Source organism: Melanotaenia boesemani, chromosome 15, assembly GCF_017639745.1.
Source record: "Melanotaenia boesemani isolate fMelBoe1 chromosome 15, fMelBoe1.pri, whole genome shotgun sequence".
Taxonomy (NCBI): domain Eukaryota; kingdom Metazoa; phylum Chordata; class Actinopteri; order Atheriniformes; family Melanotaeniidae; genus Melanotaenia; species Melanotaenia boesemani.
Window position 1 is genome coordinate 992,457 of NC_055696.1, and position 136,985 is coordinate 1,129,441.

The following is a 136,985-nucleotide window of genomic DNA, read 5'->3' on the forward strand; positions in this document are numbered from 1 at the left end:
GGTCACACACATTGCAACTGAGCTGAAGTACATGAGACAGGGAGGAGATGTTATCAGTCATGACTTCTGCTCTCACTCCAGCTTTGTTTACTTCATTTCAGTAACTCACCCCCAACAGTTTGGAGCTAAATTGGGTTCTTCAGTCATTTTCAGGTCTAACTCAGGTGTATTACAGGTTTAGAGTGTGGGTGTACGTCATGAAGGAGCTAAGCAGTGTAAAAGAAAAACATTAATTAAACTTCACAGTGGGCGTGTGTATATGTGTGTGAGTGTGTGTGTGTGTCGGGTGAATACAGGGGCCCACATCTAGTGTTTCCTGGAATTTGCTAACAGTAAGGGCGGCGGTGACGGGGTGAGGGAGGGTGCACTATAAGAGAGTTTCCACAGAGGAGGGATGACTCAGGAAAAAACAGATGACATGTGCAGCCATGTGACAGGGAAAATAAATACTTCTAATTTTTAGGAGTTATGTATTACAAGATGAGTTTAAAAGAAATAATCAAACTCTAATCAGAATTAGGTATATAAAACTTCAGATTAATAATTACACACAGCATAGTATGCCATCATTCTAGATCTCTTAGAAACTAAGCCAACATGCATTAGTTGTGCATATAAATCTGAGTAGGGAGACCAGGGTAACAACTGTGACATTTCTGTCTCTAACTTCTAGCTCTTTTAACCCTGTGTGTTCAAAGGAAAGTGCCTGTGCAGCACAAACAGAAAATGTACGACTTGATCTCAAACGTAAAGAATGAAATGTTCCAACTGACCTCAGGGTCAGCTGGAACATGTCTCAGGTTGAAAGGTAACGTTATGAAACGAGGCTCAAACTTTTTAACAAAAAGGCTGTGGTCCCACAGCATAGCGGTTAAAGACGCTCTACGTAAATTTCCAACTAATTTCTGGAGCCGTCGTTGCCCAGCAGCATCAACTTTTTCATCCGGGACGTTGCATGTTTCGTTTCGCTCACTAGCAAGCGGATATCAACACACCGGCCATTTTGAATGTGTGCCGTGGCTGATTCAGCAAAGAAACGCAAGAAGACATTATCAGAGGAAGAGAGGAAAAGAAAGAGAGAAAGAGACGGAACAGGCAGAACATATGGCTGTTTTCTGTTTCCATGTCTTAATACAGAAACAACAAGTGTAGAAAACAATATGCAGCAGGCTTCTGCTGCTGAAGAGAGCTCACAGTGCAGACAGGACATAAGATGGATTAGCCGTTGATGGGGAGGCGCTTCACTAGGAACATTGCAAAAGTTCTGTTGTGAATCTTTAAACTGCACTAACATCTTAATCGCTAACATGGGTTTGGTCCGCTTGAGTAAAATGCAGTGTGAAAGCAAACTGAACCAAAGGTGTGGAGATTTTCTGATTTCCCCTTCACGAACAAAGTCCCCCTCACTATCCCGGTGCAAATACGCCCTAAAACAAAATGTTGTCATTTAAATCACATCTTCTAAACAGTTACAACCTTCCCCATGAAAGCATGTTACAGCTGTCCCCAAGTGCATTATCCATGAGCTAGCTAGCCATACAGCTAACAGCTAAAACATTACCACAAACAACCTGCTTGAAACACAGCTAAACAGACATGTGATCAGCATGATGTATGTTTGACGAGTTCAACTTCAAAGCAAGCTATGTAGTCACAAAAATAATTTGGGGGAAAAACAACAACAAAAAAAAAACTTTTTTACCTCCAAATGATATTTTACCTCAAAAATTTTGCTGTGTTTGCCTCAAGGCAATACATTTTCACATGCAGACTAAGGACCAAACTGAACATGTGCAGAGTGAATTAGACGATTCCTAACTTCTCCCTGATTGGAGCAGTTACAACTGACCAGTGTTACAGCTGTCCCTGGTCTCCCCTACATTCTTATTACTTCTGTGGGAATTAACAGGGTAAGTAGCAGGCAGGTGCTTCTGATCCAACGGAGCAAGTTCACCTCAAGGTCAGACCATGTAACATTCAGAAAACATGCAAAAAACCCTATGAGCTACATCTCAGACTCTACAGGCCTCAGTTTGCATGTTAAATGTAAATATCAGTACAATTAGAAAGAGAGATTTACAATTCTGGTGTGATAATGAGACATTGTCATCTCTAAATAGCACCTGCTACATCAGTGAGATGATCCAGTCCTACTGAAAGGCTTTCGTAGGCATCTTAAAATGCTTTCAGCATGCCATCAAACCTTTTGTCTGTTTAATCAGGAACATGCCAGGGCTCTGCTTCTGTCCTCACTTTTCTGCCACTGTATTAATCAGGTAACCTATCTGATAGTTGTTATGATTATAAGCATCACTGTGCAGAACCATGGCGTTTGTGTATTGCACTAACAAAACCGAGGGAAAGAGGTAGAACAGGCGAGTAGCTTCTTGTAAGAGATCTATTCCAGGGCCAGCAGTCACAGATTAACTGCTGGCTTGGGATAATTACGTCAGCTCCTTTAATCCTAAACAATTTAGCTGTGACACTGAAGGTCCATCAACTCCAGGTTCTTCAACAGGTGACATGCATGTGCTCGCCTGCTGTCATTAAGAACACAGGCTTGAATGAAATTTAGACGCAATCAAGGAGATAAGTTTTAGATAAAGGGTATTTTTACTAAGTTGCTTCACATATTTTAATTTGTTCATATAAGTCAGTTTGTAGTGGTAATAGTAATTGTACTGGTGGTATAAAAAGAACAGAATATTTACTCCTCTTTCAGTCATAGACAGTTCTTTGTCGACCTCTTGTGGCCATAAGCAGTAACACAACCTTTAAATTTATGTTAGAATAAATATTTCTGCCACTAGATGAAGCAAAAGCCCCTTTCTGTAGGAACAATAAAAAACAAATATCATTGGCAAAAAGCTGATACTGAAGAAGTACACTAAAGATGTACCAACATGAGGAAATCAGTTAATGAAATGCAAATCCATTGCACTAAAGTAAAATCAATGTAAATATGTCAGGTTAAAACAAAACAGTGACTGTGGTGGTACTGGGTATCAGTGTCCTTTGCAAACTCATTTACCCTTCTGTGATGGCAGCATTCATGCAGGAGAGCTTATTGAGATTTTACAGCAGCATATGGCTTCTTCAAAACCACATTGTTCAGAAAAACAATGCATAACCACACTCTGCACGCATCTGTAACGCAGAGGAAGGTGAGGACATGGGTACTGGAGTTTGCTGCCTGCAGTCCTGACCTGTCCCCAAAAGAGAATGTAATAACAACAGCGATGACGCCGCTCTTCAATATTCGGTATCTACAAGGCCAGTTTGTCTTTTAAGTGGTGTAAGAAGAACTAGCAAAGCCAAAAAGCTGCAAAAGTTTAACTGCCCCAACTTTATTTATTTATTTATTTATTTTTTGGAAATGATGCAGGGCTAAAATAAAAAATAAATGTTAATGAAAAAATAAAATTAATTTGACATGAAAATAAATATTGCGTGTTTATAATGTCTGCAATAACATAAATGTCAAAGTAAATGCCAAACTCATAGAAATTTACATGCTGGCATACTGATACAGAGTTGTAAATCTGTCTGTCAACAATTCTTTAACGAGAGAGAAATTAAACCTGAAAGCATACTCGAGGTTCAGGTGTATTCAGAGCAGAAAATCAAAGAAAAAACTAGAAGGGTAAATCTAAGTTTCACTGAACTTTAATGTGCCTGCGAAACAGGAGTGGACTGTTCATTAGGCTTCAGTAAAATGGAACGTTGTACTGGTTTCATCACAGTGAGGTGTTTTGGGTTTAGCTAATGTTAGCCAGATCTGGACAGTTCAAACACATCTCCTAAAAACTGCTTTACTAAACCCCTGAGGTACAACTTTATCAGTACGACACAGATAAAGCATCGAGCTGGGACTGATATTGTTCCTGTGGGAGAGGAAAACGTAAAGGTTTTTAGAGTATAATAAGTAGATGAAAACAAATGAATGAATAAAGTGTGTGTCCCATTGATGCCGTGCAAAACACATAACAAACTGCTGCATTGCATTATAATAGAAGGAGTTTCACACATCTCTGTATATTTTCACTTTAATCACTGATAAATTGTCACTTTGACCCAGAAAATGTTCTTTCCTGAACTTGAAGCACATCGTATCATCATGGTTTTCCTACCAGGCTTAAAGTAAATGAAGAAATAACAAGCTGCAAAGAACAGCAGCAGCGTTGCACCGGACACACATCCGCTGCTTCTGCAGCTTCCTGCTGCCTGATCCCTCCAAACAATGAACAGTTCTCAAGCAGGAGGGCAGGAGTGGGGGGAGGACACACATGGCATCAGTAAGATGAGAAGGATGGAAGGATTTGTACAGGGAAGAAAAATCCAGAGCACTGAGCTCAAGTTACATTTTCACACAGTGAAGACTCTGGTACAGTTATAAGAATCAGACAGAAATTAATTGTTTTTCATTTTATTTCTTCATGTTGATTTTAAAGAAACTATGAAGTTTCAGAGAACATCCTGTGGTGCTGTGATCTTCCATAGGGAATGTAATCTTCTACAGGGAATGTAATCTTCCATAGGGAATGTAATCTTCTACAGGGAATGTAATCTTCCATAGGGAATGTAATCTTCTACAGGGAATGTAATCTTCTACAGGGAATGTAATCTTCCATAGGGAATGTAATCTTCTACAGGGAATGTAATCTCCTACAGGGAATGTGATCTTCCATAGGGAATGTAATCTTCTACAGGGAATGTGATCTTCCATAGGGAATGTAATCTTCTACAGGGAATGTAATCTTCCATAGGGAATGTAATCTTCTACAGGGAATGTAATCTTCTACAGGGAATGTAATCTTCCATAGGGAATGTAATCTTCTACAGGGAATGTAATCTTCTACAGGGAATATAATCTTCCATAGGGAATGTAATCTTCTACAGGGAATGTAATCCTCTACAGGGAATGTAATCTTCCATAGGGAATGTAATCTTCTACAGGGAATGTAATCTTCCATAGGGAATGTAATCTTCCATAGGGAATGTAAACTTCTACAGGGAATGTAATCTTCTACAGGGAATGTAATCTTCCATAGGGAATGTAATCTTCTACAGGGAATGTAATCTTCCATAGGGAATGTAATCTTCCATTGGGAATGTAATCTTCTACAGGGAATGTAATCTTCCATAGGGAATGTAATCTTCTACAGGGAATGTAAACTTCTACAGGGAATGTAATCTTCTACAGGGAATGTAATCTTCCATAGGGAATGTAATCTTCTACAGGGAATGTAATCTTCCATAGGGAATGTAATCTTCCATAGGGAATGTGATCTTCTACAGGGAATGTAATCTTCCATAGGGAATGTAATCTTCCATAGGGAATGTGATCTTCTACAGGGAATGTAATCTTCTACAGGGAATGTAATCTTCCATAGGGAATGTAATCTTCCATAGGGAATGTAATCTTCTACAGGGAATGTAATCTTCCATAGGGAATGTAATCTTCTACAGGGAATGTAATCTTCCATAGGGAATGTAATCTTCTACAGGGAATGTAATCTTCCATAGGGATTGTAATCTTATACAGGGAATGTAATCTTCCATAGGGAATGTAATCTTCTACAGGGAATGTAATCTTCTACAGGGAATGTAATCTTCCATAGGGAATGTAATCTTCTACAGGGAATGTAATCTTCCATAGGGAATGTAATCTTCTACAGGGAATGTAATCTTCTACAGGGAATGTAATCTTCCATAGGGAATGTAATCTTCTACAGGGAATGTAATCTTCCATAGGGAATGTAATCTTCTACAGGGAATGTAATCTTCTACAGGGAATGTAATCTTCCATAGGGAATGTAATCTTCTACAGGGAATGTAATCTTCTACAAGGAATGTAGTCTTCCATAGGGAATGTAATCTTTTACAGGGAATGTAATCTTCTACAGGGAATGTAATCTTCCATAGGGAATGTAATCTTCTACAGGGAATGTAATCTTCCATAGGGAATGTAATCTTCCATAGGGAATGTAAACTTCTACAGGGAATGTAATCTTCTACAGGGAATGTAATCTTCCATAGGGAATGTAAACTTCTACAGGGAATGTAATCTTCTACAGGGAATGTAATCTTCCATAGGGAATGTAATCTTCTACAGGGAATGTAATCTTCCATAGGGAATGTAATCTTCCATAGGGAATGTAATCTTCTACAGGGAATGTAATCTTCCATAGGGAATGTAATCTTCTACAGGGAATGTAATCTTCCATAGGGAATGTAATCTTCCATAGGGAATGTAATCTTATACAGGGAATGTAATCTTCCATAGGGAATGTAATCTTCTACAGGGAATGTAATCTTCTACAGGGAATGTAATCCTCCATAGGGAATGTAATCTTCCATAGGGAATGTAATCTTATACAGGGAATGTAATCTTCCATAGGGAATGTAATCTTCTACAGGGAATGTAATCTTCTACAGGGAATGTAATCCTCCATAGGGAATGTAATCTTCTACAGGGAATGTAATCTTCTACAGGGAATGTAATCTTCCATAGGGAATGTAATCTTCTACAGGGAATGTAATCTTCCATAGGGAATGTAATCTTCTACAGGGAATGTAATCTTCTACAGGGAATGTAATCTTCCATAGGGAATGTAATCTTCTACAGGGAATGTAATCTCCTACAGGGAATGTAATCTTCTACAGGGAATGTAATCTTCTACAGGGAATGTAATCTTCCATAGGGAATGTAATCTTCTACAGGGAATGTAATCTTCTACAGGGAATATAATCTTCCATAGGGAATGTAATCTTCTACAGGGAATGTAATCCTCTACAGGGAATGTAATCTTCCATAGGGAATGTAATCTTCTACAGGGAATGTAATCTTCCATAGGGAATGTAATCTTCCATAGGGAATGTAAACTTCTACAGGGAATGTAATCTTCTACAGGGAATGTAATCTTCCATAGGGAATGTAAACTTCTACAGGGAATGTAATCTTCTACAGGGAATGTAATCTTCCATAGGGAATGTAATCTTCTACAGGGAATGTAATCTTCCATAGGGAATGTAATCTTCCATAGGGAATGTAATCTTCTACAGGGAATGTAATCTTCCATAGGGAATGTAATCTTCTACAGGGAATGTAAACTTCTACAGGGAATGTAATCTTCTACAGGGAATGTAATCTTCCATAGGGAATGTAATCTTCTACAGGGAATGTAATCTTCCATAGGGAATGTAATCTTCTACAGGGAATGTAATCTTCCATAGGGAATGTAATCTTCCATAGGGAATGTGATCTTCTACAGGGAATGTAATCTTCCATAGGGAATGTAATCTTCCATAGGGAATGTGATCTTCTACAGGGAATGTAATCTTCTACAGGGAATGTAATCTTCCATAGGGAATGTAATCTTCTACATGGAATGTAATCTTCTACAGGGAATGTAATCTTCCATAGGGAATGTAATCTTCTACAGGGAATGTAATCTTCCATAGGGAATGTAATCTTCTACAGGGAATGTAATCTTCTACAGGGAATGTAATCTTCCATAGGGAATGTAATCTTCTACAGGGAATGTAATCTTCCATAGGGAATGTAATCTTCTACAGGGAATGTAATCTTCTACAAGGAATGTAATCTTCCATAGGGAATGTAATCTTCTACAGGGAATGTAATCTTCCATAGGGAATGTAATCTTATACAGGGAATGTAATCTTCCATAGGGAATGTAATCTTCTACAGGGAATGTAATCTTCTACAGGGAATGTAATCTTCCATAGGGAATGTAATCTTCTACAGGGAATGTAATCTTCCATAGGGAATGTAATCTTCCATAGGGAATGTAATCTTCTACAGGGAATGTAATCTTCCATAGGGAATGTAATCTTCTACAGGGGATGTAATCTTCTACAGGGAATGTAATCTTCCATAGGGAATGTAATCTTCTACAGGGAATGTAATCTTCCATAGGGAATGTAATCTTCTACAGGGAATGTAATCTTCTACAAGGAATGTAATCTTCCATAGGGAATGTAATCTTATACAGGGAATGTAATCTTCTACAGGGAATGTAATCTTCCATAGGGAATGTAATCTTCTACAGGGAATGTAATCTTCCATAGGGAATGTAATCTTCCATAGGGAATGTAAACTTCTACAGGGAATGTAATCTTCTACAGGGAATGTAATCTTCCATAGGGAATGTAAACTTCTACAGGGAATGTAATCTTCTACAGGGAATGTAATCTTCCATAGGGAATGTAATCTTCTACAGGGAATGTAATCTTCCATAGGGAATGTAATCTTCTACAGGGAATGTAATCTTCCATAGGGAATGTAATCTTCCATAGGGAATGTAATCTTCTACAGGGAATGTAATCTTCCATAGGGAATGTAATCTTCTACAGGGAATGTAATCTTCCATAGGGAATGTAATCTTCCATAGGGAATGTAATCTTCTACAGGGAATGTAATCTTCCATAGGGAATGTAATCTTATACAGGGAATGTAATCTTCCATAGGGAATGTAATCTTCTACAGGGAATGTAATCTTCTACAGGGAATGTAATCCTCCATAGGGAATGTAATCTTCCATAGGGAATGTAATCTTATACAGGGAATGTAATCTTCCATAGGGAATGTAATCTTCTACAGGGAATGTAATCTTCCATAGGGAATGTAATCTTCTACAGGGAATGTAATCTTCTACAGGGAATGTAATCTTCCATAGGGAATGTAATCTTCTACAGGGAATGTAATCTTCCATAGGGAATGTAATCTTCTACAGGGAATGTAATCTTCTACAGGGAATGTAATCTTCCATAGGGAATGTAATCTTCTACAGGGAATGTAATCTCCTACAGGGAATGTAATCTTCCATAGGGAATGTAATCTTCTACAGGGAATGTAATCTTCTACAGGGAATGTAATCTTCCATAGGGAATGTAATCTTCTACAGGGAATGTAATCTTCTACAGGGAATGTAATCTTCTACAGGGAATGTAATCCTCCATAGGGAATGTAATCTTCTACAGGGAATGTAATCTTCTACAGGGAATGTAATCTTCCATAGGGAATGTAATCTTCTACAGGGAATGTAATCTTCCATAGGGAATGTAATCTTCTACAGGGAATGTAATCTTCTACAGGGAATGTAATCTTCCATAGGGAATGTAATCTTCTACAGGGAATGTAATCTCCTACAGGGAATGTAATCTTCCATAGGGAATGTAATCTTCTACAGGGAATGTAATCTTCTACAGGGAATGTAATCTTCCATAGGGAATGTAATCTTCTACAGGGAATGTAATCTTCTACAGGGAATGTAATCTTCCATAGCGAATGTAATCTTCTACAGGGAATGTAATCTTCCATAGCGAATGTAATCTTCTACAGGGAATGTAATCTTCTACAGGGAATGTAATCTTCTACAGGGAATGTAATCTTCCATAGCGAATGTAATCTTCTACAGGGAATGTAATCTTCCATAGCGAATGTAATCTTCTACAGGGAATGTAATCTTCTACAGGGAATGTAATCTTCTACAGGGAATGTAATCTTCCATAGGGAATGTAAATGGATAGTGCTGTGTAAACTTGTTTAAAGAGGTAGCCTACTCATTTATCACATATACTATGTTCTCGGGCTTCTTTTAGGTTATTCATTTAAGCTAGCTCTTCACTACTTTGAGAAAATCTTGATGATGAATTATGACTATTAACCACTGTGGGCCTTTGACCCCCCACAACTGTTCCCTGGGTGCTCAAACATGGCAGCCCACTGCTTTCTATTACATCTAGAGATGAGTCATATGCAGAGGTGAATGTCCTAAACTGGATTTAAACAGTAAAATTATATAAGGTTGCAAGATAAATTTACACAGGCAAGGATGCATGGCAAGCTATGCTGAGAAGTATATATTTTACCTCCTGCCTCAGCTTTATCTCCAACCAGAGCTTTGCCTCCTTACAGAGCCTTAGATCAGAAAACAGAGATGCTTTCCAAGCAAGCAAGAGTTTACACATCCATGGCCACTTTATTAGGTACATTTGTTTAATTGTAGTGATGTATCTTGATAAGGAGATGTGGAAAAGTTGAACCTCAGGCAAAAATGTCTCTGGACGCTGACTTGAATAATAAAAAGAAGTTTATTACAAAAGTTCAGACATCAAAACAGATTTCTGCAGAAAAATCTGGAGGTCCCAAAACCAGAACGAAGACCCAAAGACCTGATGTAAAGTTCTGTCTTATATATGGTTTAAACAAAGAAAATTCCTCAGTCCTGTATCCTCCAATCATAGAATTTGCATATAGGATGTTCGTGTGCGTAGAAGACATGTTCGTGTGTGAATCCAGTCTGTAGGACAGAGAACCTTATATGGTAAATCTTGAGTGTGTATCATAAAAATGCTATGCTTGGATACCTCAGTAGCTAATCAGGTAAACATGGCAGCAACATGAATGAAGAAGAAAGGATTTAAGTGACTTTGAACATTGCATGGTTGTTTGTCTGAGTGTTTCAGAAGCTACTGATGTACTGGGAATTTCACACACAAAACAACTGCTACGATGTCTTCCAGTCAGGTTTTAGGCAGCACCACAGCTCTGAGATGCTCTCACCAAAGTCATTAATGACATATGTTTGAACACAGACGATAGAAAAATGTCAGTCTTAGTCTTACTGGACCTCAGTGCTGCTTTTGATACAGTCGACCACAATATATTACTTAAACGACTGGAGAACTGGGTGGGCCTCTCTGGCACTGCACTGGTTTAAATCTTATTTAGAGAATAGAAAATACTTTGTCTCAGTAGGTAACTTTACATCTGAGCAGACAAGAATTACATGTGGAGTTCCCCAAGGTTCCATTGAGGAGATTAATGACTGGATGTGTCTAAACTTTCTCCAGTTGAAAAAAATAAATAAATAAACTGAGGTGATTGTATTTGGAGCCAAAGAGAAACGATTAAAGGTCACCACAGCTCTGAGGTCTTTACACTGGCTGCCAGTCCATCAGAGGATAGACTTTAAAGTTCTGCTGCTGGTCTAGAAAGATCTGAATGGTTTAGGACCAAAATACATCATAGACCTCTTGACCCAGTATGAACCTACCAGAACCCTCAGGTCATCTGGATCCAGTTTCTTATCAGTTCCCAGAGTCAGAACGGAGAAGCTGCATTCAGCTTCTATGCTCCACATGTCTGGAACAAACTCCCAGAAAGCCTCAGATCAGCTGAAACACTCAGTTTATTTAGATCCAGGTTAAAGACCCACCTGTTCTCTGCTGCATGGAACTAGTCTGGATCTGGTTCTTTTACGCTAAAATCTTAACTTTATTTCTTTATCTGAGCTTTTTTCTTTCTGTTTTTATGTAATCAATTTAATCTTTTTTAATTTTTGTTTTTCTACTACACTTGTATAATTTTTGGCACCTTGCTGTAATGTTTTTATGTTTTGTGTAAAGCACTTTGAATTGTCTTGTACATGAAATGTGCTGTACATGTGCTGTGGCTGTACAAATAAATTTGCCTTGCCACAACCATCTCTAGGTTTACAGAGAATGGTCTGAATAAGGGAAAATATCCTGCAAGTGCTTGTTGGCTGGACCAAAATGCTTCGTTTATGTCGGAGGGCTGATGACAATGGTCAGACTGGTTAGAGGTGATAATTAGGAAACAGTAACTCAATTAACCACTGGTTCCAACCCATGTATGCAGACTAGCATCTCAGAACACACAACACGTCCAAGCTCACCAGGTGTCACTCCTGTTAGCTGAGAACAGGAAACTGAGGCTACAATTTACACAGGATCATAAAAATTAGACAATAGAAGACGAGGGCAGCATTGGCTGACCTGATAGGTCGACATTCCAGCTGCTACATTCAAATGGTAAAAACATGAAATCATGGATCCATCCTGCCTTGTATCAACAGTTCCAGCTGCTGGTGTAACGGTGGGGGGAGATCTTCTTGGTCCACTTTGGGCCCCTTAGTACCAACGTGTCCTGGTTTAACCAGCACAGCCTACCTGAGTATTGTTGCTGACCATGTCCATCCCTTTATGACCACAGTGGAGCATCTTCTGATGCTACTTCCAGCAGGATAATGCACCATGTCACAAAGCTCAGATCATCTCCACCTGCTTTCTAGAACATGACGATGAGTTCACTGGACTCCAACGACCTCCACAGCCACCAGATCTCAGTCCAGTAGAGCAGCTTTGGGATGTGGTGGAACGGGAGATTCTCATCATGGATGCAGCCGACAAACCTGCAGCAACTGTGTGATGCTGTCATGTTAATATGGAGAAAACCTCTGAGGAAGGTTTCCAACACATGGTTGAATCTATGCCATCAAGAGTTTTGGTCGTTCTGAAGGAAAAAAGGGTGTCCAAGCTGGTACTAGCAAGGTGGACCTAATAAAGTGGCCAGTGAGTGTATGAAGAAAGGCCTTGAGGGCACATATCAGTAAATAATAAGAAGTAAATGTCATGGGATTCTCAATGAGTTAAAGAGATTAGGATTGATTATCTAAATGCTACTTGTGAACCACGGTATCAGGCTTTAGGACCTGGGAGCTCCGTTTGGGCGGGACAGGCCTGAAATAGATTCCATAGCAGAGATTTTCATGGCCTGAGAGCAGGACAAGTCTTTCTCAAACTTCCGTTCTTTGCCATCAGACAGAAAAACTTCATGCACAGTAGATTGGTGCTGGGGGATCTGTTTCTGAAAAACTAGAAGAAAAACTTGCTGAATTATTCAAAGGACCTAATAAGGTAAGATAAAAGTTTTGGAGGTATGGGGGAGGGAGAAAATCCTGGGTTGCATTCAACTGTTGACAAATGTCCAGGCATGTGAAAAGAGACTAGATGTCTGTGTAATATGTGCTTGTGTTAGATTCTGTTTAAGTGGTACAGCTCAAACACAACTTGATCAAAGGGATGTTAAAGTCTGTAATAGAATGAATGAGAATGAAAGGGAGGTCATGTGAGTTAGCTGCAGCTTTTGACTTTATTTAATGAATAAAGGGCCGTCAGTCCTTCCTTTGCTTTTTGCATTTCACTGCCAGTTATGTTGTTGTTTCCATGAGACACGGCAGCATGCAACATATTTATATTATTCCTTATCTGGACATGAACATGCTCTAAGAGCTCACAGAAGAGTTCCTTGCAAGTCTTAAGTCCAGTGAGATGAACTGTTTTCAGGTTTACAGAGAAAGATCGACTCCTACTGTAATGCCGCTGGCAGTGAAGTCACACACCAACATGGGAAGACCACTGGGTCGTGCAGAGTATACTTTTAAAGTGTCAGATACAGTCTTGTAATTCAGAAACCATCAATAGCGTCAGCATTTATTCAAGCATTCATCTCTATTTGTTTTATTTACTTTTCTTTTTTACTTTTACTTTTTGTTACATTTACTTTATTTACATTTCTGATTGCAACACAGAGTTTGAGTTGTTGGGAAGCTGCTAAGTTGCAGCCAAAACAATTCAAGTCAAATCACATATCTCTTCATCTTTCTGTCAGTGGCTTAAAGGAGCTGTTGAAAACATGTATGGAAGGCTGCAGGACACAAAGAGCTTGTTTACAATATAAATATGCTTCATCTGTAAGAGTTCATATTACTGAAAGCAAGGGTTTTTCTCCCTGAACACACGCCCAGTCTTTCTACGTAGACTAGAATAAAATCCTGACATTGGCTGCACTCACGTCAGCATGTGGCCTCTTTTCCCACACAACAGGGCACCAATCAGAATCAACCACAGTCATTTTGACTGTGAGGGCCTTTTTGAAACCAGAAATCTTTTTGCATTGCCAAGTCATGAACAACTCAGATCAGGCTGACTAGCGTTCTGGTTCAGATCCATCCAGCAGCTGTCTACGTGGCTGTTATGTAAGTCTTGCCTTGAGGTGTTCTTGAAGAGATCTGCAGCACATGGCACGAGTTAACCACACCTCATGCTTTAACTCTTTGAGTAAAAACAGCACATATGCCACATCATGGGCTTCATGTGCTTTGATATTTCAGTAAATAACAAATAACATTACACTGATGTCTATTTTTACATATTTATAGTGTTTTTCCAGATCAACATCGCACCATGTGGGTAACAAACTTGGTATCACTTGTTTTTCTGGCCACGGCGACCTCGGCTGCCACCTCTGCGTCAGCAGACAAAGTGTTGAGCAATCACGCCTCCATCCTGGCTGAGAACAGTGCCAACCTGGCCTTCAGCCTCTATCAAAACATGGCAAAGGAGAAAAACATGGAGAACATCCTCATTTCCCCCGTGGTAGTAGCTTCCTCTCTGGGTCTGGTGGCTCTTGGGGGAAAGGCCTCCACTGCCTCCCAGGTAAAAACCCTTCTGAACGCAGCTAAAGTTAAAGACGATCAGCTGCACTCCGGTCTGACTGAGCTCCTGACGGAGGTGAGTGACCCTAAGACCCGCAACGTCACCTGGAAGATTAGCAACTGCCTGTATGGACCCAGCTCTGTCACCTTTGTGGATGGTTTTGTGAAAAGCAGCAAAAAGCATTACAACTACGACCACGCAAAGATCAACTTCAGAGATAAAAAGACTGCCGTTAAATCCATCAACGAGTGGGCGGCCAAGTCCACCGACGGCAAACTACCGGAGGTCACAAAGGATGTGGAAAACACTGATGGGGCCATGATCGTCAATGCTATGTTTTTCAAGCGTGAGTCTATACATCTTTGTATTTACAGTGTTCATTTATATTGTCTTAAACACATCCAAATTTAAATGAGTCTTTTCTCACAGCTCACTGGGATGAGCAATTTCATCATAAGATGGTGGACGACCGTGGGTTCCTGGTGTCCCCTAGCTACACTGTTTCACTGCAGATGATGCACCGCACAGGTAGGCGCCGGTTAATGTGAAACAGAAAGCTATAAAAATCAACATTTTAAGGAGAAATGGCTGATATTTGTAGTTTGTTCATGTATTCCTTTAGGTATCTATGGCTTCTATGATGATTCACCCAATAAACTATCCATTCTGAGCATGCCCCTGGCTCATAAGAAGTCCACTGTGGTGTTCATCATGCCCTACCATGTGGAGCCTTTGGAGAGACTGGAGAAGCTCCTGACCAAAAAGCAGCTGGATATGTGGCTGGGGAAGCTGCAGCAGAAGGCTGTAGCTGTTTCTCTGCCAAAAATCAGCATGGAAGTCAGTCACAACCTGCAGGTAAAAGATGCGACAGCCTCCAAGGTTTTTCGTGATGAATCTTTTGCATCAGCAAAGTTAAACCTTATCTTTCTGCTCCGTTTCAGAAACACCTCCAGGAGCTGGGTCTGACCGAGGCTGTGGACAAATCCAAGGCCGACTTTTCCAACATCTCTGGGAAGAAGGACCTTTACCTGTCCAGCATGTTCCATGCCTCTGCCATTGAATGGGACACTGATGGGAATGAAATGGATACCAGTGTTTATGGCTCAGACAAACTCAAAAACCCCAAACTATTCTACGTCGACCACCCTTTCATTTTCCTCGTGAAGGACCAGAAGACGAGCTCCATCCTGTTCATCGGCAGGATGGTCAAACCGAAGGGTGAAAAAATGAGAGATGAACTGTAACCATGGGCTGACCTGGATGTTTGAGATAAATGTCTGACTGCATGAGTGTAGATTTTTTAAACTGCAGAATGCTGAGAGATACAGAGAATGAAATGGATGTTTGATGCTGCATGAGTGCACTCCTTTATGTCACATGCTGACAGCATTCCATAGCACACAGACAGGATGTGTTCAACATTTTCCTGTGTTTCAGGAAACAAAGCAATATGCGCACTGAAGATTTTTAAATAACATGTAATATTAGTAGTTTTTAAAACCAGCAGATTAAAGTATAAACTAATGACTTACATTAAAAACTTTCCCGTTGAGGCATATTTAAGTTTTTTTTATTCGCATTTTCTGCCCAAAATGTTAAAGGCAGTTTTTTTCTGTTTGTGAGTCATGAATTTGTGCACATAAAATTGTGTCTGTAATTATCAAATCTTAAAATAATTCATCTTCGTATCATTGCATTCACACAGTAACAGGTCCCACTGTTTTTGGGTCTTAGTAATGATATACCTGGTGCACACCCACCAAAAAACATATTTATGGCTGATTTAATAAGTTTGATCTGTTCTTCATACGTGTGCTTGTGGTTTGATGATACAAAAGATGAATGGTCTGTGTTTTGTTTTTATTAAAAGTGTGGAAAAGAGAGTTACTTTAAAACTAGACCCTTTCTCTTGCGCATACTATGTGACTCATGTTCTGTCTGCTTGCAGTCCAGTGGCTTTTGTGTCTGAAATATTTAATATTTAATGTCCACCCTGCTCTGCGTCAACAAAGGGTGCAATTGGCTTTACATTTCATACATTATTTGGTGAATCCCAATTCATAAAATTAAAATATTTTCACACCAGCCAAATATTTGTGTACATCCTGTTGGATGGTGCAACTGCTGAAGTGAGTAAAACATTTGCTAAAAGCTGCATTAACAACCTCCCACATGAGTGTTTTCCCTGGTTTATTGTTGACAACAGCTCCATAAACAGGTAAGAATGAATAAGTTCATTATCTAACGGGGAAAAGCTATGATGGGATTTAAATGGTTTAGGACTAGGCTTGAGGTCATAGTACCTGCCATTGTTATAGTGCATTCTTGCACATTTTTAAATTGATAACACCACCTAGAGGACATCTGGATTTATTACATAGCAATGACTATCCCGAAATAAAATAACTGCATAATTTATGCAAAAAATTTTGCTTCTCACCTTCTACTTTTGTTGTAATAATACATACAATGACATTTGTGCGTATGTATATAAACATGGAATTAAGTCTGTTGTAAATATATTGTAGTTACAGTTAAAAACAAAGTTTTAACTTTGGAAATGTTACACATGTCAAGTCTGAATTTGTTGGGTTTATCTGGCACTGATCAGTCATGGATGAGCTTTTCACGTTACAGCTATGCAAATTAAAGCTGCTGGAAAAACTTTACAACGCGGAAAAAATTATTTAAGTGTGTGCTTCAAATTCATACCGATGGAACAAATGTTTGACTCATCATGCTGTAAACTGAAGTGGGTGTTTCTGAAAAAACGTAACGTTTCAGCTCTGACCTTTAACCAGGCTGGTCAGTGTGCTGACATGCAGCTTCCACAACAAAGAAACTAAGTGGCTGTGTGATGAGGCGCATTCACACCTTAACATGCATTTAACCATTTAATCATTTAACCATTTAATCGTTTAATCATTTAATCATTTAATCATGTCCCTCTTCAAGATGCTGGACCACGAAATAAGAGTGTTTTTTGTTTTGCGTTTTTTAATCTTTTGCATAATACTGTTGTTATATATATGTATATATATATATATATATATATATATATATATAGAGAGAGAGAGAGAGAGAGAGAGAGAGAGAGAGAGAGAGAGCAGCCCAGCTGATTGTTCCTATTTGCCACTATATCGCGCGTGAGGAGGAGGGCTCGCGGAGGCTCGTGCTGCTGTGATGGGACTACAAATCCGTTAGTACCCACTGCTTCCTTCTCTTCCATCATGGCTCCCTCGATAGACAGGCAAGGATACTGGGGGCGGCCGACCTCAACGCTGGACTGGTGCGAGGAGAATTACGTTGTCTCTTTTTACATCGCGGAATTTTGTGAGTAAAACGGTTCTGCATCATTTCCCCTAAAACCGTGAAGCTCGGGTTCGTTAACGGGAGGCTTTGGGTCAGAAAGTGGACGTACAGTCGACCTTAATAACGTAAACATTGGGCAGGGGCACGCGGCAGCGGCTGGAAGCCTGTTGTCTTGGTGCTAGCTCGGTGAGCTGGCTAAACGTTAGCCTGGCCCGGCACCGGACCGGCACTGGACCGGCACCGGACCGGCTGGGACCGGGTCAGAGAAGGAAAAGGAGCCAACCTGCTCCATGTCGAGCTCCTGCTACAGGAGGTCCGTGCAGTTAAGTGTAATATTATCATGGGCAGACAACTACATTTCACTTTAATTCCGCTTATTATTCTTATCACAGTCAGTTTTTTCTTCCTTTTAACAAAGTGTTTCCCTAACACACGCACGTACACACACACACACAGCGCACCTGAAACTTAATCAGACATTTCTTCATGCTGTCAGGGCGCCTCCAGCTTTGTCTTCTGATAAAAAACTGGTTCCTCGGGAACCATTGTCTTATTTGTGCAGACAGCTGCAGCCTGCAGGACGATGCTCTGATAGGACGCAGGCTCGTGCTGCTACTAACCTTCTCCGACACACTTCAGAAGTATTTAGTAAACGACACTGAACAAATATTTACTCATTATGCTGCTGGACTTTTGTTCAGATACATGAACGCCCAACCTACTGAAAACATGTAATAACTGATAATAAAATAACCAATTTTCAGTATTCGGATCAGCCATTAGCTCTAATTCTTACAATCCTTACAAGGTAAATGAAGATTACAGGACAGCTGTACAACAGTTAGTCCTCTCTGGTGCAAAAGGTAATCCAAAGAAAAGTGTAGCCAGATGGATCAAGTTTAGAATATTGGTTTTATGCCTTTTTACTTATATAAACTTAGTTTTGTTCTTTAATCGCAGCGCTTTATTTGATTTCACAGAAGGGTTTCTAAACTTGTCTGAGCACTCTGAGTGCTGCATCCTGACAGTTGAATGTTTGTTTGCACAGATGACAGCTGGTAGCTGTTTGCAGCTGCAGGTTAAACTCATGTTACAGTGGCTGGAATGTGGCATTGTTCTTTTAGTGAAGCAATACCAACACAACTCATCCTCATTTGATGTGTGTGTTTGTGGATTATCTCTTTTTTCTTTTTTTTTTTATCACATCAGGACATGGTGAAAGTAGAATAGAATAGAATAGAATAGAATAGACACTGTAGACACAAAGAGGTCATCAGCTGGTTCATCACAGTGACATTTTTGCAGATGTCATTGAATTGTCAAACTACATTAATCTGCTGTAGTTTTCTTGGCGTCTGCTTCTGTTATCAGCGACCAAAGTCCACATATTTTAGCATGTCAGTTTCAAGGACCAACATAAATGTCTTGCCTTTTATCAGATAGTAGACGGTGCATGCTAGCTCTGTGGATGCTAGTCAGCAGTATTAAGTTTGAAATAATTTATGCTGGTAAGCCCAGTTGTTAAAGTTAAATGTTTCTGTTTAGACAAGCTGAAAGATAGAAATCAGTTTAATCAATTTCACAACTGACCACGTCCGGTCCACCACCCACATGTGCTGCACTGGATTCAAACACACCCTTTGTCCTACTTATGCCTGCACTACAAAGCAGGTTCAGTATGCTAGGATATCATTTTCTTATCTGACTGCTGGAAGCCTGATAAATGCAGGCAGACTTACCAGAGAGATTCTTTTACGGTTGTTCCAGCACCAGATAACTGGTTGCAAATGTTAATCGTTTTACGTGCAAGAAGAATAAATTAAAACAAATATGAGGATTTTAGAAACAACACAGTTGCTGTTACCAAACCAGAAAATAAAAAGTGGGAAAGCCAGAAAGAAAGCGATACGGATGCGTTATTTACCAGGATTATGAACATCCTGGCCCCATAATGAAGGCGTTGCTCTGTTTGCTACGTTAAACCAATATTGATTACATGTATTCTAATGGGGTCCAAGACACCTTTGGCTTTCTTCTTTCTGGTGCAACCTGACTGGTTTTAAACAGAACAAACAATAAACACATAATTCAAGCCTGCTTAGTCCAACTCAAGAAGGGGCATCAAGAACAAGGCTGTAGTGCTTCAGTTCGTTTCCTCTTCACATTACGCAGCTTCATGTGCTGAGAATCTTTATCTGTTGTAGACATATTCATCTGAAAACCTTTTAAAAGACTTCCTAACGCTATCTGCTCTCCACTTAGAACAGAACTGATGATTATGTCATGTAACCTGCTCCCGAGCAGATTCCAAACCTTGGCTTTTATCCAAAACACGTTTCAAAAGGGCAAATACTAATAATCTAAAACACGGTAACCGACGTATCGCATCTTAAACGCCCTTTAACTGAATAAAAACAAAAAAAGAATATAAAATTACAGGATGAGAATGAACGGAGTGTGGGGATTTCTGGGCAGGGCAATACCCCCAGTTTCTAAAATATTCTTACAAAGGCTTTTAATTGAGCACCAAAAGACAGTAAAATCAGTCGAAACTGTTTGTATCATACTTCATTACCAGCAGAAATATCCCAGTCAAACCCGGTTAAACCCTTGAAAACCCTCCAGGATCAAACCTGAAGTTACCACACTGACATAAAATGTCACCTACAGGTAGGGCAGGGAGGTGTGTGGGCTTTTTATGTACACCAGTGTTTCCATGGAAATTTAACATGAAAATACACGAGAATATTAAAAAGCATAGTTAAACTATTTCCATGTAAAAACTCTGAGGGACTGATTGTGAATCTTCATCATTTCCAAACTGTGTAACTAAACTGAAAACAAGGGACTTCGTGGTGTGTTTAATGTACACTTCCAAAACTTCTATAGTTGAATTTTTATCTTATTTAATCTTCATTAAAACCACAGGGGGATTCTCTGACCGACCTTCTCAGTTGTTTGTATGATCTAAAAGCCTGGATGGATTTAAATTTCCTCCTCTTAAATAAGGAAAAAACTGAAATGGTGGTTTTTGGAAATCCGGAGCTTCTGAATGGTACAGTTAGTGTTCTCGGTCCGCTGACTTCGTTTTGTCGAACCCAAGCCAAAAATCTGGGTGTGATCATAGACAATTCCTTTAACTTCCACCAGCAAAACGCTGCTGCTCGGTTCCTTCCAGGGACAAGGCGGCGTGATCACATCACCCCCGTGCTCGCCTCCTTGCATTGGCTTCCTGTTAGTTTTAGGACCCAGTACAAGATTTTATTGATTGTTTTTAAAGCCTTAAATGGTTTGGCTCCCTCATACTTGTCAGAGTTGCTACACCAGCAGGCTCCAGCCAGGACTCTGAGGTCCTCTTCACAGCTCCTACTGAAGGTCCCGTCTGCTGGACTTAATCCAGGGTGACAGACTTTCTCTGCTGCTGCTCCGAAGCTGTGGAGCAGCTTCACATCAGAGCTGCTCGTCTGTCGTTGGTTTTACGTCTTTACTCAAAATCTACTTCTTTGCACTGACGTTTGAACAAAACTGAGCTTGACATTCGCGTGTTTTATTTAATTTTAGTTTTATTCTAGTTTTTAATTCTAGTTTTGTTGTTTTTATTATTTTGCTGATTTAATCATTTTTATCAATTTCATTTCTGTTTTTATTTTCATTGGCTTTTATTGTTTTATTGTGTAGTGTTTTATTTTCAACTGTGGAGGGTTTGTTGTTCTGTTGTTCAGCACTTTGGGCAGCTGCTGTTGCAGAAAATGTGCTATATAAATAAACTTGAACTTGAACTTTATTTAACCGTGAAGTCTCTTGAGACTACGGTTTCTTCTTTGACTGGCTAAGAAGGCACACTATGCATATCCACAATGATTTAAAACAGTTTTTTATTCTTATTTTTCTTCCTGGAAATATACATGTGTGTGGTGGAGAGAAGCATGAACGCCACAACCAGGTAATGGTGTACAGCACATATGTCAAACTGGTCCAGCAAAGGGCCGTGTGGCTGCAGGTTTTTGTTCCAACCAAGCAGCAGCACACCAGATTTGACTGATTCAATCAACTGATCTCAGTCTTCAGACAGCTGATTGGTCAAACTGTGTGCTCTTGGCTGGCTAGAACAAAAACCTGCAGCCACACGGCCCTTTGCTGGACCAGTTTGACATGCCTGGTGTACAGGATCATCTGCTCCGAGTTTGGCCTGGAAGTGTCAGGATCAAGGGGAGATGGTAGAAGGCTGTAGAGCTAAGATCCTGCAGGACACCCAGGCTAACCGACTGGACACGGTGGTCTAAGCTACCGAACAACGCAGTACTGATAGATGTAGCAATCCCAAATGACAGTCAACTTTAGGAGGAAAAGAATCGACAAATACTAAGGGCTGAAGGGGGAGTTGAAAAGTTGTGAGAAATGATGGCATCAGTGGTAATCAGAGCACTCGGGGCCGTGACCTCCAAACAGGTAGAGTGGCTCGCCAGATCCTGGGAACACCAGCAGAGACTTCTGTCTAGAACAGGGATGGGAAACTCTCCAGGTCCACTGTCCTGCAGTTTTTAGATGCTTCCCTGCTCCAGCACACATAATTAAAATGGATTCAACAGCTTGATGTCAGGTTCTGCCCATTAATTGAATCAGGTGTTTTGAAAAAGGGAGACATTTAAAACCTGCAGTACTGCAGCCCTCAAGGACTCTTTCCTGGTCTGGAAAAATTCAGTCCTGGAAATGAGCTAATATATTGCACAGAAACTTTAAGCTTTCAGGCTTCTGGTTGGGACCTCAAAAGAAGAAGAGGAACTGCACACATGTAGGTTAAGTGTTAAGTTTTTTGATTACCTTTAAGTTTAGGTAAAGAAAATAAGTCTGCCATATATTGCATTATCCTAACTATTTTTTCAAGCAGCTGGTAGACTGTAAACAATGCAGAAACCTCCTGAGTGGAAAAACTATAAATAAAAAAAAAAGAAATACTAATGGATGAGTGCGTTATAAAGCTTAAGTTCTTCTAAATGTTGCATCCTTCAGCCAACAGCAGACATTAATTTAGCCAGAAGTGTTGGCTCAGAGAGAATAACTGAACATCAGAGACATCAAAGCAGGCGTCTGACTGTGCTGCAAAGTTGTCATCATCACAAAAGGGAGAAAAAGCTCTGAAAATGTCTTCCAACGTGGCAGATTATTTTTAACAAAGCAGTCAACCATCCTCGAATCAGCAGAAATAATGAGCCAAACGCTGTCGGAGCAAGCAGACTAGACAATGCAGTGTTTCCCCTACAAAAGTCTGAAGCCGTGGAGGTACCGATGCTCGAACTGTAACATCTGTAACATCAGGATAACAAATACCACTGGAACTGATGTTGTATTAATAACACAGATAAGTCATACCATATACCACATACAGTTCTGAATATCACTTTCACCTGTGTTTTATTTTTATTAACACAGACCTATGAAACAGCAGGCACCACAAACAATAAATTAAGATTCACCAGTATGCACATCTATGAAGTCAAAGGGCCCATATGATGCAAAACTCACTTTCTAAAGGTTTTCTAACAGTCATGTGTCCTCAGCCTGTGTATGAGGCCCAAAAATGAGGAAATTCTGTCTCCTCTCTCACCTGCTTGCTCCACTTTTTAGCGAATGTGTGTTCAAACAGGTGAGTCTGAGATCTTTCCCTTCGTGACCTCACTAGAGCCACATCTGGAACGGCTGAGATGAAGGACCAAGGCTGAATTTGGGGTGATACACTTTGAAAACAGCGTTGCTGGACCTCTGACTCGCGTATGAAGTTGTTGACAATATGTATATATGAGACCTTTAAATGGCTCAGTGACAGTTTGCATTCTGGCTGTTGGGATTTTATTTATTATGCCACTCGCCTCCCCTGCTCCTCCACTTGACTCTCCCGCTTCCTCCACCTCACTGATGGAGTTACCTGACCAGAGCAGAGGTTAAAACAGTGTGCAGATGATAAGCTACACTGTTAAGCTAACCCGTGTCAACTTCATTAGCCTACAGCAGAGTTAGGACCAATTAAAGTTGCATAGCATCACGTTTGCTCTTCATCAAAATCTTTATTGGAATGTCTATTCAACTTTAAAGCAACGTATCAGCAGCTGCCTTTCCTCTCTCCACACTCGTAACAAGCTCGTCTGATGCTCTCGAAGTTTACCTTGCCTGTGAGCTTAACTGATAAAGTTAAATTCCCGTAGGCCCTGGCATGCTGCGTTCACGTGCCGAGCAGATGTCTGACAGCAGAGTAGCCTACCGCTGCTGCGATGCTGTAGGCAGCAATGCAGGTTCGATTAAGAAAGTTCGACATCGTCCTTGTGAAGCGATTTAATTCTGGCGGCCTGCGATGGCTGACTCGATGTGGGGGAAACGCTGCAATATGCAGAAGGCATAATATGGTTATGTTGTGATGTAAATCAATGTGTGGCTCTACAGTTAACTCAGCAAATGAAGCATGGTCCTGTGGAAAAACAAACTGAGTTTTTTTTTTATTTTCTTTAAAACAGTAAAATGGTCAGACAGATGTAGCTCTGAACAGGTATGAAGCACAGAAGGCCGATTTTTGGTCTAAACGTCACCGTTTGCCCATCTGTGACGGTCCCGTTACCAACAATAATCCTCAGTGAAGATCAAGTTTTCTGATCAAAGCAATAACAAGATAGTAAGCTATTAATCAAGTTACTGATCATTTTGAGAGTTGTCATAAATTCATGCTGTCTGTTTGTATATATTTTGGAACAGGGAATACCGTCAGCAACCTGATCATGATTGTTCCTCCGATCTATGGGGCCTTCCAGACGTTTCGCGATGGCCTAGAGTTTCGCCACATTTGCTCATTCCTTGGACTAGCAGGTCAGTTTGTGTGCTCTATGATCATAACAGCCCTCAGTCAGTTGTTCCTAAGTTACACAGCAACATTTCTTCTGTTTTCTGTCACCCAGCTGTAGGGGTTGGTTCCTGGTGCTTTCACATGACGCTGCTGTATGAGATGCAGGTGGGCTACATCGCTGCAATAAAATATGAATTTGCTCGAGTGCTAAACCATGCTAAAAGCTGCAATCCTTCCACGATGAATTAATGTGGGTTTCCTCTCTGCTGTCGTTTACAGTTACTGGACGAGCTGCCGATGATTTACAGCACATGCGTCTTTGTCTACTGTCTGTAAGTGGTTGGTCTTTGAGATGTTGATGTTGGTGTTGAAGGGTTGATAAGAATAAATTTAGTCTGACTGAGACTGTAAAATGAATCAGCTGATAACTTGATTCCCTCCAGGTCATTGCATTCATGGTGCCACCTTTTTGTTATGTATAGAAACTGAACTTGACTCATGCACCTCTTTCATTTCTGCTCAGCTTCTTGTTTGCCGTCAGCCTTCATTGCTCTTCAAACTGAATGTAAAAGATGTTTTTCAGATATGAGTGCTTCAAGCAAGAGAAGAGCATCAGTTTATTTCCAATTGCATTATTATTAATCTTCAGTGTCTCTGTTACGTTGGTAAGTGCTCACATCTACTGTAAAAGCATTAATTGATTTTAAACCACTTTATAAATGAGACTGAAAAACTGCTCTTGAAAGGTTTTTCTGTATGTGTTTTGCAGGTATACTTACAGTGGAAGGAGCCAGTATTTCACCAGGTAAGGGAGTGCTTTGCATCGTGTTGACATGGTTCATATTGCTCATTGTTTGCTATTAGGGCTCAGTGTGCTGTAGGTCATCGTCTAACTTGTATAAACATGGGACTTGCCAATGCAGCTTGCGGCTTTAGTGTGGTGCATTCTGGTGTTCAACATAAGCCCTGCTCAGAAGTACCTTAGATTAATAGCCTCACCTGCCTGGTAAATCATAAACATCAGACACGGATATCTTTTATGCAAATGTAATTTAAATTCTTGGGTTCTGTCACAAGCTAGTTTAATCTTTAGATTTTTTCTAACTCTTTCAGCAATAGCCCTTGTTCTTAATAACCACTGAACTGTAGCAAACTTTTAAACAAACCTGAATTAATTTCAGCCCCTTTTTGTGTCGGAAGCAAAAATCAGCCCAGTACACACATGTTGAGAGAACTGTGCAAAATACACCAAATGAAAGTTCCTTTTTTGGGTCAGTCCATCTGCAGAGCCATGTGCAATTTCCAGAAGTTCTTTGGCAGAGCATTTAAACACACAGATAAGGAGAGTCATGCAATTTGACCCAATCTGGAAGACAGGATGAGAACAACTTATCTTCCATCGTCACAACACAGATACACCCAGTGACAGGGCAAAGAAAAATAACCCTTCTCATTAAAGTTCTAAATTAGTGATAGCAAATGAAAGTAGTAGTGGCGGCTGACATACTGCAGAACGGACCAGGAGCAACACAGCAGCAGACGGGAAGATGAGTGAAAGCATTCTGCTGCTTCTGTATAACACAAGTAACAATAAGCTTTTAAAATAAGCTTAAAGTATGTGGCAAAGTACCACATCCTTCCGTCCACCTGACCCTTGGGCTGCCACAAGTACATACAGGCAAACAGTGACACAAAGCCAAGGAATGCATGTGAGATTTTTGTCTTTTTACATGTGATTGGACAATACATCAAATGAGTTATCATGCAGAGTCTTTGAAGAAACAAACTTTTTTTTTTACAACATATTAGAAGAATGAATAAGTAGGATTGTAATGGACTATTAATGGCCTCTTACAGTCCACTATGAGGGTGTGTCAGACTGAGAAATGAGGTGAGAGGCTGCTGCTGCAACTCAATCCAAAACACTGGAGATTCAGCATAGTTTCTACCCATTTGTTTGGTACAAACTGTGTGAAAAAACACAAAGGTGCTGCACCTTATTATAACAGAGACCGCCCCGGGGGTAGGAAAATTTGGACAGCCATGCAATTTATTTTTTTCCAGTGACATGATCTATTGGAATCCTGTAAAAAATTTAGAACCACTTTTTATCAGTTAATTCATGTGAAAACATGACGTTGATAAAGTTTCAGCATAACGCAGTCATGAACGTGTGTCATGTTGAAAGTGTTTTGTAACTAATATAAACTCTATCAGGCCCCCAGCTTGCTAGTTCTGGTAGAGAAATGGAAAGCGGTGTGGGTCTTAAAGGGCATATCTTATATCAAAGGAAATGGCTAAATCATTTGTTGGCATGCTGAAGCCCAAAAACCCACAGCTGATTTCTTAAGTATGGGCTCAAACATCTGTTACTAGGAAGAAGGATAATCTCATACTTATCGCCATAGAAACCTTTAAATGTTAGCCCAGCCACTTGTTTGAACACGTCTTTGTGTGTACATGTTAGGGTGTCACATTTGGTTTACGTCCCATTACAACTGTTGGGGCAGTTGGACAAATCGGCCTGTTTAGTCTTTGGAGCTGGATTTGTTTGCTGTCCCACTTGTCACACAGTGGTTGTGGTAACATTACTAACATTACCAAACCCTATACAAGGGCGTCTGGGTTGGAGGTGTCAGGCAGAAAGGGATAAATAGAGTAAATTTTCCTAACCTACTATTTTTTTCCATGACTAAGTAGTTGAAACAAGTGGCTGTAACGACCCCAGAAAAACTTGTCTCTGGATCACTGCCATCGTCTCAAATTTCTCCTGTATACATTAACAATGAATGAAAATTAAAGGGAACTTCTGTCTGATTGTTGACATTGAGAAACCGTGACATGAAAAAAACTCCTCTTTTTAATTTTAATCTTTTGATCAGACTGTTAGCAGAAATGAACATTTTACCAAAAATCGTTTACGTTATAAAAAAATAACTCAACGGGTTAAGCAGCCTCCTCATAAACAGAGGTTCCGCTCCTTGATGCACTTTTAAATCTTCGCTGCATATCGTTCTTCTCTTTTCCTGTCAACATATTGTACAATAAAGGCAAAGGCAAATTTATTTGTATATCACATTTCATGTACAAGACAATTCAAAGTGCTTTACACAAAACATAAAAACATTACAGCAAGGTGCCAAAATTATACAAGTGTAGTAGAAAAACAAAAATTAAAAAAGATTAAATTGATTACATAAAAACAGAAAGAAAAAAGCTCAGATAAAGAAATAAAGTTAAGATTTTAGCGTAAAAGAACCAGATCCAGACTAGTTCCATGCAGCAGAGACCAGGTGGGTCTTTAACCTGGATCTAAATAAACTGAGTGTTTCAGCTGATCTGAGGCTATGAGGCTATGAGGCCAGATCAGTCTCAATAGGAATGAACTCACGCCAGGTTTTTCACAAATGCACATGCTCTGGTTTGCATTTGTATTTCAGAATCGGAAATGCACACTTGCTGTTTCACAAATGCACATGCTCTGATTCACAAATATAATTTTGAGGCACACTTGTAAGATTATACGAATTGCTGAATGTGCATTTACGAACTGCTTCTCATTTGTGAACATCTCTGCATTCGTGAGAGAATTCTCTGCGGTGGATTTTGAGACTCCCCTGACGTCGCAGGGTAACGAATGTCACCATTGGTTGACTAATCTGTCAATCAAATTTCCGAGTGTGATTGACAGATTCATCAGTCAATCAGGTGTGTTTGCATTCAGCCAATCATACTGCTCCTTACATTTTCTCTATACTTTTAAACCTGTCGCAGAGCTATTTGAGCATGGTAGTTCAAGTCCAACTAGCGGGCAGACATGGAGGAGACGCAACAATCACAACCTGTAAGTAACACATTTATCTTACATTCCCTCGTTGTAAATCATGTAATGTTAACAATTGAAACGTTCTGCTCAGCCCAGTTACATGTTACATAAAGCATGCAAACATGTAACTGGGCTGAGCAGAACGTTTCAATTGTTAATTCGATAACATTACATGATTTACAACGAGGGAATGTAAGATAAATGTGTTACTTACAGGTTGTGATTGTTGCGTCTCCTCCATGTCTGCCCGCTAGTTGGACTTGAACTACCATGCTCAAATAGCTCTGCGACAGGTTTAAAAGTATAGAGAAAATGTAAGGAGCAGTATGATTGGCTGAATGCAAACACACCTGATTGACTGATGAATCTGTCAATCACACTCGGAAATTTGATTGACAGATTAGTCAACCAATGGTGACATTAGTTACCCTGCGACGTCAGGGGAGTCTCAAAATCCACCGCAGAGAATTCTCTCACGAATGCAGAGATGTTCACAAATGAGAAGCAGTTCGTAAATGCACGTTCAGCAATTCGTATAATCTTACAAGTGTGCCTCAAAATTATATTTGTGAATCAGAGCATGTGCATTTGTGAAACAGCAAGTGTGCATTTCCGATTCTGAAATACAAATGCAAACCAGAGCATGTGCATTTGTGAAAAACCTGGCGTGAGTTCATTCCTATTGAGACTGATCTGGCCTCATATGAGGCTTTCTGGGAGTTTGTTCCAGACATGTGGAGCATAGAAGCTGAATGCAGCTTCTCCATGTCTGGTTCTGACTCTGGGAACTGATAAGAAACTGGATCCAGATGACCTGAGGGTTCTGGTAGGTTCATACTGGGTCAAGAGGTCTATGATGTATTTTGGTCCTAAACCATTCAGAGCTTTCTAGACCAGCAGCAGAACTTTAAAGTCTATTCTCTGATGGACTGGCAGCCAGTGTAAAGACCTCAGAGCTGTGGTGACCTTTAATCGTTTCTCTTTGGCTCCAAATACAATCACCTCAGTTTATTTTTTTTTTAACTAAAGAAAGTTCAGACACATCCAGTCATTAATCTCCTCAATGCATTTACCAAGAGCCTGTACGGGGCCTCGGTCTCCTGGTGACATTGTAATATATATCTGTGTGTCATCTGCGTAGCTATGGTAACTAATTTTGTTTGTCTTTATAACCTGTGCCAGTGGGAGCATGTAGATGTTTAAACAGAAGAGGCCCCAGAATGGAACCTTGGGGAACTCCACATGTAATTCTTGTATGCTCAGATGTAAAGTTACCTATTGACACAAAGTATTTTCTATTCTCTAAATAAGATTTAAACCAGTGCAGTGCCAGAGAGGCCCACCCAGTTCGCCAGTCGTTTAAGTAATATATTCTGGTCAACTGTATCAAATGCAGCACTGAGGTCCAGTAAGACTAAGACTGACATTTTTCCATCGTTTGTGTTCAAACATATGTCATTAATGACTTTGGTGAGAGCATGCGGTTAGATGCTCACCCTCATTGTCCTCACCGGATCCTGCTGTACTGACTGTGTCTTCTGCTGTGCTTGAACATTTTGAACCTGTGACTATCTGTCAGATCTGAAATAGTGCAACATCTGAGGCCTTCATACTGTCCTGGTGATTCTATTCCACCTCGACTCCTGAAGGAGGTATTGTGTGCTGTAGGTCCCTGGATTGTTAACTTTGTTAATTCTTCGCTTACTTTGGGTTGTGTTCCATCTGCTCTGAAACATGCTGCTGTGCAACTTCTTCTTAAAAAGAATAACCTGGATCCTACCATTCTTTCAAATTTTAGGCCAATTTCCAAGCTTCCTTTTCTCTCCAAAATTTTAGAGAAAGTTGTTTACAATCAGTTGCAGGATCATCTAAAACTTTATGATCTTTATGAAAAATTCCAGTCTGGTTTTAGGCCGTGTCATAGCACTGAAACAGCCCTTCTTAGGGTGTGCAATGATTTATTTTTAGCTGCTGATACTGGAGCCTCTGCTGTTTTAATCCTTCTTGACCTTACTGCGGCCTTTGATACGGTGGATCATGACATTCTTTTAATGCTCCTCAAACAGTCTGTAGGAATTAATGGTGTTGTACTCAAATGGTTTGAGTCATATTTAAAAAAGAGAAGCTTTTCAGTCCATCTTGGGCATTGCTCTTCTTCTGAGGCCCAACTTAGTTATGGGGTTCCTCAAGGCTCCATCCTAGGCCCTATTTTGTTTTCGTTATACTTGCTTCCCCTGGGATCTATTTTCAAAAAATATAGAGTCTCTTTTCACTGTTATGCCGATGACATTCAGATCTATTTATCTTTTAAATCTGCAGAAGATCATTGTGTTAAAAATCTTCAACGGTGTTTGCAGGATGTTAAAATTTGGATGGAGAGAAATTTCCTGTGTATAAACAGCAAAAAAACAGAGGTCATTATTTTTGGTAAATCTGACCTGCTGGCAAGATGCAGCAGCGTTATTGGTACCCTGGACTTATTTATTCATTCTTTTATTAAAAACCTTGGTGTTTTATTTGATCTTAACCTCAAATTTGACAGGCAGGTTTGTGCAGTAGTCCAGTCTAGCTTTTATCAGCTGAGGCTTATCAGCAGAATTAAACCTTACCTTCCCCGTGATGCCCTAGAAAGGGTTATTCACGCTTTCATTTTCTCTAGACTGGACTACTGCAACTCCCTTTATTCTGGGATTGATCAATCTCTTCTGCACCGTCTCCAGCTGATTCAGAACTCAGCTGCCCGCTTACTAACGGGTACCAGACGGCGGGAGCACATTACGCCAGTGCTGCGATCCCTTCACTGGCTGCCTGTTGCTTTTAGAATTTCTTTTAAACTCTTACTCTTGACTTTTAAATGTTTACATGGTCTAGCACCTCCTTATCTGTCCGAGTTGCTTCACCACCACCGCCCTGGTAGGGCACTGAGGTCGGAAAATCAATTCAGGTTAGTAGTCCCGAGGACTCGGTTAGTCACTCGGGGAGACAGAGTTTTCTCCGTGGTGGCTCCAAAACTTTGGAATGGACTTCCTCTCTCTGTGAGGTCTGCCAAAGATTTGAATAATTTTAAATGTCTTTTGAAAACTTATCTCTTTACTTTAGCTTTTAACCCCGGAGAGCAGGATCATTAGGCTAGGTCTTTTAATTTAATTATATTTTTATCTGTCTGTTTTAATGTTTTAAACTGCTTGTTTTATTGTGATTTGATGTTTTATTTGTTGTCATTTTATCTGTACAGCACTTTGGGTACCCTGGGGTATGAGAAGGTGCTATAGAAATAAAGGTTGATTGATTGATTGACTGATCTCAGTGCTGTGGTGCTGCCTAAAACCTGACTGGAAGACACTGTAACAGTTGTTTTGTGTTAAAAAGTCGTTTAGCTGATGAAAAACGGCTTTTTCAATTATCTTACTTAGAAAAGGAAGATTTGAGATCGGCCTGTAGTTTCTCATTTGTGTCTAGGTTGTCCCTTTTCAGCAGGGGTTTGATTACAGCTGTTTGTAAAAGTTCTGGGAAGACGCCAGAAATTAAGGACAAGTTTACAATCTATAGCAGATCTGGCTCCAGAGTCTTTGAGACCTCTTTGAAGAAACCTGTGGGCAGGATGTCCAAGCAGCAAGAGGAGTTCAGCTGACATAAGATGTCGCCCAGATCTTTGCTGTTAATGGGATTAAACTGTGTCATGGTGCTTAAACTGGTTTTCAATGGACACAGTATGTCTGTTGAACCTGCTGTTGATAAACCAACTACTTGTCTGATATTTTGGATTTTTTCCATGAAAAATTTGGCAAACTCATTGCAGCCTTGGTGGAATAAAGATCAGGTGCTATTGACACAGAAGGGTTTGTTAAGCTGTCAACAATAGCGAATAAGACCCGAGCATTATGATAGTTTTTGCTAATAATGTCAGAGAAATAGGACTTTCTTGCATTCTTCAGTTATAGATTATAAGAGTGAAGTTTCTCTTTATACATGTCATAATGAACCTGTAGATTTGTTTTTCTCCACCTGCGCTCGGCTTTCCAACACTCTCTTTTTCCATGTTTCACCAGTGTGGAATTTCTCCATGGAGACTTTTTCTTTTCAGAGACAACTTTCACCTTAATGGGAGCAATGACATCCATAATACTTAACATTTTAGCATTAAAACTAGCGACAAGCTCATTGGCTGAACCGCCTGACAGGGCAGGTGTTGAAGAGAAGACCTGGTTAAACATCCCAGTCGTGTTTTTAGTTATACAGCGGTTTGTGATCATCTCTGTTGAGAGATTAGTGTGAACAGAAACTGTACACTCAAAGAAAACACAATAATGATCAGACAGGCCCACATCACACACAGTAACCGTGGAAACATCCAAACCCTTCGAAATCACCAAGTCTAGAGTGTGTCCTTTAATGTGTGTGGGCTCTGTTATATGCTGAGTCAGCCCAAAGTTCTCCAGACTGTTACCCAGATCTTTAGTCGCTTTGTCCTAAGGGTTGTCTACATGGATGTTAAAATCACCAACAATAATTACACAGTCAAAATACAAACAGATTGTAGCAGCAGTTCACTAAACTCTTTATAAAATTCTGCGCAGTGCCCTGGTGGTCTATAGAAATTTAGATATATTATTTTATAATAAGCTTTCAACTGAAGAGCCACATATTTAAAAGAAGTAAAACTTCCAAGAGATAACTGCTTACACTGAAATGATTCATTAAATAAAACTGCTCCTCCTCTCCTGTTCAGTCTGACCTCACTGATAAAACTAAAGTTGGGAGGGCTTGACTCTATCAGAGCGGCTGCGTTGTTATCTTTGTTTAACCAGGTTTCTGTTAGAAACATAAAATCAAGGTTGTGCTCAGTTATAAAATCATTAATTAAAAATGTTTTCCCTGCTAATGACCTAACATTTAATAAAGCTAACTTAATGGGTTTGGAATTGTTTATCCTATGTTTGGGGGCACGCTGTGGCTCACAGGGTATGTTAACACTACTTAGAAACCTTTTAGAAAGCAGCCCTCTGTGTTCTGACCGAGCTGCTTTTATCCTTCTGTTTCCAAACAGTCCAGATAGTTTTGAACCTTCTAGTAAACAGGGGTCCAGCTGGACCTGGGAAAAATCACAACTGCCGTTATCTACACAGCCTGGACCCTCCACACATCATACATCCGAAACATGAAGCTGGCATAGTGGTACAGGAGGGGCTGGGTGCCCCCCTTTAGCCGCCCCGGTGGGGGGTTTATGGGAGACTGGGGCATGGGGTTAGTTTGGTCGCAATAGTGACCAGCTCTTTCATCTGGGAGGTGAAGTCCAGGAGGGGTGGGGAGGATGGGGAGAGGGAGGGTGACTTGGATGGAGTATGATGAGATGAAGGGGGTGGGTCCTCATTGAGAGCTTTGGGGCTTTCTTCGGGAGGGGGCTGAGGTGGTTTTTTCTTAAGGTTTCCTCTAGGCTCTGTCTCATCACGTTGTTTTGGTCTCTCTTGTCTGTTGTCCTTGTCCGAGGGAACAGAGTCTGTTCAGAAAATAAAACAGGTTGGAGGCGAACAGCTTCACTCCTGACCTGTTCAGGCAGAATCCATCCATCTTAAAAAAGTGCCTACGGTCCCAGAAGAAGCTGAAGTTGTCTATGAAATGAACTGGATGTGTGGTACATACAGCCGACAGCCATGTATTCAGACTAAACAACCTACTGAATCTCTCCACTCCTCCTCTGATGGGAGGAAGAGGGCCACTGATGAATATCCAAGCATCCAGACAGCTGATCGTATCCAGCAGTTCAGTAAAATCCTGTTTCAGCACCTCAGATTGTTGTTTCACAACATCATTCGACCCCACATGCAGGATGAGGTTTTCCACAGTTGGGTGCGCCAACACAATTTGCGTAATTTTGCCTCTCACATCTGATACCATATCCTTGGGAAAGCACAGTACTTTTGTACGTTTTCCACACACATTTCTCACGTCTTTCACACCGAAGTCACCAACAATCAGAGTCTGAGACCCAGCCGTTTGCTTTTCTTGTCGCCTTTTACTTTCTGACTTGTTCTTTGGTCTTACCCTGGTGTGTAGGGAGATTTCATTTTGTTCATCGGATGTAGATCCAGAATCCTGCAGCAGTGGAGCAAACCTGTTCTGTAGCTGCATGTCCGGTTGTTGTGGAGAGGATTTATTAGTTTTCCTTCTGATAACTGGCCACGACTGTGTCTAATGAGAGGGGTTGAGGATGTGCTTGGTCTGGATGGCAGAGCAGGCCAGCCGGTCGCATCACTAATCTCAGCAAACTGGGCTGTGTCTGTTACTCGTCCTCCCATTTCCCTGTGAGATGATTTACTCTTTGGCTTTGCACCAAGAGCATTCCAGGGAGGACTATCAGTGAAAGAGTTATTACATTATCCTCCTTTTTCTTGCCAGCTAAGTTTGTGCTAATTAGCTGTGTGTTAGCACAATCTTGTCCGCTGTTCTTTATTAAAGGCACGGTTGTTTCATTTCCACACAATCCATTCACTTCCACATTCACCTCGAGCTGTTGAATCTTTGTTTCCAGCATGTTGATCCTCTGTAGAAGTGTGTGATAGTCATCTGTAGAGAAGGGCGGCATCTTGCAGCTAATTAGCTTTAGCTCCTGAGTAACTGTAGATAAGGCTTCTGCTATTTGTAGGCCACACTGACGTGACACTGACAAGATTGTAAGTCTTAAAAAAAATAGCAGTATCCAACCAAATCTACCACAAAATACAGTCCCAGTGATTAATGAGTATCCAGGAGCCGTTGCTCATGAGTTGCTTGAGTAGAAAAATAAGAATATTGGCAGAAAACTGCAGGCAGAGGGGAGAGCGAAGCAGCAAGCGTCAGTAGGGGACAGAAGCAGGAAGCAGGTAAAAGAATAAAAGAAAAAATAACATTACAATGCTGTAATACTCATTAGTTCCAAAGAAAAGAACATTTACCAACTAATGCTACAGGCTTTCGGAGCTTTCTAGTAGAAGATCCTTTCAAAGATGATTGGAGAGCTCAGCTGCAGTAGATGAAAGGATCCAGGAGGCTCGGTTGCACACGCCTTCTGGAACTATTTCATTTTTTATATGGATTAATTTCCTGTTATTTTGGTCAGGTTTAGGCAACATGCTCCTTTGTTAGGCTCAGGGTATTAATGCTGATTTAAACCTTTTTCTCAGCTGTTACTGTATGTCATAAAAATGTCTCCCAGGCCTGTCTGCTGAAATATTAAAACTGTAGGTTATTTTATCTGTTCTCGCCATGTGTAAGGCCTACACTGTTTCTCTTTTCAGGTCATGTATGGTGCTCTGGTAGCTTGCCTAGTGATGCGCTCCATCTTCATTGTCACATGGTAAGTTTGCATATCAACATTAAAGTAATTAGCATATCAAAGTAGAATTAATCAAGAACACTCATCAAAGTCGCACTATGCTGAAGTTTTCTTTTGGTGTTTTTGTTTCATTTTCAGGGTGTACCCATGGCTCAGGCCACTGTGTTACACCTCCTTAGGCATCTTTATGTTAGGGTTCCTGCTGTGGAACATTGACAATATCTTCTGTGACTCATTAAGGTAAGGAGATGTAAAACTGGAAAATAAAGAGGAGTTTCTGCATTCATTCATTTTCTCAGCATTCATTAAATTGTGAAGCAAGGTCTGCAAAGCTGCTTTCTTTATCCCTTTTTTTTCGCTCTCAGAGCTAGTAGAAAAATGCTGCCTGCTGGAGTTGGAGTAGTGACACAGTTTCATGCCTGGTGGCACATCTTCACAGGACTGGGATCCTACCTGCACATACTTCTCAGGTAAGCGCCTATAACCCAAGAAATAACTGTGTGTTTAATTCTGATGTCTATTACTGAGCATTTACATCAGTTGTCCCTATTTTCATAGCCTTCAGATTAGATCAACCTACCTCAAGTACAGACCAAAAGTTAAGGTATGTGGGTCTGACAGTTTTCTAACTTTTATAGAATATTAGAATTGATAAATGTGGACATCTAGCTGATTAATTCTTGCTTCTTTTGTTTAGTTTCTCTGTGGAGTCTGGCCCACATTGCACATTGAGCCACAAAGGATGAGTTGAACTAACGTTGTGGGGACCAGCCGAAGGAAGGTGACTGCCAAATCCAAACACCAGTGGCACAGGGACCTGCCAGCATCACCCTGCCACTGCTGGGAAACCAGACTACAGTCAGGGGGGCAGGTGAAACCCAGGGCACCACCTTAGGGACCCTCTGGTTCTGCTTTGTGGAGATTTTCTCAGTACAGTATAGCACTGAGTCAAGCTGTAAGAAATGGAAGATTTTTTCTTTTTTTAATCAATCATAATTTATTAGACTAGTTTTTTTTAAATTTTATTGAAGTGAAGTTTATTATGTGCTCATCTAATTTTGATGCAAACACGAAATTATGTAGTCAACAGCAGTGACAAATGTTAAAGGCGTTATTGGGGTTTGAGAAAGGGAAAACGTGTCATTAATTATAAAGAATTCACATCCTTATATGTACAATCCTGTGAATAATTCATTACATACAGATACTGAAATATGTCTCAGTTATAACTAAGAATAAATAATACTTTTTCTTTTTGGGTGTATTCACAGGAAACTAAGAATTCTACCTAAAACACACTACTGTGCAAGCCCATTTTTATGAAGATTTGACTTCCAAAACAAAAGATTCATTTTTATTTGGTTTTCATATAATAGTGTGAAATTATTTTATATTTTGTTGTTGTTGCCAAAGTTGCACAGGGATTTAAAGCTGTCATGTAATGTGTAAGATGTGTTCTTACTGTATAGCGGCAGCAACTGCAGCTGTTTTAAAACTCGTTTTAAAAAGGTATTTTTTTTCTTGGTATGACTGGCATTACACAGTCCTTTAAAGATTTAGTTTTTTTTATTTTTGAAGTCAGGATGGATAATTTATAATAATTGCCAGAGTCATGTCTGCGGCATGGTGCATCCCTAGTTATAATGTGATCAATAGACTTTTGTGAATGACTGTAAAATTTACGACTGATTCTTGGGAACAACAGGAAGTAGAAAACATGATATTGTCAATTCTGAGTATTTTTTTTTTTTTGTCATCTGCTTCTTTAAACAAAACCTCCCAGTATGGATGTGGGTGAGTTCTCTTCTAAAAAACTATTTGAAATCCCTTGTTGCCTACTCGAACACGACTATAGTGTCGCCAGTTCTGCTACAGAACATTTTATTTGATAGCTTTATTCATTGCTCCTTTTTTCTGTTGTCCTTGATCAATGTTAAGAGACTGATACAATACACGCCTGGTAGAGGCGCACCTCTGTGAATCTACCACTGGGTGGGATAAATTCCCAGCTTATTGCAGACATTGCCAGTCATGTGGGTTGAAGAACTACAAACTACCTACTGTAGAACTTTCAGGCTCTTTGCCTGGATTTCATGTCCTGGATTTGTGTTTTTAAATGAAGGGCTTTTATTTACAATATTTGTTTAGCTACTGTGAACTAGTGGATATGTACTAGCAAGACTAGATTCATGAGCTTGAAGTAACTGGAAAACTGGAAGATGCACAACATTTTGGTTGTATGGAAATATTTGTATTTGTGAGGCTTCTGTGTGCTGGATCATCTCCTGAGACAACATAATACATACATAAATTTTTAATGATGCATAAATATGCTCGGGTGTCATGAGTGTATAAACCCAGTGTTACACATATTCACAAGCACAATTTATGAAGGAGAAGTATTAGCAATGTCCAAATGTCTGTGTGGAATCTTTATATTATGCTCTTGAAATCACTGCAGTAATCAGAGGGTGCCTTATAGCTTTCCTTGCAGTGTAATACAAGTTGCCTTGATGTTTGTGATAAACCTGTAAATTTGTTATTTGTGTTTGCTGTGTCTCTTTCCCTGATATTAGCAGCTGATGCGTCAAGAGGACAAACAACAGTTTCTAATGTCTAAAAGTCTGTGCCTGACTCTTTGGCCTTTTGTTCATTTCACATGTATGACAACCTGCACATCCTTCGTATGATGTTAACAGTCGATATAAAACCTAATAGTTGAGGCCAGAAGAGCAAATTCTGCCACTGTTTTGTCGAATTATGATTATGTGCCAGTCTCTAAAGTCTGTGTTGTCCAATAAAAAAAATGTGTCAGACTTTAAAGCTATTAAATGACTCGTGATTATGGTGCTGTTTACATGAGAAACATTAGGCTGCTAGTTCCTTGAGCTGAAGCATGCAGCTCCAGAGAGCTGGTTTCAAATTTCTGGTAAATATACTTGACACAAAAGAAATAAACTTTAAGTTAACAGGTGCAAAAAAGTGTCTGGAAATATGTGATAGAGGGAAATTGTTCTTAATAACTCATCAATAATGCAGATGGAATATTCCAAAAGGAAGAAGTTTCAGTTGTGGGAATTTTCTTACCAATGATGTCACTAAATATATTACTACACAGCCCACTCTGCATAAATTGAGGAAACCATGCGCTACTTGAACTGGCCCTGTTGTAATCTCACATCTGTGGGTGGGCCACAGAAACTTCACCACGCAGACGGCTTGTTCCTGAATCCAACAACTTGTTTGTTTTGGACACAGCTGAAAATATGTCACTACCTTCTATGTTATCCGAAGTCCGATAACCTGCTTCTTTAGTAAATGATTTCTTAAGAAACTGGCACAATGACCTTCAGGCAGGCTTCAGGAAATAAAGGTGTGTGTGGTGTGTTAGACTTGCCTAAAAAACAGTAAAATAATCTCAAAATGTATTCTGACACTGACAGGAAGCCAATGCACAAAGACCTGGCCCTGCAATGACTTTTTATACATAAACTCAGTCTTATACATAGATGTCTGTTTTACACTAAATTAAAACTAAAAATATGTGTATTCATGGTACAGTGTGGCCTACTTCTGTCTTCAAAACTGAGAAAACATCACTAGTAGCAGAAAGACATTTCCCATAAAAAAGGTGCTATGAAGGCAGAGTTTAGGCTACTGTATAATTTTGTTGGCTATTTGACTGACATGCTCTCTTGGCACTTTTCCATACTCCATAAGAAGTGCAAGTTTAGACAAAGGATAATAACAACAGCCTTAGACTACAGCACATTCCTCCATAGATTTTATACTGTACATAAACACTGTTGGGAAAAGGCTGTCAGTGTAACTATGTTCTTTACCATTTATGAAAACAAACATCCTGGCACTGTCAAGACGGTTTCACCAGGAATCTGTGATGGGGGTTGCTGTAGAAACAGCTCAGTCACTGATCCAGATGGTGTCTTTTTACTGTAGTTTCATCCTGGACTTAACACAGATCCCAAACTTAAAAAGAACGTATAGAAGTATTTAACATGTCTTCATTGGTGTGTTCAGAAAATAAATCTGTGCATCCTTCTGAATAAACACACAACTTCAATAAGAGAGACTTGGTTTTAAATCATCATCCAGATATTGCAAAATAACAACATGCCATTCCCCCAAGTGTTGTGACGGAAGCACAAACTCCAGTTTTGGCCCGCAGGGAGAACAGGAAGATTTTATGAGTCAGCGTCAACATATGCACAAATGAGCGTCATTTGAGGGTTTTTTCCCCAGAATGTCAATTTCCTTTTGACTTCGGACTGGTTGCACCTACTAAAACGGCTGGCACTTTATATTTGAATGTCCTGTATACAGGAAAATTATTAGTAAAGGTGCCTTGTCAGTGGAGGGATGAGTCATGTTGGGAATGCCCAAGTTGCCGAGGTGGAAAACAAGCTGCATTAAAGCACTTAAAATACAAATGTAATGTCATTGCTGCACTTAGCATACTTCTTATTAGCTGACACTTGTCTGCATGAATAATTCTTAAAGTTAGAAGTTAAAAACTACAGTGTACACGTCAACTTTGTTTTGTTCTTTTTAATGGTTTCAGTGCACAAAATCTACAGAGTGATGATTAACCACATCTGATGTGCAGGGTAAAGTGGTGTTAAGACAAACTGTAAAAGCACTTGTATGCCCACAGTTACAGCAGCACAATATTGCTTTCAGCTAAATAACATGAACATGACAACATTTAGAACCTGCAGTACTTAGCAAATTTACTGTTTTTGTTTAGCATGTTAGCATAGCATTTTGTACACGCGGCTACAAAGAAAAAAAGAAGTCAGCTATTTCTGATGTTAAGGTAGTGTTAGGAAACCTGTGTTAACGATTGTTGGCAGTTTCATTAATGGAAAATATGCTAATATGTACGGAAGCGTATTGCATTCACTTGAAAAAAAAAGCTTTGTTTTTCTGAATTAACGAGATAAAAAAAAAAAAAAAAAAAAACTTATTTCAACTAGATGTTATGTGTCCGTTGGCATTATTAACAGGCTTAATCTGGTTTTGTTTCTTACAACGAGGAGCCAACATGTCCCGTTTGTTGAGTTTAATTCACTTTTACTTTGTTTTGGGATTGAGACATTGGGAAATACTTTTGTCTCTTAGTTATGTAGATGGGATCATTATTAGTTTGTCTACTTTGCGAAGATACTTGAGGACTTTGCGCTTATTCAGACGTAAAGCCCCATCGGATATTCTGGACGTGGCCACGTTTCTTCAAGATCAGTTGGTTAGATGTGGTATGCTCCACGGATATAAACTGATGCATATGAAATGCATTCAGGCAGGCTACGTGGTGACACAGGAGAAATTCAGGAGATTGCTAAAAATATTGGATCCCTGTGGAGTGCAGCTGAGACACCGGAACCGTCTTCGGCGACGTATGTATCAGAACCCAGGCCCGAACTTTTTTGGCATGTGGATTCTTACGACAAACTCAAACCATATGGAATCTGCATCAATGGTGCAATAGACGGATTTTCACGAATGGTGATTTGGCTACATGCATATAGCACCAACAGCTATCCCAGGGTAATTCCTGGTTACTTTACTGATGAGGTGCTGTCAAAGAATGGGACTGCCACCCGGATACGGTCCGACCTGGGGACAGAGAACTGTTATGTGGAGCAGATGCAGAAGTTCATGAGACATGATCATTTGGATGAATTTTCAAAAAGATGCTACCTGTATGGTTCAAGCAATCACAACCAACGGATCGAGAACTGGTGGGGCTTTTTAAGGAAGCAACATGCACAGTTTTGGATGAATACGTTTCAAGATCTAAAAGACTCTGACTACTACTCATACAGTTTACATGTCTTGAAATGATAGAGGTAAGAAAGAAATGTGTTTTTATAATGTGTAACTAAATTATAATTATTTTCAAGTTTTCCCACCCTGTCCTACAGGAATGCACTTAAGCTTGTGGAGTAGAAAGTAGAAAGAAAATGTTGGAATTCTTAAGTGCCCTGTAGCAAATGATCATGAAGGTACACAAAAGTAGTAGTTACTGGTCAGGTACTGATTAGTTAATGATGCGTTCCTCAGTAAGTACTTGGTATGATGCTTGATTTTTTTAGGAAGTAAACAATATAACAGATAATGACCAGTCAATGATTAAGTAATGACTTATTACTTAGTAAGTGATGAACAAGTAAAGGTAAGATGACACAGCAGTACAAGAATATATAAATGGTACTGCTTTTCATCCTTACAAAGGCTTCTAAAACCACCAGGAAACAGGTTTTTGACTAAATGAGCTGTTCACTCAACTAGTCAGAGTAATCCAGTACTCACATGAAGAATTTCTCTTTTGTTCCTTAATAAGCCTGGTTTTTGTGGTCACCAGTAAGTACTGGTTAACTACCCATTACTTACTGATTCGCCCCCAAGGTGTTCCCTAGTAACGAAGCAAATTTTGCGTCCAGTATTGTAAAGTGTTACCAAAAAAGCTAAATTAAAGTATGATGAAACGCAAGAAATGAAAGTTACAAACTGAGAAGCTAACAGTTGTTTAAAAAAAATGAAATAAAAAAACAAATAGAAAATTGTTAACATTGATTTCAAACAGCCGAGAGTTTCAGCAGACCTGCAGGTTTCTGGGAGTTTGTTCCACATGTGAGGAGCATAAAAGCTGAATGCTGCCTCTCCACATTTAGTTCTGACTGGGAACGGAAAGTAGACCTGACCCTGATGACCTGAGGGGTCTGCTTGGTTCATAACCAACCAGAAGATCCTGAATGGATTTTGGTCCTAAACCACTCAGGTCTTTGTAAACTAACAGCAGGATTTTGAAGTCAGTTGACAGACAGGAAGCCAGTGTAAAGATCTGAGGACTGGAGTTTTAGGATCTACTTTCCTGGTCTTAGAGAGGACTGGAGTTCTAGGATCTACTTTCCTGGTTTCAGTGAGGACTGGAGTTCTAGGATCTACTTTCCTGGTTTCAGTGAGGACTGGAGTTCTAGGATCTACTTTCCTGGTTTCAGTGAGGACTGGAGTTCTAGGATCTACTTTCCTGGTTTCAGTGAGGACTGGAGTTCTAGGATCTACTTTCCTGGTTTCAGTGAGGACTGGAGTTCTAGGATCTACTTTCCTGGTTTCAGTGAGGACTGGAGTTCTAGGATCTACTTTCCTGGTTTCAGTGAGGACTGGAGTTCTAGGATCTACTTTCCTGGTTTCAGTGAGGACTGGAGTTCTAGGATCTACTTTCTTGGTTTCAGTGAGGACTGGAGTTCTAGGATCTACTTTCCTGGTCTTAGTGGGGACTGGAGTTCTAGGATCTACTTTCCTGGTTTCAGTGAGGACTGGAGTTCTAGGATCTACTTTCCTGGTCTTAGTGGGGACTGGAGTTCTAGGATCTACTTTCCTGGTTTCAGTGAGGACTGGAGTTCTAGGATCTACTTTCCTGGTCTTAGTGGGGACTGGAGTTCTAGGATCTACTTTCCTGGTTTCAGTGAGGACTGGAGTTCTAGGATCTACTTTCCTGGTCTCAGTGAGGACTGGAGTTCTAGGATCTACTTTCCTGTCTTTGCAGCGTTCTGGTTCTTGGGTTCGTGCTATGGGACTGCTGCTGATGGCCTGGGTCTCTGAGCCGCCCAAGTCTGCCTCTAGCCTCTGTAGAGGCGTGGTCGCATTTGCACGATCTCACTTATCTCTGCTCAGTCCTGACTCTTCATACTCTGCATGCTGACACAGTGACTGAGTTGTCCAGTGGGTTTATACACAAGCTATTTTTGTTTAGAGGTTTTTATTTTATTATTATTTTTTTATGGGTGTGTCTTAGGTACTTTGGTTGTTGTTGTGATACATCTTGCTGTTGTTGTTTTGGTCATTTTTTTAGGAACTCTTGATGATTGTCAGCTTAGTTTACCTGTAAAAGCTGTAGGAAATTCCCTGCTGTGTTTCTGTACAGGTGTAGCAGCTGCTTGTCTGCTGTTAGGTTGGATTGAACCTATCTATCCATCTGCTCTATTGTAGTCTCTACTTCCTTTTTTCCACTTTCCTTTTTTACTTCTCTCCATTACTGTCCCTTTTTTTCTCTCTTCTTTCCCCTTTGGTCAGGTCCAGCAAGATTACATAAATTCCATAGTACCAAATATATATGATAAAACAATTTATTTAAACAAATAAATAAATAAAAATTTAATTATCAAGAGGAGCCTGATACCCATAAAGCTCCTCTTAGCAGAGCATAACACAGCAGCCAGACCATCATTCGGCTGCTACAATACTGGACAGGACAAGTTAAAAAACATAAAATAAAATAAACAGAATTCTGGATTTCAACTTGGGAAGAGATAATCTGGCAGAGAGGGGGAGACTGGAAAGTGTTGAAGTAGTGCAGTGAGCAATGAAAAACAAAGACGCAATTGGGAAAACCAGGTGGACTGAATCAGACTGATGAGCACTGGCAAGGCAGAGCAAGGAACATGACAAATATGTGTGTTTTTGGCCTCTATGAGAAGGATGGAGTATCCAGAGAGAACCCCTACATGCACAGGGAGAACATGCAAATTTCACACAGAAAGACTCCAGTCAAGATTGAAATCAGGGATCTTCATGCAGGAAGGTGACAGTCGTAATCACCACTCCACCAAGCAGCCCATTATCACAGATCCTTTAAAAATGCAACAAATGTGTTAAATGAAGCAGATGTCAAGGGTCTGAGAGGCCTAACACTGAGTTTAATCTCTATAATTTTAATGAAGAGGAAAATTGCTAAGTGTGCAAAAATTGAACAAAAAAAAGGACTAGTTCCCTCAGATGTCACTAAGTCCTTTTTTTTTGTTATTTCTGAGGATTCTTTTTGCTGATTACACATTCACATTGTCCCCGAAAGACTCATTCAAAGGAATCTGAATTTTATCTTTGTAGCACTTCCTGAAAGTCATCTTCATCATAATGGATACTGTCAATCTCATCACCGTCCAACTGCAGGTTAAAACAGCATTCCAGTTCCCATGAAGCTTCAAACAGATAAGGCCAATAAGTTGTGCAGGAATGTTGATAAAATATCTACATGTAACTCAGAATTTTGAGCCAGTTAGAACTGATTTCCTGCAGTGACTGAAATAAATAAGGGGTCTCACATTTCTTTGAAGAGACATAAAAGAAAACTCTGCTGTGCGTGGAGCCACCTTGCAGGTCTTGTTGGGACATGAGCTTTCACATATGCGATAATTAACAGGTGGCCCCAGCCACTGCTTTGCATACAGCACGGTGTACCTACAGCTGCACAGGCAGATCAAGTCACTGGGAGAGCTGCCTGCTGAACATGAAGATGCTCTGGATGAGTCTTCTGACTCTAGTGATGCCCAGCCAGATTTATGTGGTGGCTTTTCCTCTTCGCACCCCCAAACTGCCAACAAATCCTCCTGCTGGACTATCTGAAGCTGACAAGGAGTTTGCAAAGGTAATTATCACTTTATCTGCAGAATATAAGCATGCAATAATGGCTCATTTACCTTTCATCATTCAAGGGCTGAATTTCCTTCAAAAACATCTCTAATGCCCTGACTTTAGACTTTTAATACACTAAAAATGGTAAAATTATAAATAGCAGAAATATCTAGTTGGAATTGTTTCATCTCTTTAAACATACCATGTTGTGTATTATCCACATTTATGTTCTTTTCACTCATTTGTAAGTTTTGTTTAGCCTCGTAAAGAGTAGATAAAATGTGTATGAAAATGAAAGCTAAACTCAAATTATGAGCACGTGACAATAAAGTTTCTTCAAGATAAGACTGCAGGCTGTGTCTGACCTTAAAGAACTGGCAAAGCTGCTTTGGGTTTTCCACTTAAAATAACTTTCCTGTCATTGAATACATAATTATTTGAATTATTTGAATAAGAATGGTGCAGTTAGACACTTCACTTATATTTGCACAGTCTTCACCTGAAGCAAAATGTGGTGCACTGATAATGACTGAGGGAGATGCGATCGATTGCCAGTTGGCTCCACATTCAGTTTGACTCGCTTCTCACAACAGCAGCAACATGACAGATGTGATGTCTGTCTACAAAGCCTCATCTCGTGGTTACAGAATGAAATCAGATGGGAGCAGCAGTCAAAATTAAAAAAAGCCCCACATGCTTTGTTTCTTCTGCACGCAATTAGCCTTGAAAGACATTAAAGACTGTAAGTTCCATCATTAAATGTGGTCTAGATGTTGGAACAACCTTAAAAAGATTACAATCTCAGCACCCATGGATTTTGAATATTATGTTTAAAAAATAATTTTTTTCAGTTATATTTTTGTCCTGAATAATAATAATAACAACAACAACAACAACAACACATTTAATTAATTTTCTTTATATGAATTATGAATTGGAATAATGAGGGTTAAATAATAAATTTGATTGAATTACTTTATAATAGGATTATAATCTGTAAGCACCTTCAGATGACATAATTGTGCTATAAAATTAAAGCTCAACTGAATATCTGTTAACGGTAAGGGTGGATGGCAGAAACCTCACAGAAATAGAGATGATGGAAGTAAAGAGAGGTTCAGTAACAACAAAAATCTGGGAATTGTTCAAGTCCTGAAAAAACTGTGGCGATGCAGAGTAGCCGGAGTTTTCCCAAATGCAGACAATCTAGTGGCTGAATCCAGGAAACGAAAACCAAAAGGTCATGCAGTCAGTCCTCAGCTGAACAGAGAGGGACAAGAAGATAGGGTGACTTTCAAGTCAAGACAGGGAATAAAACTCAACTGTTAGATGGCCGTACAACACCGCTGGGAAGCAGACGAGCTGGCGCTGAATGAAGCGCAATCCCAGGCTTTTATGGTGGAGCCAAATCAGGAAGAGCTGTGTCCATTAATCAGCCACACAGTAGAGCTAGGAGGAGGGAGGAGGAAAAAACACAAAACCTGACAATATCCCTTGTTGTTTTAATGCTTTAGGAACTTATTGTACAATTTCAATTCCCAAGAAGTTGTAAAAATCTAAATTAAAAAAGAATTCCATGATTTAAAGATCTCATAAAGCCATATTTTAGAACATAAACAATAAATCAGATGTTGAGACTGAGATATTTAAACTTTTCACAGAAAACTTGAGCTCATTTTGAATCTAGTGGCAGCAGCACTGACTCTCTGCATGGGCTCAGGAAGACGTCCAGAAATCAGTGTCTGTGAACAGAACTCACCAAAACATCATGAAACCAGAAATCTGACAATGACGGTCCAGAAATGGTGAGCAGCTGGAATCCTGCATCAGACCAGAATGGGACAGCATTCTTCTCCCGAAACTCCAGCAACTGGTCTCCTCACTTCCCAGATGTTGCTAACAGACGAGGGGATGCTGCACAACTTCTTACAGACACCTTGCTGCTATCATATTCAAAATGAGCTATTACTTTCCATGAAAAGGTAAAATAACTCGGTTTCAACATATGATATGCTGCTTATGTTCTATTGGAAATAAAATATAATGTTATTGTCATGATTATGGGATATGTGTGGGTCCTGGCATGATCCTGGATCTTATGTTGAAATTAGTTAAGACCTTGTTTTGGGATCGTGTCATGTTGGAGTTCTTGTGTTATAGTCAGGTTTTGTTATGTTATTGTTAGGATCATGTTTTAGCTTCTGGTTCTAGGCTGAAGTAAAGTTAAGAATTTGTGTTACTCAGGTTATGTTTTCAATTAGTATGTAGGTCATGGGTTTTTGTTCAGGCTCCAGGTTCGTTAGGCTGATTCCTTTCACCTGTTTGTGTTTGTATTCATACTCCTGGGTTTGTGTTATTCATTGTCGGGTCCTCGTGGTTTCTACATGGTTTCACCGGGTTTCCCTGTTACAGTTTGTCTGAGTTTTTCATATTTCTTATTAGTCTTAGTTTGAACTTTTGTTATGTCAAGTCTTGTTTTGGGCTGGAATAAAATCACTCTTCATCTGCACAATTCTGCCTCCTGTCCTCGACTGCCTGCGAGTGGGTCCACACTCTTCCTTCCCCTGGAAATCATTACAGTTATGAGATTTGCAAATCATTGCATTCTGTTTTTATCCCAACTTTCTTTCGGACTGGGGTTGTGTTAGTTCAGATATGTATGGTATATTTAGTGGAGACATCGTGACTGAAATGTTTAACATGAATGTTTCCTCACAGCTGTTGGTGTTCATAAATGAATAAAATACATTTTGCTCATGGAGCTGCAGATATCCAGTAAGTCAAAGAATGAAGAACCTTCTGCCTTTGTGCTGTTGATGTTGACACCTGCAATTACACACGTGCAGCAATGTTTCTGTACTGTCATTAAAGCTTAGAAAAACTGCTTGGAATGTGCACTTTAACGTTATTTCATCAGTATGTTTGAGAGTTTGTGTCTCAGTTGGAGCATGATAGTGAGTAAAAAAGATAATATCAATAAGTTGATCCTCTGGAAAAGTCATACCGAATTGTTAAAATACTGAGGCAGGAAACTTTTTCTCTGCTTGAGTGATACGAAATATGTTTTACAGGAGTATCTGCTGCACTTCTACGGCTACCAGCCCAAATCAGAAAGACAGAGGAGGGCTGCAGGCAGCAGTGACGATGTCAACAAGAAGTCAGATAAGTTGAAGGAGATGCAGCAATTCCTCGGATTGCCTCCGAGCGGAAAGCTTGATAAAGAGACTCTTGCTGTTATGAAGAAGCCGCGCTGTGGTCTTTCAGATGTGGAGCCATTTGAACACACATTTCGCTGGAAAAACAGAACACTCAGTTACAGGTTAGAAAATACCAGAAAGATGGATTAATGACATAGAGATGCTTTGAGCTCAGTGCTGATGCAAGCAAAGCAATAAAACACAATGCCAACATGCTAACATGTAAGACGTTTATCATGTTCACCATAATAGTTATAGCTATTGCAACTGAAGTAGAGATATTCCAGCCAAATGACTAAACTTATTTTCTTGCTAGAAGAATCAAAAGGACTCCCCAAAACTTTTTCCACAATCTGTTTATGTTTGGATCATTTACTACAATGGCTGATGCATCAGGGCATCAATGCCACAAGACAGAGAAACTAGGTACTTTGAGAAAGCAGCCCTCCATTCATCGTCTGGGTACCATGAATGTTTGCCAACAGCATAACTGCAGTTTATCTATGTGATCTAAGTTTCAGCCAAAGTGGTGAACAGACACACTACTGTCCACAGATCCCCAACTGCTCCCCAGTGTAACTATGATGAGATGAACATGTCACACCAGCCATAATGAATTAATCTAAGCAAAAAAATTCTACTATCAGGATCACTGAAGACAAACTCCCAGGACCAGCCTCGGAAGTTCACAAAGTCTTCAAGGCAGCATGGAAGCTCTGGTCCCGCGTTGCACAGCTGAAGTTTCACAAGCACAGGAACAAGGCGGATATAGTTATATCCTTCAACAGTCACGGTGAGTTGAAATGTCTGACATCCCACTGCTCCAGACACTGACACACAGGTTAATGGATTACCTCAGTGTTTAGTATTTGATGTAATGCAGCACTGTTTGTTGCAGATCATCAGGATGGCACTCCGTTTGATGGCAAAGGAGGAATCCTGGCTCATGCTTTCCCACCAGCATCTGACACTGGAGGGGATGTGCACTTCGATGCCGATGAAGACTGGAGTTTGAATTCTACTGGTACCGTACTGAAAATCTGTTATCAAGATAGATAGAAGCCAAGTAAAATCATAAAAAAGAGAACCACTATTAATAAAACTGCATAATATTCGTAAATAAAAATAAAATGACTATAACCAGGTGTTACTGGAGGTTGTTAAAAAGCCTGATGGTTGTGGGGATGAAAGGCCTTTCTAAACCGTTCTGCCGGCAACGCAGCGAGATGAGCCTCCTGCTTCTGTTGCTGCTTTGTGCAGGAAAAGGGCTGTACAGAGGATGTTGTTGTCCAGAGTGGCCTGAACTTAGCCCCTGTGCGCCTCTCCCCCACCGTCTCCATGTCAAGGTGTTGTTCTCAGAACGGAGCCAGGCTTTTTGAGCTTATCCAGTCTCTCTCTGTCCTTATCTTTAAAGCTGCCTCCTCAGTATACAGCAGAAAAAACGCCACTCGTGATCTTTTTTTGACTTGTAGGAATACGGGCCATTTCAAAAGTGCTAATCTCTTTTATTACAACAGAAAGTCATCAGAATAACAACTAATAAGCCTCATCGTGAAACAATTATTCCATTATTTCTTTAATTACGCATACTGACATTTAATAAATAGATTATAAATTAATCCAAATTTCTTATGAAGCTAAGAACAATTACCTCCTAATATCCAGTAGATGTTTAAAATGAGAGAAAAAAATATTTTGTAGAACCCAGGAAGCAACATTAAATGTCACTGTTTCTGTTACGGGTGTCAAATGTTATAATAATTGCCCTGAAAATATAAAAAATTGTCATTCTTTGAAAGTTATAGTATAATATAGTGCAGTATGTTATACTGTAGTAGTACTGTAGTAGTACCGATGTATGAGACACCTCGAGAGGTCATATAACGGACTTTGGTGTAAATGATTTACTTATTTTCCTTGTAAAATATACTAAAATTTAAATGAGTACTTGTGTGTTCATGTCCTTCTGTTGGTGTTAATAGAAGCTTTTGCTTCTGCCTTGTTGGTTTCTTGATTTTTCATTTCATATATATATATATATATATATATATATATATATTGTATGTGCCTCCATTGGAGGAATCAATTAACTAACCAATAAATTCCTGGAAAACAGGAAAATATTATAAACTTTTGATAATAATGACATGTAAAAGTGTGGCTTATACCAGTGTGTGTGTAGTGTGTAAGATATATTACATTTTGTTTGAGAACCTTAATTAGAGCTTGAAAGTACTTGCATCTGGAGTATTACACAACAACAACACTGTCAATTTTAAAGTTAAATGATGATCTTCTGTAACTTGTGCTGGATTGCATCAGCACAAATCTGACCAAGTAGTTGTCCTTACACAGCTTGTCTTTCTGCCTCAGGTTTAAGCCTGTTTGCCGTTGCAGTGCATGAATTTGGTCATGCACTTGGTCTTTATCACTCTCCAGACCCTGGAGCCATCATGTACCCAGTATACAACTCTCCCCCCAAAAATAAGCTGCAGCTCTCTTATCGTGATGTCAAAGACATCCAACGTCTTTATGGTGAGTGCAGACCCAAATGTTTATTTTCACCATCTAGCTTTTTAATACTGCACAGCATCTCGGACGTTTTGGGAGCGCTGATACACATGTGCATGTGTGACGTGCACGTCTGTTTAGCCACCATTAACGGTAAACATACACAATATTTGGACCAACATGCTGCCATCCAGTGTTACTTATTTCAGAAACACAATGTGAAACCACACAAAGCACATCTCATGCATAGCTGTCATCCACTAAAACATTCACTGTAATAAACATTTTATAAGGAGGCCCTGACTCCTGAATTCTCTTCCAGTATTCAGTTTTTTGTAACATACTTTGTGAAAAATATTAGTCTGAATTTTGTTAAATTTTGTTGTGCAAATTAATACTAAACCATTACTGGTTTACTACCTCATGAGGGTTCAAAACCGTAGCTAAAATGACACCAGTATGCTGTAAGCCAACTATAAATAATGCACTTGAATGGGTCTGTTATATTAACAGTGTATGAAATGATCAAGCACCAGTAAAAGTTAAGCACCAGTGTTGCTGAGGAGGATGCTAAATCAAATTCTGCTTGGTGCTCCAGAAAGGCTTGGACCAGCCCTGATATTATTTACTATACATGAGTTTTTAATAATAGCTTGTCATATTAAAAATCAAACCATGAAGGTACTGACTGATGTATACTAATGGAATGTCTGCTTAAACAACCGAGAGAGAAATATGATGGGAGACAACATCAAAACATGGCTCTTCAAAGCAAATCACAAACACAGATTTTGAAATGTCATGTTTAGTATACGTCGAAACTCTTGCAGAGATGTGACTTTGGTTTAGAGCTGCTTTGTTTTCTTGTAGATTACAATGTGTGCTTGGAGCTGTTGACTGCATGTGAAAGCAAAATTTTCAGTAAAGTTTGTTTTAAAATGGCACATTTTATTTTATTTTATTTTTTTTTTACCATTTAAGGTGCTAGTCCCAAATATGCTTTGCTGAAAAAGCTTCCTCCAAGAACACCTCACAAGTGTGATCAAGATCTGTCGTTCGACGCTGTAACTGAATTACAACAAGAGATCGTGTTTTTCAAAGGCAGGTGTGTAAAACTATAAACTATGACTACATTAGACCTTAATTCCTGATTGCTTGATCAGTGAAGATGGGTTTACCGCAGGGTTTCTCAATGCTTTCTTAACTCTCAGGTTTATGTGGCGCAAGCATCCTCAGTTTACTGAAACAAGGATCACCCTGATCAACAGCCTGTGGCCAGATGCTGTTCCCTCCAACTTGGATGCTGTCTATGAGAATGTGGAGGGGAATTTTCTGGTGTTTTTCAAAGGTTATTTAACTTAGTACTCTAACAGAAAGGAGCACACATTGTGCTCCTAATTAACTTAAAAATAGGAGATATATCTGTCAAATGTGTGTGTATAGGTCTATAAATTTGTAAAAGAAGTCATTTCCTTGCAGGTCATCAGTACTGGAAGATGGTGCAGTCAAAAGTCAAGGAAGGATTTCCCAGAAAAATTTCAGACTTTGGCTTCCCCTCCAGAATAAAATCTGTGGATGCGGCTCTCCACTTCAGAAATGAACGATACACTGTGTTCTTCACTGGCCAAGAGTGTTGGAGGTATTTAATTTCCTGATTGTGTCTCACAGCATGCTCCTCATGCTAAGCTAACTTTGTGCTAGCTCTCGCTCTCAGCTGTAGACTGTTTCAGCTTACATGTAGTGCTTATCTAAGACACAAACCCTGTATGTAGAGATTGTCTTGGGGGAAAAAAACAAAGAAAACCAGACGGGATGTTTATCTGCAGGGCCTCTCAAGCTAGGCCTTTCTGTGCGTTTGCATGTTCTCCCTGAGGATGCATGGGTTCTCCCTGTGATTCTGAATCGGAAAGAGCGGTATAGAAAATGGAGGGTTGGCAGAAAGATATGACTGATGATAATAGGTGCTTAAGAACAACACTTTTTGACATATAAATCTGGTACAATCAGGGTTAGAATTACAGGGGAGTTAAGGGGAGCTCCTGTGCCTTTCAGGGGAGCTGAGCCCTAAAAATAGTTCACTTTCAGGTTACATTAAATTTTTTATGTAAAGCACTTTGAATTGTCCTGTACATGAAATGTGCTATACAAATAAACTGCCTTGCCTTTTAGAAAGGTTCCTGGTGTGTTTTGAAAAGAAAATCATTTATTTGTAGTTTATTTATTTAAATTAATTAAATCCTCCAAATGTGATCCGTTCTGTTTTCTTCAGCACCGTGGACAGTTGTTTGTAGCGTGCAGTGAGCGTCCCTCCCTGTTTCTGATTAAACAAGCTGCATACAGTAGCAGCAGATATATATATATATATATATATATATATATATAATGTGAATGTACATTTTTTTTTTTGTAGTAACCATATTAAAGACTACTTTTACTACTCCTGGTTAAATACACTGATCAGCTGTAACATTTTGGCGGCCTGCCTAATAAGTAGGTTTTCATAATGCTTCTACCTGTTCTGACAAGTCAGGACATAAACAAAGAACATCTAAGCACGTTGTGCTGTGTCTAGTAAAGGGATGTTAGCCATACCACTGGGATGTGCTAATTATGTGGTAGGATCTTTGTGAGTCATTCATATGTCACCAGACCCCATCAGACTGGCTTCTTAAAAACTGGGGTGCAGGAAAAATCTCATAATTTTTATTTTTTCTTCCGAATCCTGTCCAGGTGTTAGGGTAGTGTTGGAATGGAGTGCTGCTGCCATATGAAAGAGGATGTGACCAAACCAACTGGTGTTACTGTATATACCTACAATTAGTTTGACTCATATGAGTATTTCCACATAAAAGCTGATGACGGCGTCAAGTGTTTTGTTTGACAAACCACTGAGTCGTCATGAAGAGGAAGGAGGTAAAAGGTCTGCATGCTGCGCCTTCAGCCATGGGATTTAATGTATTATGTGATTAAGACCAACAATTCATCTGTCAGCTACCTGACAATTTTTTCTAAAACACTTTTCTCCCTTTGGGGTTGAATTTAATTGAAAACGTGAAATGTTTGAGCTCAAATTTTTTTTATTTTTATTTTTTTTACAGTGCAAGCTTTCCATTCATAGAGGACATAACTTATGTACACGTGAACATAACACAAGACAATAACATTTTAGCCTTTATTGCTGGATTTAGGCTGGAACATCAGTAGGCTAGGGTTGGAAATAAAAACTACATTCCTGTTGCAGGTTACCGCCTCTGTCGTATGGTGCATGTGCCACGTAGCACTTTAGAATTTCTGAGGTTCACTAAAGTCAAGGACAAATCAGCTGTGGTTTCTAGTTAGTGGAAGATTGTTTGTTTTGCACTAAGGTGGTTGTCTTGTTTATTTTCCAAATGTATATTTTCTGCTGATGTTTTCTTTTATGTTCAAATACCACACTCATATATCACTCTTAATATTAAAAGGTGCAAATTAACATTGGTTAATTTTTCTGAATTTACTGCCTCAGTAAGGTTAAAATCCATACTGGTATGATGCAATCCCGCCACTAATAATGAATTTGAGTGTGTTACATTTGCAGTAAATGATCAAGCACCAGTAGCTCAGTACCAGTGGTGGTTGTGGTTATTAGGGGTCCTCTAAATTTAATTCTGCTGAAGGCTCCATGATCAAGATGAAAACTTTTTCTCTTGAAAATGCTCTTGATATTACAGATACAGGTGACCACGAACAGAACCTTGTGGTATCCCTGGTAGTTTCTAGTAATTCAAGACCTTAATAACAGATTGCTTTTGTTCTGTCAGAGAAATAAGATATCAACATAATTTATTTGGTAAGTAAGAATCACTGGTAAAAGTATCAAAAGCTGAAGACCACTGGTCTCGTTTTTTTATTTTCTTTGAGAACAGGACAGATTTTCCTTCCAAGATAGACTTCTGTGGAAGTCCAGATGGCAGGTTTGTCATTTAGGTTTAGTCTTAGAAACAGATCCGACATACAAGATGGAAAAAAAAAAATAACCCAGCTGATGAAAATAGTGGACCAGTTTGGCACAGTAAATGCTCAGAGAAGGTCAAATATAATTTAGAACAAATTTAGTGGTTCTGCCATGATATGATTCAAACTTTAACTCAGATTCATGATGCTCATCAGTAAGATGTCCACAGCTGATTTTCATGCTTTGGATATCACCAGTAATGTGTAATTGAGACTGAAGAACTTCTGAGGATGCAGACATAGATACAGACTGTCTGCTCCAGTTGAAACCAGTGCTGGCTGACACACACACACACACACAGAACATGTAGCAACAGATACCGCAGGAAAGACGCAATCTGCTTTCACAGGTGTGCAACATTAAGTAACCTGTAACAAAATTTCCTTTTTCGCCGTGACAGCAATGGATGAAACTTTGCGGAAGTTTTATTAGAAAAATTAAAGATTTTTTATTATGATCCACATGTTGTAAAGTGGAAATATTCCTTTTAAGAGTTTAAAATTTCTTTGACCATATTGTTAACATATGATGAAGTAAAGAAATCTGCCTGTTCAGTGACGCAATAATTAAAACTTCAACTCCAGTTTGTGTGAAAATCTTTTGTTTATGATCAGGAATATGACAAATTAAGTACACGTGTAGAGAGTAAACCACACTAGACAGACCACTTCCTTTTACGTGTTGATGTCATACAGAATTTTCCCATGTGAAGCAGCAGGATGGATGGCTGTGATCATCACATCTGTTTTTAATCTAAAATGTGTTTTAAGCTAATTAAACATGACATCAACCAAAGATTCTTTGGGAGAAATTGCAGGTTCATATAAGCAGGAAATCAAAGACCAAGCTGTTATATTATGTACTTTGTATGATTTAATGTGCAGGTATAATGAGCAGCAGAGCAGGATGGAGGGATCACCGGTGCCCATCGAACAGGAGTGGCCGGGGATTCCAACTCCGATTGATGCAGCTGTCTTCCATGAGGGTAGTTACATTACCTTTCTTATCCCTTTAAGAGGAGATGGCACATAACCACAAGCTGTCTCTCTATGTAATGAGAACGTGTTAATAAATGTTAATCACAGCGGAAATCCTATTTTTACGGTGGGACACTCCGTTTAAATGTGTGTTACCAATGTCAACCCTCCGATACCAAAACCCGTCCTGAAAAGCAAAAAGCATCGTTTGCAGCAAATTCCACAAAAAGCATTTTCATCTTTACAAAAGTCAGAAGGCCACATGCCTTATATTATCAATAAAGAATCTTTATTTTCCACAGGATTTGTGCACTTCTTCAAGAGAAATCTTCATTTCCAATACGACTTTGTCTGGAAGCGGATCATATCAACCAGCTCAACTAGTGACCTTCTGGAGTGCCATTTGGAGACAAATAAGGAATCATATGCAGAGAAGCGAAAGCTACAAGACGGCCCTAAGTGGAGCTTCATGATGAAGAGGTTGTGTGTGAATAAACACAGTTACAGAATAACCACAACGTGTGAAATACAAAACAGGGAACTGATGAATAAACTAAGGAAGTGGTGAAAAGTCTTACCTCAGCTTGTCAGAATAATGTGAGAATGAGGTTTGCATCTATTATCAAAGCTCATTTTATAAATCAAATTTATTTTTTGTTCTAATATATTTTCTATTCTTTTTGTAAATATGGAAAAACTGTTGCAGATATATGGAACACATGACATCTACTTGATCAAGAGATATTAAAGCAAATAAAAATTATTTTCATGATTCTGTATTTCCTTCAGTTTTGTGATTTCTTGTTCAACTTTAATCAGAACAACGTTGTTATTACAACACAGTCGTTGCTGCTCCCGTCTGTCCAGGTCTTCCCATTAACAAAGATGAAGTGGAAATGGGTCGGTGCAGGTCTGAACAGACTGCAGGTTTTTTCCAACATTAAGGTTTCAGAAGAGATGATGATGATGATGAAGACTTCATTAATGAATGATTTCCTGTATGTAAGAACTGTAAACCTATGACACCTTCGATGACGGATCCCTGCTCCAGGGTCCAGATCTTTTGTGTTGTCGTCCAGCTGGAGGCCTGCCACTCAATCAATCAATCAATCAGTCAATCAATCAATCAATCAATCAATCAATCAATCAATCAATCAATCAATCAGTCAATCAGTCAGTCAGGTTTTATGTGTGTGCCACTTTTTATACAAAACTGAATGCAGAAGATTTTATATATTTTACAAAAATAAAAATACAATAAAATAAAACAAATATCACAAACAGCAAATCCCACCAGACTCACCTTAACTCTAAAATCACACACATGCAATATTTAGAAGGTCATGAGGATTATAGAGGAGAAAAACTGAAAACTTCACTGCATTTTGGGGAGAAAAAAAGGAGAAAAATCAGGAATTTGTATGTGCAAAAACCAGTCAGTGAGAATTATTAAGTTATATAAGAGCATTAAATTAAATTAAATTAAATAACAGTAAACTAAATGAAGGATTGAAAAAATGAACTAAATTTTGATTTGAACTGAAATGGGTAAAATGTCATTTTTAGGTCCATTTAGTAGCAGCTCTGGGTCATTTCTTGCAGACGTTATCAGTTCAAAGTCTTTATTATTCATTTTTACAATAAAACCTACAGAAATGAAAGATTTTTCACTTGATTTAAATTTTGTTTTCCATGATGTTGAATCTTTTGTGCTTCATCAATGATAATACAGTAGAGCTGATTTTATTCCACATGCAGGGTGAATTCTTCATGTAGAAATTTTTATTTTAAATAATCACTTAAGATGGTTTAAATGAGGGATTATTGAAACTCTTTTCATGTGACATGAAGCAGACCTAGAGGTGTCTTCATAGTCATGGTGTGTTATTTGGGAAACTTTTGTGCCAGATGAGCAATCGATGCCGGACTTCCTCTCTTATCCAGTGACTCAAGCAGGTAATTACTCAACACACCCCGTCTTCAGCCTATATAATCGCTGCCTCCAGCACTGAGAGACAAGTTGAATTCAGCAAGGAAACATGAAGACATTCACTGGAAGCGTTCTGCTGAGCCTGGTGGCTGCAGTTTACTGCCTGCCATTATCACACGATCTTGCGCAAGATGAGAGCTTTGCAGAGGTTTGTGTGCTTCATTTGTTTTCTCATGCATGTCTTCACACTGTCGTGTCCTGAATATTAGTTGGAAACTTAAACTTTCTTAAAATTTTCCATGTTTGTTGCTACTGACAGAAATGCACGAGACAGAAGAGGGAAGGCAGTCTTTCCAGTTCATGAACTAATTTCCTGATTTTCTCTCCACCAGAACTACCTGAAGAAGTTTTTCAACCTGAAAGAGGAACATGGTCCAGTCTTCAGCAGAGGGGGACTCAGCCCCATGACCAAGAAGCTAATGGAGATGCAGAAATTCTTTGGTCTCCAGATCACAGGGAATCTGGATACAGAAACTCTGGCCACTATGAAGAAGCCCCGATGTGGGGTTCCAGATGAAAACGTTGCTAGTTTCTCTACTTTTGGAAACAACCTTAAGTGGCAGAAAAACGATCTGACGTACAGGTGAGTGCTCCAGAATGAGAACTGGTCAGCTAAATGAATTAGTCCAGGCATTAGCTAGCTACATCTTAAATCTTTCTGCCCAGCAGAATAGAGAACTACACACCTGACATGTCTGAGGCGGAGGTGGACGACTCCATAGAGAAAGCTTTGCAGGTCTGGGCCAAAGTCACTCCTCTGACATTCACTAGAATCTACAGCGGCACAGCTGACATCATGATCTCCTTTGGTCGCCTGCGTGAGTATAAAACTTCTTTAACATATATTCTTTCTGAATTCTTCAGCTGTGGTCATGACACTTTGTAGGTAATGTGATTTATTACTCATGGAATGCTGCTACTGAAGGTCTTCACAATGATTTGTTAAAGGCTTGCCTCTCTTTGGCTTATGAAATGTAAAGAAGTGTTCTTGTTAACAGAACATGGGGACTTTTACCCCTTTGATGGCCCTGATGGCACTCTTGCCCATGCCTTCGCACCGGCCCCTGGCATTGGGGGAGATGCTCATTTTGATGACGATGAGTACTTCACTTTCCGCTCAAACAGAGGTAAATTTGTTGTTTTCTCTTTCAGCAACCAACTTGTTAACGCTTGCTTTACACCAGATGGGCTGTAAGTGACCCTTCATTCTGTCTTTTCTGCTTTAGGCTACGTCCTCTTCATGGTTGCTGCTCACGAGTTCGGCCACTCCCTGGGCTTGTCCCACTCTAATGACCCTGGTGCTCTTATGTACCCCCTGTACTCATTCAATAACCCTGACACTTTTGTTCTGCCCCGAGATGATGTCCAAGGCATCCAGTCCCTCTACGGTTAGTACTCAGTGTGGATCTTTACTCTGATTTTACACAACTTAACCGCAGTGTAACATTCATTTATCTCATCTTGCAGGTCCAAATAAGGACCCTGTTAAGCCTGGACCTACTGCCCCCCCAACTCCTGATGCTTGTGACTCAACCATGGTCTTAGATGCTGTCACCACCTTGCGTGGCGAGACATTCTTCTTCAAGGACAGGTATTTGAAACTTCATCCAAATGCTGAAGTCTATAAATAACGTTTTAGCTTCACACTGATCTAACGTCTGCCTTTTTGTGTCCATGTTTGCAGCTTCTTCTGGCGCACCTACTCTCAGAATTCTGCACCTCAGCAAACTCTCATCAGAAACTTCTGGCCCGATGCTCCTGTCAACATTGATGCTGCCTATGAAAGCCAACAATTAGACAGAGTCTTCCTCTTTAAAGGTAAAGGTTTATTGCATCTGTGATGCTATTTTCACGTCTTGCCCCAACAGTCCCACTAAGAAGTCTGCTTCCCTTTCTTTGCAGGTAGTAAAGTGTGGGCTTTCAGCGCCTATGATCTTGTACAAGGCTACCCTCAATCGATTTCCAGTTTTGGTCTGCCAGTAACTGTCAAGAAAATAGATGCAGCCCTCTATGACCCAGAATCTAGAAAGACACTCTTCTTTGTTGACAGCATTTACTACAGGTGTGTTCCAAAGCGACCAAACTTGGTTGTTGTGTAATCAACGTACAGCCTGACACGTATTTAAAATGGTCAGCTGGTCTAATTACGCTCTCTTTCTTCAGGTATGATGAGACTACTAAGACCATGGATAAGGGATTCCCCAAACGAGTGGATGAAACCTTCTCTGGCATGGCTGGCAAAGTGACCGCAGCTATCTACAATCGTGAGTAGTCTTCCAGACAGCAAAGCTGGGAAAGTGATTGCAGTTATTCTGAATAAGTCAAACTTTTCTGCAGCACTAACATGTAGCATCTCTGTTGTGCAGGTTTCGCGTACCTCTACAGCGGACCCGTGATGTACGAGTACAGCATGAGGAATGGTCGGCTGCTCCGTGTGCTGGACAACAGCTACTTCCTGCCCTGCAGCAACTAGCTGACCTGCAAACTTATACTCAGGATGACAATGAAGGCCCAGTTGAAGTGTCCATAATTTTTAATGATGTATTTTTATTAACATCTAATTTTATTTTTAAAAAGTTATAGGTGTATATTGGACATTTACCCAGTTCTCCTTTTAGATCTTAGATATTTGTGGCATCAGCTGCTGTTTAAATTATTTTTATCAACATATTTACCTTTAACTTATTTTTTACTTTTAAGTCACAAAAACATAAACAAATTATTTATGTCTTATTTGCTTAGTTATTTGCCATGTTTGTATTTGCTACTGTTAAGTTAAATATTGACCACCAATTATCATTTTTGCTTTACAACTATTGTGCAGTTTTGCAAAAAACTCTGAAAATGTGGCAGTATTTTGTAAAATTTGAAGTGAAATAAACTGGTTATGTGAAAAAATTATATTTTGATCATGTTTTTTGTTGTACAAACATCTAATGCGCCTGATTCTGTGGATTAATATGCAGTTTGTTGACTTGCTTCCATCTGTCCAGCTGATTTGAATCAGTGTTGGCAGCTACTGTAAACTGCAGGATCGGGTTGTTCAAGCCCGGCTCTCGAGGGTGATGGTCAAATCAAATCAAATCAGATTTTATTTATAAAGTTCTTTTCATACAAAAACATGATAATAGAATTTCTGCATATTTTAACCCGCCCACCACCACCCACCCACAAGCATAAAGTCATCTTTAGCTTCTGTCTCTTTAACTGTATATTAATAAGGAAATTAAAATCCTGCTTAACGCTGCTGTCCTGCAGGTTTGAAATGTTTCTCTGCCCCAACACACCTGACTCATTTTAAATGGATACAACAGTTCTACACAATGAACCTTACTTTGAGTCAGGTGTGTTGGAGCAAAGAAACAGCTAAAACCTGCAGGACCGTCTCCCTGGACGGCTGGAGTTGATTAGCCCTGCTGAAGATGCAGTAAAGAGCATGATATTCTATGACAGGCTCTTGAGGACTCAGTCCTGGCACATGTGTGTGGTCATCATGAGTGTCTCAGTTTGTGGGTTTTTGTTCAGTTCTTGTGTTTTCTATTGATGTTCTTCTGCTCTTTAATTCCTTGTTTAATGTTGTAAAGTTGATCCTCTTGTGTATTCTGTTCAGTTTGCTTCCCGCTCCCTGGTTCTGGTTTTTCATGGTCACACCTGCTTCTCATTTTTGCTTCCCTCTGTATAAATGCTCCAGGTTTTCCTTTGTTCATTGCCAGTTCAGCTTGTTAGCTGTGATGTTTGTAGTCTTACTTGTGTCTTGCTTTTGCAGCATATTGGTTTTATTGAATCATCTCTATTCAAACATCCACTTGTGTTTCCACAAGAGCAACAAAAACCGCCATGAGTCATGTGACCTGCGGTTAATTATGAAAATGAATTATCTTGCAGTTTATGTATTTTTTTTTCTTTTATCTTTTTTCTTAGAAACAAAACGTTGGCATTTTACAGAGTGTTTATTCTGTCATTTAGACACAGATTAACTATGTTACAGAAATGTAACTGCTTTAAAAGTCAGATCCAGGCGGTTTAAGTCTATAAAATGTAAATTAATAACATCTGATTGTAAGTATTAAAACATTTCATTTCTTTTTTCCTTTTATTATTATTATTATTATTATTATTATTTTTACTTTTATTATTATTATTATTATTTTTTTATTATTATTATTATTATTATTATTATTATTATTATTATTATTTTTATTATTATTATTATTATTTTTTTATTATTATTATTATTTTTTTTTTTTTATTATTATTATTATTATTATTTTTTTTTTTTATTATTATTATTATTATTATTATTTTTTTTTTTTTTTTTTTTTTATATTATTATTATTATTATTTATAAATCTTCTTTCAGTAGCAACATCACCTTATTCACCAAAGAGGCAGAAATACACTAAAAGAGTGTTCAGACAGAAAGATTTGGCGGCTTTGCACTCTTGATGATCGGATTTAGAATTACTCTGATTTGTGTGTGGACCTGAGGAATGTGTAACTTTTTCTAAACTTAGCACAAATGTAAGAATTTGTGTTTGTTGGATCATTCATAACAATGCTTCTTGGTAATTGGAAAGCCTGATTATTTCCCCCTTAAATTGTACCACATTGTAAGGAAAATGCATTTGTGGAATGAGCAGCACATCATCTCTGCCAAAGCCAGACAGCTTATTCTGCAGTTGACTTTTATTTAGAGCTTCGGGTACCCGTTGTGCCCACAATCAGCTTTTGGTGGAGGTGGCATGATGTTGTTGGGCGGCGTCTCACTCACTGGAAAAACAAGGCTTGTCATCAATGGAGGCAATCTCAGTTTAGAGTGGAATCTAGATGAGATTCTGCATGCAGTGGCCATTCCATATCGCCACAGTCTGGGATCGAACTCTATCCTTCAAGGTGACAACGCTGAACCCCACAGAGCAGGGTTTTATCAGAGGCTACCTCCAGAATGGATGGAGAGGATGGAATAAATCTCAAAAACCACTGAACACTTGTGGTAGCTTGGGAAAACTGTTTGACATTGGCAGATACGTTGTTCATGGGTGCAGTCCACATACTCAACTCTGCTGCTCATCCCACGAATGCATTTTCCTTATAAATGTGGCACCATTTAAAAGCGAAATAAACAGGCTTCCCAGCAGTATTAAGTTTATGGACAAGAAGCAACTAATAAATAATCCATCAAACACAAATTTCCTTACTTTCTTTCAGAGTTTATAGAAACATATAATGGTAATATGTGTGTCTTGTGACCAAACAGATGTCCACGTTTTTGTAAGTCAGTAACAGGATTGCTATAGTTTCACTAAGTGCAGTGAGAGCATGAAAACAAGTCTGAAATCCAACGGTCTGTCAAGCAGTCATGGCAGCCACAAGTGTAGACAGAACACGCAATTGTTTAGAAAAGAGGGTTGATGAACACACTGGAAAGTTTGCCAGGAGACCCAATGAACAAACGTTTTCAAATGATAACAAAGCTTGAGGAAGAGTGAAGATAATCTGATAACTGGTGTATAAAAATAAAGCTCATGCACAGCTCATAACATGGTGGTGGTGAGGGAAGACACAACCAGAAGAAAGAGCTATTCTTATGCGTCATATCTCACCGAAGGCCTTCGTGTTTTCCACAGTGAACGAGGTTGGTGGTCCACCCCCGATGTCTGTGAGTCAAAAGTTGTCAGTGCCACTTTTAAAGGTTAACGTCAGGACAAGGAAGTTTTACGTATCTGTGAATGTAAGTCTACAGTGCTTGACAAAGGCTTACCACAGAAACCCCCATCCATCCCTTACAGATGTGCTGGGCTTCATATGTCACCCTACACGTGAGACATGGGGAGCACATGTGAAACATTTATTTTGCATAAAACATGGTTTTGGAATATTTTAATGGTAACATGTAAAACCCATGTACTTTCCAATATGAAATCAACATCGACAGCACACAAGCGGACGCAACAAGTTCACGGCACGAGACCGGGCGAGCACGGGGAACGAGCTGGAAGCCGGAAAGGACTTGGCTCAAAGCTAAGTAAAGGAAAGTGAACCAAGCATCAGCCAGCTGTGGAGTGTGTGTGTGTCCTGCCGTTCACTGTTACCCGCCATTGAGCGCATGCTCTCTGGCTCCCACAGAAGCTGTTCAAGGGGGGACCACTGCGGAGATGCAGGGCCGGAACAAGAGACCGGGCGGACTGGGGACCCTGCCCGTGGAACTGGTTCTATTCCACTGACTGCTAAGATTTTGGACTTTTGTTTATTTTTTTCGTAGACTGTTTTTAGTTATTTTACTGTTTATTTTTTAATAAATTGTTTCATCATCTACAGCAAGTATGTTGTTAACAGTGGAAGCAATAGGACTGATCACGAATGACGTCAAAATGCTATTTTTAGAACAGCGTACTGCGCAGGCGCCGCCGCCATATTGGATTCGGACAAACAACCTGTAGAGCGTGTATACTGTGTTTGTACGAGCAAAGTTGCATTCCGAATAGCCGAATATTTCTTTAACAAAACCATTATGGTAACAACTAAACACTGCTGCTTCGGTGTCTGCCGAAGTGACTCGCAATATAGTGACCGTGAACATATGAAGGGAGTGTTTTTCATTCCATTTCCAAAGCCCGGAAGAGAACCAGAGAAATGCCAACGTTGGGTACGAGCTTGTAAACGGGAGGGATTCACAGAGAAAAATGTGACAAAGGATACATACATTTGCTCTCTGCATTTCCTCGGTGGAAAAGGGCCAACAATTGATGATCCAGACCCAATACCAGCAACAACATCTGGACAGGTAGGTTCTTTGCCTTTTCCGCGGCAGAATGGTCATTCATACAGTTCATGATATCCTTTTTCCGTAGCTGGTTGTCCAGACAATTGCCTCTACGCACAGCTCCACTCTTTACTGAACTTAAGGCAACTTCTTGTCTTTCATTACTGGACGAACTATTATAACTATTATTAATTATAATGTCTCGGATTCAGATGAATTTGAGACATTAGTGAGATCCCACCTGTTAATCCCACTTCTCAAGTATTGCTCAAGTAGTTATCTCAACTCAACCTCCTTTGTCTCAATGATGTCTTTTCCCCTTTTTTGCTTACCTCTTGCTTCTATGGTAACCTTAGGAGAAGTAATTCAGCAACAAATGATCACAGAATGATACGAGTATGAGAAGCTCAAACTAGTCTCATGAGACAAGAATGAACAACAGATGATAAACTCTGCTTTACTGTGGGCAGTTGTCATGGAATCCAGTAGCTGAACACTCCACATTTTGTAACACAGGCTTTTTAGACCTTACCTCTCAAAGCCACCAAAGTATTAAGACTAATGGGCCACTATTTATTTTTCTTTGACCTGCCTGTCAGCTGGGTGTCAATAAAACAGGCCAAGCTTGCTCAGCCAATGTTCTATTGTCATGTTTTGTTTTGTGATTGTGTTTATAAACCAAATGAGGTATTATCTTATAAAACTCATTTTCTGTTTCTAGGTGGAGAAAATAGCCCGCAAAAGGAAAGCTCCTACCCAAAGAAATGAGGCTGTTTCTGAAGCAAAGAGAAAGAGGAAAAGATTGACCCACAACAACACTCCATCGTCCATTAATTGTAATAGAAATGAAGTTCAAATAAAAACATTTCAGATGCATTTGTTTTTTTTATTGTGACTGATAATGTTCACTGTGATCTTGGTTGAAGATCCTCATTTGCTGGACTTGACCCTCGCTGTAATGCAGCTTTGATGTTATACCATGCACCACCGTCTACAGCTGGATCAATTGGTAATTTTTGATCCACAGCATGCTGGCATCTGTACAAACACAATGCATGGAGTAATGTATTTATCTAATAATCAAACAGAACAATGTCTCTGAAAATAAATATATCTTGCCTTTGTATTTATAATTCATAAAGGAGCTATACCTGATATTATTTTAATATGTCTAAGAAGAATGGTTTTTACATAGTATATTATGTGGTATAAGGGGTAAGTCCATAAAACCGAATGACTCATTGATTGCTAGGGATGTAAGGAAACAATCGAAAATTGATTTAAAATCAATTCAAACTGGTTTAAATGGAAATCGATGTAGAAAAAAGGAAAATTGATTTGCATGTAATGCATCAATGAAGATGACGTTCAAAACAAATCATCTTTTGTTCACAAAAAGATTTGTTTTCCATTCCTATCCATTTCCATAATAATTATATCACGTTTAGCTCCTTAACAAGTTAGGGTTGCACTGTCAGAGTTATGATGGGTAATAGGCTAGATTTAAAATAAATTCCTACTATAACATTCTTACTACATTTTGATGGCTAAAGTGTGTTTAGGTCTGCTGAAATGTGAAACACACTAGTTACACCGCATACAACACTAATAACTGAGCGAGAGCTAGCTTAAAAACAGCTTACCTTTCAACTAATAAAGCTTTCTTTCCGCTCACTTTGAGGCCTCTACATGTCAACCAACGTTTAAGTTCAACAACACTGTGTTTATTGATTGAACTGTACTGAAATGAAGCTCCCGGGACGTCTTTTTCTTCCAAAACTACACGTACACTCGGTGTCGCCATTGTAAGCTAACTCTTTGTTTGTCCGAACTCGCGCTGTTGCCGGAACTCATGAATATTGATGAGTAAATGTGACGTCATTCGAGATCAGTGCTATTATTGTTCTGGTAGCCGGTATCCAACGAACTTCACTCCGTGGTGTGACAGTTACATGTGTAACCCATGTGATTTTGTATGGTCACATTTTACATGTTAAAATAACATGAAATGTGATCCCATAGGTTTTACATTATCTCTTTCACATGGATTTTACTTTGAATAGTATGAAAATGTTCCAAAATCAAAAGGGCCTAATGAGGTTTTGCAGTGAGATAGATGTGAAACACTTACTGTATTTTGCACATGGAAATGAGGCTTTCACATGTTAATGACACTAATACATGAAACCCTTGAGAAACTCATATAATCACTTGTGAAACCTATGGGATCACATCTGGAACCAACATGGTTTTCAAGCTAACAAGGAAATTGTAACCATACAAAGTCATGGCTTCCACGTGTATTTCCAAAGATTTCACATGTAATCATATAAGTTTTGTATGTAATTATATGTTGTTCACATGAATGAAAATGTTCCAAAACCACGAGGGGCCCTATGTGGTTCTGTACATGTGAAACGCTTGCGAGACATGTTGAACATGTGAAATGTTTACTGTATTTTGCACATGGAAATCTAGCTTTGGGAACATTTTCACAACAATAACACGTGAAACTCTATACATGTAAAACTCACTTGATATGCGAAACCCATGTAATCACACATGAAACCTGTGGGATCACATGTGGAACCCATGTGTTTTTTACGTTATTTAATATGTAAATTGTGACCGTATAATGCAGCTATTTGGCTTCCACATGTTAAATAATCCCATAGGTTTCGCATGTGACTATCTGGGTTTCATATGGGTCTCACACGTGATTATATGGGTTTTGCACTGGAGTGTCACAGGGCTATTTCTTTTTTTAGCTGTGCTGTCCAGCACGCCTGTCTAGCTTCACTCTACCCAGGCCAGGTCACAGGAAATCATGCCTGGTTGTGCATCTGCTCCACTGCATTCTGCACATCTTAAATCTAGTCTGTATGCTAGTACTAAATCTGGTGGCTGAAAGACATTAAAATAAGTAAAATTTATTTATATAGCACCTGTCACGAATAGAAATCCCCAAATTCTCTTATTTAGTCTTACGGACACATTTAAGCTTGTATTAGTTTATTTGTAAAGTCACTAAAGCACACCAAAACCTTTTCATGGATGTATTTTTAACAATGTATGTTCTTAAAAATCTCACTGAAACTTTTCATTTCAGAGTTTTGTTTTCCAGACTGAAAAATGATTGTTGATTTTGTGGCTTCAAAATAGGGAAAAGAACCCAGGAAAATGGTTTCTGATGCTAATTTACTCATTCACACACACACACACACACACACACACACACACACACACACACACACACACACACACACACACACACACACACACACACAAAGATAAATTTGGAAACAAATTAAGAGTTCATTGCATGTCTGCAGTTTCTTTATATACACATGAAGCTATTTTAGGGAAGTCGTTTAGGTCATTGCCTCAACGCTGGATTACAAAATATATTAGATGCTGATGTTAAAAAAAAAAAAAAAAACCTGCATTATTCATCCATGACGAGTTTGTTACTGAACATATTGTGGTTAAATTACCAGAAAATAGATCACAAACACAGAAATTCTGATCACATGGCTTCATTGGATGCTTGTATTGCACAAATTAACAACATTAATCTCTTAAAGTGAGATAGAGCTTGATAAAGTGTAATGATCAGCACTGCTGGATGCTGGATGTTGTGCAAACAAACGTTCATGTTTTTGGGTTAGTGCTGCTCAAGTTTTCTTGAGTAAGAAATTAAACCACGTTATCCCAGATATGAGCGTCATTCGTAATGATTGTAGATAAAATGTGATGCACATATTAAAAGCAAACATACAGAATTACTGAATATGCATTAAATAAATATCTATTTTAAATTAAATCAGTTATATAAATGTATATGTTATAATTAAACATTTCTAATTAAATCATTCCAGTGACTGATACTTATGTTATAAATTATTAATCACTTTAACTTCCTTTAAATATAAATCATAAAATCAACTTCATGAGAAGCAGTTTTAGAACTATCATTGTATTATTACACAATTTCATCATTAATTAATAATGAATTACTTAATTAATTTATAGATGAAGATTTCTGTTAATCTTACTGAAATATGAATTTTATGGTGGACTTTATGAAAGTTACTATGACACGCAGTAACTTGTCAGATTTAAGTAAAAATTTATACGTTTTACAGTTGAAGTAAAATCAATCTATTGAACTGATGGATTCTATTTATTTATTAAATATTTGTACTTGTGTTGGTGAATTTACTTGATACAAACTGTACGTTGATGACACTGCCCTGCCTGGTGTCCAGCGTTGTGAAACAGGGACCACAGTGTAGCAAACATGGACACATGTTATGGTTTAACATACTTTATTAAAGGATTATTATAGATCAGGATGAGAAGTGACTGTCTAATGACAGTAATCCGACTGTTCCAGGTTTCAGTTAGATTTGATGAGTAAAGCATCATCATGGAAATAAAGGTTGAACCACAGTTCAAGCTGAAACCTAACAGGACTGAGGTGCAGCACATGACCCAACTTGTCTGAATGAGCATACAGGCCAAATTAGTGTTTTATCAGCAGAGTCAGGAGCCTCCGGGCCGTGGAGTGGAGCCGAGAAACGTCAGCAAAGATGTTTGGAATCCCCACCTTGACTTATATAACCTCAAGCAAAAAGAATAATAATAATAATAATAATAATAATATTAATATAGGGCTGCACGGTGGTGTGGTGGTTGACACCGCAGCCTCACAGCAAGAAGGTCGCTGGTTTGAGCCCTGCATTGGACTGGTGGCCAGTCCAGGCTGTACCCTGCCTCTCACCTGTTAAAATGCTGGCATAGCTCTACCTGCAAACCATAATGGATAAAGCAGTACAGATAATGAATGAATGGAATTAATATATTCCATTGCAGTGGCAAACATTCAGAAGACTTGCTCTTCAGCTTAAGGTCCTCTTGTTGAACTGGTAGAACAATTCTGTTCCAAATGGAAAGGTCATGTTGTAGTTACAGACTTATTTTGGGATTTTTTGACATGAATGTCATCGTCCTTGAGTCATCTGCCCAAGACAGTAGTTGCTCAACACGCCCACTCCATAAGCCCTTCCACTCCACAGCCTATATAAGACGTGACTCCAGAGCAGACCCACTGGTCAAATATCAGCCAGGAAGGATGAGGTCCTTCAGCGTCTGCATTCTTCTGAGTCTGGCGGCTGCAGTTTGTTGCGTGCCTGTATCAGAAGTTACCATGCAAGACGAAGGTTTTGCAGAGGTGCAGTTTGTGTTGGTTTTACCTTGTTCTGACGCTAACTCACAAATTTAAAAACACTCATTCTTTACCATTTGTTGTCTTCTTTTGCAGAAGTACCTGAAGAATTTTTTCAATCTAACAGAGCAGACAGGTCCACTTTCCAGGGGAGGATTCAGCCCCATGATGAAGAAGCTGGGTGAAATGCAACGGTTCTACGGTCTCCAGATTACTGGAAATCTTGATGCTGATACCCTGGAGATGATGAAGAAGCCCCGGTGTGGTGTTCCAGACAACCAGATGGCTCGTTTCTCTACTTTTGGAAACAACCTCAAGTGGCAGAAAAACAGCCTCACGTACAGGTGAATGGTCTAAAAAGGAATTTCTGGGAAAAATTCATTATAAATCCACTGAGCAATATATCTGACTAATTTTCTGTCATGCAGGATAGAGAACTACACTCCTGACATGTCTGTGGCAGACGTAGACGAATCCATAAACAAAGCTTTGCAGGTTTGGGCCAAAGTCACTCCTCTGATGTTCACGAGAATCTACAGCGGCACAGCTGATATCATGATTTCTTTTGGTCGCCAGGGTGAGTAAAAAGTCATCATCAGGAATAGAAAAAGAAATAAATTGAAGTTTCCCATGCAAATAAAAATAAAAACACCCAAACTGTAGAATTATATCAGAAGAATGTTCTTTAAAAGAATGAAAAGGATGTTAAATGTGTTACAGGATGATTTTCACTCAGGTGTTTATTTAAAAAATTACCCTGACATTTATTTTCTGAGCTTGACTGTGCTGAAATGTTCCTTAACAGCTTGTTTACATCCCTGCTTTACGTACTGTGGTGCATATTTGAGTGTCGTTCATCTCTTAATAACTGGCATGTGTACAAGAACAGCACAGTTACATAATATATACCACTCCACACAACACAGAGCCTGATGACAGGTCAGTGCTTGCAGCTTTGCAGAGAGTGTTTACCTTGGTGGAAGCTTTCAAAAACAGATCGTATTTCTGTGTTTGTGCTGTGAAAGAGAAAAAGTCACATGATGCACCCTGAATATCTGATTTATGGGTAGAGATGCTCGGGCTTATTCTGGTTCTGGAGTTTTTTTTTTCTTTTAAAGGACTCACTGATTGTCATTTTCTGAGATATTATCTTCTGATGAGAAAGGAATGGCAATTCGGGTTTTAATTAAACAAAAAATTGTGAGAAGAAAAACAAAGAAACAGAAAAAAACAGTGGCCATAAATTTCTTTTACAAATCCTCCAAACCTACTGGAAGTATTTATTAAAAACCTAAAAGGTGAGTTCTTACAGTTGTTCCCTTTTCATGCACCAAATTACAGACCCTGAACATTTTTTAATGGAGTTCAACCTATTAGTTGATAAATTATTGCATCCCTATTTTAAGTTAAGCAAAGGTTGTTCTTTTAAAATCCGGTTGCTAAATCTCACATGAAGTTGTTCCTGCCAACAGCTCATGGTGATTACTACCCCTTTGATGGTCCTGACGGCACTCTCGCCCATGCCTTCGCTCCGTCCTCAGGCATTGGAGGAGATGCTCATTTCGATGATGATGAATTCTTCACCTTCCGTTCAAACAGAGGTGAATTTATCCTTCAAACTGTCCATAAGCTGTGTGATTGTACAGCATGCTGAGCTGTTGGTCTGTGTTTTCTCCTTCAGGCTACGTCCTCTTCATGGTTGCTGCCCATGAGTTCGGCCACTCTCTGGGCCTGTCTCACTCTGATGATCCAGGAGCTCTCATGTACCCTTTGTACTCGTACAGAAACCCTGATACTTTCGTTCTTCCCCAAGATGACGTCAAAGGCATCCAATCCCTCTATGGTCAGTACCAAGCACTTAAATCATTTCAGAGTGTTGAAACAAACAACAGTTGACAAACTGTCTTGCACAATCACAGGCGTTGCTATTCAGCTGCTTTACTCCACATAAACCAAGGCTTTCTTAATATTTATCTTGTATACTTCCAGGCTCCAACACAAATGTAGATGATCCCCAGCCACCCACCACTCCTGATACTTGTGATTCCACTATGGTATTGGATGCTGTCACCACCTTGCGAGGAGAGGTGCTCTTCTTCAAGGACAGGTATCAGAGATGCTGTACAGCCAAGTACTAAATTCTGAAACTAAAATCTAAAGTGGACTGTTTCCTCGCTCGTGTACCAAACAGTTGTGTTTCTTTCTGTTCTCAGCTTCCTTTGGCGTAGCAACCCTCAGAGCGCGGCACCTCAGCAAAGTCGCATCACAAGTTTCTGGCCAAGTGCTCCTGTGGACGTGGATGCTGCCTATGAGAGCCGGCAGTCAGACAGAGTCTTTTTATTTAAAGGTAAATAGTCTCCCTTTGTGTCTTGATCCTGATGAATTGCATAGTAAACTAAAGTATTTATTTATTTTTCGTATCTCAATCTCGTCTCCAGGTCGTAAAGTGTGGGCCTTCACCGGCTACGAGCCTGTGCGGGGCTATCCAAAACAGCTTTCCTCTTTTGGTCTGCCAAGAGTTGTGAAGAAAGTCGATGCTGCCCTGCATGATGTGGAATCGGGAAAAACTCTCTTCTTTGTTGGCAACTATTACTTCAGGTATGTTGAAAATATATTAGTTCACATTTTCAGTATATTCTTTATTCTTTCCCATAACTGAGTGTATCTAATGTTTGTGTTCCTCAGTTATGATGAAGCCAGAAAGACTGTGGACCGTGGTTTCCCCAAAAGGGTGGATCAGACCTTTCCAGACCTGACCAGCAGGGTGACAGCAGCCTTCCAGTATCGAGGTGAGGAGCATTGACTGCTTGAGTGAAGGCAATGGATGTTTTTATTCAAGTAGATGAAACCCTGGTTACACTTAACAGAAAGTTTTTCATTTTGAGGCTTCGTTACAGTCAAATAACTTCCTGTCATGTTTGTTCTTGAAGCATCAAACATGAAGCTACAGCCAGTTAGCTTAATTAGCACAACAATGACAAATGGAAGGAACTGTTAGCCCAACACAGCAGCAATGAGACAATAATTCACCAACTGGCTTCTTCGAAGTGTAAAAAGTGTAAAAGTTCAAAACATTTGAATGAGTGAACATATGAATTCCCCGTCCAGAAGCCATGACGTCCCAAAGTCTCGTGTAGCTTCTATTAATAACATGGAAACGTCTCTGGGAAATCACTGCAACTGGACAAAAACTAGCAAAAAATATAAAGATAAACAATTTAACATATAAAGTGGCCGACTTTTAGATGAGAGTCAGTGTTTTTTGTTGGACAGAGCCAAGCCTGTCTTTGTGCTAAGCTATGTTAATGCTCTTCTTTTGGTGGAGGTGTGTACACAGTTAGCAAGAAATTCTTCTTATATTATCCCACTTTGTTTGGCAGAGCTGAGCTCCTAAACAGATATAACTAAGAGGTTTTGTCTACAAATCTGAAACAAAGGGGGATGGATATTGTTCCATGCAGTGAGGAGACCTCAGTACTTTGCCAAGAGCAAATAAATATTGTGGATCCAAGCCAGTCAGAGGCCTGGATCCACAATCCAGGAGCACTGAAAGGAACTGAAGTCTTATTAGTTCCAGTTACCCTCCCAGGACAAGGTGGCTGTAGATTAGTGCAGTTATTCTGATGAACTCAAACCTTTCTGCAGTTCTAACCTGTAACATCTCTATTCTGCAGGTTTCACTTACATCTACAGTGGACCCTACATGTTTGAGTACGACTTGAGGACCAGAAGGTTGTACCGAGTGCTGAGGAACAGCTTCTTCCTGCGCTGCACCAACTTCTAGGCCAGTTAATTTTAACGTTTGTCAGCCACTTGTCAAGAATAAGCATGAATGTACCAGCCACAATATTAACTTTGAATACTTTTAAATATATCTATTCTGCATCATTTTAATCATGTAGTTTGGTTTTTATTTTTCAGTGAGTTGCTTTTTTGTAAATGGACTGAAAACTGTAATTAAAATCTGAAAATTTCATTCTTGTCTACATTTTAGTTCATTTAGACAGTATAAACAGGGAAATGAACATCAAGTTACACATTTACCAAAGTCCACATAGTCCACAATAATCTGCAATTATGCAAATAATCTACATCAGTTCCATGTTTTTTTCCAACATAAAAAAGCTGCTTTAGTTGATTCCATACTAATTTAAATTTGATGATTTTTTTATTGCAAGTCATCAGATTTTTATTTGTATTAATGAATAAAAAGTTTTAGAACCTTGTAATACACTGTAGGCTCCACTTATGTCAGAGAAAACTGTAATGGATGTCAGAGGATAATTATTTGGTACTCTCTGTTAAATAATTAGTTGGTGTGATTTTTCCAACAAGTTCAGAATTAAACTTTCGCTGCTGGATTTTAAAATACAGAAGAATTAAGTTGAAGAGACTTTGGTAAAGAAGCGAATCTGTCTCACAGAAGAAACTTTATTCTCACAATGCCCTCTAGTGTCCTTTTTATCGCATATTTCACAGTGGAGGAAACATCTTAACCCACAAAGTTAAATATAATGCCATATTTTATCTATTCTTTATGATAGTTGTATTAAATTTAACAGCTTCCAAGAAAACAAATGTCAAAATATTCAGTTAAAAATATGAATTAATTACATAAAAATGAGAGTGCCCTTTGCACTGTAAATTATTCAAACTTGTGCGATAAAGAAAAATGGCAAGATTAAGAGTCACGTAACACAGAGAAACACCGGGGTGGCATTAAAAAGGAATAGATTTACTGAATAAACAAGAGTGAAAAAGAGTGATTAAAGAACAATGGACATCCACTGGTACACGGCTGTCAGTAATCTGGCAAAGAGGCAGAAACTGGAGAGAGCAGTGCTGCGCACAGGTGGGTCAGGGAAACAGGTAAAGCTCAGGTGAACAGTCTGCATGGATAACATGAGAGATAAAACACACATTAAACACAGACATGGCAAGGTGAAGATGGGAACCATGACAGAAATTGTTCTGGTGTACTACATTCACTTTCAGGATGTTTGCTTCTGTTTTCTTTTGTGCAAATTAGCCAAATCTTTATATGTTAGGTAGCTGAAGAACAGTCAACAAGCAGCACCTACTGATGGTGCATATGGGACTGTTCGGATCCACGTCATGTCCCTGCAGGTCCCTGCTGCCCTCAGTCGACCTCTTCTCCCCCAACCCAACTCCCTCACCCCCTCCCCACTCTGCAGTTTTCTCTCCCTCCTGTTGCTCTAATGGGCCTGTTCAAACACTTGCAGGAATGTTTTATTGCCCAGTCATGCATCTTTATGCTCCTCCATCTTCAAACAGTGACATTAAATGTTTCATGGAATGTCTGTTTATTTTAACTCCACAGCTGAGAAGCAGCAGGAGGAAAAAGACTAAACAAAAACACTCCTCCAGATAGCAGAGCTCATTTAGAGGAAAAATGTAGTTACTTGTTATTAATTTAACATTAAAACATTTTTATTATTTGCTTCTGATTTTGGATTCTCACCATTCAGAGAAGGAAATCTACATTGTTTTCGTTATATAATGAATTCAGCCCGATGTTTCATGGTTGGAATTTCTGGTGTTTCCTTCAGGTTTCCAGTGCATGTTTTAAACTTCTGATAAACTGCTGACAACAACAGCTGAGCTACTTTTGATAAGCAGCACACTGATCCCCTTCTGATCTGCCCTTTACAAGAATGTAGACAGATAGTGCATTCATTCAGTTTTCATTCCAGAGAATTTCAGATTTTCTTCAAAATGAAGTATTTTCTTGCACATTACTGTCAGTGATTTTAAAGATTATTTTAAAATAAAAATCTAGATAAACTGTGTGTCACGCTATACATACATTAAGATGGTGATGTTTTATTACTAATCCCAACAACAAGCTAGTCTTAGTGTGATCTCTGTATTCCAGGGTTTCATTACTCTTTATTTTTGCATGCCTGCATCCAAGGCGCCATCCCCAATGTCCTGCAGTGATCTCCCTCCTGTTTTTCCAAATGGGCCTGTTCAAACATTTGCAGGAATGTTTTATTGCTCAATCATGCAACTTTCCCTTTGTACCAGCTCAGGAGCAGCTGATACACAAAGCACACCAAGTTATTTCTCCTTGTCTGATAGAAAGACAAAAGAGGAAAAATGGGATCTGCACTGGCTGCTAAAACTGTAATGATGGGGGTGATTCTAACTTTCTGTGGAGCTGTGCCCACCACTGCACCCAGCCAAGAGGAGCTTTCAAAAGCGCAGGTAAACACAATGGCCAACATTTTGAACTCATTTTATTTGGTTGTTTCTAGTAATACAAATATGACAATTAATCCTCTTTTCAAAACTTGTAACATAAAGAGAATTTAATACTTTCAGTCATACTGAGCCCTCGACAGCATTTTGCAAAGAAAAACATTTGATTGAACATCTAACTTCATGCCAGCTGTGTCCTTTAGGGAAACAACATTTTATTGTATACCATAAGATTGCCATATTAGAATATTTATAACATAAGAAACAAGTGTGTGGGTTTACCTGCCTTTGATAAACATTACAGCAGAGGTTCTGTGATGCAGGAACTTCTTAGTGATTACAGTGGATTTGCAGGTAGATCATTAACAGAAACGTTTCCCAGGAACGAGTGATGTGGAACACAGATTTGCAACGCATTAATACTAAAGAGCCATTTACAGTAAATGTTTTCTTTTTTCTAAATGCTCAGTGTGTTCTCCCATTAGCTGGCTGGCTGTTAAACTGACTGAATGTGTTTTCTCTGCTGGACTACAAGAGTCAATAAAAGCAGGTCAAGGCTTCATGATTATATTATTGTTGAAAAATTGAATTTAATTAAACCTGATTCAGATCAGCAAGGTAAGATTTTAATGTTGATTTGCTGCCACCTGTGGTCAGACTAGACAAATCTAAATAAGTTTTAATGAGGTGACCAGACAGGGACACAAACTGGGTAAAGGTTCACACATGAAAATGTGCTTGATTTTGGGAAATACTAAACAGAATTTCTATTATCAGCAGTTGTTTGATTAGGATGTATGGCTTTACTCAGTCCTGCACACACACTTACACGTTATTGAAAATGAGAAAAACCTGCTTTGAACCAAATCACAAGTTTAATTAGTGTTTTTATTTCATTTTATTTTTTTATTTGTTTATTTTTTAGTATTATCGTCTGTTTAGCTTTGTCCAGCTGTCACGTCTAGTGATTGGATGAATTTTACATCATAAAATATAAGCATCTGGACAGACAAATATTATCACCTACATAGGCAGTTGGTGAGATGATGCGGTCTGAATGCTGCAGTATGATCAAGAACATGGTAGTGAGGGTGTAAAACATCGTAGAAGTACGTCACACTTGGGCATTTGTGGTTTATCAGGTAAAGGTCAGTTAATGCTAAACATTTGCTAGAATTTGAGGCAATGGCGATGGCTAACAGTATGCAGGGAATACAGTATAGTTTGACAGGAATACCAATGAGGGACAGATAATATTTACTTTATACTGTATAACTTCCACTGGGAAATTACTGAAGGTAAATCGTCAGTTTTATCACTGTACAATATCATATAGGTTCAATGGATGTGGCGTTAGCAATAATATAAAGTATAAAACGGGGCTGATATATTAAGAATGAAAACTTCCAGTAGACCAAAAAAAAAGCACTCTCACTGCGATCCAGCGTGGAAAACAGACATTTGAAATAGAAATAGCATGTTGACATATGATTTAAAATCACTTTTTCTATGTTTTTTTCTTTGTCCAGAACTACTTGTCTCAGTTTTTCTCTGAGGTGGGCGTCAGTGCTCCAAACGCTGTCTGGCGCAACTCGCTGGACTCTTTTGAAGACACCCTCAAAAAAATGCAAGAGTTTTTTGGGCTTGAGGTGACAGGCAAATTGGACTCTAACACACTTGATGTCATGAATCAGCCCCGCTGTGGTTTCACAGATATCGCCAGATATGGCTACTTTGATGGCCGACCTAAGTGGGACAAGACTGTAGTCACATACAGGTACCTCACAGAGAATCTTTCAATACATTTCTTTCATAGAAAACCTCTTTGCATGCAGCAAATTTATATATGAAACACAGTAATATTTATGAGCTGTTTTACTCTCGCTCTGCTGCAGGATAACAGACTACACACAAGATTTGAGTCAAAGTGTTGTAGATGAAACCATTGCCAAAGCTTTCAAACTCTACAATGATGTCATCCCTTTGGATTTCAAAAAGACTGACAGCGACACAGCTGACATCAAAATTATGTTCAAAGCTGGAGGTGATGCTGTTCTGTAAATACTCTTCTGAGAACATGTTTGATTTAGTGATAACCTAACTTCTCTTTTCAAAAACAGACCATGGGGATTTTGCTCCATTCGATGGGAAGGATGGGGTCTTGGCACATGCATTTTCCCCTGGGGAAGGCCATGGAGGTGACACCCACTTTGATGAAGATGAAAACTGGACTCTTACCTCAGCAGGTGTGAACTGAAAAACCTCTGAATGGAGAGCAAGTTTTAACCATGTGATCATGAAATCTTTTGAATAATTTATATGATGGGAAACTTATAGTGAAAACCAGCAGTCGTCATTCCAAACTCACTGTGAAACATTGACAGCCAGGGTGTCATATTTAACAAAGTTAAATAACAAAGATCATCAGCTTACTGGATGGGATGATATTATGTCTATAAAATATAGACATAGCCAGTGAACCTGAAAAATGAAGCCGGGAAGGTTTTGTGCAATACCACTAATGACCACCAGGGTCTGGCTCCAAATGATCTTTAATTCCAGCAGACGTCTACTGAAAATCATTGAGTCTCCCCATATATGTATAAGTCCTCCAACTGAAACATCCATGTACAATAGATCATTTATCTATACCCTTGAACTACCTATCATGGTGTCCTATGAAGTACCGCCCCTACAAGCAGGGTGTGGGAAATACTAAAATTAGCATATTTATGTCTTTCTCCAGTTCCTCCTTTAATAAGCCACAAAATCCTCATTATTAGATAGGCGAGGAGTTGGATGGTGGGGGTATATGCAGTGCTTTTAGACATTCCCATTTTCAAGACCAGTGTATGACTACTGTGATCCTTTCACTGAGTTAGTTAAACAGCCGAACAACACTTTACTAAAACATCTTGTTACTTCCTGGTTGAGATTTGGACATTACTTCTGACTTAAGAATAAAAATATATATATTTAGGGTTAGAAAACAAATAACTAAAATACATTCTTATTACAAGGCAACTTTCACCCTCATGGATGCTATATTGCTGGTTGCCTTGGCTATGTGTAAACACATTATGTCAGATATGTTACTTTCCTGGTTGGGTTTGAGCAAGATCATGTGGTTAAGGTTTGAAACCAAAACAGCCAGAAGTGTGTATGTGGACATAAGAGACTCTGGTGCATGATGGTGTCATCAGCTAAATTCACTCATGGTAATCAAAGTACTGCTGGTAATTTGGGAAATATTTTACATAATGAAAAGGTGGATAAAAGACTTATTTTTGTCCTATTAGTTTCAAAGTATCACTTAACTGCTTCAACCTTGTCTCTGGTTGTGATCATTTCTGACTCAAAGCAAACAGGAAATTAAACAGAGAGGGAAATGTCTAAATGCTAATCTCAAGGCATCAAAGCAGCAGTTAAAGCCATTCATGATTTCATGCTTGCAACGGCAACATCTTGTACTTTGTTGCTGTTACTTATGCATTCACAGTAACTTTATTTGTATGTGTTTGCAGGAGCCAACCTGTTCCTAGTAGCAGCCCACGAGCTTGGCCACGCACTGGGATTAGCTCACTCCCAGGTCCAGACAGCCCTAATGCATCCCACTTACACGTATGTGAACACAGAAGGGTATAAGCTACCAGACGATGACAGAGAGGGAATCCAAGCCCTGTATGGTGAGAACCCTAATGACCAGCTCATAAGTGCACCATTACATTCCAGAAAAAGAACACATTGTCAGTGGTGACAAAACTCCCACCTGAACTCTTTTTTTTTTTACCTGTCTCTCAAAGGAGTCAGAGCAACATCAGACCAACCTAACCCAAATCCAGAGCCTACTAAAAACCCTCAACCAAAACCTGAACCCACATCAGAACCTGCTCCAGAGAGGTGCAACAGAAACTTGGTATTTGATGCCGTGACCTCAATAAGAAGAAGACTTTACTTCTTCAAAGATGGGTAAAACTTATTTATTCAGTTCCATTTAGCAAAAAAAAATCTATTATTTCACATGATGGAGTGGTGACAATCAAGTTTGAATAATTTTCATTTTTTGCTGTATATGACAACTAATCATGGTTCTTTATTCTGGCATTATCAGATACTTCTGGAGGAGGAGCAGCTCCTGGGATGGCATCAGTATGCAGAAAATTCAGTCTGTCTGGCCTGGAATCAGAAAAGTTGATGCAGCTTATGAGTACAAGAAACATAATACTGTCATTTTCTTTGAAGGTACAAACTTAGCAATTGTCCTGGGGGAAAATAGTGACTCAAACTAACAATAAATAAATAAATTAATAAAAAAAAAAAAAAAGGAAAATACCTGCAGGAAACATAACTCTGCATTTTTAATGTGACAGGGAATCATTACTGGAAGCTCAGAGGTAACACTATCCTGTCTGGTTACCCCAAACCTCTCAGTGACTTCGGCTTCCCTGCATCAGTCACCAAGGTAGACGCTGCCGTTCATGAGTCGTTCACAGGCAGAACTCTCCTCTTTGTGAACAACAAGTACTGGAGGTGCGTATTACTGGCAAACTAAATAAGTGTGCTGACATGAACAGACATTTTGTATTGAACATTTCTCCTCATGCCATCTACAGCTACAATGAAAGGAGGGGCAGAATGGATGTTGGATATCCAAAATTCATTTACGGAAGGTTCCATGGGATTGGTAATAAAGTGGATGCTGTTTTTGAGAACAGAGGTAAGCTCTCAGTTAAAGGTTAGTCCCTCTGCAATGTGCTGACATTTGGCATGATATCAATACAATTTATGTCCATTTTAGGTTATCTGTACTTTTCATCCGGATCCATGCAGACAGAATATGACTACCACAGAAGAAGAGCGTTTCGCACTCTGTTCAACTACGCATGGATGGATTGTTAAAGAGGCATAGATGCAATTGTGTGCACAGACATAGACACCACAATGTGCATGCCAACAAACTAATGTATCACACTCTCTCAGTTTTGTCTAACTTGTATACAAAAACAAATCTATAACTAGAGAAGTGCATTAAAACAATCAACAATTGCTTGTTAAAGAACGGTTTCTCCTTGTGGACATGAAGCAAGTCAAGATGATTAAATAAACCTCTTCTTTTATATTTTGACACAGTTTCATGATGTTTTATTGGACTATCTATGACATACTAAAAATAGCACACACTGAATAACACAATAGTTCAGGCTATTCGTTGAGTGCTCACAGAAACTGACTGAAAATTTATTTATTTTATTCTTAAATACACACTTACAAGGATAGGTCCTTCCTTACTGTCAGTGTTACAACCTTGTCACAAGTCAATTATACATCATTCTTGGTAACTCAGACTAGAAAGAGCGATTACAAAAGGAGAAATAAAAGCTAATCTTTTTCTAAAACCACATGTCAAAAAAGCCACAGCTTCACATTTGACTTCACCAGAGGGCACTGTGTAAACACACGCAGTGAATTATATGCAGACCTTGCATCATTGTAATGTAATTACAATGTTTTGTATATGAAATAAAAGTCCTTTTGGTTTTTGCCTTTTGAATAAAAAAGAAGAAAAAACTGGGAAAAAAGCCTCAGCGGACACACCCAATGGCTCAAATGATGTGAAACTACAAAACCCATGATGCACCGCCAATGATGACGTCTGCCAGACACACCTCTCATTGTGATTGGCTGGTGTATTTATCCCTCCTTTGCATGACTGAAGGTGAAGCTAGCCTTCTGTTACAGTCCTGTCTCCCAGTCCAAAATGTCATCCAGTGGACTTTTAAACACGCAGGCTCAAATCTGTAAACGCCTGGTAAGTTAAAGTGTAGGAACTACGTTCTTTTGGGTTCGTTTATATTTATCTTTTAATTGCAAATGAATGTTAGTTTTAGCAGCAGTCTGTCAACACAAGGCCGTAGTTAGTTTGAGCAGCTCTGCTAGCTATTTATTGTTTTCGAAGCGTCCTTGGCCAAAGAAACATAACAGTCTGAAAACAGCCAGTAACCGCAGCAGGTGGTTTAGTGGGCTTTAGTTTTTCCTGATCGTGTTGCGTAATTTTCCGTGAATAAAACACGAAACTAGCCAACAACATGAAAAGAAGTTACTCGCTATGACACAACATTTAAAACTCAAAGGGTGCGTTTACAACTTGCTAAAACTTTAGCCTCTTCCACGACATTAAGTTGCTATCATTACTGTGTCGTGTCCTTGCACAGTCAGCATTTGATTTATGTTTCAGCTTGATATAAAATAACATATATTCTGCCACTGTAGGCTCACAAGTACCTTTCAAGAACCTACACATCTCGTCCTTCTCTTAATGTAAGTCCACAGACTGGAATAATCACAGCTGCAATGAAAAGGCCAAACTGTTGATGTGCAGACTGTTTACGTGTTTGCAGGAAGTCGTCATAGTAAGTGCGGTCCGGACTCCAATGGGCTCCTTCAAAGGCACCCTGGCAGCAGTTCCAGCCACCAAACTGGGCTCTGTTGCCATCAAAGGAGCCATAGACCAAGCAGGTGTGTACACACCATTAATTCTCATTCTCAAAACTTTATTTAATATCTGCAGTTCATCTCCTGCAAACAGATAAGCTTATGTCAGATTACTGTGTGGATCAGTGCATTAAAGAGAAAATAGCTGTGCATGTTTTGAGAGTTGACTTTACATTTTTTGACTTCAGGAGTTGCTCCTGAGGAGGTGAAAGAAGTGTATATGGGCAACGTGCTTCAGGCAGGAGAAGGACAGGCTCCCACAAGACAAGCCCTGCTTGGTGCAGGTATGTTTGACCACTTGATGTCTACATTTCCCACTTTTCAAAGAGGAATACTATTCTGTCATATTTTTCATTTAAAGGGGCAATAAGCGGAAATTCAACATTTCTAGTTTGGAGGAATTAAAAAATGGCTATGTGAAGAGCTAGAGGTGTCATTTCATCTGCACTACAGCATGATGTGTCACACACCGTCGCTCTGTGTTGATCTCCAGCCCCGTGTTTACCAGCCGGTCCCGCTGCGCTTATTTCGCTTATTGCCCCTTTTAAGTAATAGTTACAGGAAGGTTAAGAATAATCACAAAACTATGCAGAATTACCACTGCACAACATTTCCAGTCTTTTATTTTAGGCAGGCAAATTTATTTGTATAGCACATTTCATGTACAAGACAGTTCAAAGTGCTTTACATAAAACATTACAGCAGGGTTCAGAAAGCAACACAAGTGCATTAAAAAAAAACAAAGATTAAAAGAAATGCAATTTAATGAAATAAAAACAGAAGGAATAAGCTAAATAAAATAGATAAAATGCAAGAAATAAAGTTCCAGTGTGGGGAAAGACCATATTAAAACATGACTCCAGCTTAAAAGAACCAGATGTAGATTTTGACTTCTAAATAAAAACTAGTCCATGCAGCAGAGAACAGGTGGGTCTTTAACCTGGATCTAAATAAACTGAGTGTTTCAGCTGATCTGAGGCTTTCTGGGAGTTTGTTCCAGACATGTGGAGCATAGAAGCTGAATGCAGCTTCTCCATGTCTGGTTCTGACTCTGGGACTGATAAGAACCTGGATCCAGATGACCTGAGTGTTCTGGTAGATTCATACTGGGTCAAGAGGTCTCTGATGTATGTTGGTCCTAAACCATTCAGATCTTTCTAGACCAGCAGCAGAACTTTAAAGTCTATCCTCTGATGAACCGGCAGCCAGTGTAAAGACCTCAGAGCTGGACTGATGTGGTCCACTTTCTTGGTCTTAGTGAGGACTGGAGCAGCAGAGTTCTGGATCAGCTGCAGGTGTCTGACTGATGTTTTAGGTAGAACCTGTAAAAGTACTGTTACAATAATCAAGCCGACTAAAGATGGAAGCTGGACTAGTTTTTCCAGGTCCTGCTGTTTCATATCTTTTACCCTTGAATGTTTTTTTAGTGCAGTAATAAAATCTGTATCACCAGGTTTGAGTCTAAGAACTCCAGCAACAACCATCAACAAAGTCTGTGCGTCTGGCATGAAGTCCATCATGATGGCAGCCCAAAGTCTAATGTGTGGACACCAGGTAACGTCAGCTTCACATCTTAATCTTTCTAGTCTGCAGCTGACGCAGATACGGGTGATGAGGAAATACAGAATGTAATGTGAGCAAATATAAGCTTTAATGGTGACTTTGGCTTTCAGGGGTACACAGATTACAGTTCATATCGGATTCATGCTTAAGCTGTAGCTCCATGTCATCACATCAGGGCGTTGAACATTATCTCATTCCACGCTTTGCCCCAACAGTTTGCCCCGTCTCCTGCATGTATGCCAAGGGTCAGGGTATCCTAGTTTACTATTTTCTGGGAGAGATTGGGCTACCTGGCTTTTCAAGTTTGTTTGCACTCTTATCATAAACTGATTCAGGAATCATGTTTTATTTTCTTATAATTTTCAAATGAACTACAGCCAATTTTAAAAGGATGCTTTAATCCACATAACCTGCAGGATACACTTTCCATTCCTTCCTATTGTAGAAGTTTATAGTTTTGTTCCCTGGAAGGAAGGAAATAACTGGCTGTAACTGTAGATGCAGTGAGAAGCAAAGTGGCACAACCAGTCCTAGGATGGGCAACCATCTGCTTTGACTACTTGAAGTGAGATAAGAGTAAAAAGGCAAAATACATAAATAAAAGCAGCAAGTCAGAAATATGAAGCTTTAGAGGCAGAGGAACAGAAAGAAACATGAAGACAGTGTAGATAGATGATTTGGGTGCATCATTGGAGGTTCCCCAATGGTGTGGACCAACAGCGAGATAACTAAGGGATGGTTTGTAGTCATGTGTGTGTTTCTTTAGGATGTGATGGTGGCAGGAGGCATGGAGAGCATGTCCAATGTACCTTATGTGATGGCCAGAGAGACTCCATCGTATGGAGGAGTGAGGATGGAGGACCTGATTGTCAAGGACGGACTTACTGACGTCTACAACAAATTCCACATGGTAACCGTCAACTTCATTTGTAGGAAAATTGAAAGCTTTCCTTCTACTACAGCATTGTGACAGTTTCTTTTACATTTCAAAGGGCAACTGCGCAGAGAACACTGCAAAGACCTGCAGCATCACCAGAGAGGAGCAGGACGCCTACGCCATCAGCTCCTACACTCGCAGCAAAGCAGCATACGAGTCTGGCGTGCTGGCCAAGGAGATCGTACCCGTCAGCATTCCTCAGAGAGGTACGGGAACATGGAGATGTCATGTTGGTCTTTTGGGAAGTGAAACATTCCCAAAGCACAGCTCACGTTATGGTTTTTTAGGCAAACCTGATGTGGTGGTGTCTGAGGATGAGGAGTGGAGGCGGGTCGACTTCAGCAAAGTTCCTAAACTGAAGGCTGTGTTCCAGAAGGAAAACGGTAACCAAGAGTTCAAGAGCGAAAACGGGCACCTTTATTTCTGTCCTTCTCCAAACTGCTGCATTTACTCAGATAGAAAAAAGTGCTATTAAATGAATTTTCAGTCATTTTTATTTCGTATTTCAAGGTGAACTCATTACTTTATGAACATTCATGTGTTAGATGAACTTGACAGTTTCAGATTAGATGGTTGGGTACTTGTAAAATCTTCCTCAGTGAATCGTTTTTTTTTTAGTCTTCTTTGGTCTTTATTGGGTTTGTAGGCACGGTGACGGCAGCCAACGCCAGCACGCTGAACGACGGAGCTGCTGCTCTGGTTTTAATGACGGCAGAGGCAGCAACGAGACTCAACGTCAATCCTCTGGCCAGGATTATTTGTAAGCATTACACAGGCATATATTTTACTTTGTTCCCTGAAACATAACATTTGTTTTGATTTGGTTATTTTTCTTCTTCCATTTAGCTTTTGCTGATGCTGCTGTTGCACCCATTGACTTCCCCATTGCCCCTGCATATGCTGCACCAAAAGTGAGTATGATGATGGCATTTGCTTTTACTATGTTTAATTCTTTTTAGTAATCCAACATCTCAACACTCCTTCATCTTTGTGTGTCAGGTCCTAAATGCAGCTGGGCTGAAGCAGGAAGATATCGCCATGTGGGAGATCAACGAAGCTTTCAGCGTGGTCGTGCTGGCCAACATCAAGATGCTGGATATCGACCCTGCAAAAGTGAATGTCAACGGGGGTGCCGTGTCTTTAGGACACCCAATTGGGTAAGCAGCTGAGAGGGACTCACACAGGTTGGCTGGACTGAAAAAGAAACCAAAATGTTCTGAATCCTTTAGATATACAATTTTATTCAGTCCAAAAGAATATTAATTAAAGGCTCTATTCAAGTAGACCATGTGGAGGGGAAAAAAGCAGATGTAAACTTTAAAAGAAAGTAAAGTTGTACCAAAGTATAAGTAGTATTGATATTTTAGGTTTATGTCAACTGATTACGATGCAGGAACACTTAGAAGTACAATGTGAAATATTACTGACATCTAGTGGTAAAGATGGGTACAGCAATTACTTAACAACAATAACAGGCACGGTGGTGATTGAACGTTGGCCGTCAGAGGCCAAAATTCTTCCAGACATGAAGATGCTTTCATCTATGAGAGGATCCAGGTACCTCAGGTGCAGCGACGACTGCACTACAGGTGACTGTTTAAACATTGTGTACATGTGTACCGCCGTCTTCTAGGAGCCTTTTAGAATGATTGTTCTTTTGAAGCGGTGGCACCGAGGTTGTGGAGCACTCTTCCTCCTTCCCTTTGATGCCCAGACACTGTCAATATATTTTTTCAAAAAGCAGTTAAAGGCTTTTGAACAGACAATGAGTTTTATTTCTATTTTTATTTTCTGTTTATAACTTAGGTTTTCAAAACTGTTTTTATTTGTATTGTTAACTATATTTTATTTGTACTGTTCTGCAAAGTTCTTTCATACTATTTCTGTGAAAGGTGATATAAATCAGTTTTATTATGATTATTCTTCACAGGAAATTTCTAGAATCTTTTTCTAGAATCTGGAACAGCCTGCTGTGATCTGTTTTCTGGTTTTATATAATGGGAACAAGCACCTGCTGCTGCTGCTGCACACGGTTGCTTTTGATTCATCAAACATCAGTTTGTCTTGTTCTCATGAACATGGAATTTCTTAATATTTTGCATAAATACTCACTATATCAAATATAGTAAAATTTTTTCAATGACCAACATTTTTACATGAAATCACTTCCAGTGGTCTTGACAAGGTTGGCAGATACCAAACCGCCATCGCTGCTACTTGTTTTAGCGTTCCAACAAAGATTCTTATGGTTTTTTTTCCCCCACATATTCCCACTTTCTATGCATTTACTGGTTTTTGTTCTTGCAAAAGGTCATTAAACCACTCTGTCCTGTGTCACAGGCTCAGGATACTGAGCAGGAATCTTTTCGTTTAGATGAATCATAAATCAAATAGATTGGAGCAAAAGTTTTAAGACTCATTCAGTCTGTAAACTGGAGGTCTTATTATACCATTAGATAATTTGCACGTCAGTAAATCTGATATTCTTTCTTTTGTCAGGATGTCTGGGGCCAGAATTGTGGGCCACATGGTTCACAACCTGAAGTCGGGTCAGTACGGACTGGCAGGCATCTGCAACGGAGGTGGCGGAGCGTCTTCTATTCTCATCCAGAAGTTGTAGGAGACCCCGAGAGGAGGCGTCTCTATCGCTCAGAACACTCATTGTTACATTGTGTGGTGACTGGCTGTTTTTAAAAAAATGGTTAAGGCATCTGTGAACTCCAGATTACTGTATAGAATGTGTACGTTACAACTTTAAATCCAGGGGCCTTGACTGAATGAAGTAGGACTCGACACATGATTTTATGACTCCAGTGTTCCATGCACTCCTCCGTTCTGTAAAAGAATAAATTAATGATATTTAACTTTGGGCTGAATAAATAGTTTTTATGAAAGTGGTTATTTGGTTCTTGATCCTCTGTGATTGTAGAATAATGGTTACAGGTTTGACCTTCAAGGAGATTTCTGTTTTAGGGTGTAATTCATACATTGGCCACTAGATGTCGCAATGATCTTATTTGTCTGCAGCACCACAGGGTGAACTTCAGGTTAGCCCGTTTTACAGTAGATAAAAACTCATGGTGTACATCAGTTTTTATCTACTGTAAAACGGGCTGCTCAGTTCGGCCCTACGAGGGCTACAGTCCTGCATGTTCTCAATGTTTCCCTGCTCCAACAGCCTTGACTAAGATTACATGAATCCAACACCCTATGAAATTCTGCACAATGAGTTGTTAATTTCAGTCTGGTGTGTTGGAACAGGGAAGCAGTGAAAACCTGCAGGACTGCAGCCCCGTAGTACTGAATTGAGTAGGCCTGGTGTATGTATTGATCTGCAGGAGAATATGTTGTTGCAGCTGTTCTAACCGGACTTATTGGTAATTAAAAAAAGTGGTATTCATAAAACCACCACATGCCTCCTGGTCTGCAGCTTATGGTGATTAAACCTGCTGAGAGTTTTATATGATCTAAACTCAGTATGTTAAGTGGTACTGAGATCTGCATGGATCAATCCCTCTCAGTCACTTCTACGCTACCTCAAGTTCTCTATTATGATTCCAAAAAAGTCCACTGTTAGTGGTCTGAGCAAGTACTGCCCATCGGTTGTGATGAAATGCTTCAGTTTTCTAGAAGTACACCTCTACACACTGTTCTCTGTGGACTTAAGCTTAGGTTTTACCACCATTTAACAGATTAGATCTGGGACTTCTTGTTTAAGGTGCCACCCTTAATGTAAAAGTTCAGGATGTTCAGCTCTCATTTGCAGAAGATGTAAAAAGCTGATACTACATGGATGCAATGGTAATTTCTTCATTTCAAATATTTTAATGAAACAGAAGCTAACAACATTGGTGGGTATACCTCAACATAAAAATGCCAACGTCCGTGGTTGATCACCTTGTTAGAAAACAGCATGTCCAGCTCGCCTAAACGAACTGTTTAAGAAGTTATTGCATTCAGAAGTTTAAAGCAGGTCAAATTGGGTTCACTTGTAGAGATTATAGAGCTGTTTAGAGACATTCAAACATAATACAAAAAGCCAAATATCCCTAAAATTTTTGTTTGTGTATTTGTAGCAGCACAACGTGATACTTAGCATTTTGTAAATCAATACCATGTTTTTATCAATAGAAATTAGACCATTTCTAATTATCACTTTAAACTTATTTAACATGTGCAAAGGTGCTAAACTAAGTTGTACATTGTGTACAAACCATAATCATCCTTCCAGCCACATACCCCCCAACCCCTCCATGCAAATGAAGTTCAGCTGTAGTTCTCTTTCAGTACAAAGGCGAACCTGATGGTGGGACACTGGGCACTTTATTCTCTTAGACTGCTGCTTTTCATTACTTCCTTTTCCTGTTTGTTGCTCTTTCAAAAACCCGAGTTGCATTTGAACAAAGTCTGAAAGTCCTTTAGTCCAACAGTTTTCTAGCCTCTCATTTGGTTACTGATTAAACACTGGAATGGTCAGTAATGCCTGATATAAACAAAATATCCATCATCCTTTTTCCCATGCATTCATTTTTAAGTGGTTTTGTCTTACAGTTCATATACTGGGGATTTACCTAATCTTTGGTTATATGGAAAACAACAGAGAAATGTGAGAGGTCACAGGCACACACCTTCATGCAGTTCCTGTAAAAAGTTTGGACACATCCATTCATTTTGAATAAGTCCATGTGTTTGACTGATACTAGAAAATACAGAGAGGGGGATGAAAGTGTCAGTATAGAAAGCTGCTGCATTTCATTTCTTAAATATATTTTCTGTTCATAAATCATGGTCCAGTTCTAATTATTTTCTCCTTCTACACCACATACGGAAACCTGTTAATAAATAGAATAAATGGTGTTAATGTTTTTCATCATAAATCCCTTCCTGTGTTTGCTCATTCCACTTTTTTTCCAGTCCTTCAACTCCAGGGCTGCACATTGGGTCACTCTGTGTACACAGGAAAAAAAGGTGTGGTCTTAGCTGTTGAAATGTGACAGAGAGTGAACAAAGAAGTGGACACTTAGATGGAACTCTAAAGGAATTTTTAGGATTTTTTGATTAGGAAGAATATAGTGACAAACTTAAGTCAGCCAGCCTACACTCAGGTGAGTATAAACAGGTTTGAACAGGTGCTACACTCATGGAGTACTTCTGATTTTATGCTATGCGTCAGACATACAACTTCTCACAGTTACAGTTTTGTTGTTGACAATACGATGCAAAATCTTCCAGGTTTAATAAAGTCACTCTAAAAAACTAAGATCAGTTTCAACATGAATAATAATAATCAGGTAAGTTCATATATTTAAGTATAACTATTTTTTAGTTTTACTATTTTTGTTCAAAGCATCTAAAGTGTCATTTTTTGTCTGACTCTCTCCCTTTGCCTCTTTTCTTTAGACAATCCACCCTGTCTATGACAACAGAGGGTTTCAGCATGAGGAGGAAAGACCTCCTCCACACAACCCTCAGCATCTATACCCTGTCATCCCACAGATGACCCCCAACCACATTGTTGGCGCTTCCCAAGTTATCAGCACCCACTACACACAAACACCTGGATCCCCACATTTTCCACAACAAAAGAAAGGTAAGGCAGTATTTCATTCAGCATGCATCTTTATCAAGATGGTTTTGTTTAAGCAGGAAACGGCGAATTTCAGTTGAATCAGAAAAAACTATTGTTTAATAAAATCATTAACTTTTGTACTTTGACTTTCAAAAAGCAGTTTTACTTAACCCTTTAGAGGGTTTACGAACAAGAAGACACACCCAAGTCTCGGTGAGCTTGATTTAGGTTCACCTGATCCAGGATGTAAATGTTTCATTTTGAAAATGACTAATGTTAAAAACACCGTAAAGATAATACTGTCTGCCAAGTTTATGACTCTTCTCTTACTCAGTCTAGTCCAATCCAACTTTACTTATAAAGAATTTTAAAAACAACCACAATGAACTAAAAGTGTTGTGCAGAAGAATAAATGGATACTGAATAAAAGTGATGAAAGTATCAAAGGCCAAAGAGAACTAATGGGTTGTAAGAAGAGATTTAAATGAGGAGGCCTGTCTGATTTTAGAGGCAATTCAGGAGCAACAACAGAGAGAGAAGGATCCTCTGAGCTTCTTCTTTATTTTTGCCACACTCAAGAGCATCAACTCATCCTACACAACGGCCAGGTTTATATGGGTGAAGCAGCTCAGGGAGGAAGGGGGCACAACACCATGTAGAGATTTAAGAACAAATAAAATTATTTTAAATGGATTCTAAAATTCTAAAAAAAAAAGAGACTAATGAAACAATTGTCCTCATGTGTATGTGTGCTAGTTAAAAGACACACAGCAGCAGCTGCTACCATATGGAGATGACTGATGGAGGACCCACTAACTCCACAAATACAATGCATTACAGTGTTCCAGCTGGACTAATGTCTCTAAATGCTGGCTTGGAATGATTGACTGTACTTTAGATAGCTGCCTTTAATAATAAAAACCATGATTTTTAACCTGACATGACTGCCAAGCTTAAAATCGAGGTCTCTTTTTTTAACATTGAAGTTTTAAATGACTGGATTATTGTACTGAGCCAAGGAACCCGGATCTACAAGTGTCTTTTCTTCACATTAAGAGCTTTCCAGGCCTTAATAGCACAGAGAAACTCAAGCAGTGGTCATTCTTTTTAAGAGGCATATAAATTTGACTATCATCTGCATAACAGTGTAATAAAATACCCTGTTTCCTTAGTATGAAACCAAGCAGTTGTATATTGAGGGAAAAAAGGAAGAGGGCCTAGTATTGAACCATATAAGACAGGGACAGAGGATCACACAACATCACCAAGACTTAAGTAGAAGGTTCGATCAACCCGGTAAGACATGAACTGTTGTAGAGCTATCCCTCTGATGCCCACCCAGTGCTCCATATGATTGATCATTTTATGGTCCACAGAATCAAAAGCAGTCAGAAAAAAAGCTCACCAATTTATTTATATGCCAGCACAAACAAAGAAACCCCCCATTTTTTTCAATGTTTTCCAGGGAGTGGTGACCTAACATATTTCTTTGGGCTGGATAAAAATATGGTAGAGGGGGCAGCTACACCTATTGGTTCATTTTTGAAAAAAGATAGGGCCTCTTCATCCTCAGAATGGCCTCTGTTTAACAAAAGGAAACTGTTCTGCACATAGTTCTCCTTTATCTTATTTGTTATGTGGCTGCTCTTATCGAACCCTCATTCTCACCTCCTTTATGAGCTTAACTGTGTTAAGATGATAAACTGTGCTCAAACCTCCGTCAGGTGTAGTCATGTGATAAGAATTTGGAAGCAGCAGCTAGTTGTTGTTTCATCTGATGATGTGAAGGTTTTGGTCAAAACTGCCGTTACGTTGCTGTCATTTACATTTCATTTAACTTGGCTTATTTTTCTGGTCCATCAGGAACAAGGAAATGTCATTGGAAATACATCCTCAGTGCATGTTTGTGTGTGGCTGTCGTCCTGGCAGTGGGTGCGCTCTTACTCTGGTACTTCTGTAAGTTTTAGTTGAAGACCTTTGAAACTGGTAGAATCGTGAGAAGAAAGCATTCTCAGGGTTTGTGTATCAGAATGAAAAAGAACGTTGTCCATTGCAGGTTTTTAAGTAAATTAAACTTTAGAAAGACAACACAACATATTACATTTCATTATTTATTTAACAAAAAATGAAGCTAAAATGCAGAAGCAGTGTGTGACAAGCTAAATACACCATGGCTTTGTAGCTGTAGAGCCACCATCAGTAGAAATAACTTTGAATGTTCTTTTCTGTATGATTTCATCAGCCACTATAATCATTGTGGAGAAATTCTGGTCCACTCCTCTTCTCAGTGTTTCTTCAGTTCATTGAGGTTTACAGCATTCGTTCATGTACAGCTCTGTTAAAGCTCCGCCACGGCAGTTCAGTCAGGTTGAGGTCTGAACCCGGGATCACTGCAGCACCTTAATTCTTTTCTTTTCAGCCATCCTGTAGATTTGGATTCAGCTGTCACACAGATGGTCCCCTCAGTAACTGGAAGGTGTCCACACCCTTTGGCTGCAAAGCAAGCCCAAATCATCAGCCCTCCACCACTGTGCCTGCCAGTTGGTGTGAGGTGTTTGTGCTGCTGATACACTGGGTTTGGTTTTCTACAAACATGCTGCTGAGCATTGTGGCCAAACAGACTACTTTGCAAACCAAAGCTGTTCTTTTGCGTCATGCTGTTGGGACGGCAAACCCAAACATGAGTGTACAGATAAGAGCGAAGGACACAGCAGAGAAGCGATCAACTGCCAGCTCTCCCCCCTCACCAGACCCTCTTCTCCACATCACCCAAGGTCTTAAAAGGATGTCTCTATCCAGGTCTGAACCCCAGCGACCACCATCTACCAAGAAATACAGGGCTCCCCCCCCTCCCCCTCCTATTAGATCATCTGTCCTGACCGAGCAGGGCATGGGAGGAGGTTCCCAGAGCAGCAGAATTCACAACAAAGATAACATGCCATGATGCATTCAGGGTCCTTGCTGTAGTTTTGCTACTACTGACAGCTGTTCTGAGATCAAGCCTGGACCCAGTAGGATTCCTGTGTTAGTTAGTAAAATAAGGAATCGAACACGGTCAGCTTGTGGGGTGAATCGATCTAATCTGTTAACTGTACCTTGTATAACTCAGAATACAACAGAGACCAGTGTAAACTTCATAAAGCTAGCTGTACTAAATGTTAGATCTCTGTCCAACAAGTCACTGTTAGTTAATGACTTCATCATTTCTCACAGTTTAGATTTTCTTTTTCTGACAGAAACATGGTTAACAGAAGACACAAGTGCTACAGTTCTTAATGAAACAGCACCCCCTCATTTTAGTTTCATGAATAAATGTCGAAACGGGAGGAAAGGGGGAGGAGAAGCTGCCTTATTTAAAGATTCATTCCAGTGTAAAGAAATGTCATTTGGTGATTTTACTTCTTTTGAATATCTTAGTTTTATTTTAAGGGGCATTCCTAAAATCCTATTTCTAATCATCTACAGACGTCCAGGACACTGTGTAAATTTTATTGATGAATTTTCTGAATTATTGTCGGTTATCTCTACTGATTGTAACCATTTCATCTTAACTGGGGATTTTAACATTCACATAGATAACATGACGGATGGTAATGTCAAGGAATTTTGTTCCATATTGGACATGTTTGGTTTGTGGCAACATATAAAACAACCGACCCACATTCGAGGTCACATTCTGGACCTGGTTATTTCAAAGGGTGTTGATATTTCTTCTGTTGCGGTCACTGACTTGGCCTTGTCTGACCATTTTTGTATTTTGTTTGATTTACTGATCACTCAGAATGTTCAACCAACCTGCTCCTCGGTTAGGAAGAGGAACATTAATGAAAGAACAAGTGCTAAGTTTGTGGAGGCCATAGCTATGTTACCAACAACCAGTGCAGAGTCAGTTGATAGACTCCTGGATAATTTCAATCTGAAAATCTTGAATGTAATGGATGCTGTTGCACCGATAAGAATCAAGAGCAACTTGAGCAAACAGAAAACACCATGGAGAAACACCACTGTGGTTACCAGCCTAAAAAGAGAATGCAGAAAAACTGAGCGGAAATGGCGGAAAAATAAACTTCAAATTTACTATGAGCTGTACAAACAAAGCCTGCGTAACTATAACAATGAGTTGTGCAAGGCCAGAGAGCTGCATTTATCTGAAATGATTAACAGGAATGTCAACAATTCTCGCACTCTGTTTGCTATGATTGAAAAACTCACAAATCCTCCTAAACAGATAAGCCCAGAGCTCCTTTCCACTGAGAAATGCAACCAATTTGCAAACTTTTTTAGCCAAAAAATTAAAACAATTAGGCAAAATATTAATTCCACACAGTCAAACAAGAAAATTAGTCTGTGTCTAAAACCCGGAAATAATTCTGATGTCATGTCACAATTTAAAATGGTGAATTTAAAAGTCCTACAAGAAACAGTTTGGCATTTGAAATCAACAACATGCACTCTGGACATGATACCATCCGACTTTTTAAAAACAGTTTTTACCTCAGTAGAAAGTGATCTCCTACTGATAGTTAACAGCTCGCTGGCATCAGGCATTTTTCCCAAGTCACTAAAGATAGCTGCTATTAAGCCACTCCTAAAGAAAAGGACTCTAGACGCCTCTGTAATGAACAACTATAGACCTGTCTCTAACCTCTCTTTTATTTCCAAGATTATTGAAAAAGTTGTATTTCACCAGCTTCATGACTTTTTAAATGAAAGTGGAAATCTTGATAAATTTCAGTCCGGCTTCCGACCTCATCACAGCACTGAAACAGCTCTGGTCAAAGTGTTAAATGACATTAGGTTGAATACCGATTCTGGTCAAGTATCAGTCCTGGTTCTGTTGGATCTCAGTGCTGCGTTTGATACTGTAGATCACAGAATCCTGTTGCACAGGCTGGAAAACTGGGTTGGACTTTCTGGAGCGGTTCTTAACTGGTTCAGGTCCTATTTAGAAGGCCGGAGTTATTTTGTTACGATCGGCAGCTATGAATCCGAGCGAGTGGCCATGACTTGTGGAGTCCCCCAGGGGTCAGTCCTTGGACCTCTTCTGTTCAACTTGTATATGCTCCCTTTGGGTAAAATATTACAAAACTATAGCATTAGTTATCAAAGTTATGCAGATGATACACAACTTTATGTGTCTCTGTCACCAGACGACTGCAGTCCAATAGACTTATTGTGTCAGTGTCTGGAGCAAATAAACACCTGGATGAGGGAGAATTTCCTACAATTAAATGAAGACAAAACTGAGATTATTCTGTTTGGTAGCAAAGAGAAGAGAGTCAGCATTGGTAAACACCTGGAGACTCGGGCTCTTAAAATTACCAACCAAGTTCGTAACCTGGGAGTGTTGATAGACTCAGATCTGACTTTCAGCAGCCATATCAAAGCTGTCACTAAGACAGCTTTTTACCAGCTCAGAAACATCAACAGAATTAAAAGTTTAGTCTCCCAGAAAGACCAAGAGAAACTCATCCATGCGTTCATCTCCAGTAGACTGGATTACTGTAATGGTCTTTTAACAGGACTTCCTAAAAAGAGCATTAAACATCTGCAGCTCATCCAGAACGCTGCTGCTAGAGTTTTAACCAGGACTAAGAGATCTGAACACATTACACCAGTTTTGAAATCTTTACACTGGCTTCCAGTCAGTCACAGAATAGATTTTAAAACCCTTCTGATCATTTACAAATCCCAGAATGGTTTAGGCCCAGAATACATCTGTGATATGTTCAGAGAATATAAACCTAGCAGAGCTCTTAGATCCAAAGACTCTGGTCAACTAGTCCAGGCCAGAGTCCAGACTAAACATGGAGAAGCAGCATTTAGCTGTTATGCTGCAAACAAATGGAACAAACTGCCAGTGGAGATTAAACTTTCCCCAAATGTAGACATTTTTAAATCCAGGTTAAAAACTTTTCTTTTCTCATGCGCCTATGCATGAAATCTGCACGGTAACTTTTTTTTTTTTTTTTTTTTTTTTTTTTTAACTTATCTTGCTTTTAATCATTTTAATGTAATTTATTATTTTATTGTGATTATGTGTTGATGCCTTTTACTATTCTAAATATCTGTAATGTCTTTGTTTTATGTAAAGCACTTTGAATTGTCCTGTACATGAAATGTGCTATACAAATAAACTGCCTTGCCTTGCCTTGCCTTCTTTTGAGAAAGAAAACACTTTCTTTCAACCATTCCAAAGAAAGGCCGTTCTTGTTCACCCTTTTTCTGACAGAACAACATGCTAACTGGGGCCTGGAGAGTCAGAAATGTAAAAAATAAAACATTTGCTTTTCTAAGGTTACTGTTGATGTCTTTCCTCCTTGGCATTGTGTTTACACACAACTGAGTGTCCCAGACCAGCAAACTACCAAAACCTATGAATTTATACAGGTATTAATACTGGCAGATGTTAAATTAATCACATTCATCTGATTAATAGCCACTGACTGCCAGTTATCTTCAGCAAAGTTACTTAGTTGTTCACACTGCTTCTGCAGTTTGGGTCAATTTTATTTAAGTTATTAATGACACTGTAATAGGTTGTGTTTTGTTGTTCATCTGAGGTTGTTTTTAGCTTATTTTGAGACCTAATGAGGAACAAATATATATTTTAAAATATTGTTCCTTTACATATATAGTTATTTATTATTATATGTGTGCTTTTGCAGTATTCTACAGATGTTTACTGGGGAGGTCATGTGGATCTGGAGGGAAATGTCTGAGCCTGTCTCGATGGTGTGATGGGGTCCGGGACTGCTCGCGTGGAGAGGATGAATCTCAGTGCTGTAAGATGTTCCTGACAGTCATTATAATATAATATGTTTGCATGTTTGTCTTTTCTGAATTTTTTTCTCTGTGCTGCACAGTTCGCCTCCATGGAAGGAGCTTCATGCTGGAGAGTTACTCAGCGAACCACCAGGCGTGGATGCCTGTGTGTGCTGACAGTTGGAATGACAACTATGGGAAAACTGTGTGTGAGCAGCTAGGCTACAATAGGTGCTGATCATCTCCTACACCAGTGCTGTTCCACATTTGCTTCAAAAAAGTTACCACAAACAACATGACCAAAACATTTTTGTGTATTTTCTGCATGCAGTAATTAAAAGTATTTGCAGTTTTTCTCCCTTTTTTCAGTTAAAAACAGATAAAAGTCCATCAGTGCTGCAATATTGTGCAGTTTTAGATGGAACAACAAGTTTGGGTAACTCATTTAAAGTTTCTGTGAATGCAAATACATAATAAAGTTAAACATGGCCAAACAACCAAAAGATTAAATATGTTTTCCACATTTAAGCAAGAATAATACGTTTTTGTTAACCTTTGAAAATCTCACTCTACATGGTCAATTCTAAAAGAAAAGGAAACGCCCTCCTGTAGCAAGCTTGTAAAAAAGAAGAAATGTATTCTTTGAGATTGTTCCAGCTCCAGCTTCGTACATTATGGTCTCCCATTACTGATCATGTTTGTCCTTGTACGTGTCCCACAGACAGGATTATGTCAGCTCAACCCAAGCCAGTCCTAGTCCTGTGGCCTTGAATGGATACATGAAGCTGAAGGCTGGGAGTTACCCAGCATCACTGCTGCAGTCACAGCTTACTCACAGGTAAACACTTCCCCTACGACTTGATGACCGTTGCATAGTACAGAGATAAGTGTTTCTTATTCCTTCCTTTTCTTTCCAGCTTGTACTGCTCAACCAGAGCAGTTGGACTTCAGTGCATTGGTGAGCTGCTTGGATAAAACTACAATATAAGATTGATTCCATGATTGGTGCAAACTGATTTGCTAAAGCTAGCACTATAAATAGTGCAAATTTATAAGAAAACATGGCTTTAACATGACTCGCCCTCAGGATGTGGCAGGAGTTCTGCAGGTCCGAGCAGTCGTATTGTGGGTGGTACAGAGGCTGTGAACGGAGCCTGGCCATGGCAGGTCAGTCTCCAGATTAACTTCAGGCATGTGTGTGGAGGCTCCATCATCAATCCATACTGGGTCCTGTCTGCAGCACATTGCTTCGAAAGGTCAGCCTCTGTTCTCACTTTACATCACCTGATCAATATGAAGATGCTGTTTGCTTTGTGTTCATCTTGTTTCAGTCAGTCCAGCTCTTTAGATCGAACCTAATGATGGCTCAGGGGAATGTAGTAGTTGCATGTGCCGCATTTACAGCATAATGATACCAGAATGGCTCTCTGAACAGTTATCAGTAGTTTGTGCTTTACTGCAGCTGTGATCTGTATACTGGTTACTGTGTCACTGATAAAAGCCCAACCTGCGTTTTCCAGTCAGCACCTACATGCGCTGTGTAATTCAAAGGTTTCAGTTTCACCAGTTAACGTTTTCCATGGCAGGTATCAGAGTCCTGGAGTGTGGAGGGTATTTTATGGTGACGTGAGATTGTCACGAATGACTTCCAGGAGAGAGGTTGACAAGATCATCCGTCATGAAGACTATGACCCACAAACTAATGACAATGACGTCGCTCTGGTGAAACTCCGGACACCTCTGACTTTTACAGGTAAATGCATGTTTTTTAAATTAGTCTTTTACATATTAAATTATGTGGCAACACTTGAAATTCAAATTTTTTTGTTTTTGAAACATGGGGAAAAATTTATTTATATATTTTTTTCATGCAAACACATTGCGCAGAAAAGTGAGGAAAAGAAAAGTTGTACAGATACAAACAAGTGTGTGTATGTGTGTGTACATGTTTTATATACAGAAACTGTGAGGCCCGTGTGTCTCCCCAGTGCTGGAATCTATATTTCTGCTGGAAGTCAAGCCTGGATTACAGGATGGGGAACCTTGCGCTCATCTGGTGAGCTTTTTCCATCTTAACATATACTGTCTATAATTTCAAACTTTTACTTATTTTTCTCCCCATGGATTGTTTGTTGAAATGTTTTAGGGGTCATCTTCAAATACAAGTAAGGGATGGGGCTTTCATGCTGGACTGACTTGATGCTAGCTGTGCAATCACCTTATTTCAGGGCCAACACCTGACATATTAAATCAAGCCCAGGTGACCATTTACAGCCGAGACACCTGTAATGCAGGTCATGTGCTGAATGGGAAAGTCACTGAGACCATGTTATGTGCAGGCAGTCTGCAAGGAGGGATCGACACTTGCCAGGTTAGTCTGGGTTTCACTCTCTTTGCCACCTCAGCAAACAAATCCGTTTACAAAAACTTGGAATACAGTGAGAAATTTGGGAAGAAACTGATTTGTAAATAATTTCAAATCTAAAATTTGTGGGGTTTCTTTTGGAGATGCTGTGATTAAAATAGTTACACCATCAAACTGAGCAGAAAAAGTAAGGATATTTGTGTTTTGTGGATTATTTCTTTGTTGTGAAAAGCTTCTTGGGAATAAATGTTATACTGCTGGAAAGCCTGTTTATTACCCTTTAAATGGTACCACAGTTGTAGGGAAAATCCGTTTGTGGGACCAGAAGCAAAGCTGAGAATGTGGGTTACACACATGAAAAACTTCAAATCTTGTTTGCCAATTCCAAGCAGCTTATTCTGCTAGTGACTCTTGTTTTGAGCTTCTGATATCCCAGATGCTGACAATCAGGTGTCTGATTGGTGCCCGATTAGCAGCACCTGTGAGCATTGACCCTGCTGTGGAGGTCAGTTGGTTTCTGCTCCAAGCAGGCCACATTTGACTGATCTGTGCTTAGGGATGGTGAAAGCGAGGCCTCATGAATCATCGAGCCAACTTTGACCCAAATGCTTGAAAATGGCTTAGTGTTCTGAATCATTTGACCAAACCAAAGAGCTCCATCTGCTGGCTGTAGGAGTCTGATGTATCAGAAGGACGGCATTGACACCTCACATCTGTCATTCCTATCTCAACTTTGAATACGTGTTCAATAAACGATACGTAATCTACCATCCGAGTGAATATTTATTTTCTGTTGTTCACATAAATAACAAGGAGGGGTATTAGGTAACATTTGTTTAGGTAACAGAATTGTGGTGTAACTTAAGTAAACCAATCTGTAATGATAGTAGTTACTCAGTGAGAAGGCATGAGGGAAGAAGTGTTTGTGCAACGGGGATAGTGACTGTGTTAGTTATTTTATACAGTTGTAATAAAATTGTTTACTGTTTTATGTGTCTTATTATTTATAATAGATATTGCAAATGCGTGTTTTGTCTACCTCATGAGTTGTTTTCGTTTGCATAGCTGATCGTTGTTAAATGTGAAACAACAGTTTATAGCTCACTGCACATTTATGTACATAGATTATTTACTGTTTTTTTTATCTTCTATCTAGTTTTTTTTTTTTCAAATTGTTTATTTTTATTTTATAATGTTTTATGGCATTCAGGTTGGACGGCAAAGTAAGATTTTCATTGTTCAGGGAAACGTGTTTCCTTACTGTGCGAATGACAAAGACACTTTGAATCTTGAAATGTATGATGAGAAAAAAAAAACTGGCAACTTTGTGATGTGTCATAAATTTTTATTTAAAAACGTATTTTCTGTTAGGCTTCAATCTGCTCCTATTCTGGCACACTACCTCCCCAGCTTTGGAGAGGTTGCACCTGAAAGAAACACAAGAACAAAATTGTAATTAACCAAGTTTAAAATCATTAAATTCTCTGCTGATGGTGATCAGAAACCAGCTTGGTGTGTAAGGTCCTGCAGGTGGTGCTTTTTCCTCTGCAGCTGTAGACTGAGACGTTTCCTCTGATGCTTCTGGTTGAAGTTTATGATTAACTTTAAAGTCTGCTCTTTGTAAGGCTATTTAAAAAACATCTATATAAAGAAAGGGGAATTAAGCTTACCTATGATGGTGAAGGCACCGCCTGCTCCGTCCTTCTCTCATACTCCGAGCTCCTTCAGCAGTTACTCTGGCAACTGCGTCTCGCGCAGACGTTTGTTTCCCCAAATCTCTAAAAGCTAAATGTGATCCAATATAAGCTCATGCTGATGTGATGCTTTTCCTAAATTTGTTTTCAAAATGCAATGTCAAAAACCCGCGATCTCCTCAGCGTTTGGAATCTGAGAGATTGACAAGCCCGGTCCCTTCAAAGATCCCGCTTGCTGCTCGATACGCGCTGATGACGTAACGAGGCCTCGTTTGGTCTATCACGTGACTTTTGGCATGCTGAATCAATGCTCAGAGACAATGCTCGCAACACTTCCGTGTCACATGCTCGACACGTGATCGAGCAGACTGCTCGAGCATAACATCCCTATCTGTGCTGCAGGGCAACTTCAAGCTGGTGTTCAAAAGACAACACCACAAGAAAACATTTCCCTCACACTGTCAGCACAGGCAGTCTTGTACAGAGTCAAGGTTTTCAGGATGATATGGCCTCTATCCAGACAGTCTGGAACAGACTGCACAGCCAGTTTCTGGACTCACAGGGCTGCCAGGAGCCCTGCCATGACAGCCAGTTACCATCAGCCCGTTTGTGCTGGAACCTGGGCATGTGGAGGAACGCTACGTTGAGCAATGAGTTCAGATTGTGGCTTTGGCTTTTTGAATCATAGGCTCAAAGTGTAGAGATGACGTGGAGAACGCTGCACAGAAACAGTAACAGCTTTTGGTAGAGGTAGTGTGATGGTATGGGGCGGCATTTCCCTCACTGGATAAACATGGCTTCTTATCACTGGAGACAATCTCAGTGCAGAGATATACGGAGCAAGATTCTGCAACCAGTAGCAATCCACAGTCTGACAGGCCTTTATCTTTCAAGATGACAGTGCTCATCCCCCACAGAGCAGGGTTTATCAGGAACTACCTGCAGAAGTTGGGAGTGGAGAGGATGGAAATGCCTGCCTGCAGCTCTGACCTCAACCCACTTGAACACTTGTGGGATCAACTAGGGCATGCTGTTCATGCCAGAGTGACCGGCACAACCTTGGTGGCTGACCTACAACAAATGCAGGCTTAAGAGTGGGATGCCATCTGCAGCAGTGTGTAACCAAGCTGGTGACCAACATGAGGAAGAGGCAGCAATCATCAAACCCAATACAAGAGTCTTTAGTACAATAAGCCATTTAACATAGGCAGAGACGATTCGGAAAGATTTTCATGGACACAACCTACGTACTAAACTCTGCGGCTGCTGCTCATTTCAAAAATACATTTTCCTACAAATGCTAGCATCGCTGGTGTATGAATGTGGATGTTTGGTGGTGGTCGGGGAGGCCGTAGGCGCGGATCGGCTGCCACGTCTCCATCAGTCTGCCCCACGGCAGCTGTGGCTACACAAGTAACTTAGCATCACCAGGAATGAGTGAGGAGTGTATAAATAATGACTTTATTATTATTATTATTATTATTATTATTTTCCCTACATATTTGGCACCATTTAAAAAGGAAATAAACAGGCTCTCCATATATGTCAGATTTACTGCTTTAGAAGCATTGTTACAACAAAGAAATAATCCACCAAACACAAATTTCCTTTTCTTTTTGTGCTAAGTTTATATAGCCAGGAATGCACAAACTAACCTGAGATATTTCTTTCTCCTGTGTGCTGCAGGGTGACAGTGGAGGGCCCCTGGTGGTCAAAACAAGAGGTGTATGGTGGCTGGTAGGAGACACTAGTTGGGGGATTGGATGTGCTTTGAAGAACAAACCGGGGGTGTATGGCAATGTTACCTACTTTATTGACTGGATATATGAAGAAATGCAGGTAACAGCATCTAAACTGAAATAAAGGAAATCTAACTTGATAATGAGTTAATAGCTCTGAACTATGTCTCTTTAACATCTTAACTGTTTTATGATTGTTTCTTTTACCAAATAACTTTCATATTCTTTTACACTTTGATAATATATTAATACTAATTAATTGCAGCTTAGCTATATCTAACATTTATTACTGTTATCTGCCATTATTTTCTTACTTTCTCACCCTTTTAAAATGTTTAAAATGAAGGAATCAAAAACTAGATAAAACAACAGTGCAGCTCTTAACACATTCTATTAACTTAATCCAAACTGGAAACAAGAGCTCACACTATGCATAAAGCAAGCCGCGTTCACACAAGCACATACTGATAAGAAAGGACAGAAAAAGTCAGAGATAAATACTTAACGATCAATTTTAATAAGTAACCAAGCAAGTACATTTTATGTATAAAACAAGAGCGAACCAAATGATTACCATGTTGGTCCAGACTCAAGCCCTGGCGCACAGAGACACAGTGGGTTTCACTGCAGATGATAAAATATCAAGTTCTCTCTATTATACTATTATACTGACAAGGACCTCAGTTTTATCCACAAATATTTCAACACTGCCAATTAACTGCTATTTGAGACCTTGGTGGTCCTAAAAGCCGGTGCTTTTCTGAGTGTTTGACTTGTTGGTAAGAGACATGTTTTAAAGCACAGTAAAGTGCTGTATACTTCCTTTAAAGTAGGTGCACAGTTGGTCGAACTTTTCTTTTCTAGATACCTCTATATAAGGACTGCTCAGTTAGGTCCCACGAGGACCGCAGTCCTGCAGGTTTTCAATGTTTCCCTGCTCCAACACACCTGAATCAAATTAAACAGATCCAACAGCCTATGAAGTTCAGCACAGTGACTCATTCATTTGAGTCAGGTTTGTTGGAGCAGAGAAACATCAAAAACCTGCAGGACTGCAGCCCTTATAGGAGCACACTGAGTAGCCCTGTGGTGACGTCAGAGGGATGCCCCTTCTTTTGTATAAAAAGACCATTTAATAGTATAAAAACTGTTTAGTTAAAACTGTTCATGAAGGTTTTGCACATGTAACAAAGAAACATTCAGCTGGGTTTATAAATAATTTGTGTTCTTTAAATCTTCACAGAGCAAGTGATGGAGTCCTTGACGTTTTACTTGCACTTTGGATATGAAACTTTGAGAAAATTCATCCATCAAGAAGATTTTCCAACACAAAGTTTGCATTTACAGGAAATCTTTTTATTTATTTGCTCAAATATTATATATTATATTAACACAAAATATGAGTGGAGTTTTCCTTTTGGAAGCTGCGTGACAAAAAGAAACACTTTCCCCGGGTGTATTTCCACGTGTATTAAAATCACTGCAACACACTTCCAAGCACTTTCTGTGAGACGACTGCCTTCATAGTCAGTTTGAAATTTCTTACACACATTTAAAAATATTTAAAAATATGTTTTTGTACTTTTTTGTCTCCACTACCTGAATAAAACTCACACCACATTAACATCTGTTCTTGCTGTTGTTGTTTAGGGCTCATTTCTGTCTGACAAATGTCTGACTTTTCAAATAAACATAAGAAACAATGAAAATATATATAAAGGTGTTGGAACATCCTTTTTATAGAGTTTCTTTTAAAAACAACTTGAGATATTTAAATTGATTTAAATATCTGACTATTTTAACGTTTTGAATTCGGCTATCTGCTTTTGTAAAGAAGCTGAGCGCCTGTGTTTGAATAACATTTAATTTGATATTTATCTTGAGGTAAGTTAACCAGCCCCTTAGTTTTCTTGCAATAACAGCCTAATTATTCTTAAACTGCATTAAAACAGAGAGGTCTTTCGCCATAGCTTGTTGCTTTAACTTCCCCCCAGCTATGACAATGACCTATGAAATTATTTGCTTTTTAAGCTCATCTGAATTATATTGCGATCTTGAGAAAACAGACCTTTTTTTAAAAGGCTGATTTCTTGAGATAATGAAATAAGTGAACCCATACGATAAATTTTGTGATCTTAATATAAAGGCATCAAAATAAATCACTTCAGGCATGGCCATTCTTGGCTTCCGTGCTTTGGTGTCCCATGGCACTAAATCTTCTTCTTTTTTAATGGCAAAACCCCTTGTCACCATTTTCCAAAAACTTATAAATGTTTGCTGTAAATGATTCACAAGATGTTTGTAATCAACTCAAGGTAAAAGGTTATATAAACTGAGAGGTGTACAGTAGACTCACACCAGCTTGGCCTAAAAAAATCTAACGAACGTCATCTTCATAGGATGAAGTCATCATATCACAGAAACGACTATGAAGACACCGAGGACACCAAAAGAAGAAACGACAGTACGACACCAAGAAGAAAGGCACCTGCAAAACACAAACTATTTTTCCACCATCACCTGCTTCCACAAAAACAACAGACAACATATGAAACAGATGGCCTTCCTTCAGCTGAGGTCTTTTTCTGCCCTGACCAACCAAGACAGAGCCTTTATAGATGATTTTGTTCATGAACCACAACGCAGTAGCAATATAACATACTTCAACAACACCACAGCATTTGTAAATCATATTATTACAGAGGTATTCATTTTTTATGTTGTAGTAGCCTTATCTGATCTTAACCAGCCACCTACACGACACTTCATATAGAAATCTACTACATATGTAGAAACGTTTATTAGTCGTCATGAATTACAGAGTCCCATTTGTTGGGACACTATTTTAATTCGGTAACTGTACAGGTGTGTCGCATAGCAACCAGCATGACCGTAGAAACAAAGCAGGTCGCGCACGCGGCTCGGACAAACCAGGCAGCAAGCAAAGAAAGTACTTTTTAGGCAGCAGGTTGGGTATATCCGTGTTTTATTATTATTTTTTAATAACCCTTAGTTTTGTTACATCAACCGCAAATGTGACGTCATTGTTGACTAACTTTTCAAATGAACACGCGACTGGACGCCACAAGTGCCGGGATGAAGACCCTTCTCACGGTAAGCTGCCTAAAAGGATGGCTCAAGTCAGTATGCTAAAGGCCAGTTTACACATATTACCAAAACTTCTTGTGCACCGGTTGATTAGAGCCAGGTTAAATACTGCGGTCAAGCCCACCGCCTCTCGCGTATCCGTGGTTGTATTTCAAGTGCGCATTTACACTCAACTTTGTGGTAAAGCAACAACCATCAATCAATACTTCCGGATTTCAAAATAAAGCATTTCTCTTTCTCTGTCTTGTCTTGCAGTCCCTTTCAGATAGCAATAACACGCGAATTCTGTGACATTAATATGAATGAATGAATGAATGAATGAATGAATAAATAAATAAATAAATGCACTAACTCAAAGTGCCTTATAAATAGCAAAAAGAATCATTATCGTCTAACTTTGAAGTGGAATAAAATCACTTTCTTCCATAAGTAGTTCACAAAACCTGTACTATTCAACTAAGTACTTCCTATACTACTTACATACTTAGTATGAAATACTTTTACTGTGTACTTTTCCAGTTATTCAATGTCCCTTATGGATGGCAAAAAGGAGCATTATTGTCTAACTTTGAGGTCAAATAAAATTGTGGTATTGTGGAATGATTATGGAAGAAATTAATATTATTGCACTTCAGATTTATATGAAAATGCTTCTTTTAGCTATCTGTAAAAGATTTTGACGATTAATTCCTCCAAAAATACACAGTAGAAGTACTTCATAGTATTTTTGCAATAAAGTGGTAATGTACTTAGTACAAAAGTACAGGTTTAGGGGACTGCTTATGGATGAAAGTCATTTTATTTGACCTCAAATTTAGACGATAATGCTTCTTTTTGCTATCTTATTGGGACTTTGACATTGAATTACTAGAAAAATACACAGTAAAAGCATTTCATATTAATTGTGTAAGTAGTATAGGAATTACTTAGGGCAACGGTTCAGGATTTGTCAATTACTTATGTAAAAAAGTGTCTATATTTCTGTCTGGGAGATAATCAGGAACAGAATCAGTACAACAGAGCAAGAAAGAGTCAACTTCGGGACTAAATTCTGACTTTCAGCTCGCTAAGCCACTGCTACTTTTATAATGTGTTATATCACAGTGAAACAGCCCACTGAAAGAGCAGCGGGTGCCCAAAGATGACGTAAACCTTTGGCCAACTATAAATATTCAACTCATCTACATGGTATCTATGGATATAGGTGGAAAACACATATTGCATATTGCATTCAGTGTGTATTTATTAGAATGAACACAGCTTTGGATGCATCATCATCACAGTGTGCAGGCCAGAGATCATTTCTGGGTCTTGTGATTTGTCTCAGATGCCAAAATTGAAATCAAACCAAATCTTATCTCTCTTTTATCTCTCTTTTTATCTCTCCATCAGCTCGGCTATCTAATCACTGCCGATGGAGGTTGGCTCACTATTTGGCAGATGCTCAATCCAATAGACTGCATCTGCTACCTGTTTGTGCCAATTAACAGGCCCATGGTACTGCAATGACACTTCTTCAGTGGGTTAACAGATGACACAATTAGCCACTCATTTGAATAGCTGCCTGCTTAGCGTGAGGACCCTTGTTACATCGACTCCAACTGTGGGGACTGCCTTTCATCTATTTGCCTTGTTTTGTTGTCTCTCAAATGAGGCGTGGGAAGGCCAGGGAACCCTGCAGTGTTGAGCCAACAGTCTTTTCACTGGATCCTAAATTAGCTCTTCACACTCAGTGTTTCATTTGAGGGTTTCCAATGGAAAAATGCAGTGTACATTAGAGATGAGGGAAACTGTCATGTTTTCAGTTTGGGGCTGTTTTCAGGACAGTGCATTTACATTATTTGCTGCAGGTTCTGTTTACGATTGCAATTTTGTTGTTATGAGTGGGTGGCTCCATGACTGTGACAGTATAAATCCCATCTCTGGAGTAGATACTAATTAAGGATTTCAGAAAAACTAAATTATTTTCATGATGTGCAAACAACTGTTCTTCTTAAGTTGTGTTTTTATTTTTATTTTTATTTTATTAATTTTATAAATTTAAGATAGCATAAGTTATGGTTTAAGATGTCTGAAGGTTTATTTTTTTGTAATGAACAGTATTTCAAAAGCATTGTTGTGACAAAGTTATATGAAACTAAAAACTGATACTAGTCAAAGGTGGTTCAGTGATTTCACAGCTGTTTTGTAGCATTTCTTTAGCGCAGTTACTACAGATCCAAAGACATGCAGATGAAGTTAAAGTACATCAGCAAACTGAGTTTTACTCTCCTGTAATATTTTATTCATATTTAAACTGTGGACAAAGCCTGTTGCCTAGTAGTCCCTATCTTTTTTTTTTTTTTGCTTCTTTTTTGAAATGTTCCTAATGAGGAGAATAAACTACACAAGTGCTGCACCCAGAGCGCTCTGCCTTCCTTCTTGGCTCACTCAGAGTGACTCTGGTTGAAAATCTTCCCGGCAGAAAGGGGCTGCTGTCATTACTATTGTTTTTTTCAGGTCCAGTTAGAGAAAGTTCTGATTTTGTTATGTTCTACAACAAGGATGGACAACTCTGGTCCGTGAGGGCTGCAGTTCTGCAGGTTTTAGATGTTTCCCTGCTCCAACACACCTGATTCAAATTAAATGGCTTTCCTTAACTGCTTGTCAAGTTCTGCCCCAGCATGTTGAACCATTAAAGGCTGAATAATTAGGATTTTTTTCCTTAAAAATAATTTTAAATGTTCTCATTTGCTGCAAGGGATAAAAGGAAGCTTCCCTATAAACAACTGTCTCCTACATCAACAATGTCTTTGTCAAGTTTTTCTCCTTCAAAATAAGAGTGTTGCTCTTTCCAACTTCCTGGTTCCTTAACCAATCATATGCGACTCCCCACGGTTGCCAAACAACAACAAGGCAATTTTATGCCGGCAAAATAGCAGCAGTGTGCAGGTATGGAAGCTGGTAAAAGAAGCGGATCAGAAACAGTTTCAGAAAAACCCAAAGAGCCTCGGCATCCTACTAAAAAAGCAAACAACCAAAAATGGAATAAAATGAGGATCAATTGGAGAATTTTTTGAAAGGTGAAGAAGTCTGAGCTGGCAAAGTTTCTCCTCCACAGGTAAACGCCGGAATTTTGCTTAAATTAACTAAAAAGTTTATCTTGATTTACAAAGATTTTAGTCTAATTTTTTTTCTCGGCACTCATTAAATGAATGTGTGTGACTGTATGGACGTATTAGTGGAGTAAACTGGTGGCCTGTTAGTTTACAACAACAAATGTAATGATGTTTGGGTCGAGTTTATACTGTGTTTGTCCTTATAAAGTAATGAAATTACTATCAAATTAATTTATTAAGTGAGGCTAAAGGAAAACTGCTGCTGCTTGGCATTTGTTGATTAATGTAGCTTTTGTTTACACTCTATTTTATGCTAACATAAATTAGCGCGTGAAATTAGCGCTAGCATTGTAAAGCATAGCAGCTTACTGTGTGTGTGAATCATCTTCACTCCTCATCATGATGTTTGCTGGCGCTATGTTCTCCGTCCTTCATAGACTGTATAAAAGAACCGTCCGCTCACAAACCGCCAACCTACGTGAAACGGGGAGGGGGGAAGAACGCTCTCCGTGTTTTTCTCTTTCGACTGCAGTTCTGATTTGAAACACTAGGTGTCAGTGCTACTTATTTTGCCTTTAATCTGATTCAGATGTGCTGCAGCAGGAAACTTGCAGGACTGTGGCCCTTGAGGACCGACTCATCCCTGTTCTAAAGCTAACAGGCAAACACTGGGACAGAAGTGGAATGCCACCTTCATTTTTATACACCTGAGTGTTTAAAAATACACTTTTATTTCATAATGGTATTTTTAATTATTTGCTTATTAAATATATTTAATAAATTTAAATCATGTATTGATTAAAATTTATTTATTTATTAGAACTTTTGATTATTTATTTATTACTGTAGAGCAGGGATCTTCAACACCAGGGGCCTCATTTATCAAACTGTGTGGAGCAAAGCGAACTACAGACAGCGTCTGCAGCACAGGAAGGACATGCAGCGCACTTCAACTTTCAGATTTATCAAAGCGTGCGCACACATGTCCTACACCTGTTTCCATTTATAAATCATCTATCCATTTTCTTCGAGGCGTTCCCAGGCCAGCCGAGAGATGTAGTCTGTCCAGCGTGTCCTGGGTCTTCCCCGGGGCCTCCTTCCGGTGGGACGTGCCCGGAACACCTCACCAGGGAGGCGTCCAGGAGGCATCCTAACCAGATGCCCGAGCCACCTCATCTGGCTCCTCTCGATGTGGAGGAGAAGCGGCTCTACTCTGAGCCCCTCCCGGATCACCGAGCTTCTCACCCTATCTCTAAGGGAGAGCCCGGCCACCTTGCGGAGGAAACCCATTTCGGTTACTTGTATTTGAGATCTCGTTCTTTCGGTCACTACGCACAGCTCATGACCATTATAAATCAGAATCAACTCTAAAGCGGCCGACGTGAGGGAGTGCCTTGCCCCGCCCACATGGTGGCTATAAAATGTCAGGTGGACGCCTGTAATACATATTCATCACATCATTTCCATGATGGCTCAGCAGCGGAAAAGGAGGGAAGAAGTGGAATTTTTCAGGGTGTGAGACAGAGATCCTGATGGAGCACGTTGGAAAACATAAAAATGTGTAACTGGTGGGCATGGCGTGGGCATTACTGGTGACAGAAAGGCAGAATAGTAAATGGTAAAATGGTAAATAGTGGTGGCAGAATAGTGGCTGCAGGTGGAGATGCTGTCATCACAGTGTCAGAAGGTAAGACACGCCAGAGGCATCAGAACGTACGGCTGGATACCTCAGCCAGCAGAGCATCCGTCTGCCATGCAGGAGACTAAAGTTCGAATCTTACATGATACGTGATTCACTACAAATAAAGGCGTCTGCTAAATGACGGTAATGATGCTGGTAATTTGTTTTAATTTATAAAATAAATATGTACAGATACATCTGAGATTGGTAGCAGTTTATTTAGTAGTAAATAATATTTCTTTCTAGTTGCTGTTGGTTCCCAACTGGGTGGGGCTGCAGCTGGGTAGGCGGGGCTTCCGCAGGGTGGGCGGGGCTCCAGCTGGGTGGGTGGTGCAGGGGACACAATCACACTATTAACCAGGTGGCCGAGGAAATGAAGACCAGAGCTACTTTCCACACTGACTGCTACATGCTGGCAGCAGACTGGCACCTTATTTATCTGGATGGATTTTATAACATGGAAGTTTTGTTTCACAATGACAGAACATGTTTTAGTGGTTGAGCTTCTTATTAATATCATGTCAGTTTTTCCTGAAAATCCAGTTTTTTTTTTTTTTTTGTTTTTTGTTTGTTTTCTTGAGCGTAGCTCTTAGGAGAATTAATATTAAATGTGTGTCTTTATTCATTTCTGCAAACAGCTTTAATATCTAACGTGTGGTGTGAAAGGTAATAGTGGATTGTGCGGAAATGTCCCACATGTCACATCATTTCCTTGATTTTATTCTGTGCCGTTGGTGTCACCATTTCCCGTTTTGCTGGATTCGCCTGGGTTGGAGTTTGTGTGGAGGTAGGAACATTTTCCCACCAAGTTTGGTTTTCATAAATCCCAAAAGTATGCCGGTTTTTGTTCCTACGCAAGCTTAATAAATGAGGCCCCAGACCTCTTGAGCCAGTGCCCTGCAGATTGTTTGTTTCCCTGCTGCAACACACCTGACTCAAATAATTGATTAAGAGCCTTGTGCAGAACTTGACAAAAAAACTGTTGGAAAACCATTTAATTTCAACCATGTGTGTTGCAGCAGCATTTTTCCTGTGAATATATAGGCTACTCCAAGCTATATGACATGTCAAAAAGAAAAAAAATCCTTGAGAAAATGTAAAATGTAAAATGTCATCCAATTTCTGAAATTGGGGCATGACCATTTATGCTTTATGTCAATATTTTGTTAGAATTGTTTTTATAAAAGGCTTTTATTCTGTGTATGAATGGTTCTGTTTTCTACAACTCAGTCTGTCATGCATGACTACATGTATGCACAAGCCTGATTTCAACTCACATCTTTAGCCATAAATTGATGCAACCAAGCCCCAAATTTATTATCTATGTATCAAGACATTATTTGCACCACAACTAAATATATGCTTACAGAACAAAAGACCAATGAAAATCAGAGTCTAATTTCTTGTATGGTTGGTTGTAAATGTATAAAATGAGCAAATTGCCGGATAATTATGATGATTGAACTATAAAATCGTTATAGATCCATAAAGTGGCCAGCTGGATTTAATTGAGAAGACATCTGCTTGCATGGCAGCTGGTGTTTATAGAAAACTGTATAAATGACATCAACAGTGAGCTGAGCAGTAGGTTTCATTGCTTCCTCAAACCAATTATATTTAGTTCTTGGTCACAATTAGTGCAGTAAATGAATAAATATCCCCTTTTACATCCATGACAGTTTTTCACAGAAGAATGCTGTGTCACTGAGGATAGATTAAAAACTTTAAAGTCTAGCACACTTCTGGTCCACATGCTTTAACTGACCAATATCTCGGCTCTTTGTTGAGATCAGCAGTAAAACTGTGGCCTCTGGTATGACAGAATTTTTTACTGCATAGCTGAGTTGTGAGTCTTGGTAAATAGTGTTCCTGTGAAATTCTACATTGCATTCTTTTCTCTTATTCTTTATTTCCTGTAAGTGAAATCATGGCTAAGAGCTTCTTTTATCTGATCAATTCAGAAAAACAGGATATATATATATATATTTTTTTAGAAAATTAACTTGTTCCAGAAAAACAGAGCTTTGCTTTCTTTTCTTTTTTTTCTTCCATTTGTGTCCTGTAGACTTGTGTACCAGCCTGCCGGTGGATGGAGGGTAGAAGCCGAGCAGAAATGCAGGCGCGAATTTTGATTCAGATCAAAGAAGCGGATTCGCGCCTGCAGACTCAGGTCTTGTTTAGCTTCAAGTGGACTAAATATTGGAAGCGGACAACAAAATAAAGTTTATTGTGGGTTCAGTGCACAGCATCGTGGGTAAACACAACTAAAACATACGCGCAAGTGTGGCCATAGGCAGGGACGTAATTTTGATTTCAGAGGTGGGGGGACAGAAGTACTTTTGATAAACCTAATCTTTCAGCTGACCGTGTTTTCTAGTAGTTCTTCTAGTTTTCTGTTGCTACTTTTAAGCTTAATGTTCCTTTTTTAGACTGGTTGTAAAGCATGTAGCAAAACATTATCACCCAATTCTGTGTTTCACCTCATTAGTCAGCTTCACACCAACTCAGTACCACCAATTTTACTTATTTATGGAATATCATCATTTACAGAGCTCCACCCAATGCTGGGCAGGTCAGACTGGCATCACAGAAGTGAAGAAATTAAATAAAATGTATGTTTTTCAGTATAAGTAGTGAAGTATTACATTTTATTTTAAATAAGTGTAACACAGAACCATTGAAATGTTTTGTGTAAATGGAAAGTGAACAGCAAGACCACAGAGAGGTCAACTTAATTAACTCAACCAAAGTTTCCAAACACATGTTGTCTGCGATCATTGGCAGAGATACATTCCTCTTTCTTGATGTATTACAATCCTTCCAGCTGACGTGACCCACAACTTTCAGCGGCATATTAAAGACTCCTGACCGCAGACTAGATTTCTGGTGTGCAGGCAAAGTGGAGTGACAGCGGAGAGCCGATGGAAGAGCTTGTGGGCGGTCTAAACTAAGGGAAAGGCTTCAGCTTGAACTCCCATTTTGTGCCTTTTCCTAGTGCTGGACGTGTCTCTGTTTACTATAGTGAAAAAAAGTGTTTTTGGACAGTAAAAAGTTCAGGGGACATGTCCCCTGTGTCCCCCACTAAAATTCCGTCCATGATGATAGGTGACTCTGAACGGGAGAAATGGCTCGCGATCAGAATTGGAAGAATTTAGGAAAATTTTGAAAGAAATATAATCAACCCAAGACTGCTAGGATCTGATGCAGCTCCATATTTAGCTGTTATGTGTAGGCCTGTCGCGATAACAAATTTTGCTGAATTTTCTCAGAAATTATTGCGATAAGCTATAATATTGTGCAAAGCTGTCAATGGTTGTCACTTTGAGACAAATTTCAACTAATATAATGACAAGTACACGCTTTCAAAGATCAATGAACTTTCATTTCTAAAGAACATTTTACACTGGAACTGAAAGAAATTTTAAATGACAAAAAAAATAAATAGAAAGGACTCTCAGTCTCATTAACAATGAATTAAAACCAAACACAACCAAAAACAATAAGTATGATAGAAAATAAAGTCTCTGTTCTGTAAACAAAACTGCCCTTCAAAAAATATTAAACATGGGCTCTGACAGGGAAACCCGGTAAAACTGCCAGTTAGTACCATTTTATTTAAAAAGAAAACTAGGAACAAAATAAATAAATAAAGCAGACTATCCTGGTGTAAATTCAGCCTGAAACTGAGCTTGTTATGTTCCCAAATGGTTGAAGCAGTCAAAAAAACAAACAAACAAAATAAAAACAAAAACAAACAAACAAACAAAAAAAAACTTTCTACGTCGATAGATCGATAAAACGGGAAAGCTTCATTGTCATTCAGTGAACTCTAAAACAGAAATCATGACATTCATTTCTGTACCGCTTTTCTCCAGTGAAGGGTCACGGGGAAGCTGGAGTGTATCGCAGCCAATGACAAGCAGGGTACACCCTGGACAGGTCACCCGTCCATTGCAGACAAACAACCATTCACACTTAACCACTTAACTTAACATGCATGTCTGTGGACGGTGGGAGGAAGCTGGAGAACATGCAAACTCCACACCGAAAGGCCACTGTTCGAACCTCCCCCCAGCCGAGGCTCAAGCCAGCGACCTTCTTGCTGTGAGGCCACGGTGCTAACCGCCACACCTCCATGCAGAAAACATGACAATTTGGTTTAATCACCTGAAAAGGCCCATGTGGCTTTACAGGTAGTATTCTCCAGTAGGGTCACCTGAGGGCTCAAAGGTCACAGGCATCCAACAGTCCCCCAGACTCCTTATTCATGCTGTTATGCTCTATAAATGCTGAAAGACCTGTGCAGTTTTGTAGAGTGAAATAATTTTTTAGACTTATCAATGATTCTATGCCATGACTCATAATTGCTTTAAAAAAACAAACTTTTGATGGATCAGTCTTTTATGCCCAAAAACTACAACTCCGCTCCGGAGTCTTTTTACATTCTAAAGTAGCGCTGATACATTGTGTGGTACAAATAACAGCCCTCCAGCTCGGTATGCGGTGGTAGGTTCTGTTTTATGTTCTGTTTAATATTTCAGAAGTAAATGACTACCTGACTTTGTTTTACTATGACTTGTGATGGCAACCTTGGCAGTGCTGTGAAAGAACAATCAGTTAGCAATCATTAGTTACTGCCAGTCCTTCACTGTTCAGTTCTCCACCTGGTTCTCCTCACACTACAAATGAATCACTCTCTGCTGAATGACATTTCTTCTGATCATTCTTTTATTGTCTTATAGCCCGAATAATTATTAGGCTCTGGTAATTTTCAATGTCTTCAATATCGAAACTCCTGTACAGATCCATATTCTTGAATTTGTGAATTTATGATTTTTATTTTTAAGGTGTACAAAATTCATTTTCAGGGTGCTATCCTGCAATTTGCACATGCACATAATGATGAAATTTTACTAGAATAAAAATATTAAAATCTTGTGCTTTGGATATTTATCCTAAGAAAAAATCTGTGTTCTCATCAAGACCTAAGCAGTTACATTCCAGCCTCAGTCAACATGAAGCAAGTTTTAGTGTTGTGTTTATAGCTTAAAAGAATTGTTAGAACTTTATTTTTCTAATTTCAATCCGTATTAACAACAACATTCTTAATTAAAAATATAAGCAATGTGCTGCTGTGAAAAGCGGCCACCTACTGAGGAAGAGTGTTGACATTAAGTATGAGCCATGGTGGGTGACGTGCAATAACTAAATGACAGCACTGTTACTAGGGGCTAAGTGCTAATCTTGGGAGAGGGGAAAAAACTGAATTCTCAGAAGATATTTTACTGAAAAGAAGCTTAGTGGTGTGATTCTGCCCTAGTTCTCACCAACACTGTCAGTGTGCGAGTGTGATGTTTAATTATGTGTGTGAGGGTGAGAGGATGTGCATATGTTTGTGCACATCTAATCCGCATAGTGTGGATTTTCACAAAAGCTGTTGTGTGTGTGTTGGAGCGTGTTACTGTAATCCTACCTCTGTGTGTGTGGATAAAAACTACATGTGTCATTTATGCACAAAGAGTGTGATCAATGCAACATTCTTCTGCAGCCAATGAGGAGAGAGCCCCTGTTACTGGGCAGTTATGTGTTTATTCCTCCCCCCTCCTGTTCTTTGGTGAGGTCGATGTCACGCGTCAAACCTCATAGACTCTTAGATCAGCATGAGTCTTTACGACACACCAGGGTCCTGCGGTTGTGATGAACATCAGCATTCTCACTGGTTTTGTAGGTCGACCAGTGCCGGACGGGTGCACATGTACTTGTGTAAACTGTTTTCAACACAGAGCAGAGGACATTCAGGAATTTTCAACACCTGGATGAAGCAATACGTACATTGAGTTTTTTTCTGCTGTGATCTAAACAGAATTGGTCTACTCACCATTTGTGAATGACATGTTGTCATAATGTCAAAGAAAGTTTCTCAAGCCAAAGATAAATTAAAACCGCTTAAAAGATTGCTTAGTCCTGTGGGTGGATGATTGTCAGAGATTATCACAGTTTCACATTAGTTTCTTTAACCATAGCTACTCCTTCCTGAACGTTTCCTAAAACCTGCCTCCAGGACACATTTCCTGTGGTGGAAATATTACACTCAAGGATTAAAAAGTATTAGCCGACATTCTGCTTCTTTATTTAGTGTTTTGCTATTTTAAGCTGTACAAATGAATAATTTTTCATGTTATTTTTAGAGGTAAGAATATGAATTTATTTCTATTTAAATATTTTATTGCTTCAGATTTCCATAAACTATTATGAACAATGAATACATTTCACTATGAACATTTCAGTCGTGTTTCCAACATATTAGATTTTCATTTGCCAAGAAATATGTATTGCCTTTCTAACACTAGCGTGCTGTTGTCATGCATGTTAGCTAATAAATATGTTAACTAGTGATAACTAATAAAAAGGAAACATGTTTGGTTGATTTTTTTCTCCCCTTTAACATCAACTGGTGTATTATACATCGTTAGAAAGGATCATGCTTCTATGAGCTAAATGTGTAGGTTGTGCCTATTTGGGTTAAGGAAGGGGTGTCCAGCTCTGGTCCTGGAGGGCCACATCCCGCAGGTTATATTTTTCTTTTGTGTTTCAAATAAAATGGCTCTCCTGAACAGGCCTTTGTCAAGCTCTGCCCAGCATGTTGATTCATTAACTTTCTGATTCATTCAGAAGTGCTGCTACAGTGCTGCAGGTCAACCAACGTGGTTGTGTTGGTCACTCTGCCGTGAACAGTACGCCCAAGTTGATCCCACAAGTGTTCAAGGGGGTTGAGGTAAGGACAATTCCATCCTCTCCAATCCCCAAAAAATCAAGGTTGTGTTATAAAAAAGAAATACTAGAACATTGAAAATGCCTTGAAGCACCATTAATGCCATCACAAAAATAGGAAGAAGATGGTACCACAACAAACGAAGCTAGACAGGGCTGTCCACTAAAACTCCCAGACCAAAGGAAGAAGCTGGAAGTTTCCACAGCAGAGACCTTTGCATTTGTTCATAAGACCACCGTAAACCGTACACTCGTGAGCAAGAGTGGTCAGAAAAAAAACATTGTGCACAGAAAACAATCATCAAAAGGCACGTGGGAGATTCCTCAGCCATCTCGATAACTGGAAAAACACGTCCTCTGGTTACATGACACTAGACCAACTGTCCATCGAGGAAAATGCTGGATGGCGTAAATCCAACACCTCTGACCACCCAAAGACCACCGTACCCACAGAGAGGCATGGTGGTGGGAAATGGGTCAGAATGAGAAATGATAGATGCCATTAAATACTGGGAATTCTCGAGGAAAACGTGTTTTAGCAACACGTTAAAGCAAGACTTGAGTGGTTCAGTTGGAAATTGAAATGTTTTGGAAAGTCCTCGTCAAAGTCCAGACCTCAATCCAACAGAGAATCTGGTACGACTTGAAGATTCCTTAACAATAATAAACCCAGCAAACGTAGAGACCTGGAGCAGTTTCACCGTGAAGGATGAAAATGCTGCACTAGGCAGCTATGTGCACCACTTTTCAGTTGTTTTTTTTAAATTATTTCAAATATATTTCATTATTTAAATTTCACCAATTAAGACTTTTTTGTAGATTTTTCTTTTCTATAAAATCCTCTATAAATCAATTAGAAAACATTGGTTGTAACCGTAAAGTTGATAAATGCAAATATGTTTTTGTATCATTTATTGCCACATCAATTTGTTTGTTTAGCCATTTTTATATTTCTGTATTTATAAATTCTATACTGTCAGAAAGCTTGTTTATTTCCTTTTTTAATGGTGCCACATTTGTAAAGAAAATGTATTTGTAGGATGTGCAGCATAGTTGAGTGTGTGTGTCTTGCTCCCTTGAAAAACTTGCCTAATTTTTCAGTCTTGACTCTTTTTTTTCTTTGCTATTCTGCTTCTTATCAATAATCTTATTGAAAAAAATGCATTTAGTTTTCCAGTTAAAACAGTCAAGGCATTAATTATTTCATGACAAACTCAACAGTGATGTTCTTCATAGATTTTTTTTAGTTGGGACAGGTATTTAACACGAGCATAATGCTTATAAATGTCCACTTTTTTCTGTTTGATTCTAATCATAATGGTGACAATGAAGTTTCTCTGCAGGCAAGCTTTCTGTTGTAACAATGGGTTATTTATTTAGTTTTTTAATTACCTATTTATTGGTACTCTACCAGCACCACCACTCCTGACCACGTGGTGGCACCAGCTCTCACTGACTCAGTTGACGGAAATCAGGATCCTGATGAGCTGGATGTTTAAAAATCCTCTTTACTGGAAGGGTTGAACTTTAATCTTAACAATCTCTTTTCACTGGTCATGTAAAAAACATACATCAACAACAATGATACAAAACAAATGTTTTATCCCCCAAACAAAAGACAAGAGCAGAAACAAAAGGATTTCATGTCATACAGAAGATATCTGCATACAGAAACACTTCCATCTTGTGTGTATTCTATGTATTTTACATACAGAACACAAGTCCTTTGACATGCTACTGTGTTGATGTTTTCTATAAAACATTAAATCTGCCTTTGGAGATATGAATTCCCAGATTTAAGAAGTACCATTTTCAGAGTTAAATGCAGGTTTTCCCAGTGCTCCTTTTGGTTTGTCAGTATAGTATTGCTGTTGACAATTTTGTATTTAGGTCACTGGTGCCCCCTCAGGGTCTGACAAACCACTTTCTCCCAGAGTCCCCATGATTGACACTTTTCCTTATAGCAAATGAAGTCCTGCTCCTCCGGTTTTAAATTCTTGATGAGTAACATGTTATAAAATACAGGACTAAATGCTGCTGTTGGTGCGTTCTCATGTAGATATCCCCAGAAAACTACTTTGTCAGTCCCTGAGTGCCACTAATAATACTACAGATTACTGTGTGTACAGCAATATAATTAGACAATATATTTAATTGTGTGTCTGTGCATTAGACCTGTTTATTCAGTGTATTTAAATCTTCTCCTAAATATACCACAAACAGACATATTTCCCCTCTGGGTGTGTAAGATCTTGTTTTGCATAGACTGCCGCACCATGTGACCATGCAGCAGAGATGACTACCTGTTGTCCTCTGCGCTTTCTTTTCATCCTCACCACAACTACACAGCATGGTAATAATCAACAGCCTGGCAAAAACCAGTATTACCAGGACATCCTCTAAGAACATAATGCCTGTCTTAGACACTGGGCATCTGGTGGCATTTCTTCAGGGTATGCTGAATACCGGGGAGGGGGCTGAGGTGAGGAGCAAAAGGAAGAGGGGGGTAGGGACAGGGAAGTGAGGGAATTGATAGAAGGAGCTTTAGGCTCGGATTAAGGGGGAACTGTTACATGGGGAGGAGGGGAAGACGAGATGACCTGACCACATGCTCCATCCGTAAAGCGCTTTTCTTTTGCGCTGGCCCTCTGCCCTGGACAGCCAGTTCAGGTCAGACCCGGAACCCCTCTGAGCAACGCCCCATGCTGCTGTCTGCTCTGTCAGGCCCGTCCAGCCTCATGTTGCATTCTCGGGAAGGTTTTGTCAGGTGTGCAGCTTGAACCTTGACTCAGCAATAAAACATGGTCATAATATAATATTTTACCTTCATCAGATGTACGAATCAAGGAAAGGGAATAACTGGACAACTTAAAGACAAAGAAAAATAACTTACTTTACATTTGTTTAGAAGACTTCAGCAAGTGTATGATCTAACAATTTACTTTATTCCTGATGGATTTGATTGATATTTTTCAGTAGATAAAGTTTTTTTTTTTTTTTTTTTTTTTGCATATAAATGGGATAAACTAGTTTTTTAGTCCTTCATTATGTTCTGTTAGACATTTACTGCAACTGTCTTCAGGTCTTTTTTTTTTTGCATCTATCAGCCTGTATTCAGAAAATTTAATTCTTCTCAGTCAGGTTAATATCAAGAAGATGATTACTTTAACAGAATATTTCACTGTATCTTTTGTGTATTTGCATTAACATCAATAGCAACTAGGTATTATTGTAAGTTGATCCCTGTTCCATCAATGTCTCCAGATTTTACAGATGTTGTTGTATTTTTCATATGAACATCCCTCTGTATTGGTTCTCATGAGGTCTTCTCCTCTTGGTAGATTTGCAGACAGATGTTATTCATTTAAGTGGCTCCTGTGTTCAATCATCACTGTTATTTAGTCATTTATATTGCTCATTTCCAGAATTACCATGTTTTTTTTCTTCTTACTTTGAATCTCAGAATGTAGCAGACTTGGTTATCCATCCATCCATCCATCCATCCGTCCGTCCGTCCGTCCGTCCGTCCGTCCGTCCGTCCATCCATCCATCCGTCCATCCATCGAGCTTCTATACCTGCTTATTCCATTGCAGGTCCATGGGGGGACTGGAGACTATCCCAGCAGCTACCAGGTCAGCTGTGGATCACCCACCTGTCACGTGTTGAAACCATGTGTGGTTTTACACTGTTATTAGCTAGCTTCTCAACATTAATTATGACAATCCTTTTTCTTTTCCTTTTTTTGTTCAAAATAAGGATGGATCATCTGCATTGTTGCGTTTCTTAGACATGTCTTGTTAAATTGCTGTAATATTACTGTTTTCAGGCTTCCAAAACAATGGTTCTATGAAGATGAAACACCAATAAGATAGAAAACAAACATACAAACAAACAAAAAAAGAAAGAAATCAAATACACCTCAATTTGTCTCTGTGTGGACATGGCCTTAATTTAAATTACACTGGCTCTGAGCAGTCAAAGCCTCGGGACCCCCTGTGCTCTTTGGAGAACCATGAATTTTGTAAATGCTAAAGAAACACTTAAAAATCAACGTAAGAATTCTTTACTTCTGTTATTTATGAAGAAACACACTATGTGAGGAATTTGTGCTCACTGCAAGAAGCTTTTGACTTAGTTGTCCACTTCCATTTAAAAATGAGTCTCCTCATATTCAAGAGAAAGAGAATTCTCACACTCTTCCTCTAATACTCATGTAAATACACTCAAATGAAAACTGATTCTGCATTTTATTCTCAGACTCATCATATGACCGTTAGGCCAAGAACCAGCTGCATTGTGAGCATTTTTGTTTACTTACTGGTGCGCTTGTTATCAGAGTATTCCACTAGGGGGCGCATCAGAGAGCTCAGACCAGACAGTTATTAAATCTGTAGAGTATAAAAAAATAACATAAAACATGGCAACAATGAAGGAGATAAGCTTTTGTTTTGCAGTGGCAAAGATGCATCATGAAGCTGTGGATAATTTTGGACTTAGTCAACAAGCTTGTCATTGACCCGTTTTTACCACTGTGGACCCTGTGATGGTTAAATTGGTTCCTAGACTGCCCCTACTGGTTACTCACATATTGCAGCTTGCATACACATAGTGTTAATTTTGCAGGACGTGCGCAAACTACGCTTCAGACAATGCAATATACGCCAGGCAGCCATGATGAACATGCAGACATGTAATCATAAGCAAGTGTATCTTAGCCTAGCTTGTATGTATTTAAGTAAATACATACAAGCTAAAACGAAATAGAAATTAGATTAGTTTTTAAATATTTCTGAACCTAAATGAAGACAGCACTCTGTTCTGAGCTAATAAACCATTTCCTTAACTAGTTCCCACTGCTCTCCATCTACTGCCTGTTGAAATTAACATCAACAGCAGTGTTTATACCCTCGTCCTCCCCCTCTCAACTCCTCTTAGACCTCCCAGAGAGTACAACATTTTGCACAAGGTGACTTCCAACTCCTGACAGGTTTTCTGTTGAGGAAACATTGACGATGCCCCGGGGCACATTGCCAGCACCAAGGCCAGATGGGAGCCCCAGTCTCTACCTGCCACTTCCCCCGCCATCCTCGACCCTCCACCCGATGCCAGTCTCTTGACACCCCCACCTGCCATCTGTGCCGACCTGCCCCTAGCTGTCAACAGTTCAAGTGCGTCTTGTGGCGCTCCAGCTGACAACACAGCTGTGCAGATGTTGTAAGGTTGAAAAGATGGCGACAGAGGCTACAGCAAGACTAACATCTGTGCTCCCTGTGGGAACAACAGAGCAGCACTTTGTAAGGCAGCCAGTCACTGTGATACTATGAGCTGACAGACATAGTGCTGAATGTCCTGTGTGGTATCATCAGTGCTGCTGCTGGCTCATAAAGGCCTTGGAAATCCCCACACAGGCACACACAGCCCCCACTGCATAATACCGTGTCAGTACAATAAATATGTTCTGTGGATTAAATACAGCTTAAGTCACTTGAAACTACACAGATTTACATCAGCTAAGTACATCACAGAGATTTGATATGGATAGCACTGCTAACATGTAATCCAAAGATCGTTATGATTCTGAAACTGATATCCCACATGTTCAGCGGTAGAATTATTTTAGGGAAAGAGAAGCTCCACTCACACTCATGTCCTCTGCAGTTTTACTGTGTAGTTTGTGACTGCTGATTTTCTTGTCACTAGATGCTCACTCCCACCTCACCCTCCTCATGCTGCTTGAAGCAGCCGGTGGCATGTGTCAGGTACAGCCCTTCATTACCACTCTGCTGCTGTCTCTCTCTGACACACACACTTACACACAAACAGGAACAATGCATTTATGATGTGTTCAACTGAACTGCGTGTCTGTGTCAGTGTTTGTGTAAGACAGAGAGTGGGAGACAGAGTGAAGCAGAGAAAGGAAAATGAATAAAAGGACTTCATACATTTTTATGACCGTACCGATAAGGTCAGTCATGTGCTGTGGTTACTAAGCAACGCTGCCACCCAATGTTGGACCGTTACAGACTAGATGAGTCAAATTCAAAGATGTTTACTATTGCTCTGTGAATGACACTTATGTCACAAGATGAATATAAACATGTACATACATACCAAAGCTGTATTACTTTAATTTATGGAAAGCCTGGTTAAATTAAATAGTTTATCAAGGCATGTTTCATTAGGCCACAATTTACTAATGTTTTGTTTCTGGTGCAGATTTCTTATTGTCACTATTAATTATCCAGATCTAGTGGTACATACAGACTAGTTTTTGTACACATAATTAACTACTGATGTTGTGTTGTTGCTGCATCAAATACAACCTTGGGGACCAGGTTTGATTTGTCCAGGGTAACTTTAGGTGATTTGGCTTAATTTACCCTAACAACTAAAATCTTGCTAAGCAGTGCAAGCAATGCTGGTTTCAAGTCGGTTAGGATGAAAGAAACTCACATGATGCAGCCAAAGCAGGAAAAACAAAAGCTGACTAAAAGATGCCAACAGTGTTAATGTTACTTCATGAGTAGATCTGGTGTATTTAGATTTTTGTATTTTTTTAATGAATGTGTATTTTTGAGGTGTGTGAAATGGTTTCAGTTTAAATTTGTCTGATGCAACACTGGCTGTTTTAAAGCCCCGCCACTGAACTTTGGCAGCTATTCTCAGTGAGGCACCCCCTAACAAGCTTATCTAAAGGCAAAGGCAAAGGCAAATTTATTTGTATAGCACATTTCATGTACAAGACAATTCAAAGTTTACATAAATCATTACAGCAGGGTGCAGACAAGTGCATTAAAAAAATAAAAATAAAAAATAAATAAATAAAGATTAAACGAAATGCAATTAATGAAATAAAAGCAGAATGAATATGCTGAAATAAAATAGATAAAATGCAAGAAATAAAGTTAAAGACAATATTAAAACATGATTCCAGCTTAAAAGAACCAGATGTAGATTTTGACTTCTAAATAAAAACTAGTCCATGCAGCAGAGAACAGGTGGGTCTTTAACCTGGATCTAAATAAACTGAGTGTTTCAGCTGATCTGAGGCTTTCTGGGAGTTTGTTCCAGACATGTGGAGCATAGAAGCTGAATGCAGCTTCTCCGTTCTGACTCTGGGAACTGATAAGAAACTGGATCCAGATGACCTGAGGGTTCTGGTAGGTTCATACTGGGTCAAGAGGTCTATGATGTATTTTGGTCCTAAACCATTCAGATCTTTCTAGACCAGCAGCAGAACTTTAAAATCTATTCTCTGACGAACAGGCAGCCAGTGTAAAGACCTCAGAGCTGGACTGATGTGGTCCACTTTCTTGGTCTTAGTGAGGACTGGAGCAGCAGAGTTCTGGATCAGCTGCAGGTGTCTGACTGATGTTTTAGGTAGAACCTGTAAAAGTACTGTTAGAAAAACCAAGCCGACTAAAGATGAATGCATGGACTAGTTTTTCCAGGTGCTGCTGAGACATCAGATCTTTTACCCTTGATATAATCTTAAGGTGATAGTAGGCTGACTTTGTAATTCCCTTAATGTGTTTTTCACAGTTAAGGTCTGAGTCCATCAGTACACCCAGATTTCTGGCCTGGTTGGTGGTTTTTAGGTGTATAGACTGAAGCTCTGTGGAGACCTTTAATCGTTTCTCTTTCGCACCAAAGACAATCACCTCAGTTTTTGTTTTGTTTAACTGAAGAAAGTTCAGACACATCCAGTCATTAATCTCCTCAATGCATTTACCAAGAGCCTGTACGGGGCCTCGGTCTCCTGGTGACATTGTAATATATATCTGTGTGTCATCTGCGTAGCTATGGTAACTAATTTTGTTTGTCTTTATAACCTGTGCCAGTGGGAGCATGTAGATGTTAAACAGAAGAGGCCCCAGAATGGAACCTTGGGGAACTCCACATGTAATTCTTGTCTGCTCAGCTGTAAAGTTGCCTATTGACACAAAGTACGTTCTATTCTCTAAATAAGATTTAAACCAGAGTAGTGCCAGAGAGGCCCACCCAGTTCTCCAGTCGTTTAAGTAATATATTGTGGTCGACTGTATCAAAAGCAGCACTGAGGTCCAGTAAGACTAAGACTGACATTTTTCCATCGTCTGTGTTCAAACATATGTCATTAATGACTTTGGTGAGAGCATCTCAGTGCTGTGGTGCTGCCTAAAACCTGACTGGAAGACACCGTAGCAGTTGTTTTGTGTTAAAAAGTCGTTTAGCTGATGAAAAACAGCTTTTTCAATTATCTTACTTAGAAAAGGAAGATTTGAGATCGGCCTGTAGTTTTTCATTTGTGTCTAGGTTGTCCCTTTTCAGCAGGGGTTTGATTACAGCTGTTTTTAAAAGTTCTGGGAAGACGCCAGAATTAAGGACAAGTTTACAATCTGTAACAGATCTGGCTCCAGAGTCTTTGAGACCTTTTTGAAGAAACCTGTGGGCAGGATGTCCAAGCAGCAAGAGGAGGAGTTCAGCTGACATAAGATGTCGCCCAGATCTTGGTGGAATAAAGATCAGGTGCTATTGACACAGAAGGGTTTGTTAAGCTGTCAACAATAGCGAATAAGACCCGAGCATTATGATAGTTTTTGCTAATAATGTCAGAGAAATAGGACTTTCTTGCATTCTTCAGTTATAGATTATAAGAGCGAAGTTTCTCTTTATACATGTCATAATGAACCTGTAGATTTGTTTTTCTCCATCTGCGCTCGGCTTTCCAACACTCTCTTTTTCCATGTTTCACCAGTGTGGAATTTCTCCATGGAGACTTTTTCTTTCCAGAGACAACTTTCACCTTAATGGGAGCAATGACATCCATAATACTTAACATTTTAGCATTAAAACTAGCGACAAGCTCATTGGCTGAACCGCCTGACAGGGCAGGTGTTGAAGAGAAGACCTGGTTAAACATCCCAGTCGTGTTTTTAGTTATACAGCGGTTTGTGATCATCTCTGTTGAGAGATTAGTGTGAACAGAAACTGTACACTCAAAGAAAACACAATAATGATCAGACAGGCCCACATCACACACAGTAACCGTGGAAACATCCAAACCCTTCGAAATCACCAAGTCTAGAGTGTGTCCTTTAATGTGTGTGGGCTCTGTTATATGCTGAGTCAGCCCAAAGTTCTCCAGACTGTTACCCAGATCTTTAGTCGCTTTGTCCTAAGGGTTGTCTACATGGATGTTAAAATCACCAACAATAATTACACAGTCAAAATCCTGGGCTGGGTGCCCCCCTTTAGCCGCCCCGGTGGGGGGTTTATGGGGGACTGGGGCATGGGGTTAGTTTGGTCGCAATAGTGACCAGCTCTTTCATCTGGGAGGTGAAGTCCAGGAGGGGTGGGGAGGATGGGGAGAGGGAGGGTGACTTGGATGGAGTATGATGAGATGAAGGGGGTGGGTCCTCATTGAGAGCTTTGGGGCTTTCTTCGGGAGGGGGCTGAGGTGGTTTTTTTCTTAAGGTTTCCTCTAGGCTCTGTCTCATCACGTTGTTTTGGTCTCTCTTGTCTGTTGTCCTTGTCCGAGGGAACAGAGTCTGTTCAGAAAATAAAACAGGTTGGAGGCGAACAGCTTCACTCCTGACCTGTTCAGGCAGAATCCATCCATCTTAAAAAAGTGCCTACGGTCCCAGAAGAAGCTGAAGTTGTCTATGAAATTAACTGGATGCGTGGTACATACAGCCGACAGCCATGTATTCAGACTAAACAACCTACTGAATCTCTCCACTCCTCCTCTGATGGGAGGAAGAGGGCCACTGATGAATATCCAAGCATCCAGACAGCTGATCGTATCCAGCAGTTCAGTAAAATCCTGTTTCAGCACCTCAGATTGTTGTTTCACAACATCATTCGACCCCACATGCAGGATGAGGTTTTCCACAGTTGGGTGCGCCAACACAATTTGCGTAATTTTGCCTCTCACATCTGATACCATATCCTTGGGAAAGCACAGTACTTTTGTACGTTTTCCACACACATTTCTCACGTCTTTCACACCGAAGTCACCAACAATCAGAGTCTGAGACCCAGCCGTTTACTTTTCTTGTCGCCTTTTACTTTCTGACTTGTTCTTTGGTCTTACCCTGGTGTGTAGGGAGATTTCATTTTGTTCATCGGATGTAGATCCAGAATCCTGCAGCAGTGGAGCAAACCTGTTCTGTAGCTGCATGTCCGGTTGTTGTGGAGAGGATTCATTAGTTTTCCTTCTGATAACTGGCCACGACTGTGTCTAATGAGAGGGGTTGAGGATGTGCTTGGTCTGGATGGCAGAGCAGGCCAGCCGGTCGCATCACTAATCTCAGCAAACTGGGCTGTGTCTGTTACTCGTCCTCCCATTTCCCTGTGAGATGATTTACTCTTTGGCTTTGCACCAAGAGCATTCCAGGGAGGACTATCAGTGAAAGAGTTATTACATTATCCTCCTTTTTCTTGCCAGCTAAGTTTGTGCTAATTAGCTGTGTGTTAGCACAATCTTGTCCGCTGTTCTTTATTAAAGGCACGGTTGTTTCATTTCCACACAATCCATTCACTTCCACATTCACCTCGAGCTGTTGAATCTTTGTTTCCAGCATGTTGATCCTCTGTAGAAGTGTGTGATAGTCATCTGTAGAGAAGGGCGGCATCTTGCAGCTAATTAGCTTTAGCTCCTGAGTAACTGTAGATAAGGCTTCTGCTATTTGTAGGCCACACTGACGTGACACTGACAAGATTGTAAGTCTTAAAAAAAATAGCAGTATCCAACCAAATCTACCACAAAATACAGTCCCAGTGATTAATGAGTATCCAGGAGCCGTTGCTCATGAGTTGCTTGAGTAGAAAAATAAGAATATTGGCAGAAAACTGCAGGCAGAGGGGAGAGCGAAGCAGCAAGCGTCAGTAGGGGACAGAAGCAGGAAGCCATAGCATTTGATTTGCAGCCAGTTTCTTCTGTGAGCTCTCTCTAGCCAGTAGTCAGTCCAGAGTTGACTCTAGTCTTATCTCTTGTTCTGTTACTTTACCTTTCTTTTCTTCATTGTCTTTAATTTTGTAATCAAAGCAGCCAGTATGTTGATATCCAGTTGGTAAAACAGAGTTTTAATGTTGGAAAGTTAGTGTTGTTATAAAGGCTCTTGCATCAAATAAAAACATAAATCATAAAAACCTTTAAAACCAGTCAGTGGACATATTGTAAGTCTCCAAGTTCATTTTCATCCATGCTCTAAAATGCTTATTTTGATTATTTACATGCTAAGAGGTGGATGTGGATATGAATGGGCACATATAGATATAAAGTGATGCAATTTTGCATGTTTGATATGCTTTACTATCACACAGTATAGGAAGAGGCAAGAAAATGTGTTATAGTTAAGTGATTCTAATCAGTGAAAAAGATTGTTTGTTCTACATCTTTTTGTGTCAACAGGGGCAAGTTTAAGAGTAATCAGGCTCTGTTTTAGGCTATAAGTATTCCCTCCCGCTGTTGCATGTGTTGATCTTTTTGCTCTGACCCTAACCTGCTCTGAAGCAAGAAAGGAAGTTGCCATATTAATACACCTCAGTAAGAAGTGAACCACCTTCTAGAGCTAAACCTAACGTTACCTCGCTAAGCCACTAATCCTTCGTAGCACAGGTCCGAACACCACAACAGTGTAAAACCAAATATTCTCACTGTCATAAAAGTTGTTCTTCCCTTCTTTAAAGTTTGTGTGTGTGTGTGTGTGTGTGTGTGTGTGTGTGTGTGTGTGTGTGTGTGTGTGTGTGTGTGTGTGTGTGTTTTTTATGGTTGCACTAAAAAGTCTGTAGTTGGGATGCCATGTTCCGCATTTTCACCATTTTCCAAAGGCCTTTGGATTTCTATTTGCCTGCATGTGAAGCTTTCATGACTCTCTCTCCATGGTGTGTGCAGCCTGTTCCTGAACTGTAATAAAGATAAGTTATCTCTCCACCAATCAACGAGTTGTAGCTGCAAAGATCAAGCCACCCATATTTGTCTTTCTAAGCTGATTTGCACTGCTTGTAGTCGATTATTTTGGATTTTACTGAAATAAGCTGGTTACTCCTGTACTTATAGATCAGTGTTGTTCTTAGAGCTGACCTGCACAACTGCACACATTTACTTACATATTCTATTCTATTCTATTCTATTCTATTCTACTCTATTCTATTCTATTCTGTTCAGCAGCCATTTAGCAGATGCTCCAAAGAGACTTCCATCTGAAAGTAAGGACAATACAAGCAAGCGATGAACCTGGAGGGACGTCATCATTAAGTGGTGGGAGTAGTGGGAGTACTGCTGGGAGTCCAGGTGGGCCCAGGTGCTGTTGTGTAGTGCTGGAGGCAATGCATTTTTCCCCCTCCCCTCCCTACAATAGTCCTTTGTTTAATTACGAGATCATGATTTCATCACACAGCATCATCTTGGGCATAAGTCCACGCAGCTTCTTCAGTACTTGGTTGAACCAAAGAGCTGGACAAATCTTTCTAACTCATTCTGAGTAGAAGAGTTAAGCTAAGTGTGGAAATGCTCCTTAAACAACTGCGTCTTTAGCTTGCTTTTAAAAGTGGATAAGGACTCTGCGGATCGGACGGAGTTTGGTAGATCGTTCCACCACCGGGGAACAACAGAGGAGAAGAGTCTAGCTACTGATGTGGCGCCACCTTGTGGTGGGAGCACTAGTCGTCTTTCACTGGCAGAGCGTAACTGTGGAGAGGGAGTGTAGCTCTGGATTAAGGAGTGGAGGTAGACCGGAGCCGTTTGGGTTATTGTTTTGTAAGCCAGAAGCAGAGCTTTGAATCTGATGCGCTGCAACTGGAAGCCAGTGAAGAGCGATTAGCAGCGGAGTGACATGAGCTCTTTTGGGCTGGTTGAAGACCAGACGTGCTGCTGCATTCTGGATCATCTGCAGAGGTTTAACTGAGCATGCAGGCAGGCCAGCCAGTAAGGAGTTGCAGTAGTCAATGCGTGAAATGACCAGAGCCTGGACCAGGAGCTGGGCCGTGTGTTCAGTCAGGTAGGGTCTGATCCTCCTGATGCTGTAGAGAGCAAATCGGCAAGATCGAGCAACCAAGGGAACATGGTCCTTAAAGGTCAGCTGGTTGTCTACCATGACACCAAGATTCCTGATAGAAGATGTAGGCACAAGTGTGATAGAGTCAAGCTGCACGCTTATCTGTGGCAGTAAGGAAGGATTGGCTGGAAAGACAATAAGCTCAGTCTTGGACAGATTTAGCTGAAGGTGGCGATCCTTCATCCATGCGGAGATATCAGCAACATGCTGATATTCACATTGAGACGGTTGTGTCGTCAGGTGGGAAAGAAAGGAAAAGCTGAGTGTCATCTGCATAGCAGTGGTAGGAGAAACCAGGAAAGTTAATGACTGCACCGAGTGAGGAGGTGTATAGTGAAAGAGAAGAGGGCCAAGCACCGAGCCCTGAGGCACCCCTGGTATAAGCCCATGGGATCTGTACACGCCCCCTCACCAAGATACTTTGAAGGATCTTCCTGTGAGGTAGGACATAAACCACGAGAGGACAGATCCTGAGATGCCAAGCTCCGAGAGTGTGGAGAACAGTATATGATGGTTGACTGTGTCAAAGGCAGCAGACAGGTCCAGCAGTATAAGGACTGAGGATTGACCAGCGGATCTGGCAACCCGTAGGGAATCAGTAACTGACAGGAGAGCAGGTTCAGTAGAGTGACCTTGCCTATAGCCAGACTGATATGGATCTAACAGGTTGTTATCTTGGAGGAACTGTGAGACCTGACTGAAGACGGCACGCTCTAGTAGTTTAGACATGAATGAAAGCAGTGAGACCGGCCGGTAGTTTCCAACCTGGGCTGGGTTGAGTGTGGGTTTCTTCTGCATCGGGGTAACCCAAGAAAAGGGTGAAAAGGGTACAGCCATGCCAGTGGGATGAAATTCCCTGCACTGAATCATCTGAGAGTAACTGTAATGTAGGAAAGTTTGGGAAATGTACACTTACTGGCTAATTTATAAGGTTTATTAGTTGCTACTAGTTTTGCCTTCAGAACTCCCTCAATCATTCATTGTATAGATTCAACCATGTGTTGGAAACCTTCCTCAGAGGTTTTCTCCATAGTGACATGACAGCATCACACAGTTGCTGCAGGTTTGTCGGCTGCATCCATGATGAGAATCTCCCGTTCCACCACATCCCAAAGCTGCTCTACTGGACTGAGATCTGGTGGCTGTGGAGGCCGTTGGAGTCCAGTGAACTCATCGTCATGTTCTAGAAAGCAGGTGGAGATGATCTGAGCTTTGTGACATGGTGCATTATCCTGCTGGAAGTAGCATCAGAAGATGCTCCACTGTGGTCATAAAGGGATGGACATGGTCAGCAACAATACTCACTTACGCTTGAGTAGTACTAAGAAAATATATCCCACCCCACTCCACCACCAGCAGCCTGAATCACTGATACAAGGCAGGATGGATCCATGCTTTCATGTTGTTTCCACTTATTTATGACCGTACCATCTGAATGTTGCAGCTGCAATAAAGACTAATCAGACCACGCAGCATTTTTCCATCTTCTGTTGTCCAGTTTTGGTGTGTCTGTGTAAATTTTAGCCTCTATTTCATGTTTTTAGCTGATAGGAGTGGCATCTGACTTCGGTGTTTTCACTGTTATCTGAAAAACTGGTGCAGATAATTTAAACAGTGAACTTTCATGAATTGGCATAGACCAGAGGAAACATACATTTATCTTTAAAAAATCATTCAATATGTCAAAAACAGGCAATCGATTTTAAACCCTGTAGTTAAGATTTTATATCACTAATATGGAATGACACTCATAAATCTCTTGTACATAATATGAAATGGGATTGATTGTTGTGGAAGACCAGAACTTACCTCTAAATGACCCTGCTGACCACTCAGAACTGGACAGGAGAACATTGAGCTGTGAGATGCAAAGCAGTCAATAAAGGAATCAATGAATAGCTGCAAAGATTTAAACCAGATGTTACTGAACACTAATAACAAACATATTGTAATATTTTATTATTTCAAGACAACAGACTTCGTAACTGTTTTAACTTCTTCCTTTCTTTGTGAAATTTCTATTATCAGTGGGGTGAAATGAGGCCATAAAATGTTAAAGATGGAGGATTGATTAAAGGAACGCCTACAGATTGATGACGTGAACAGTTTCTGTGTAACTAAACTTTAATTTCTCAGTTGCTTTCACTGCCAGAGAGGAGTATCCTTTCCTGTGTAACTTGGAGTGGGAAGCAGAGGCAACACTTTCGCCCTGTAATATCAGGGAATTTCTTTCAAGGGAAGCACATTCTGGAGATTTGTTAATTCATTGACATGAATTGTGACTTTGTCTCTTGTTCTCTTCTAAATTTATGAGTGGAAATTAGATTTCAAAGATGATAGTCCTATAATAAAATGGGGATCTCATAATGCACATTTGAGTACCGTTCTACCATTTTGACCTCATAATGTGGTTAGAATTAATTGTCATCACTCACTGAATACTGGCCTCCTGATAAACTTCTATTGTCATTTATATATAAATTGTATTATCTTGTAAGCAGGATGCCACAAACCTGCACCATAGTGATGTAAAATAAACAATCAAATGTAGCTACTGCCATATAAGACCACTTTTGGACCATTTTTTACATTTATTCAGAGGCTGCTGAGAACCACTGTAGAAATTTCAGCTTGTGTTTCTGGAAGTAGTCTAGGTGGATTTTCAGATCTGATTTGAATCATTGTTGTAATACCAACTTATTTTCTCTGGTCCATTTAAGTTGATGAGGATGTGTGTCCTTAGATTTATGCTGTGTACTTTCAACAAATTCAGTTTAAAGAGTATAATATTTTAATGGTATTTATTTATTTTTTACAATATTCAGTTAAATTTAGTTTTATTTGTATTGTACCAATTCACAGCAAAGTTATATTGAGGCACTTTTAAAGAATATTCAAGCCTCATTGCAAACAAAATCCACATTTTTCCAATTTATACTAACAACCCAGTTCATTAAGAACATGTGCAGAGGAAAACTAATACTGCAGTTATTTAAATAAAAGTTGTTTTACTGTGTAAAAATATTGATTTATGATCATTCTAATAGGTATAACCCACCCAATTACTCAATATTGGATTGCTTCTAAAAAAAATCCTCTCTGAGCATAAAGGGACCCTATCACATTGTTTTACTTTGTTTTAACATCTCAATCATTACAAAAGAGTTGCATTTTTGTATTCTTCAATATCCAAGATGGAACTGTAAAGTCTGAGTTTGAACTGTCTTACCAAAATCACATTTTTATGTAATACTAATATAATTACTAACTATAATACATATAATACATAATTAATTGAATCTAATTAAACCATCTGCACTTTACCTTGTTAAATTCAATTGATAGTAAAACATAAAACTATACATTTTGTTTCTCAGCATCTGTAGTTGGAAACTCTAGCTGTCCAATCTATAGTAAGCCAAATAATACAATAATTTTCTCCAAAATGTAGTGAAATAGAAGTAGAGTAGATTCCAATCACAGTTTTGTTTTATTTAAACCAAACATTTATCTAAAGATTCAAATTTAAGGATTTATAAAGTTTTCTTGCCCCCGGAGCCTGTAGCTTTTTACAGGTTTGTAGTTTATGCTTGATTCTCTGATTAAACTACCAGCTGCCCCCAGACTTCCCCATGTCATTTACATCTAAAGGTCATTCATATGTCAAATCCATTCTTCTCTGTCATTAAAATGCTTTTTGCCTAAAGCAATATATTTGCTTAACAACTCCTCAAATCCTCCTTTTTCTCTCCAAACCTACCTTCATTGACAAAAAGGGTTAATTTTATTTAATAATGTTTTTTGTCTTGATGATCTTGTTGTTACTCCCACAGTCAGTCTTTAGTGACATTACAGAAATTGGAGCTACAAGATCAAAGCTTTTTGATTTCTTTTTGTTGTCTCCTTGTGCAATAAGCAGAAGTCTCATTCTCAGATTTCTGGTCAGTGCCTTACAGGAGACACTTTTTGTTGAGTTTAAGCAGAAAGTTTCAAGAGAATTTTAAAAAATTTGAAAGATAGTCATTGAAAAATTCCTGCTCACAGTCCCTGACCTCCCTGAACATTTCTCATGAGTAAGTTAAAGCCACTAACTTCATGAATACACCTATCCAAGACTATACACACACACACACACACACAAGAAAACATTACTAGGCATCTGCAAGTTAATAATGTGATTTTGTTTGCATGTTGCTAAAACCACTGCTGTGTTTACAGTCTGGAAAACTAATATAGTGAGTCTTATCTGGTTTCATTATAAAAACAGTCAGCCGAGTCATGAAAAAAGGAGTTTCAGACTGTAAAACGGAACCAGTCCTTTAAACCAGTGGTCCCCAACCCTGGTCCTCAAGGCCCACTATCCTGCAGGTCTTCGATGTCTCCCTGTTGCAGCACACCTGATTCAAATGAATGGCTCATTAGCAGATTTGTGCAGAGCTTGTCACAGAACCATTTAATTTGAATCAGGTGTGTTGCAGCAGGGAGACATCTAAGATCTTCAGGATATTGGGCCTTGAGGACCAGGGTTGGGGACCTCTGCTTTAAACAACAAATGATATTACATAACTGCATCATCATTATCAAATTGTCAACCTTCATTTTTATTGCAGTTTGATGGATGTTTAAAAATACATTAAACTTTTATACCTTAGCTAAAATTAAGGCACACCCTATCACCAGCTCAGAAAACATGCAGAGAAGTCTGTCGGTGTTTAAATCTAACAGAAGGCTTTAAAGAGATTAATGCCATTTGATTTGATCATGACCTCATAACATATCAAAGGGTTAAAGCAGGGATTAGACAAATAAGGTTTGCACTGTATTTGATGCAGCAGCGATTTTAATCCAATCTCTGAACACAAACAGTCCTCTGGGATATGCACACGAGACTCACTCAGCATATGGCTGAATGATTAGACATAACAATGCAAAGCAATGAATCAACAAGACTGGTGGGGAAACGGGTCTCCGTAATTGGTCCTCCTGTGTGTGTGTGTGTGTGTGTGTGTGTGTGTGTGTGTGTGTGTGTGTGTGTGTGTGTGTGTGTGTGTGCTTTGTCTGCAGCATACACTGTCAGTCGTGAGTGAGTTGTTTGCCGAAGCATAACTCTGCTTTTTCTTTTTTTGTAATTACACTTATAGAATAGAAATACTTTATTAATCCCTTCGGAGAGCCTCAGGGAAATTTGGGAAATTTGGAAATTATCTCATATGTTGTCTGTCTGTCTGAACTGGGTTTCCCAAAGAGTTTTAAGGCAAACTTCCTTCAGTTAGGATGATAATAGTTGTGGAGTTGTGGATCTAGTGATACTCATGTATACAGTTTTGGAAAAAATATTTATTCTTAAATGAGCATCTCTGAGTGTTACTACCAAAAATGTACTTCCTACATAAGCACATCTCATTCTGCTTTATTGGGTCTAGTTTGCCAGAGGGTGAAAACAACTTTGAACTAAATGGGATGACCACAAACTCATCACTCAGGAACCAGAGGCTGACATCAAGTGACTGTCAAGCACAATGCCAAACTGAGATGGGGGTAAAGTGCATGGCACAAACGATTGGAAATAGGGTCCTACAGACAGGATTGGAGTCAGGCAAAACTCACCTTAATCGGTGAGAAGCAAAGATCTCAGGGTGACTTTTGAAAAAGACCTCAGGAACTGGACAGTATAGGACTGGAGTAAGGTCAAATTCTCTGAATCTAATTTTCAGCTTTGCCCAAAACCTAGTAGTTTTATGTTTAGATGGGAGACCTAGAGAGGCCTACAAGCCGCAGTTTCTCACTCTGAATGTTAAATATAGAGGAGGATCAGTGATGATCAGGGGGTGCTTCAGCAAGGCTGGAATCAGGCAGATGTGTCTTTATAAAGAATGTATTGATAAAGCCACATACACGATTATCCTAGAAAAACATTAACTTCTTTTGCTAAAACTGTGCTCCCCAACTCAGAGGATTACAGCAAGAGAATCTGCCAGGCCACACAGCCAGGGGAATCAAGGGGAATCTGGATGGAGGATCACCACTTTAAGAGCCTGTCATGGCCAGCTCCATCTCCAGTTCTGAACCCTGTTGAAAACCTCTGAAATTACATCCAAAGGGCAAAGGATGGTCACAAACCATCAAGCAAAGCTGAGCAGTTTGATTTTTTTGCAGAAAGAGTGGTAGAAAGTTGCCCAACAGCAATTTGAGCAGTTTGAGCAGGAGTCTCTTCATTTGTTTCTGGAGCTACACACACACACACA

General features: G+C 39.5%; 8 protein-coding genes and 1 long non-coding RNA gene across 11 annotated transcripts; all 9 read left to right on the forward strand.

The window, feature by feature from the left end:
- The first annotated feature begins 12,569 nt into the window (after nt 1–12,569).
- Nucleotides 12,570–16,789, forward strand: serpinh1a (serpin peptidase inhibitor, clade H (heat shock protein 47), member 1a). Of its 2 annotated transcripts, none has more exons than XM_042009240.1 (5): nt 12,570–12,744; nt 14,060–14,671; nt 14,755–14,853; nt 14,948–15,180; nt 15,267–16,789. In XM_042009240.1, exons 2-5 carry the CDS (start codon nt 14,074–14,076, stop codon nt 15,567–15,569), a joined length of 1,233 nt encoding a protein of 410 aa, XP_041865174.1. In that variant the 5' UTR covers nt 12,570–12,744; nt 14,060–14,073; the 3' UTR covers nt 15,570–16,789. The 2 variants fall into 2 exon arrangements, with proteins under 2 accessions (XP_041865174.1, XP_041865173.1); XM_042009239.1 differs by having other exon boundaries at nt 12,571–12,744; nt 14,049–14,671; nt 15,267–16,787.
- A 668-nt stretch (nt 16,790–17,457) lies between these two features.
- On the forward strand, nt 17,458–38,420 carry acer3 (alkaline ceramidase 3). Its single transcript, XM_042008417.1, has 11 exons — nt 17,458–17,658; nt 24,379–24,489; nt 24,579–24,631; nt 24,746–24,798; nt 25,050–25,131; nt 25,236–25,271; nt 35,567–35,625; nt 35,743–35,844; nt 35,970–36,074; nt 36,163–36,208; nt 36,302–38,420. The coding sequence occupies exons 1-11, from the start codon at nt 17,556–17,558 to the stop codon at nt 36,353–36,355; spliced, it is 804 nt and encodes a 267-aa protein (XP_041864351.1). The 5' UTR covers nt 17,458–17,555; the 3' UTR covers nt 36,356–38,420.
- A 6,334-nt stretch (nt 38,421–44,754) lies between these two features.
- Nucleotides 44,755–56,476, forward strand: LOC121654463 (collagenase 3-like). 2 transcript variants are annotated; one of them, XM_042008620.1, is made up of 10 exons: nt 44,755–45,049; nt 48,108–48,355; nt 48,881–49,026; nt 49,132–49,257; nt 50,607–50,768; nt 51,726–51,849; nt 51,956–52,092; nt 52,224–52,383; nt 55,623–55,723; nt 56,018–56,476. In XM_042008620.1, the coding sequence occupies exons 1-10, from the start codon at nt 44,912–44,914 to the stop codon at nt 56,281–56,283; spliced, it is 1,608 nt and encodes a 535-aa protein (XP_041864554.1). In that variant the 5' UTR covers nt 44,755–44,911; the 3' UTR covers nt 56,284–56,476. The 2 variants fall into 2 exon arrangements, with proteins under 2 accessions (XP_041864554.1, XP_041864555.1); XM_042008621.1 differs by lacking the exon at nt 48,108–48,355.
- Nucleotides 56,477–57,753: 1,277 nt separating this feature from the next.
- LOC121654890 (collagenase 3-like) lies at nt 57,754–60,581 on the forward strand. The gene is made up of 10 exons (XM_042009247.1): nt 57,754–57,853; nt 58,038–58,288; nt 58,375–58,523; nt 58,704–58,832; nt 58,932–59,093; nt 59,173–59,296; nt 59,390–59,523; nt 59,608–59,767; nt 59,869–59,969; nt 60,072–60,581. The coding sequence occupies exons 1-10, from the start codon at nt 57,755–57,757 to the stop codon at nt 60,176–60,178; spliced, it is 1,416 nt and encodes a 471-aa protein (XP_041865181.1). The 5' UTR covers nt 57,754; the 3' UTR covers nt 60,179–60,581.
- Nucleotides 60,582–64,052: 3,471 nt separating this feature from the next.
- LOC121654892 lies at nt 64,053–65,344 on the forward strand. Its single transcript, XR_006013040.1, has 2 exons — nt 64,053–64,489; nt 65,190–65,344. It is a non-coding gene; the product is annotated as an uncharacterized LOC121654892 (long non-coding RNA).
- A 4,095-nt stretch (nt 65,345–69,439) lies between these two features.
- On the forward strand, nt 69,440–73,671 carry LOC121654887 (collagenase 3-like). The gene is made up of 10 exons (XM_042009243.1): nt 69,440–69,701; nt 69,792–70,039; nt 70,124–70,272; nt 71,168–71,296; nt 71,377–71,538; nt 71,685–71,802; nt 71,909–72,042; nt 72,134–72,293; nt 72,381–72,484; nt 73,370–73,671. Exons 1-10 carry the CDS (start codon nt 69,465–69,467, stop codon nt 73,477–73,479), a joined length of 1,551 nt encoding a protein of 516 aa, XP_041865177.1. The 5' UTR covers nt 69,440–69,464; the 3' UTR covers nt 73,480–73,671.
- A 2,053-nt stretch (nt 73,672–75,724) lies between these two features.
- mmp30 (matrix metallopeptidase 30) lies at nt 75,725–81,042 on the forward strand. The gene is made up of 10 exons (XM_042009245.1): nt 75,725–75,923; nt 77,447–77,694; nt 77,813–77,961; nt 78,038–78,163; nt 79,442–79,603; nt 79,721–79,886; nt 80,029–80,159; nt 80,288–80,447; nt 80,531–80,634; nt 80,716–81,042. Exons 1-10 carry the CDS (start codon nt 75,816–75,818, stop codon nt 80,814–80,816), a joined length of 1,455 nt encoding a protein of 484 aa, XP_041865179.1. The 5' UTR covers nt 75,725–75,815; the 3' UTR covers nt 80,817–81,042.
- A 530-nt stretch (nt 81,043–81,572) lies between these two features.
- acat1 (acetyl-CoA acetyltransferase 1) lies at nt 81,573–87,806 on the forward strand. The gene is made up of 12 exons (XM_042009248.1): nt 81,573–81,726; nt 82,188–82,235; nt 82,316–82,433; nt 82,598–82,693; nt 83,863–83,963; nt 84,739–84,882; nt 84,965–85,115; nt 85,197–85,292; nt 85,556–85,669; nt 85,756–85,820; nt 85,909–86,066; nt 87,409–87,806. Exons 1-12 carry the CDS (start codon nt 81,676–81,678, stop codon nt 87,527–87,529), a joined length of 1,263 nt encoding a protein of 420 aa, XP_041865182.1. The 5' UTR covers nt 81,573–81,675; the 3' UTR covers nt 87,530–87,806.
- A 2,042-nt stretch (nt 87,807–89,848) lies between these two features.
- tmprss2 (transmembrane serine protease 2) lies at nt 89,849–104,665 on the forward strand. Its single transcript, XM_042009246.1, has 14 exons — nt 89,849–90,014; nt 90,142–90,200; nt 90,310–90,499; nt 92,342–92,434; nt 97,147–97,263; nt 97,345–97,474; nt 97,965–98,081; nt 98,161–98,201; nt 98,331–98,499; nt 98,830–98,996; nt 99,204–99,299; nt 99,472–99,614; nt 102,989–103,141; nt 104,285–104,665. Exons 2-14 carry the CDS (start codon nt 90,183–90,185, stop codon nt 104,291–104,293), a joined length of 1,443 nt encoding a protein of 480 aa, XP_041865180.1. The 5' UTR covers nt 89,849–90,014; nt 90,142–90,182; the 3' UTR covers nt 104,294–104,665.
- Nucleotides 104,666–136,985: the final 32,320 nt, after the last annotated feature.

What these genes read in the sequence shown, in the direction of transcription:
- serpinh1a (XM_042009240.1), top strand. Translation starts at nt 14,074, where the DNA reads ATGTGGGTAACAAACTTGGTATCACTTGTTTTTCTGGCCACGGCGACC. An exon ending in CAATGCTATGTTTTTCAAGC is followed by an intron (nt 14,672 to 14,754) that starts GTGAGTCTATAC and finishes CTTTTCTCACAG; the next exon opens with CTCACTGGGATGAGCAATTT. An exon ending in AAGTCAGTCACAACCTGCAG is followed by an intron (nt 15,181 to 15,266) that starts GTAAAAGATGCG and finishes GCTCCGTTTCAG; the next exon opens with AAACACCTCCAGGAGCTGGG.
- acer3 (XM_042008417.1), top strand. Translation starts at nt 17,556, where the DNA reads ATGGCTCCCTCGATAGACAGGCAAGGATACTGGGGGCGGCCGACCTCA. An exon ending in TGCGTCTTTGTCTACTGTCT is followed by an intron (nt 24,799 to 25,049) that starts GTAAGTGGTTGG and finishes GATGTTTTTCAG; the next exon opens with ATATGAGTGCTTCAAGCAAG. An exon ending in AGGAGCCAGTATTTCACCAG is followed by an intron (nt 25,272 to 35,566) that starts GTAAGGGAGTGC and finishes TTCTCTTTTCAG; the next exon opens with GTCATGTATGGTGCTCTGGT.
- LOC121654463 (XM_042008620.1), top strand. Translation starts at nt 44,912, where the DNA reads ATGAAGATGCTCTGGATGAGTCTTCTGACTCTAGTGATGCCCAGCCAG. An exon ending in TATATCCTTCAACAGTCACG is followed by an intron (nt 49,027 to 49,131) that starts GTGAGTTGAAAT and finishes TGTTTGTTGCAG; the next exon opens with ATCATCAGGATGGCACTCCG. An exon ending in CTGGAGTTTGAATTCTACTG is followed by an intron (nt 49,258 to 50,606) that starts GTACCGTACTGA and finishes TTTCTGCCTCAG; the next exon opens with GTTTAAGCCTGTTTGCCGTT.
- LOC121654890 (XM_042009247.1), top strand. Translation starts at nt 57,755, where the DNA reads ATGAAGACATTCACTGGAAGCGTTCTGCTGAGCCTGGTGGCTGCAGTT. An exon ending in AAAAACGATCTGACGTACAG is followed by an intron (nt 58,289 to 58,374) that starts GTGAGTGCTCCA and finishes TCTGCCCAGCAG; the next exon opens with AATAGAGAACTACACACCTG. An exon ending in CAGAGTCTTCCTCTTTAAAG is followed by an intron (nt 59,524 to 59,607) that starts GTAAAGGTTTAT and finishes CTTTCTTTGCAG; the next exon opens with GTAGTAAAGTGTGGGCTTTC.
- LOC121654887 (XM_042009243.1), top strand. Translation starts at nt 69,465, where the DNA reads ATGAATGTCATCGTCCTTGAGTCATCTGCCCAAGACAGTAGTTGCTCA. An exon ending in AAGACGAAGGTTTTGCAGAG is followed by an intron (nt 69,702 to 69,791) that starts GTGCAGTTTGTG and finishes CTTCTTTTGCAG; the next exon opens with AAGTACCTGAAGAATTTTTT. An exon ending in GTTGGCAACTATTACTTCAG is followed by an intron (nt 72,294 to 72,380) that starts GTATGTTGAAAA and finishes TGTGTTCCTCAG; the next exon opens with TTATGATGAAGCCAGAAAGA.
- mmp30 (XM_042009245.1), top strand. Translation starts at nt 75,816, where the DNA reads ATGGGATCTGCACTGGCTGCTAAAACTGTAATGATGGGGGTGATTCTA. An exon ending in CTGGACTCTTACCTCAGCAG is followed by an intron (nt 78,164 to 79,441) that starts GTGTGAACTGAA and finishes ATGTGTTTGCAG; the next exon opens with GAGCCAACCTGTTCCTAGTA. An exon ending in GTGAACAACAAGTACTGGAG is followed by an intron (nt 80,448 to 80,530) that starts GTGCGTATTACT and finishes TGCCATCTACAG; the next exon opens with CTACAATGAAAGGAGGGGCA.
- acat1 (XM_042009248.1), top strand. Translation starts at nt 81,676, where the DNA reads ATGTCATCCAGTGGACTTTTAAACACGCAGGCTCAAATCTGTAAACGC. An exon ending in TCTACAACAAATTCCACATG is followed by an intron (nt 84,883 to 84,964) that starts GTAACCGTCAAC and finishes TACATTTCAAAG; the next exon opens with GGCAACTGCGCAGAGAACAC. An exon ending in CGTCAGCATTCCTCAGAGAG is followed by an intron (nt 85,116 to 85,196) that starts GTACGGGAACAT and finishes ATGGTTTTTTAG; the next exon opens with GCAAACCTGATGTGGTGGTG.
- tmprss2 (XM_042009246.1), top strand. An exon ending in AGAGGATGAATCTCAGTGCT is followed by an intron (nt 97,264 to 97,344) that starts GTAAGATGTTCC and finishes TGTGCTGCACAG; the next exon opens with TTCGCCTCCATGGAAGGAGC. An exon ending in GCAGCACATTGCTTCGAAAG is followed by an intron (nt 98,500 to 98,829) that starts GTCAGCCTCTGT and finishes TTTCCATGGCAG; the next exon opens with GTATCAGAGTCCTGGAGTGT.